The sequence below is a fragment of the Maylandia zebra genome, linkage group LG18 (assembly GCF_041146795.1).
Source record: "Maylandia zebra isolate NMK-2024a linkage group LG18, Mzebra_GT3a, whole genome shotgun sequence".
NCBI lineage: Eukaryota > Metazoa > Chordata > Actinopteri > Cichliformes > Cichlidae > Maylandia > Maylandia zebra.
The window spans coordinates 33,793,659-33,937,837 of NC_135184.1; the positions used below are offsets into that span (position 1 = coordinate 33,793,659).

Sequence of the window (144,179 nt, forward strand, 5' to 3'; positions counted from 1 at the left end):
TACTAAAACAAGTACACAACTCGCAATCTAACATGCCTTACTACTCTAAGTCATCATAAATAGTGATCGTTCGCTATGAGAGTCTGACAAGCATTTTTCTTGTCAGTTGGGAAGAAAATGACCTCAAAATGTTAGACTTTCTTTTTTATTTTGCTTTTTTTTTTGCTGCTTTTCTTTTATACTTGAAACTTTAATCAAAGTTACCCATGTAACACTGATGTTTATTAAGCTTGGGTTAGCAATTCAGACATATGTAATCGATATTACTCTTGCTGGATTTAACAAATATCTAGGAATTTGTAATATAATTCAATTTGCATGTAATATTCATATTCAATATCAGTCCTTTCATTTGATAACCACATATGCTCCCAGGCTCATGGTGGGGCAGGGATGTGTCCTGGGATCCCTGAGTAAAAGGCAGTGTACATCCAATTCAATTCAATTCAATTCTTTATTTATTTGTCACATGTAGTTATAACTAGTACAACACACAGTGAAATGTTTTTTCCGGCTAAAAAGTACTCCCCCCCCCCCGACTGTGCATCTTACTAAACTTATAATAAAAAATATCTATATAAAAGTATAAAAATATATAATATCGTGCAAAATATTACGCTGTAATAGTTAAGAGCTATAGTGTACGTATTTACATAAATACAGATGTATATGATAAAATACAAATAAAAATAAGGATAAAACTCAAAGGAAAATTATATACTGTTTGGTTAAAAGAATATGAATGTAAACTAAAATCAAAGTAGGATTCTTGCAAATGAGAACATGGCTGTTTGTATTCAAGTCTGTCTTTGACTCTATCGTCCGCCTGATCCATCAAACCTCCAGCCAGTAAACCTTAGTCATGACATTATTAAAGGTAACAATGTAAAAAATTACACAGTCTGAATATAAAGTGCATTCTAAACTCCACTTCGGTGAATTATATGAATGTCCAAAGAGTCATTCAGGACTGTAAAACATTAACTAAAGAGCCTGGTTTTTATCATTAAACCTGTTGTTGCTTCATGTTTCTATTTTATATCAGATAATCTAAAGGTTTTAGTAAAGTTGCATTGTTATGGTGAAGTGACAGTATATATGTGTGTTAGTGTGTGTGTCACCAACAGCTATAAAAGGCTTTTTCTTAAAGGAGAAAGTGGGGTTTGAATCCGAGTTACAGCAGACTGTCAGCACTTTGAAATGGAACGCAGCCCTCCTACGGTGGACAGCCAACAACAGGAATCGGATGCGCCTTCCACCCAAAAACAGCAAACACCATAGCAACCGCCTAGCATGAGCTTACAACATATCCAGTCTTCATAACTATCAAACATATGAAATAATTTGCAAACAGTGAAAGTGTTACAGCTGTAGAGAGCTATATCTTTGGAAGCTGCTAACATGTAATAATGTAAAATGTGATGTAACCATGGAGACCATAACTCAGTCATGTTAGCTAGCACTGACTGAGGTGATCGAGCACAGCCTCCACACACAGCACAGGATAAAGACATTTTTTGAATATAGTTTTGAGGTTATGGTGAACAGAAAGTAAATGGATATATATTTGCTTTCTTTGACAGTTTCAGCCTACAAATGTGCACTGTCTAAACATTAAAACAGTCGAAGAATAAAGTTTTGTCTCAGAAATAAGCAGAGCTGTTCATGTTTGCCATTATAGTTTTATTTGTTGAGAGAATTATGAATTTCACACTGTGTATCTAATGACAGAGAGTTTGAATAGTCTATTTCATTCCTTTGCCCTCTGAGAGCAGGAGAAACACTGACAATTATAGTTTAGCAAACTTCAGTTAAATCATGAAACAGTAGATACAGGTAGTGTCAGGGTCCTGGGACTGGGCGACCTAGGATCCCTGGGCAGTCATGGACCTGTGTATTATTATGTATTTTTGGTGTCGTTTCCCCTTCTCTGTGCGTGTACATATGTGTGTTTCTCTGTGCTGTGTTAGTCTGTGTCCCACTCATATGTTTAGGCGAGGTATGGGTGTGTATGTCTGGAGGATGGAGCTCGGCCACCTGCAGGCCTGAGGGGTGTGGCCCTGCGGAGGGACTGGCCACACCTGAAGCAACACACCTGCCGCTGATCAGGGCTCGTCGGGGGAGCTACTTAGGAGAGTCTTGGAGCTCCCACCGACGCGGGATCATTGCATGAGACTCCACGTTAGTCACCCTGTCTAGGTTTTGTCTTAAAGTGTATGCCTGCCATTCCTAAGTGTCCTGACAGCTGCCGCTATTGTTTCCCACAGGTGGAGCGTGGAAGGCTTGGGAGAGCAGCGAGCACCGGGGGTTGCTGACACGGGAGCAGAGGGCACGAGGGAGACACGACACGGGAGTCTGGGGAATACACTGGGGTTTATTGTTACTTTCCATCACTGTAAATAAACGCACTGTTTATACACAGAGTACCGCGCCTGGGTCCTCCTTTTCCCCACATCCCCACGGTCTGCCAGCCAGACCGTGACAGGTAGAAACTGGGTCAGATTTTTGCTTAGTCAAAAGCAGATACATTCTGAGTTCAGTCTGTCAAATTAAAAAAGAAACTACAGCATGCTGCATGTACTGTTTGCATACACGGTCTCATAAATAGGCATCGATGTCTCGAATGTAGACGTGTACCGCAGTAAGCATTAAAAGATCACAAATGAAACAGCAACATTCATGTAAAACTAATTTATATGACAATGATCAGACACTGAAAACAACATGTTTTAAAACAGTATTGTGGGGTGTAGGTGGGCATCAAAGTAGAAAACAGAACAGGACAATGTTCAATAACAAACACTTGCATGCACGGATATAACACATCTCCAAACAAAAATAAATATTTCACAGTTTTTGATCAGTGTATTGATTGTTGTATGACCACATGCAGTGTGTTACCATGATTGGCACACTGTGGATTGAGACTATGAACGTCACTTCTTTGAAGGATTCTCCTTCTTCTTGGCATCAGCATGGAAGCAGAAACAGCAAAGAGTTGCTTTCATCCACCAAAAGGAAAAAGCAGAATATCTGAGTTGAAACCAGTCACATCATGTCACTTTGCTGTTAGGGTTAGTGAGTTTCTCCAAGGTGTTTAACTGGCAGTGAATGTGAGCAGGGCTTCTAGCTTGGAAGCACATCAGTGGCTTACCCCCTAGTGATGGGTCGTTCGCGAACGAAATGGCTCTTAGAGCCGACTCTTTGACGTGAACGACGCGAGCCGGCTCGTGACGTGGTTTGTTTGTTTTTTCTCTCACCCTCTCTCTCTCGCACTTTTTTCCCGCTTCACTCCGCACGCGAGCCTTGTGCTTTACGCTGGGCAGAGGGGGGAGGGGCGGTAGTTACACTGAGTAGCACAGGAACAGAGCCAGAGAGAGAGAAAGAGAGCCAGGGACAACAACGTCACATTAGAAAGGTATAGTGATCATCCACAACTATTTTCGGTTGCAGATAATAAAGGATTCAGAAAGTTTATTCATGCAGGTCCATATGACAGAGAATATGCATGTTCTTTTTGTTTTCATATTATAATTTATATTTAATTGTGTTGTGATTTGCAGTGTTTTGTGTTGTTTCACTTTAAATTTGTAAAAGGAAAAAGCTGAAAATTTAAATAGTTAAAAGTTGAAATGTGAATAGTTGATTTTTGTATTATATGATTTATTTATTACATTTTATGTGGAGTGAATAAATAAAAGTATATTTACGGTGGCCCCTAGAGACAGAGCACACACAAACTTCAAATCACGTACAAACTCCAAAACACGTAAAAACACGTACGAACTCCGAAGCACGTAAAAACTCAGAAGCATATAAAAGCTCAAAACACGTATAAAACACAACAGAAGTGCTCCAGGATGCTGGGCGCAGTGTTGAGCTTTTGTTACCTCGTGGCTACACAAGCCAGCAAGTACCAACGACCAGATTTGGTGTGTGGTAGTAACAGGTAAATGAACTTTTTTTTTTTAATTATTTGAATTTATATGAATGCTTGTGTATAAATACACAAACAACACACATATGCTTTCAATTGTGTAATTTAAGTGATCTAGTAGCTCTGCTTTGGAAGTTCAGTTAATGCTAGAAATGTGTTTTGGAGTTTGTACGTGTTTTGTCTCTAGGGGCCACCGCATATATTTATATATAAACATATATAAATAAAACCACTTGTTTTTACATTAGTAATTCCTTTTGTGCATAATTTTATATTATTGTTAATAATAAATTAATTAAAGCAACAAAACAACCTGAAGAGCCGGTTCGGAGCCGAAAGAACCGGCTCTTTTTAGTGAGCCGAACCGAAAGAGCCGGATCTCTAAAAAGAGCTGGAAATCCCATCACTATTACCCCCACTGGTTATCTTTGGTTGCAGTTAACTTGGGAGGTAGGTGTGGTCTCCCATGACAATATGAAAAACAATTATCTAGGGTACATTTCATAATGCATGCATATATCAATTCAATCTGGCTTGAAGTCTGCTATATTTTAAATTCAGTCTCGTAGAAACTTGGGATCTGTATTGCAAACATGTTACAGTTAACCTGTCGCTGGTTAGTGCAAATGGCTCATTGGGACATAGAAACCTAATATCTATGTCAAAGAATATCCAACCTGTAAAAGCTGTTTACAGTCAGAATCTTTTCCACCTGTATGCCATAAAAATAATACAAAAATCAATAGTTACATATGTTAATGAATTTTGTATTTATAAGGATGTCTTACTAAAATAGCACCTCTCTCAGCATGTTTATATTGTTTTCCTTTCAGAAATGTAGCATAAAGCAGACTTATAAACATTTATTATCAAGTAGCAGCTAAATGTTGTAAAATGTAAGCATGATGCTAAAGTGTAAAAATAAATGTTTCACCAGGTATATTTACTTTAATTCAAAAAATATTTGTTTGTTCATCTTTACGTGCATGTATGTGACAAGCATTTTCTCTGCTAGTCATTCTTTTAAGAAAATATCGCATGGCAGTAATTTCCTTGTTTTGTTTTTAACATACAATTTTCCAGCATTAAATTTTATAAAACGGTTATAAAAGTATTATGACATTATTACATTCACTTGGGTTCTATTTACATTTTATGACACAGTTGAATGCAATACACCAAAATAATGTTTAGTGTAATGTAAAGATGGCACGATACCACTTTTTTATGTCCAATACCGATATCATAAATTTGGATATCGGCCGATACCAATATGAATCCGATATAGTGTGTTTTTTAATTAAGACTGTTTTTTTAATATCTTGCTGCATTTTGTATAAGTTCAACTTTAAAAAAAACAAACAAACACTAAAGCTATTCTGTTAGACCTGTATGCAAAAAATACACTGCAGCCAAAATATTTCATAGTTCAGCAACACTGATCAATCTAATAAACTTAACCCTTTAAGACCTACCATAGAACCAAGTCCGTCAGAGCTTATATTATATTTTTACATGCTGTGTGTCACGGAGGAGCAGGGAGGACTCGGCGCAGACTGAAATCTCAGAAAAACAGGTTTATTTACACACTCCAGGTGCACTATATACAGGTGAAGGAGAGGGGGGCCAGGGTTCCCAGGGGTGCGGAGAGGGGTCGGGAAAAGCGTCCAGAGTCACCAAACCAAGCACGAGAAATCTGCATACAGAGAACAAGAGTTAGCACGGAACTTTCACGGACAGAGCTCAAAACTGGCTGAGGCTAAAGTAGCACTGACGAGCGTTACTCAATAGTCCAGCGGCGAGGTGCTCTCAGTCACTGCCTTAAGTAGCGGGAGCAAACAAGGTGAGGAGCCACAGGTGATTGCCTACAGGTGGTGGAGGCCGGGAGCTCACAATGAGCTCCGCCCAGGCAGCGAGCAGAGAGAGAGGAGAGAGAGAAAAGACAAAACATAACATGTAGCCACACAGGGCCAGCCGAGCAGGCACGGGGACCATGACACTGTGGTGCCATTTCTGGGAGCATTTCAAGTTGATATACATCAATACAACCATTATAGCCCAAATTTTAATAATATGTATGCATTAAGTGCATAGTAATTACATAAATTGCAAAAAAGTGCAATAAACTACAAAAAAATTGAAAATCGTTTTTGTTTTTTTAACATATATTTCTAGTTAGAGAAATTTAAGAGGCTTATCCCTCAAAACTGTAAATACAAAACAGTTGCACAAAATAGTTTCCACAGGAAATTTATTTTGAGTGTCTTCATAGTTTTAGTTTTGAAATACACCAATTTTTATTCACTGCAGGAAAAACGAAAATAAACATTATAATACAAATTAGTGATGGTAAATTTGATTCTTTTTACTGAATCGATTTTTAATGAGTCACTCACCAAAGTGAATCTGTTTTTTTGAGTCATTTGATTCACTGAGTCAGTGGACCAGAGAGTGCAAAAAATGTACATTTTCACTCGAACTTAATTTGTTTCTCTTTTCATGTAAATCCTACTGCTAAGGTGAATGATTCTAAAAGAAAAACAACTATTTTATAGAGCAAAAAAGAGCAAAAACATTTCTAAAATTAAGCAATTTCCTATCAAAATTGCTTAATAAACATTTATTTTGTTTATTTTTATTTTATTAGTATTTTCCTTAAATGTGTTAAATACACTCAACAAAAATATAAACGCAACACCTTTGTTACTGCTCCCATTCCCCATGGGATGGACGTAGAGACCTAAAATTCATTCCAGATACACAATATAACCATCCCTCCCAAACAGTGGTCACAAATCAGTCCAAATGTGTGGTAGTGGGCACATCTGCTATATTGAGATAATCCATCCCACCTCACAGGTGTGCCACATCAGGATGCTGATCTGACATCATGAGTAGTGCACAGGTGTACCTCAGACTGCCCACAACAAAAGGCCACCCTGGAATGTGCAGTTTTTTGCGCTATTGGGGGTCTGGGGACCCAGAACCGGTCAGTATCTGGTGTGACCACCATTTGCCTCATGCAGTGCAACACATCGTCGCATGGAGTCTATCAGATTGTCAATTGTGGCTTGTGGAATGTTGGTCCACTCCACTTCAATGGCTGTGCGAGGTTGTTGGATATTCGTGGGAACTGGTACACGCTGTCGTATACGCCGGTCAAGCACATTCCGAACATGCTCAATGGGTGACATGTCCGGTGAGTATGCTGGCCATGCAAGAACTGGGACATTCTCAGCTGCCATCTGCCCTGAACAATGTGAACCATGATTCATCCGTGAAGCGCACACCTCTCCAACGTGCCAGACGCCATCGAATGTGAGCATTTGCCCACACAAGTCTGTTACGGCGACGAGCTGGAGTCAGGTCAAGACCCCGATGAGGACGACGGGCATGCAGTTGAGCGTCCCTGAGACGGTTTCTGACAGTTTGTGCAGAAATTGTTTGGTTGTGCAAACCAATTGTTCCAGCAGCTGTCTGGGTGGCTGGTCTCAGACGATCTTGGAGGTGAACCTGCTGGATGTGGAGGTCCTGGGCTGGTGTGGTTACACGAGGTCTGCGGTTGTGAGGCCGGTTGGATGTACTGCCATATTCTCTGAAACGCCTGTGGAGACGGCTTATGGTTGAGAAATGAACATTCAATGCACGGGCGACAGATCTGGTTGACATTCCTGCTGTCAGCATGCCAATTGCACGCTCCCTCATTGCTTGTGGCATCTGTGGCATTTTGCTGTGAGACAAAACTGCACATTCCAGGGTGGCCTTTTGTTGTGGGCAGTCTGAGGTACACCTGTGCACTACTCATGATGTCAGATCAGCATCCTGATGTGGCACACCTGTGAGGTGGGATGGATTATCTCAATATAGCAGATGTGCCCACTACCACACATTTGGACTGATTTGTGACCACTGTTTGGGAGGGATGGTTATATTGTGTATCTGGAATGAATTTTAGGTCTCTGCGTCCATCCCATGGGGAATGGGAGCAGTAACAAAGGTGTTGCGTTTATATTTTTGTTGAGTGTATATATTTTCTCATCTAAATGTCCACTGAGCTGTGAGCCAGGGGGCGGTAATGCGCCTTAACATTGGCTGCCAACCAAGAAGAAGAAGCTGTGAGCCAGGAGGGAGGGGGTGAGTGAGTGAGAGAGTGAGTGAGTGAGTGAGTGATTAGTTTGCTCTATGATTCAGCACAGGAGGGAGGGGGTGAGTAGCTCAAATGTGCTGTTAGCATGTTAGCAGAGGGATGCTACTGTGAACCGAGGAGCTATTGTCTTGATGTGAGCTTCTACTCAGGGTTTTTTCTTCCAGTTCAGAGCAGAATTTTTTTTGTTAAGATACTGGATGTTGTGTTTTTCTCCACAATTTTAATTATAAGCTAGATACATTGCTGCTAACAGCAACAGGGATGAGTCAGTGAGTCAGTTGGGTTTGTGAATCATGATTCATGAGTCAGTAAAGTGATTCTCGAGTATTGAACGATTCGTTCATGATTTGCGCATCACTAATGCAAATTTGCAAAAAAGCAGCATATGCATCAAAATAAACTATATCCAGCAATGCAATATGAGTCCTAAGCATCCCAGAAACGACACAGAAAGTCATAAAGTCAAAGATAACTTATAAAAACACCAGTATAGGCTCATGAAGCCCTGATGGTAAAAAACTACATTTTCGCGAAAATGTCACTTCCGGTTTCGGGCAGGTAATGGTGGACATGCGAAAGTTCGCGCTGACGTGTATTCCTGATGGCATAAGATGTAAGTACAACTCCTCCGGTTTCATATGCAAAAAAAATTATCGCGCTAGCTTACGTGGTTGCAGTGCTACTGGGATTTAAAAATAGTTATGCAAAACAGAGCGTGCCGCTCCGACCGGCTTTAAAGGGTTAAACCTACTCCATCCTCCCTATTCTGGTATTTTAAAGAGTAAGTGTTAGGGAAAATATTCTAAAACACTTCTTCAGTAAAGACTCAGAGAAGAGAAACACACAGAACTTCTTGCTAGCAAGGGCAGCCTCCAGACTGAGACTCGCACTAAGAAACTGCCCCAATCTTTATTTATACTTCAGTAGGTGTGTGTGTGTGTGTGTGTGTGTGTGTGTGTGTGTGTGTGTGTGTGTGTGTGTCCTGCTGATCAAAGGGTCATGAGAGCACAAAAGGTACATCCTTGGTCAGGAAAGGGGGTAGTCTCCCCCACCCTAGATAACATGGTGAGGAAGTCCAGCAGTTCATCTATATGTAAAGAAGCACTTAAACTAAAACAGACATAGCTACGTTAATCCTGCCGTAAAACAATAAAACAAGGTATGAGCTCTCATGCTCCCAGACGTGGGGGTGCATTCCTGGGATGCACCCCAAGCCTGCAGCCTGTTAGAGATCACACACAATTAATTATATGCCTCTAAGTATACATGGTTGAATATTTTCTAATACAAATAACTACATGCAGTATTCTACCATATGCAAACTTATATCACTAAAAGATTATACTGACTACTAAATACAATTTTCCATTGACAGTAAGCAACCTAATTAATAGGGTTGCAAGCTCCCAGCAAAAAAAAATAAATAAATAGGGAACCACCCTCCACCTCATGATGCTTAATCGACGTAATCAACTTTAATTTGATGCAGTGTGAAAAAAAAATGCAAAGAAATCCATTATTTTTCAAGAATAATTAAATATAGTCAACATCTTTCTTCAACAGAACTGCAGACTGCACAGATGGTACCTTCCCAAAGGAAAAAGTTCTATAGCTTACTAGGGTATATATATTAGACTTAATCTTCTTCTTCTTCTTCCTAGCAGTTAATATCCCGCGACGCAGGGTCCGCTATCTTGCATGCCTTCCTCCACTTCTTCCTATCAAGGGCGTCTTCTGGTGTAACATTCACAGCCTTCATATCATCCTTGATTCGGTCCATCCAGAGTTTTTTTGGTCTTCCTTGTGGCCTGTTTCCATCCAGATCTAATTGCTGGGGTGTCTTTGCGATGGAATTTTTATCGCTACGGACAACATGGCCGTACCATCGGAGTCTCGCCTCTCGCATCTTGTCTGTGATCGGTGTCACTCCCCATTGTTTCCTGACATCTTCGTTCCTCGCTCGGTCAAGTCGTGTGAGACCCAGAGGCCACCTCAGCATCTTCACCTCCATGGTGTGAAGAGCTTGTTCGTGTTTGGTCGTCGCTGGCCAGCACTCTGACCCGTAGAGTGCCACTGGGCGCACAATTGACTTATAGACTTTTGCCTTAAGATAGATTGGCATTCTCTTGTCACATAAGACTCCACTCACCTGATGCCACTTCCTCCACAATGTGTTGACACGGAGTCTGGCGTCTGGTAGAGTTTTGCAGTCCGAGGTGACAAGGGACCCGAGGTACTTGAATTGGGCAACTTTAGTCAGCGGCTCGCCGTCGATAGTGATGGTACTGTTGATCTGGGGGCCGCATTCAAGGTACTCAGTCTTCTTGATGTTCAGGTGCATGCCGTTTTCGAAGAGCCGGTCTTTCCATGCTTGTAGGCACACATCATCTGCATACAGGAGGAGCAGGAGAGGGGGAGAGAGAGAGGCAGTCGTCCATATATCGGTTGTTAAACTTAACGCTGGAATGCTTTACAAACATTCAGAGATGAACTTTGTAACAGTTGCTATCGTAATGCAGTGTATCACCACATGGCGGCGCCTCCTGTCTCACGACTGGTGTCACCCCCTTTTTTGTTCTTCTTCGCACTCCTCCTGTAATGGATGCTCCCGTGTGTACGCGGACTAGTGTGCTCTTCAGTAATGTGTGGTAGAGGTAGCACTTATTTTTGATATTGTAAATAAATGAGTACTTTTTGGAAAGTCAGAAGCTGTTGCTCATTCGCTATCCACCTGCACACCTCCGCGGCTGGCTTCATCTCCACCACACGTTACAACTTACACACTTGCTTTACTTCTCTCTGGGATCACTTTCTGGTAGATGAAATGCCAGTTTGGTAGCGAGCCTCCAAATGCTCAACCAGACAACAGGTCTCATGCCACAGCCGCTCTATCACGTGATGCATACTGCTCCGCCGCGCTACGGTCATGAGCCGAGTTACGCCATGTCGCAAGTTTTGTGAGGTGCTTTTTTGATATTTAATGGATCGGATTACATTTTTTTATTTCTCTCCGATATCTGATCCAGTAATTTAGGTCAATATCAGACCGATACTTAATATCAGATCGGTACATCTCTAGTGTAATGGGCTTTCACTTGTGCACCTATTCTGTGAAGTACACTTGTGCCGTCTGGACAGACAGCACGATTATTGAATACATTATTGCATGCATTAACTGCTGTTATGTAAAGCAGTGACAATGGATTGAAACAGAAAAAAGCAAAAAAGAAATTGCAAGCATAAAAGGAAAAACACTGTAAATGTAAAAATTCAGTGTCAGTGTTTGCTTTTTCAGTTCACGTTTTTTTTTTATCTTTCAATTACATTTTGTTTTCAGTATCAAAACCAGATGCTGTTCTGGCTTCATGTTACCCACCCAGGATACCAAGGTTGCCTGAAAATTCCTCTATCGGCAGGCTCTAATAAAAAACCTTGCAACACTCCATTCCTGATCAAAACTTAAATCAGTGTTCATGTGTTTAATGGGACAGTTTACAATGAAATTGTTCAGCCAGTTTTGGGGTGCTGCTGCAAGAAATGCTAAACCCGCTTCTTATTCTAGCTGTTAGCACATGCATGTGGGCCACCCAGCTGTCAAAAATAAGATTCGCACTGGCCCTTTAATGACTGGACCGCTCCATTCATTCCACAGGGGAGAACTCACCAACAAAGAACTAGATATGCCAACGTCTAACATAAATACAAAGAGTCACGGGGGGAAAGTGAAGGACACCACGTAGAAAATCGAGATAAAAGACTGTCTATGCTAAGAGTGGATTTAAAATTAAGTAAAGAAGCAGACAGTCCAAGGCTGCTTTCCCGTTCAGCCGCATCTATCTACTTTATTGCAGGGGCTGAGCCCCCGTCAAGGTAGCCGCAGTAGTGGATCACTAAGCGGAAAACAAGGGTTTTTCCTTTCAAAATAAAAGTAAAAGTAGGCCCAGCTACAGTACATCAAAGGTATCTGTATATTAATTCATTCACTCATCACTCAATTATATTATGCTACAATATTTATTACGACTAGTCTTTCTGATTTTTTTATGCTTTTACATTCATTGTAGTTCATTTTAACTGTTGTTTTTACGATTGGATGCATCTTATGATGCATCTTATGATTGGACTTTATAAAATGCCAGTACGCCAACATAAACAAGTTATCAGAGGTTCACTAAAATCTGTTAGGGTATAATGAATATCTTCTTTGTCCTTTATAAATAGACAACTATATAAACGTTAACGAGGGTCAAAGTCGACCATAATGCTTGAAGTTGTGACCGGAAGCGGCCTTCGTGCTGCCGCGCAGCCTCACAGCGGTGCTGCTGACTGGAAACAGGATGCTGTCAGGCCGAAGAGACGCTCTGACCTAACGGAGAGAAACCGCAGCATCATCCTTTGTTTTCTGGAGCTGGATATCCAGGTAAGGACAACTAACTAGCTTAGTTGTGATGTTAACCTGTCTGCATTTCATAGCTGCAATGGCTGAAACGGCACTGACACTTCTGATGAAACGCAGGACCTGTCTTTTTTTCTTCATTAGCAGTCTTGTCGTAACTAAGGCTATTGTTCGGGATAATGCGATCCAGTCAGGCGCTGAGGACAAATCATATAACGTAGCACTTATCCGTTGTTCTGACGAAGCCCTATGAGAGGTGCTGATGTGATTTCGTGTGAGGTTAGGGGTGGTGGTGCAGAGCTAGCTTCCAGCGCAGGAGCACACAGACATTCCGAGGTGTAACATCCATGGCTGTGCTGCTGTGACGGGGGGGTCGCATTGCATTGCATTGCACTGCACCACCCCCACCACCAGCAGCAGCAGTAGCAACGCGGGGACGCGCGCGCATGCAGGTGTAGTTGGTGTTGTAAACAGCTCGTGACACATGGTATCACAGATAGGGACACCTCTGAATGCTTTGGGGACGTTTGTCTTCCTCCTCCATGTCACAGTGGCTGTAGATATATCTGCAGTATATGATGCTCATGCTAGCATTGAGGGAGGAAAATATTGTCTTTTGGTGTGCGCACACTCACTTCTCTCTCTCTCTCTCTCTCTCCCCCCCCCCCCCCCCCTCTCTCTCTCCCCCCCCCCCCCCTCTCTCTCTCTCACACACACACACACACACACACACACACACACACACCTTTTCACTTACTTGTAGGCTGTTGATTATGCCTGACCATTTTGTGCTTGTTCCACCCTTTAACCATAAGAAACACTGTCCACTTTCACGTTGTCTTTAGCAGTAGCTGGTTCTTTGGCTAGCTGCAGTTACACGGGAAATTCCACCTGTTAGCTGTAATGTCGTGAAGGACTCTCTAAATGACAACAGTGTGGAGCAGAGTCCGTTTGAATCACCAGACCAAAAAGCCGGACCAGTGTAATCAATGTAACCCAGGGATCATACTGACAGTAGATGGCCCTAAACTTTAAGCACTTGTTCTTAAATTCAGCCAAACAGCCAGTGTTACATCTATGTCAGTGTTTGGGAGCATGGTGTAAATGAGCCTTTATACATTTAGTGCTTCGTGTCCACTTTACTGAAAGGAAACGGGGAGAAAAGGCTGCAGTGGCAACAAGTCGCTGTCAGTATCAGTCCAGTTCAACGGGGTAGAAAAGTGCTATATAAGAACCAGTCCATTGACCAGTTTTAGTGTTGAATCCAAATTTACAATGTGTGCTTCATCATCAGTAAGTATGGAGGAGGTCAGGAAAGTGAGTGGCAAACACGTTGGAGGTTCTGCCATGGTTTAGGGTTGTATTTAACCCAGTAGTGTTAAAATTCATGGAATTACGAAAACTGCAAAGTACCATCAGATTTTAGCTACCGTCTGAAAACTGATTTGTTACAGCTTCATTTTTCAGCCTGTGACCCCAATGATCCCAAACACGCTGCCACTGCGGTAAAAGCATTCATGGATTTAAAAACAAAATCAAACACAAGAAACTCAGTGGAACATCAGTCATGGTGTTATTAGTAGTAATACCAAGTGTTAGCTTTCAAGCTTGTTAACATTGTACAAACTCTGTTATGCAGCGTATATAGAACAGAATAATCCTTTAATTGTCCCACAAGGGGAAATTTGGTTGTAACAGCAACAGAAGAAAAGCACTTATACAAACAGAAACACACAATTTTTACAGAACAAATATTTACATCATGGAATCGATTCAGTAAATCACTGTTACACATTTACCTAGTGAAATATAAAGAAATGAGGAAGGGCTGAAGAGGTTTGAACAGAAATGAAATCACTACTGTTACAATATATACTCTAGAACAGCGGTCCCCAACCCCCGGGCCTCGGACCGGTACCGGTCCGTGAGTCGTTTGGTACCGGGCCGCGAGAGTTGAGGCTCAGGTGTGAAATGTATAGTTTTCAGGGTTTTATCGGTTTTCAGCATTATTTTGTTATCGTTTTTATCGTTAACTCGGTTTTCCTGGGTCTTTTCACTGTGTTATGAATAAATTTTCTGTTTTTCGGTACCGGTACTAGTTTTATTTTTTTGTATTTATCCGTGACACATTAAAGGCCGGTCCATGAAAAAAAAGTCGGTCCGTAGCGCAAAAAAGGTTGGAGACCGCTGGTCTAGTACATGTGCTCAGCTTAAAAATCACAGCCAACAGTACAACAGTGCTTTTTACATTATGGGTAAGTTTACATTCATTAAGCTTGTCACAGAGCAGCAGCTCACCGTCTGCTCTCTGGGCATCATTCCTGCATCTTATAGTCATTTAGGGCAGCAAATAAGTCTTGATCACATAGAGTTTTGTGTGAAACTGTACACAGAATACAGTTTAGTATATAAGATACAGACCAAAAACAATGTCTCTGTATTTTCAGACTGAATAGTACAGTTCATAGTGCAGTGTTTCCCACACAGACATTACTGGGCAGGAACCCCAGGTATGCTTTATGATTTCATTTTTTCATCCTTCTGAGAAAACGGCACCATCAGTTTCCTTATAGGCCAAATTTTTAAGCCCCGTCACTGCTGGACAGGCTCTCATCTTGCAGTCAGATGGACTCTGCTGCCATGGACTGATTCTGGCAGCAGTAGTCAGTGCTTGTACTTGGAAGGTCACTGTCCACAAGCTGCAGGTGGGAGACTGGTTCATGCATTGCTAAGCTGTAGTTCAGTGAGGCTAAAGAAAGTTGCTGCTAACTCCAGGTCAGGATGTTGAAGATTGAGTTTTTGTCATTCAGATTAGACAAAGTTTAATCTGTGAAAATCCCAGGCTCTTTAATCTCCAGCACTTTTCTGCTCTTAGTAACCAAAGTGTGAAAACTGCAGGGGTCAGCAATAACCAGCACGAGTGCGCATCACAGAACTGTTCGTGTTTTGAAGGTTCAAAGTATCTTTACATGAAATGTGAAACACTTTACTTCCAAAATGTCTGAATGTGAAGGACACGTGTCTCACCTTTGTAAATGATGCTGTTCCTGTAAGGACTGCCAGCTCTTCAGTCGTGTACGTTATTAACACCAGAGGAAATTACAGTGGTGTGAAAACGTGTTTGCAAGCTTCCTGAATTCCTGTTTTTTGTATGTTTGTCACACTTCAGTGTTTCAGAGTATCAAGCAAATGTAAACGTTAGACAAAGACAATATAAGTTCCATGTTTTCGCCATTTGTGGATAAATGGCTCGTACTGTGTTTGGCTGAAGTTACACAGCTTTAGCCTTTTCAGACTCAGACCTGAGGGTTGTTTCTCATTTGTTCCTGAATTTTCTTGGATCACCTTATTCTTGATCGAGAACAGGTGTGGCAGTAATCAGCAGCAGCAATGGCCTTTATACATCTAGTGTTTCATGTCCACTTTAAGAAGCCACACTTCCACTGAGTCCATTTCTGATCAGGCTTGAGTGAACACTGTGGTGCAGCTGAAGTACATCTTCATGTCATCTGTTGCTGGGTATTTTAGTCAGGACCACTATAACCAATAGAAAAGGCAGACGTTTTCCATCTGCACCTTCCCAACTTTCCATGTGTATGTACATAGAAAACCAGTTAAAGGGAGAGCAACTATCCTAAAACAGCTATAAGAGACAAGCAGCTTCATACACAGAAGGCTTAAGGTAGCAGTGAAACCACTGCACAACTATTCGAGGAAAACCTTCTGCCCTTCCGTGTGAACGGGAAACCTTGAGGGAGGCCAAGCAGCAGAAAACATGGCCACAGGGAAGCCACTAACTCCTCTGTTTATCCCCAACCAGGAGGTCTGAGTCAGAAGTGAACAATGTTGAATTTGACCAGCGGTTATTGAATCAAATTCTTGCTTTCTTACAGAGTCTAGTTTTTCTTCTCAATGAGCTAAAGTCTGCCTAAAAAAGCAAAAACATGTGTGAAGTGTGTTTGCGTGAAGGCGATGCTTTTTCCGCTTTAAAAGTCAACATCAACATGACTGAAGCTGTTTTTTACAGTGCTGTCATTAACAGTCCTGCACCAGTATTAAGTTAGTTTTCTCACTGTGTGCTCAGCAGTTAACAAGTAGTGTAACTTCCACTCTTCATTCAGATCACTGCTATTATTATTGAAAAGTGTTTTCTTTTTTCCAAAGACAGTGCTGCTGCTTCTTCTTCTTTAGAATCAGTTCAGACAATCAGGCTAAACCTACTGCAGCAATGACTTGACCCCTTTAGAAGGAGCACATTCAAATGATGGAGGTAAATGAAGCAAACTGCAGCGACCGCAGTGAAGGCAGGGCTTACTCAGGATGTGACACTACCCAACACTGGAGCGTGCATTGCTGTGCTAAGGGACATTTCCAATAAAGTTTACTGTACAACCAGCTCTGCTATCAGTGGTGACATACAGAGAGCTGTGCAGAGTAACTGTGAAACAGCACCGACTCTGAATTTGTACTCACCCATGTAAATGATCACCAGTGTCCAGTATTTTTACATTTGGGGCGGTCGTTGTGTCCTTGGGCGAGAGACTTCACCCGTTGCCTACTGGTGGTGGTCAGAGGGCCCGGTGGCGCCAGTGTCCGGCAGCCTCGCCTCTGTCAGTGCGCCCCAGGGTGGCTGGGGCTACAATGTAGCTGCCATCACCAGTGTGTGAATGGGTGGATGACTGGTTGTGTAAAGCGCTTTGGGGTCCTTAGGGACTAGTTTTTACCATTTCCAGTGACTCTCAGATTAAACAATAAAAAGCAGAGTGTGCTACTTTGAGCCTCTCCTCTGTTACAGCTCGGCGTCTGTCTGCATTGTGTGTGTTCTGCAGTTTGAACTGAACATTATTAAGGTGTCTGACAGTGAATGAAGAGCTAATCATGGTCTCTTCTTTTTCTTTGCACTGACACATTTTTGGCAGCGCAGTTGTTAGTAGTAGAGCAGGGCGATATGACCCAAAATATTTATCACGATATAGATTTGAAAATTTGCGATAACGATATAACTGACGATATAATTGACACTAGAAAAAATACTTTACAACTCCTCAACTTTATTAGTGCAAAAAAACCCATCAATGTATTTTCTCTTAAACAAGCAGCTGTTTTTTTTATGTGCATTACAGTTATATAAACTTTAACAATGCAAATGTAAATTCTTTGCTGACAGTTTAACCAAAAGGCATTTCCAGTGGAAATTGGCCAACATATCCTCAGCATAACCATGTATAATATCCTCAAAACTGAAAAAGAGGTTATACACACGCAATACGGTAATATTATGTTGAAGCCTACGATAGCCGTAATGCTCCGACAAGCCATCAAGTGGTGCGGGTTCGTAGCTTAGCAAAGTCGTACTAAACATTTGACAGATTTTCGAGCGCCACATAAAATCATTTCGAGGTCGGTAAACAAAACCAGGATTAATATATAAGGCACACGGGATTATAAGGGGCACTGCCGATTTTCAGAAAAATCAAAGGATTGGAAAATATGGCACACTTAAAATCAAACAACACGGTAATAACGACGGCCCGCTAGCATGCTCTACCAAAAATAGTGTTTTGTTGTGTATCTGACGGACGAAAGCCAAACCAGTTCCACACCACTGAAGTTGCAGCATTTTTACAAACCAGTTCTGGTTCATCCGTTTCATTTAACGATCCGCTTTCGCCCTTGTCATTCTCCGTCACCGCCGTGCCTTTTCCGCCATGTGCGTATGAAAACAAAGGCACTGCGCATGCGCGTTTTACCCATATTCTATCGCGATATTTAATTTTAAAATAAAACAATGTTGTTTTTGTGCATAACAAAAAGCTCACAATTGTGCAGTCAAAATGTAAACTAAAAGACGCTGAGCATAATATGAAAGACAGATTTCACAGCTGCTCTGTTCCCAACTTCTACTGTGTGACTGACAGCCTGGAGTTTGAAATCCTCTTTGTAACCACGTCTCTGAACAGTTGCCATTTGTGTCAATAATTAATTAAATGTGTCAAAAATATTTATTTAATTAATTATTTCCCATTTGTATTTAATTATTGCCACATTTAATTAATTATTTAATGGTGTATTTAATTAATTCATTATGGCAGTCCTGGCGTTCCATAGTAAAGCAGCAACACTGATCCTTTTATTAAAGATGAAAGAATTTAGACAGTTTTTAACTCTCAGTAAACCCACAGTGTTCGTTTGACTTTGGACCCAGAATCTCGTCTGTAAGTCTGACGTCACTGACTTACAGACCGGCTAAGATAAAGAAGACATTTAAGCATCTGCACGTTTATTTTCTAGAAATGAAAGCAAGACGAACATAGCAGTGTAAAGGCAGTATCCAATGAAACTGAAGTTTATATTCAGCATTTGTACAGAGGAAAAATAAGGCTTTTTTGCATGTTTTTAGGCCACCAGCTTTTTAGCAGGACAAGCACAGAGATGAGTCCACTGTCAGAGGCCATAAGAAGATCATTTGTAACCTTCACTAAAGCTGTTTCTGTGCTGTGATGAGCTCTGAAACCTGACTGAAACTCTTCAAATAAACCATTCCTCTGCAGATGATCTGTTAGCTGTTTGACAACTACTCTTTCAAGGATGTTTGATATGAAAGGAAGGTTGGAGATTGGCCTATAATTAGCTAAGACTGCTGGGTCTAGAGATGCTTTTTGAGTAAAGGTTTAACTACAGCCAGCTTGAAGGCCTGTGGTACATAGCCGATTAATTTTTAAAACACCTGATGGCTTAGCATTTAGCGTCACAGTGAGACATTTATATATAACCTAACTGTAATCCTGACACTAAAACCACATTTTGAGCCTCAAACATGCCTTCAAACTTGTGGGGACGGCATTTCGTCCCCATTACTGACTGTTAGTCCCGACAAGTATAGTAGCATGTCAATTTTCTGTCCTCACAAAGATGTCTAAATATGTACACACACACACACACACACACACACACACACACACACACACACACACACACACACACACACACACACACACACACACACACACAGGACCCAGTCTCAGAATCAGAATCAGAATGGGTTTATTGCCAGATGTTGAGGTTTACAACATTAGGAAATTGCTGCGGTGCTTCAGTGCAAACAATAAGAATTAAAGTGCTATGTAGAGAGAAAGATATGTGCATGAGATATACATGAGAATAAGAATTATGAGTGCTACTCACTTTCCTGATCAGAGTCAGCAGTAAATCTGCCGCAGATGCGACAAATATTGGAAATAAATCCACAGGCGTTGTAGTCCTGCAGTTAAGGAGCTCTTCTCTGGTGTAAGAATATCCAGAGGAGTGCCCAGACACAGAAGAAATACACAAAAACAAGACAAAAGTAACGCACTGAAGCACCAGGGCATCCATACGCGGCGCCATCTTGGATCATCTCTGTAACTATTTTATTACTTTTTTATGACAAACATAATCAGTTGCTTGTCCATTCGCGATGTAGAGTCTTAACTGTTGATCTGATCTGCAGCCTCTGTCAACTTGGCAAAGTGGTTGATTAATGACTTTATGCATGCTGCAGGTTTAGATGAAGTATGTCTGTGAAGGTTCTCAGTCATCCAGGTCATTGTAGTCTAAGGAGCTTGGAAAGAAAAGCGTCTGGACTTCTTTGAGTTGCTTGAAGACGTTTCACCTCTCATCCGAGAAGCTTCTTCAGTTCTAGGGTCACATGTTGGAGAGTCCCAGATTTAAGCCGTGTAGGAGCAACCCACTGAGAGGGACAATGGACCCCCTAATGATCCTCTACCTAATCACATGAGCCAAGGTGTGAAAATGGGTGTAGGTCGTCACAATGGGTTAACGCCCACTCACATCCTGGGCCATCTGACCTCAGAAAATCACATGGTGGGGTGGGGCTAGGTTTCACAATGAGCTCACCCGAAACCTTGGCTGATTGTGCCCTACACCCATATTTGGTTGTAAAGGTGTTGTCGTTGTGCTGTTGTCCACCTCAGTGTGTAAACAAAACAAAAAAACAACGATTGGGAATAATACTTTCTGAAGGGATTTGGATAACAGAATTTAAAAAACATACAAAAAAAACACAGCGATTGTAGACTTTCATTTCTTTCTTTTTATGATTTTCTTTTATTGTTTATGATGTTTTTTTACATCTTTATTTTAATGGTTTCACCTTGTCCTTTAGTCACAGTGTAATAATATTAGAGACAGCGTTTTACTTTGCAGTTATTTTTGTGTGTATCCATGGAAATAAATCCTCCATGAGCCATCTGTCACATGCTCTCCATGTTGCAGAGACTATGTATGTGCATGAGGCGCACTACCTGTCAAATGTGTGAGCTGATTTTACCTAGGAAGTAGGATCCACACACAGCCTCACTCTCTCTTTGTCTCACACACACACTTGCAGTTGAAGAATACATTAACTCAGCTTCCTTCTTGTACTTGCTGGACTCTTTCAGGTAATTTAAGATTAGAATCTGATGGGTCACATCAGGGCGTCTGGGTGAAAATGAATCCAGGGATGTGTGAGCATCAGGCAGATGAAGTGGGGGAGGGGCTTTTACATGTCTACTCCAATCAGATTAGAGATGTTAAATCTTTCTGCTTTGCCATCCTTGGAAAACATGGCAAGCACTGTCATCAGTCTGTGCTTCAGTTCAGACTGCAATTCATGAATGGATGCTGCAAGTATTCCCTGGTTCAGGGCAACAACAAGTACCACTCCTAGGGATGGGAATCGAGAACTGGTTCTCTACAAGAACGAGTAGTTCAATTTAAGGTTGGGCGACTGGACGAATATATTGAAGATAGGCTGAGCCTTCCGCTGATCGTTTTTACAAGAGTGATTTATTTATTTGCCCATGAGTAAGTTTGCTAAAAATGTTGGTTGAAGCTAAGAGAAGCAGTCAACCGTAAAAATAATAGCGCTGTTTTAACAGCATCCTCTTCCAGCTGCGAACAAATGCAGCAATTCATTTACTCGGGTGGGGCGATCGTGGCTCAAGAGTTGGGAGGTCGCCTTGTAATTGGAAGGTTGCCGGTTCGAGCCCCGGCTTTGACAGTTTCGGTTGTTGTGTCCTTGGGCAAGACACTTCACCCGTTGCCTACTGGTGGCTGTGGCTACAATGTAGCTGCCATCACCAGTGTGTGAATGTGTGTGTGAATGGGTGGATGACTGGATATGTAAAGCGCTTTGGGGTCCTTAGGGACTAGTAAAGCACTATACAAATACAGGCCATTTACCATTTACTCAGACTCATAACAGAAAGAAAGAAAGGAGTTCAGAAAACATATTATTACAAAAAAACCCAAAACACAATGGTGGGGAGGGAAACAAAGAAGAAATGGCTTCTTTTTTCCACTATAACTGTGTTTACAGGCCGTTCCAGTGTTTATGTGTTTTACACACTCGACCAAACAACAAATACAAAATTAAACACAAAGTAAGTTAAAAATGTCCCTGCCAGCGAACATAAAAAGAATCTCTGACGTAAAGTTAAGTCTTTTGTGCGATTTGGTGCATCTCAAATAAATAAATGAGTAATCCAAAAAGTATCTATGTTAATACTGAAACAAGCAAGATAAGAAGGTGAAATATTCCCTCCAAACAAAACGTACAAATTTGAAACGCGCAAATCAGTCCATACATGATTACATTGCTCTGCCCATCAAAAAGTCTGCATGAATATATCGCCTATCATCGGTTATTGGACTGTCAGTTGGAAACTTTTTACATATCGCCCAAGAACCCAAAGTGAAAGCTGAATGAATGTTAACCCCAACCCAGCAACCAGACACCGAAACTGGGTCTACATATACATGTATATATGTGCGTGTGTGTGTGTGTATACCAGCCAAGGTGTACTCTCAGTGGCAGAGGAACAATATGAAATCGGCACCACCAAGGCAGGAGACGGCGCAATATTGGAAGAGCATATGGGAGAAGGACGCAACTCATAATGGCAATGCTCAGTGGCTAGTGGATCTAAGAGCAGACCACAGCAACCTCCCTGAACAGGGTCCAGTAACCATGCTGGTTGACGAGAGACACCCAGAATGGCTAACCAAAGGCCGGATGGTCCTGATCCTCAAGGACCCCCCAGAAGGGACCGGTCCCCTCCAACTACCGACCAATAACCTGCCTCAGCACCACGTGGAAGCTCCTGTCAGGCATCATAGCTGCTAAGATGAACAGGCACATGGGTCAATACATGAGTACGGCACAGAAAGGGATGGGCAAGAATACCAGAGGCGCAAAACACCAGCTACTGATAGACCAAGCAGTCAGCCTAGACTGCAAGACTAGGCTGACCAGCCTGTGCACTGCCTGGATTGATTGCAAGAAGGCCTATGACTCAATGCCCCACACCTGGATCCTGGAATGCCTAGAACTATATAAGATCAACAGGACCCTAAGAGCCTTCATCAGGAACTTAATGGGGATGTGGCGGACAACACTAGAGGCCAACTTCAAGCCCATAGCACCAGTCATTATCACGTGCAGGATCTACCAAGGAGATGCTCTGTCCCCACTGCTGTTCTGCATAGGCCTGAACCCCCTCAGTGAGATCATTGACAAGACTGGCTACGGATACCGACTACGGAACGGAGCAGTTGTCAGCCACCTCCTGTACATGGATGACATCAAGCTGTATGCCAAGAGTGAACGAGACATCGATTCACTGATCCACACCATCAGTATATACAGCAATGAGATCGGAATGTCTTTCGGACTGGAGAAGTGTAGTCGGATGATAATAAAGAGATGGAAGGTAGTCAGAACTGAGGGGATCGAACTACCAGAAGGTAACATTGCAGACATAGAGGACAGTTACAAGTACCTGGGGATCCCGCAGGCGAATGGGAACCATGAAGAGGCCGCTAGAAAGGCTGCAACCACCAAGTACCTGCAGAGGGTCAGGCAAGTCCTGAGGAGTCAGCTGAACGGTAAGAACAAGAAGTCCTGAGGTCAAAATGGGAGACGCCCCCAAGGGTGATGGAGAATGTCCGAGCTAAGGTCCTGTGGGACTTCCAGTTACAGATGGACAAAATGGTGGTGGCTAACCAACCGGATATAGTGGTGGTAGACAAACAGAAGAAGACAGCCGTAGTGATCGATGTAGCGGTTCCCAATGACAGCAACATCAGGAAGAAGGAACACGAGAAATAAAGGGCTCAGAGAAGAACTCGAAAAAATGTGGACAGAGGTGTAACAGCGATCCCAGTGGTAATCGGAGTACTCGGTGCGGTGACTCCCAAACTAGTCGAGTGGCTCCAGCAGATTCCAGGAACAACAATCGGAGATCTCTGTCCAGAAGAGCGCAGTCCTGGGAACAGCTAAGATACTGCGCAGGACCCTCAAGCTCCCAGGCCTCTGGTAGAGGACCAGAGCTTGAAGAGTAGACCGCCCGCATGGGCAAGTGGGGAATTTTTAATTTTTTTTAAAATATTCTCATTCAGCAGTCAGCGTACAAGTTATTGAACCTTGCATTGGCCTCTATGCTTATATAGTGACCATTGCAGGGAGAATTCCTCGGCATAGTGGAGGTGGAGCATCCCCACACTGACTCCTGAAATCTGACATGCATGTGTTCATCACGGTGTGTTAGTGCCATTCATTTGGTGAGTTAATAACATTACATAACAGCTTTTTTCAGCAGTGTCTGCAGTACTGTGAGGGAACTGAGGCTGGAGAGTTCATCTGTGTTCTCAGTTAGAGGCCTGTCACAGTATCTGTATAGGACCCACAGCATCTTAGCACATGTGTGCAGGAGATTTGAAATGTACTGTTTACCCTTTATCTACCTCATATCTTTATCTAATAAACTTAAACTAGTGCTAACACTGGTGAATATTGCGAGGATTGTTTTGTTCCAGCTAATGTCTAAATTGCAGAGGAAGATATGCAGATTATTACTATTTATCTTTTTTAGAGGAATCTTGTTTGCTTGTCTTATGTTTAGTTTGCAGTAGGGCTGCATTTTTACTCGTAAAGTGGACTGGTACTTATTGCAGATTAAGGGATTTTTTTGTGTCCAAATTACAGTCCCTAGGGTTTCTCTGTGTCCGTTTCAATGTATATGTGTAGCAGCTGGATTGAGGCCATCAAAACCACAAGTTTTTCACAAGGCTGTCAGTTTATTTGTGGCACAAACCCTGCCTGGATTAACACGTGCTGCTTCGACTTGGCTCTCAGCACTCTAATGTCTCTGATCCCAGTCAGTCTGTATGTACAGAATAGAATAGAAATAGAAATATCCTTTATCGTCCCTCACTGGGGAAATTCAAGTGTTCCAGTAGAAGAGTGACCAGCATGGAGCAAAAATAAGGAATAAGAGACTGTATGGTCTCTTAAGTGAAATTTAAAACATAAGAAAAAAAAATACTTTACTGTTATTAAAAATAGCATACTTGGATTCAAAGAAATGTGCAACGGAGTAGGGTAATTGTTTTTAAAAAGAATGTACAAAATGTGCTGTATATTTGTGCTTAAAAAACCGAGACTTTTTACAGACAATGGAAAAACGAGGGGGCATCCTAGGACAGAGCTGGCCTTCTTGATTAGCTTATCCAGCCACTTCCTCTCAGCTGTAGATATGCTGCTGTTCCAACACACAACACCACAGAAGATGGCTGACGCTACCACAGAGTCAGAAAAGGTCTTCAGCAGCATCCCTTACACTCCAAAAGATCTCAGTCTCCTCAGTAGGTAGTCTGCTCTGACCCTTTCTGTAAAGTGTGCATATATGTTTGGAAGTGTGGCAAAACACGTTCTTGTGAACGTTGTGGCGACTGTGGGTGAATAGTGCAACACAATAGTGACATAACCTGCAAGATACAGTGATAAAACTTTACAGGTGTGTAGAACAAGTTTAAAGAAGAAAGAAGTGCTACAAAATGAGATTACGGGATTAGAAACTTATGTTGAACATAACCTGCTCCCACTCAAGTTATATTCAGACATTTGGTTTAATGTGCCATCTTTTCAGTTGATTCTTTTGTTTCACGTCCAGTATACACTCACCAGCCTGTTTAACTGCTCATTAACACACATATCTAATCAGCCAATCACATGGCAGCAATGTAAATTTGTAGACATGGTCAAACATGGTCATGATGCTGAAGTTCAAACTGAGCGTCATAATGAGGAAGAAATGAGATTTTAAAAAATATCCAAGTTTTTAAAAAAAGGCAGCATAAAAAGTACACACTGTGGGTGCTGTGGGTACTTTAAGTGTTTTTAACACTCAGTTTCACTTTATCTCTTTGTTTGTTAAAACCTCACTGTTCTCTACAGCTGCTGATGGACCAGCAGCAGCACAAGCAACAGTGTCCCATAGATCGGTTGAACCACATTTGGACACTGCCTACAAATGGCAACAGATACCCTCTTCTCATAGATGGGCTGTCCATGGCCCCCTATAGTCTGCCAGCGGAGAACCGTGCTGAGCTCTGAACTCTTATGAATGCATCAGGACCAACTCAGGGTTCAGTGTCTTGCCCAAGAATACTTTAGCATGCAGACTGGAACAGCCAGAGATTGAACCAGCAACCTTCTGAATAATAGATGCTATAGTCTGCTACTCTTCAGTCTCCTCCTAGAAATATCCTGAAAGAAAGAACAAAGAAGAAGGAATCTTTTTATAGCAGTTTCCAAGTTGTTTACTGAGCCGCTTAATCTCTGAACAGTAATTTCCGTTGACACGAGTCCAATAAGTTGAGGTGGTGAAGAAAAAGCTGTTCTGTAGAAGTGCTGTGATTAAAGCAGTAGGGTAAGTCTGCTTGTAAGATGTGATCTGTGTCTTTGGTAAACCCATTAGCTCCAGCACACAGCTTATCTTGTCTCCCTTATCTGACCCAGGGCTTCTTCAGCCTTCTATTGCCACTCTTTTTGCTTACTTTCTGCAGGTTTCTTCATGAACCTTGTTAAATTTGCCTGAAAATTGTAGTTTGCTCAAAGAGATGATGCCAGTTTTTGCCTGACTCGGGCAACAATGTGTACAGTAATTGTGTGCTTCATAATTCGCCAAGTCATCAAATGTGTGGAATTTAGCAGACTTATGGTAAGTCTGCAAATTAAATGTTGCAGAATATTAGTCTTACTATACAGTTAGTTCCACAATTTGTTGGTCAGCAACACAGTTTTTGTCACGTTGCCTCTGTCCACCACCACAGTGGATTTTAAAGTGCAGACTTACAGCTTTAATTTGAGATGTTCAACAAAAGATTTGGCTTAACTGTTTATAAATTGCAGCCATTTTTTTCACGGTCCCCCATATTTGGAGCCTCAATGGGACTTGGACAGTTGAGTGGCAAGCATGTCCTGTGCCCTTTGTTATTATCTGAAGTTAAAGAGATATTGGTGCAAATGAGCAAAGCACTCATTGGTCTGAAACAAAAACTGTGTGTGTGAGAGAGAGAGAGCAAAAAATCTGTTAGATTTTACAAAAGAATGGATGAACTGTTCAGCTATAACACAAGGCCTGAAAGAGCACTGCAGAAACTGAGGTGTACAATCACAGATTCATTTCCTTGGTTAAGACAACCAACTTCACAATATCTAACCATGATAAGAAGCCTCTCGAGAAGGCAGGAATGAATGGAAATACAAAGTTTAGGTGAAACAAGCTGAAAACGTCTGGTGTGTAGACTTCATAGGAATCATGTAAAACCTTCACAGTTCTGAGAGGTGAAAAACAGTCTTTGGACAAATTAATCCAAGATGAACTTGTACTAATGTTGGAAAGACAAAAGCACAGAGAAGGAGAGGAACGGTCCATGATCCAAATATCTGTCAAACATAGTGGAGGTAATGTTGTAGTGTTGCCAGTGGAACTCAGCATAGTGTTGATTCATGATGTGAATGCTGATAGAAGCAGAAGCATGAATTGTGATTTGTACAGGGTTTTACTCTTTGCTCGGGTTCAGACTGATGCTTTCCAGGGCTTCTCAGAACAGATGGATACTGACCCCAAATATGCTACAAAAGCAACCCAACAGAGCAGCTTCAGCTACTGAGGACAAAACTAAAGACGAGGACCCGCAAATGGGCAGCAACTGAAGATGGCTGCAGTAAAAGTGTGACAGAACATCGCAAGGAAAGCAGCATTTGGTGATGTCCATGGGTTCAAGACTTCAGGCAGTCAATTTTCACCTAAGTATGGAAAACAATCCTTATATTTGAAATGGTCCTAGTTTGTCCACATAGTTGTCAGCAGTGTTGGTCAAGTTACTTGAAAAAAGTAATCAGTAACTAATTACTGATTACTTCTCCAAAAAAGTAATCCCGTTACTTTACTGATTACTTATTTTCTAAAGTAATTGATTACTTAGTTACTTAGTTACTTTTTAAAAACACGATTTACAACCTGAATAGGTGATAAAGCGATAGATCTTTCAGCCCAGTTCTACTTTTTCTGCATAATCCATCATACAAAATGTAATCAAATGGAAAAGTCTCTTTTTAAAACTTGTTTTATTGGTTTTAATCTTTTAACTTTATGCATCAAGCAAACATTTAATTATATTCAACATTCTCTGACTGGAATAAATTAGTTTAACATTTAAACCTATTTTCTGCACATTCCAGCACATAAAATAAAATATTTTGTGTGTTTACACTCAGTCTTTCAAATAGATGCAAGTAAAACACAGCAGAAAATAAATAAAGTCAAAGACTCAGCGGTCCTTTTGCTCTATTTTCACCTGTAAAGCAGGAGTGGGGCAGGCGGAGGTTTACCCTGGTGCAGGTGTGCCGCAGCGGTCAGTGGAAGAATCCGCGAGTTTCTCTGTGAGTTTCCCATTACGTCGTTGTGCACTCGGAGCTTGTTTGGGGGGGGGGGGGGGTTCGGTGTAAAAAGAAGTTTTCTTCCTACGCACAGCGGACACTAATGTTTTTGTCACTTTTTATGGAATCAAACTCAAAGTAAGGTCAGTACTTCCACGCTTTAAACGCTGCACGCTCATACTCTCTCCCGCACTCGATATATTATCCATTGTTGATCTGCACACAGCTGCTGTCACTAACGTCGCACTCGCTTACGTCACTGTCATGAGACATTCTCGCAAAAAAAATCACGGTTTTAGTAACGCAGTAACGCAGCGTTCCTGCGGGAAAGTAACGGTAATCTAATTACCGTTTTTGCAATAGTAATCCCTTACTTTACTCGTTACTTGAAAAAGTAATCAGATTACACATCTCTGGTTGTCAGCCTCTAACAAGTGGAGAAAATCACTGAAAGACCTAAAAGATGAACCTAACATTTTTGTAAAACCCCTTGAATTAGGCTGCTCGTATTGTTTATTTGATTTCCGATCCATTGTGGTGGCGTTCAGAGGCGAAACTACAACAGCTGGATTTGTGCTGCCTGACCTCAACCCTTCCAGTGCCCCTAGTTTGGGCCCTTGTTGTGGGAATGAGTATCTAAATAGTCTGAAGTTTCAGTATGACGTTTAAACAATTTTTGTACTGTGGTCACATTTCCAGAAGAAATAAATTATTCCGATTTGTTTTTCATGTAGTGTAGCCTATACATTCTCCTTCCAGCCTCTCTCTCTATTATTAAAAGACGATGTTGCTGCACGTTGCCTCGACAGAGATCTTAGTTATATGAAAATGTAAGAATGCTAACACACACATACTCACGCTCTGCTTGGAAGAGCCGTAATAGGATTAGAGAGAACTGGAAGTGCAACTGGAACAGAGACAGAGAAACGGGGAGGTGACAGAGTGGGTCATCCACAGTGGAGCATATAGTGAGACATGTTATGTTTAGGCTCCAGTCTGGGCAAAGTTGGGTTTCTGGTTAATGTAAACACAAACAGAATCCAATGATTTGCAAATCTCATAAATCTTTATTTTGTTTTATCAAATCTTCGCTGAGAAAATATATAATTGTAAACAGGATGTTTGGAATTTAGCAGCAACACGTGCCAAAAAAGTTGGGATGGGGCAGCAAAATGTTATTTTGTATTAGTAGAGCTCCAAAACTGTGGAACAATTTCAGTGGAATGCAAATAGTGTGAATATCTCATCCTCCAAAGTCATACGTTCAGGAGAAATCTCTGTGCATGAGGGGCAAGGCTGAAAATCAGCATTAGATCCCGAATGGTCTTCAAGTCCTCAGGCAGTATTGCAATAAACACAGATGTGATTCTGTGATTAAATCAGTACATGGGCTCAGGAACAGACAGAAATCACTGTCTGTGAACACAGAAGCCATCATCTCTGGACCAAAGCCGGACCTCCAGACCAAAATGGATCGAAACATGGACACTACGTCCTCTAGACTAAAGAGGAGAAGGACCATCCAGCTTGCCATCAGCACTCACTTCAAGAACACCTGTATCTTTGGTGGTGTGGGGGTGCGTTAGTGCCTCTGGAGTTGGCAGTTTTAGAGCAGCATATACTCCCACCCAGATAGATGTGTTTCAGAAAGCACCTTGCTGAGCTGGCCTGTCTGCAGTGCAGGCCTTTAACCACCTGAGAACATTTGGAGCATCATAAAGTGAAAAATATGACAAAGACACAGGACTGCTGAGCAGCTATAATCCTCTATCAGACACGAATGGGACAACATTCCTCTGTCCCAAAAGTCCAGCAGCTGCTCTCCTCGGTTCCCACAAGTTTGTGGAGTGATGTTAAAGAAGAGGAGATACTACAGAGTGGGAAGCATGACCCTGCCCCAACTGTCTGAGATGTGCTGCTGCCATCAAATTCAAATATTACATATTTTTCTTGAAATTATTTGTTTTCTCAGTTTAAACGTTTGATATGTTTCCTATGTTGAATAGATTGAAAGATTTGTAAATCAGATTTACAGCAAACAGCATTCAAACCTTTTTGGAATTGGAGTTGGCTTACCTCTGTTTTCTCTCCTTTCTGTTGTGTGTCCTGGTCCACTTTCCCCCATCAGCTCACATCACTGTGTGCTTTGCTAATTTGAGCCTCTTTTCCTTTTCCTCCCACACACTCAGCAGGCACTGAGGTAGACAGGCTGCCACAGAGCAGGAGCCCACAGCATTCTTCTTCACATGTGACAGACCCCGATCCTCTTTCAAATTCTATGTTCTCAACATACAGTTAAATCTTCAGGAGCGTTTCCACCAGATGACCTCTGTGTGGGGGTGGGCTCTAAGGCCCCCCTACTGGACAAGAGGGAGCTGCTAAATATAAGGCTGGGGGTGGGGGGTGGGCAAGCAGCTGACTCAAAACACAACTTGGATTTGAGAATTTTAACAGATTTGTTGGTAGTTTGCTAACTAATTTTACAGTACTCTGTTTTCCTTTTGGTCAGCTTCAGTAACTTAGATGAGGAAAAACATCTTTGGGGAAAACAGACTCTGTGGCATGTTGTGGAGAATTTAAAGTCCAAGAGCTGATGAATTAATCATGATATAAATTGTTAAGACGTTCACATCATTCACAGCATCATTACTGCTGCTGTTGTGTTATAAGTCTTTAAAAAAAAACAAAAAAATGGGGTTGGTGTGGGCTTAATATTGTTATAAGTTTTATTCACTTTATATTGTAAGGCAAAAACTCCATAATAAAGAGAAAACCCCAACCAGATGACCCCCTATGAGCAAGCACTTGACGACTGTGGGAAGGAAAAACTCCCTTTTAACAGTAAGAAACCTCCAGCAAAACCAAGGGAGGGACAATTATCTGCCGTGAGCAGTTAGGGGTAAGGGGAGGGGGACGGGACAAAGCTGTTGAAGAGAGCCAGATATTAATAATAACCAATGATTAAATGCAGAGCAGTGTATAAACACAAAGAAACAGCATCATGGGAAGCCCCCAGCAGGCTTAGACCTGTTGAAGTTCATGGTCAGCTAATGCAGCCCTAACTATAAGCTTATTTCTCTGTGTATATCTATCGCTTTGAAGCAGCCTTGGTATCTTTGGGTGGATAGTATGCGTATCAAAAGTTCAGCGGTTTAATCCCCTGTTCCTCCAGCCTGTGTATCAACATGTCTTTGAGTAAGAACCTAAACCCCAAACCACCCCTCATGCATTGCATGCAATGCAGCATGCTTATATATCAATATGCTGCACAAACAACCTGCCAGAAAACCTGCTACTGCAGTCCACTGCAGAGTTAACAATGTTTTTGACAAACGTTTTTGAGTGTTGCTGACTTTAACGGTGTAGGTGTTCTGTTGTTTTTTCTCCTTCTGAATGTACAGAAGCACTACTGCTGTGTAGTTTTAGTATAGCTAGCAGGTTATTTGGTGGGACTCCAGCTCCCACTGAGTGACCATCTGGACCTCTGAGCTGGTGCATGTACGCCACATACCACTCACACACTCACCACTGTGAGTCACTGATGTAGAACCAATCAGCACAGGCCCAGATGATGTCAGCTAGTAAATGAGGTAGGCTGGGACCAGGAAGAACTAAACTAAGATGACAGCTGGAAGTCAATACTTACAGTAAGTGTAAACTGTAACGTTTTTACACAAACACAATACCTGTGTGTCACCTCCTTTAGCCATGTTTAATTTGTTGTAATTAGGGCTGCCACAAATGATTGTTTTGATAGTCGACTAGTCACCGATTATTTTTGCGATTAGTTGACTAATCAGATCATCATCCATTGGACATAAAACGTACAGCTTATTGCACCAGCAGCATCTGCTCGTATATAACTATCATTATCTTACAGCTTTAAGTGTTTCAGGTATGTGCTAACTAACAATAAAGACAAGATGATAGTTTATTAAATTTTAAAGAAATTTGCAGATTGTTTGAGTGAAGTTTAATAAACTCAGCCGTCTGCTCCTTGCTGTCTAAAATATAACAGGACACCGGAGTAAATTCTCGAGCATCTCACACTCTAATGAGCCTTGAACCCCGGCTAGCTATCGAGCTGGTGGGTAACAGACGTCTCTGAAAACGTCGGAGCGCTTTTGAAAATATGTGGTGTCTTGATAAACTGAGCAGATATTTATTTGAAGTTTACACAGCTACATTCTCGCCTGAAAATATGTTAAACGTCGGCGAAGTTATGTGACATTAGTGACGTTTGTACTAACTTACAGCCTTTACTTTAAAATATACGCCGTTCAATAGCTGAGCTTAATCTTACAGAGAATGATCAAAGCTCATGTAGAAACAAACAAACAAATGAACAAAAGATCGTCTCCTTCATTTCTGTCAAACAAAGCTGTATGACACGTTTCCAGCTGTTAGTATCATGGTTGCTAGGCAACTTGGGCAGCGCAACGGAGGCTAGACCGTCCCATTTTACGAGCCTCGCACTTCCGGCCTTAGCGGTCTTCGAGTACGCGGCCCTTGAGGATCGTTGAGGCTGCGTACTTTAAGGCTGCAGACCCTGAATTGGGATACAGCCCTAGTTTGGCACGATACCGGACACAGCTTCTTCTTCTTCGGAGTTTAACGGCAGCTGGCATAATAATAATAATAATAATAATGGATACTTTATTGATCCCCATGGGGAAATTACTTGTTTTTCTCTGCATTTGACCCATTCACTCAGTGAAGCAGTGGGCAGCCCACTAAGCAGGCGCCCGGGGAGCAGTGTGTAGGGACGGTACCTTGCTCAGGGGTACCTCAGGGTAGCCGTTAAGTGGATTCGAACCGCCGACCTTCCGATCATGGGGCGACCACTTTACCTACTGAGCTATCCCTGCCCCTGCATCCTTGTACATGCAGTGCTGCCATCTTCTGTTTCAGTCCGTTATTACTCTCTTAAATCCTACTACTTATTCCTGCATCTTTTGGGATCTTACAAAGCTTCAAATGACGTGTCGACTATTAAATTAGTCGTCGACGATTTTGATAGTTGACGTAATCGTGGCAGCCCTAGTTGTAATTAACAATACAAATATGAAGTCATACTGTAAGGACTGTTTGGCCTAGTATGACCTCATTGTGAGCTGTGGGTAGACTATCACAGCCATTAGTATGACGCACTGCACGAACTCCTTTCACGTACTTGCATGGAGGCAGTGATGCGTTCCAGTCGAAGCTGAGTCGGGCTGAGGAAAAGCTGCAGTACTCCTTTGCAGCTTTGCAGTTTTTCTTCACACTGAAGAGCCTCACAGAGATGTGATGATGTGAAGAAGCGACATTTTTTCAGTGTGTTGTCAGTCAGGCGTCAGTGTTGACCTGAACTGATATCCAACATACAGCCAGTGGCTTCTCTACAAGTCTCTGCTTCACAGCTATGTCTCCACTTTGAATTAATTTTAATATTCCTGTCAACTTTGTCACTGTAAAACTCTGCATGTGTCTACCAGGTTGTGCTTTTCCACTGAGAGGAGCCTGAGAGTGTCCATGTGGACTGGAGAGACAAATATGTCTTAATCCAGGAGAAAACATTTAAAATTGCTGATACAAAATGGCCAGCAGAGACAGACTCAAATGGAAAAGCGTGATGAATCTGGTCTCACTCAGACTGTGGATGGTGGGCACCTACTGTGCATATTTTGTGGGTATTTGTTGCAGTGTGGAGCTTTAACGCCATCTGCAGAGCAGAAGGATCATCTCTACTGCGCTGTCTGTGTCCACACAGAAAGCCTTGAACTACAGCTTCAGGTCACCCATAGTTTGGCCTCAGAGTTCAACATACAGTCACAGTAAAATGCAAGAAAACAGAAATGTAAAAATACATGTCGGCTTGTGTTTTTAGGTATAGACGGTGAGTAAAACGGTTTCCCTGGGTTTTTTCCCATGTTGTAGTTGTGTGTCTTATTCTGAAAGAAATATTTACGCACTACCATAGCAACCAGAGAGCATTAATAGACCCCGTGCACGAGAAAATGCTAACTTCCTGTTTTAAGACCGGATGTAGGGTTGCACATTTCTGGTAGCTTTATTTTGCAGTCAATTGCTACTGCGAAGGTGGACTCAAAAATCATGTCCAAAATACGAAAACGGAAAGATTACGTTAAGTTAAAAAGAGCAGAGGGTGGAACACTCACCATTGCTGTCATAAAAAAAATCAAATGATATATTTTGATGTTTGAAGAGCGTAGAGCGATTGTTTGTTTACATCAGTGATGGTAAATTCGATTATTTTTACTGAATCGAGTTTGGATGAGTCACTCACCAAAGTGAATCGGGTTCTTGGAGTCATTTGAGTCACTGAGTCAGTTGACCAGAGAGTGACAAAAATTTACATTTTCACGCAAACTTAATTTGTTTCTCCTTTCATGTAAATCCTACTGCTAAGATGAGTGATTGAAACAGAAAAACAACTATTTTTATTTTTTGTACGGTGCGTACTAGGAAGTACGAGAAGTGCAGAAGTGAGAGGCTTTTAAATGGGACGGTCTAGCCTTCGTCGCGCTGCTCAGGTTGCCTAGCAACCATGGATCTAACCGCGAGAAACGTTTCATACAGCTTTGTGTGACAGAAATGGAGAAAAACATTTTTTTTTGTTCATTTTTTTTATGACATCACTTTGATTAGTTGAGTATCTGAGGCTGAGACCACGGGACTGTAAACATGATTGTTGGGCTTCATGTCTGTGCTGAACAGTCATTTAAGATTAGTTAGTAAATAACAATTAGTTAATGTTGCTCATGAGACTAAAGTCATCTCACTTTGGAAATGTAAATATTATATGGCCAATATCGAAGTTATTATCATATTAATCATTATTAGTTATTACAGCAGTGAACTTGAACTCTGTCAAACTCTGAGCTTCAGTAAAGATTCAAGTTGCAGTTATTTATATTTCCTATCACCTTAAATCTTCACTCAAAGACACTCAAGTATCTTTGACAGTGTATATAGATGTATTATATATAATATTCTTCGTTTAATTTGTTGGCATTACTAAATTTGGCTCAATGCTTACATATATGTGTGAAATGAAAATGTACGAGCTGTGAAAACTGTTTCTGATAGAATGAAGAGTAGACTGATATATGAAATATTCCTTTATTGGGTGAGAAAATCAGACCATGTCATAACTGCTGTAAGTCACACAGAATAGATATCAGAGCCTTAAACAGGCTGACGTCTGCTAAATGGGTCAAACTGGGCAGAAAGTCTACAAACACATAACATCCTTATAGAATATGATGTAACACTATAGATCAACTTAGCTCAGAATATATAAAGCATATAAACAGTTACAGCAATATGATGCAACAAACACAGCAGTGCTACTGATCCAAAATACTCAAAGCTTCATAGAACTGAAACCAACATTTATTTTAGCTCCATTCTGCTGCTGATACAGACTTTAGGTTTCTGAACATTAAACTTGTTGCTGCCTTTCATAGTGTGTAACTTGAAGGCCCTGAGTACTTTCTCCCACACTGGAAACACTGGGATGATCACATTATTTGAACATTACCTAATAAGACTGATTCAGCACAGACAGTTATGTTAAACTTTTCTAGCAGTCCTTCACAAACAGGGAACAGAAAGGGGTCGGCAACCTTTCTGGTGATGAGTGCATCTAAAATTTCCTCAGAGGTCAGTGTGCCATATGACTGCATTAGCAATAAATTTAATAATACTCTATATTAACAGTTACAAACTATATAGAAAAACTTTATAGAATTATATTTGTTCACAGATGTTGGCAGCTATCAGCGAATAGTTATCAGCTGTTTTGAAACAAAAAAAGACTTTTTATCCATAACAGCAAATGAACTGAACAACAGAAAATGCAAATGCTATTTACGGTCTCCTCACAACAATGATATGAAAAATAAACTGGGCCAATATGGCATGTTTGTTAATACAGAGACACACATGTTAATGTGACCTCTGGTCTCCCACTCAGAGACACAGGTCTCCGAGTGTCCAGCATTCACACGGCTACCTGAGGACTCGTGTGAGAGAAAATCTGCTCACACAGACATGTAGAGCCAAACACTGTCAATAAGGCCTCTGCAATGTTCTGAAGACAGTAAACCTGTCAGGTAGTGATGAACATGCAGCTCCATGAACACGCACAGCAGTGGATTCCAGCTGCGTCCGTAATTCTACAAACTTTGACCCCCACAGAGTCGAGCTTTTCAGTTCAATCAGCTGCATTTCGATGTCCTCTGTGTCCAACCAGTTAATGCGAGACAAATCCAGCTGCTCATTAAAGCTTTTTGATTTGATTAGAAAAGAAAACATTGGTCCATACACACCTGAAAGCCCCGAAAACCCATTGTGAATTCTGTCTCGAGTCTACGGATGTATCCGTGTATTTCCGTGGTGCTGATGCTGCGCTGAGCGGACAGCTCCTGAAGCATTTGAAGTGTCGGAATGAAGAAATTTCAACATTGCCTGAAAAAAAACTGCCAGCTAGCAACGTCCCTCTCACCGGTAGGCGAAGTGATTTTTAGCCAATTATAAGATGAATCTGGTAGTTGGGGTTGCTAAGATACCGTCATTAAGAAGCGGCACAACTAATGTGTCTATGCGAGCTGATTTGCGATGTGCACCGCTGGCCCGGCCATTAATTTTTTTAATGCATCTTCTCGGATTAACTCACTGCGTGTCGTGTCCAGGGCTGGACTGGGACAAAAAATCGGCCCGGGCATTTTGACGAGAGACCGGCCCCCCAGGTATTAAAGCCATAAAGCCTTTGAATGAAAACAAACGCTGTTGTGACAGTGATGTACAGTCTTGTTGGTTTCTATACATTTTACGTCAGATAAAAACTTTGGTTGTAAGCTTCAGATCATTAATTAATAAAAGCGAGACATTTTAAATGAGAATAAGAAAGTGTTTCTTTGTGCCCCCCTCTCCCTGTTAATGCCCTACCTGGCCCCCTGGCAAAACTTTGCTAGACCCGCCCCTGCACAGTTACCAGCTGTCAGCTACTTAGAAAAGGATCCTGGTGTTATTTGTCTCTCAGAAACAGCTCATAACTTCAACTCATCCATGTCACCTAAAAGGTAAACCTGTTTCTCCATCACCTGTTCAGCTCTGATGGTTCAGTAAGGACATCTCCTGGTTTCATCTTCATGTTTCCCTCTCACCACATATCCAAACCAACATCATGACCAGCAGCTTTACAGCTGTGGCTCCAGCAAACATCAGCTGATACTAGAAATTAATATTAAATAAATTTTAACAACAGCTGATCAAGCTTAAACGTGCTGCTGTTGTTTAGCGCGACATCCACTGGTTTCCTGTTTCTGGCGCAAAGTGGGCGATAAACAAAGAAGAGAGAAAAGCCGATCAGCTGATCACTGATCACTTTCATGATTGAAGTAGCAACAGGAGAGAGAGGGAGAGAATGAGAGAAGAAGAGGCAGCTGTGCAGCGTAAACACAGAGTAACTCCAGCTTTGTGTCTTTTTCATTGTAGCTGAAGTCCGGGACAAACTGTTCTTTTTCAGCTCAACATGAAACGCGTAATATTTTCTCTGAATACCAGACGATAACGTCTTTTTACAGAACATTTGGCAACTCTACTAACTAACCTTATGAATTAAATAAAGTTCACCATCAGTAACATCATAGCACCCACCCAGCTGTATAGAAACTCCGTCATGCTAGCTAGTACGCAGTATGAGTTATTGTAACTGACTGTAAAAAATCAGCACAACGAAAACAAACTCCACCTCAACTTGGTTTATATCTGACCCAGATAGACTGCAGGTCATAACTTCTTACCTGAAGTTCAGTTCACCTGATACTCGGACCGGTGGCCGCTTCGGGTCTCTCCTCCTCCTGCCTCCCCTTTCCCTCATCCACCTGCTGCCTCTGTGGAAGCTCCGCCATAGCCACCACCAAACAACTGAGTTATTTTTACACATCTGCCAGCATCTGGCCAATCCACCACCTTTCATTGTTTATACCGTTACAAAAAATCATCGGCCTATAAAAACCGTCAGCTCGTTCAAACACACTTTAAAGTCCGTTTGGCTCGACACCACCGAACAGAGGCAGCAATATAACATAGCTAACATTAACAGTGCAGTGGATCCTGCTTGTGCCGTGATATTCAGGACTGCAAACCGAGCAGCATCACTGACTTTCAGCTTGTTGTGTTTGTGGATATATGACTGACTTTAATTATCCACAAAATCATCACAATCTCTGTAAGATTAAGGTCGACTATTGAACGGCGTATATTTAAAAGTAAAGGCTTTAAAACCAAGTCAGTACTAACATCGCTAATGTCACATAACTTTGCCGACATGTGGCCAACAGTAATGCTTTAATGTTCTTCTTTATTAAACATTCGCACATAAATAAGTGACATAATATTCAGTACTTACTTTTTAAAGTTTACTCTTTGGCCGCCCCGTTTCCGCCGTTTTTTTTGGCAAAATTATCCACACCCACCGCTGCGCTATGCATTCTGGGATATGTTGGGCCACGAAGGATAGACCGACCCATCCTTAAAATTCAGGGAAATGAAGGACGCATTTGAGGCTGCATTTCGAGCAGCCTTTGAATTGGGACAGCCTTCGTCGCGTCGCTGTGACGTAATCGGCCTTAAAATGCGGCCTTTAAGGCTGCAGACCCTGAATTGGGATACAGCCATAGACTATAGGCAGAGAGGAGGATGTTACTCTCAGTGTTGTTGCCGCATTTCAGGAGTACACTGCTAATAAAGTTACACAGTTGCACAGTGACTTCGCTTTAATTACTTCATTTACAAAATACCACAGTTTTTGTCTTGGTCGTATCATTTTACTTTGTTGTATTTATCTGCGACACCTTAAAGGCCGGTCCGTGAAAATATTGTCTGACATTAAACCGGTCCGTGGCCCAAAAAATGGTTAGGGACCGCTGAACTACAGTGTGTGAGAGCTGAGGAGAGAGGTTGATAGCAAATGTCTGAAATGTTTGAAGAAAGAAAACCACTTCAAAAGGGCCTTAAATTCTCATATTTCATCCTGATTAGAAGCAAAGATAAATAAGCTTTTGTTAATTTATTCAACTACTGAAAGTCATTCCAGCAGCACGCATTATGCGTACAGTTCAGTTATCATCACATCAATCAGCTGAAGCATCAGTAGCACTGAAAGGTCAAGGAGAAAAGGCCGTACCTGCATCTGGTTCAAATGGAGGCAGCTTGTTCTAGCTGTGGTGGTCAAACTCCTTTTAGATCACAGTTTTCTGTTTCTGGGACATTTGGCTGACCTGGCTGCGATGGATGGATGGATATGTGTAACATATCAGTAGTCCAAATCCTGGGACAAACAACAGGACTGGTTCCATTAAGCACTGGCCTCCCACTCTTACTGTCTGTTTTTATAATGTTTTATAATAATGACACCGCTATAATAGTAATGATAATAATAATAATAATGACTTTCTGTGATACTAACATGCATCAAGGAATCCTTTTCTCTGATATTTATCTCTCTGGATTGTTTTGCAACATGTGCTTAAATGGCTTCATTTCTAGATCTTGGAATATAGCGAGCTTCTCGATTTGCTTATATTGCTCGCTGCTTATGTTTGGAGTAAAAGCAGCACCAGTGATGTAAGATGCTCTATTTCGATGTCAGTAATGTCACTCATCATGATCAAATCTTTTATTTTCTAATGTGTTTTCTTTTCTTTAGGCACTGTGACACCGACTGATAATCTGGAGCAACTGGCAGAGAAGGAGGAGGAGTCCAGCTCTGACAGCCAATAGCGAAAGCTTAAAGCGTCCAGGGAGGCCGACTGCTCTAAACAAGTAAAAAAACTCAGTTTATGTAATGACATTTTTTTTAAAGATATTATTAGTTTAAAAAAAAACCTGAGACATGCAGCTTGAAGATCCAACAGCTTACCAAAATTATTTTATGAATAAACAAAACCCAAGAGAGCAGAATTCCTGGTCTGTGTTGTATTAGTGTAGAAATTGTAATTCATTAAGTTGCAATATCATCATATCATATAAAATGCTATTTTGGAATTTGAATAGCAGCTCCCCAGGCTGTAGTATCACTGATGTTATAACCAAATGGCCGCGTGCAGATGAGGGTAAAATTATTTTCCCTCCTATAAAAATAAAATGAAAAGTGCATTTTTAAACATACTAGTTATTTTTTTCAGAAAGCACAAATTATCTTTATTTTATTGAGCCAAGGCACAAAGCTTGCAAAATCAAGTTCAAACTGAGGGTTAGCTCCAAATTTCTACAGAGTAACTGTAGAAAGACTCTAATGGATGAGTTTGTCAAGTCGGCCATCGTAGTCTCAAAGAAGGAAAGCACCAAAACCCTGGACAAGAATGGACTGCCTCCACTTTTGCAGAGACACAGTGCACACTGTGAGTGAAACATGGTGTTTGGAGTAATATGCTGCGGGGAAGCTTCAGTGAGTCTGGAACTGGGAATCTCATCTAGGTGGAAGTGATCATAAAGAAACAAGGATATGTACATATGCAAGAAACATCTCCTAGGATGCGCTGGTGTGCATCATCATTGATATTGTGTTGTTGTGTAAAGCACTTTGAGTGCTCAGAGTAGAGAGCACTATATAAGCACTAGTACATTTACCATTTATGAACAGTCCCGTTGCCTGGGGTCATGGGGCGTTTTGGGTCTTAGCTGACTCACCCAAGTGACCCGGTTGGGGTTGATCAGGCCTCGACTTATGTCCCAGGAGCAGTCCACTGATCAGCCCCCTTAATCTAAAGCCACCTTGTCTGTGTGGCTTGAATGGGCTTCTCCTTGGCGATTCCTTTAATGCCCAACCGTGTGTCTGCCTGCATTCAGTTTGGTAATCCTAAACTGGAGTGTACCCACCTTGACCATGCTCCTTGCTGCTCACTCTTTCACATCCATGTAGGCTCTTAGGTGGGGCTGCCATACTTGAGACTTGGACAGGGGTCTTCTGCACACAACCTCAGCTGACGCAGCTATAGAGATGGTACAACCTGTTATTTTTCCTTCTCTAGGCAATGCCATTCTGATTTTTCTGACTCGCATCCTGAAATTGTTATAGTAATCCAGGATTAGGTCTTTAATCTTCTTGGGAACAGGGTTGTGGTGAAGTGCAAGTTCAATCAGTTTGTGCGGTATCGATCCGTAGGCATTAGCCAGATCCAACCACAGCACGACTAGATCACCTGTGTTCTCTGGGGTTCTCTGATCAGCTGTGTAACTACCTCAATGTGTTCCAAGCTGCCAGAGGTGCCTGATATTCCAAGTGTCACATGTCTAGCTGTTGAGTTTGAAGATGAGTTGAAGATTTTGGAGGCTGTCCTCCATTATTCAGTGTACTTTGTGTGATGTACCACTGTCAGCAAAACAGCCCCAGAGCATCATGCTGCCACCACCATGCTTGACATCTGGAACAGTGTTCTTAGGATTGAAGGCTTTTGGCTTGCTCATGTGGGCAGCTGAAAATGTCAGTCAAACTTGAAGGTGTCAATCTTAGAGCAGGGCCTTCTTTCTTGGTTGGTACCCTCTCAGTGTATAGTGTAGAGAGAGCGCAGAGGTTCAGAAACAATCATATAAAAAGAAAATGTTGCATCTGAATGTTGACGTGAGATAGCTGATGGGTGTCAGCTTGCTTTATTCCTCACTACCTGTCTGTTGGTAAAAATACAGCTTGGAGGTCATGTAAATCAATATTTCTGCTCATCCAGGTTATTGTGAACCAAAAGCTAATTTCTGAAAGAGACGCTGAAGTATGATGAATACTGGTGGGAATGTGGAGTGTACTGCCTCTGCTCACCATGCTGCTAACTCAGGAAATAGAAAGAGCTAGAGGCTATGTGAGCATGTGTGTGTTTGCTTGTGTTCCTTGGCTCTATGCCTAGAAGTAACAGAGAGAGAGAGAAATGAGAAAAAAGAGAGGAGGTGGAGTTGAGTCATCACACACGGTTTCTTGATGCCGACTCAGTGAGAAGACCCTTCATTTCCCAACCTGCTGGTGTGAACCATGCTAACACTGAGATCCCAACATGGTCAAAGTGCTACAGGCGTCTGTTTTACTTTTGCCTAAATGTAGGAGACAAGAAGACCCAGGCTGTGCCCATACAGTTTTAGATTACTAAAAAGCCAATAAATCTTCCAAAGTGAATTCCAGTTGACTTCCTGATTGAGTGGCTGTAGCTCAAGAGGTAGAGCAGCTCATGTACTAATCAGAAGGCTGTTTTTTCAGTCTGGCTGCTCCAGTTTGCATGCCCAAATATATTTTTGCAAAATACTATCCCCAAGTTCTGATGCATCCATCATCATGAGGCATGTTGTATAAAACTTGTGAGTGCTCAGGAAGAGTAGAAAAGCACTATATAAGAACCAGTTCATTTCCATTTACCATCAGTCCTGTCCCCCTGTAAACTCCCCATCGGGCTCTAAAACAACAAAATAACCAACACATTTTTATCTGTTATATGACTGGTTCTCTGAGAAATGTTTAAAGCGGGGACTGTTATCATTTTAGCACAGCTTTAGTATTTGACCATGTTGTTATGTTTTTGTTGCAGAGGGGTTTTTTTTTTTAATTTTTATTTCACCTTTATTTATACAGATTGTAGAGGCTAAGCCTACGCTTGAAGCCACTGAGGTGGTCGTTAACGGGGATGACGCGATGTCACTGGTATGCATGAATTAAGTTCACAGTCCAATAAATCCAGCAGTATGTATCTTGTCCTTTTTGGTCTTTATTCCGTATCGACTTAGCATAACAGCGCAACGGTCACAAACTGTTTGCCTTCTTAATGACACACCTGACGCCGATTACGTGCGTCTACCTTAAATACCTTTACATTACATAATCAAAACAGAAAAAGGTGACCTCTAGTGACCACATAAGGTATTAACCCAAGAATGGCTCCTACACCCCGGCCCCTAATTGAAATGGCTATCAGACATGGCAATTCTAATCACAAAGAAAATAAGGGGCCACTAATACAGTCTACTTTAGACCTATACATTCACATAAATAAACATAAGTAACACACTTTTAGATTACAGTCTCATGTAACAAGCAAAGTTTAGTTACAGGTCTTTCCAGAATATTAGTCTTTGTTTTTAAACGTGCAGATCGCACAAGTCCTTTTTGTCACGAATGGCTTCCAGAACTCTTCCAAGTGGCCAGGAACCACGTGGTGCAGAAGAATCCATTATAATGACTATATCTCCAGGTTTTAGATTCTTCTTCTTTTGGTTCCATTTTTGTCTCTCCTGTAACAAAGGCAGGTATTCGCGTATCCATCGTTTCCAAAAAAGATCTGAGATGTACTGAGCCTGTTTCCATCTTCTCTTCAGATACATATCCTGAGGGTCAAATAGTCCGGGTGGTAAAGATGGTTTTCCTTTCATCAGGAGGATGTGATTTGGTGTAAGTGGCTCTAGGTCTTTTGGATCATCAGAAAGCTTTGTGATGGGTCTGTCATTTAAAATTGCTTCAATTTCACATAGAACCGTATTTAATCCATCGTCGTCCAACTGTTGTTGCTGAAGAACGGATCTCAGAATCTTTCTGATCATACGAATTATCCGTTCCCAAATTCCACCATGATGTGACGCTCCAGGCAGATTAAAACTCCATCTTATTCCAATGTGTCGCAAAGCATCCGCTATTTGGGTATGTTTCAGCAATTCAAGAGCCTCCCTTAACTCTCTGTCTGCTCCGACAAAGTTGGTTCCATTGTCCGATTGGATGTGAGCAACTTGACCTCTTCGACTCACAAAACGGCGCAAAGCATTAATGCAGGCATCTGTGCTTAGAGAGCTAGCCACTTCCAAGTGCACTGCTCGGCTGGCTAAACAGGTGAAAATGACTCCATAGCGTTTAGCTGTACCTCGTCCTCTTTTCACTTCAATAGGTCCGAAGTAATCAACTCCGACGTTGGTGAATGGTGGGTTATCTGGCAAAATTCTTTCCTTGGGTAAATCTGCCATCTTTTGCTCCAAGGCTTTTCCATGATATTTCCTGCAAAAATTACATTCTGCGATAACCTTCCTTACAGCTGAGTTGGCCTTTGTGATCCAGTATTTTCTCCTTAGTGTGGATAAGGTGTGGTTACGACCGCTATGACCAAGCTGTTGATGAATGTGCTTTAGGATGAGACTTGCTACATGTTGATCCTTTGCAAGAACAAAAGGATGCTTTATTTCTTCTGATAAGGAGCCCTTTGTCAGTCGTCCCCCAACTCTTAAGAGGCCTTCATCGTCAAGATAAGGATCTAATCTATAAATTGAGCTGTGTCTGCTCACAGAACCTTTCCCACTTGACAACGTAGCAATCTCCTCTCCAAATCTTTGTTGCTGGCAAAATCTAATAATGGCAAGCTCAGCTTGTCACTAAGACACGTGACCTGTTTTAAATATCCGTACAACGCTACAATATAACCAAATAACTGGGAAAATAATGAAAAATAAAATAAAAAACAGTAGCAATAACACTTTTTTTTTTAAAATTATGAATTTATTTTATTTTCAGTTGCTACAAACGGGACAGACATGACTGGGGGATAGGACAGGGAGAAAGAATGAAAGAAAGAGAGGGAGAGAAAGAAAACCAGAGGGGAGAAGAGACGGTGAGAAGGGGGGGAAGAAAGAAAAAAAAGAAAAACAAACAAAACACCTGGGTCACCTGTATGGAGAAAAAAAACAGAAGAGAAAGCAAACAACAAAGAGCAACATAATAAAAAAAAACAGCACCATCACAATAAACTAGCTAGCAGTAGATATCAGTAGATATTAAATAATAAACGATATTGTGCAGCACACAAGATAGACAGCGCACAATGTGCTTTGAGGCAGCAGCCAAGAAAGCTTTAGTCCGCGTCTGTGAATACCCGTGTGTACACCTGTGAGCATACCTGTGTGGATCAGCATGCTTTAATTCCAAAGGTTTCTCCATTTAACGATCTGCTAGGGTGTGGGGGGGCCACAGCCCCGTCCTCCAGGGCATGAAGCAGGTATGGAGGAGATCCAGGCCCCAGATATCCAGAGGCCCCAGAGTACAAGGACCCGAGGAGGACCACCAAAGGGGGGGGGGCGTGCCACGATCCTGGGAAGAGCTGAGTAGAGCCCCAAACGAGAGGTCACCCCGCAGCTACGGAGCAGAGGCCAGAGGGGGTTGCAGTGGCGTGCCCGCGGGCTCTGCCGGCAGCCAGCTGTGCCAGAGAGGACCGAGCTATAACACATTAAGAGCAGGAACAGCCATCCAATGATGCTTTCTCCATTGCCCTTAGAATTTAAAACCTTCAGTTCAATATGCTGCACCGTTTCAAATCCTGTTGTAATTTTACTGTTCAATCGAATTAGTTTGAACTTTTTTGAACTTAAAAAATCTGCAAACTCGTTGCCTTAAAAAGAATTTTTTACATTTATTTGATGGACAATTTAAACCTTACAATGAAAGAAAGATTTAATTATTCTGAAATTAGTCTGAAGGTTAGACTTTCCATAACTTTGTATTGGAAGGTACATTACTGATATAATCAATATAAAATGTATTTATTGTTCAGTCACAAGTGCAGTCTCTAGGTCAAACAACACATTTGTTTTGCATTCAGTCACAGAAGCTGGTATGTTGTAATATTTTAGAGATGTTTGTTTCCAGTCCAGGCATGACTGCCTGAACGACTGTCATGGATTTGGGTGATCCAAATGTATGTGCAGAAGAACTTCCCTTAGGTACAGTGGCAGTGGATGTGGGTTGGAGATGCAATGACCTTGAACCTGCAGGTGACCATCCTCACTGACCACACCATCTGTGACGGAGGACTCGTCTCTCCTGGTGTTCTGCAAGCAAACGATCATATTCTTTTGAACACCAACTTATTTGCTTTCTTAAAACATGTTTTTCTGCATTTGCTATTGTACAGACCCCAATTTAGACAATCTCAGGCTCCCTCCCCACCAGAGAGGTGGAATTCAATGTCCCACTTGTCAGTCTGGATAGCCCTGACCACCACCTGACGCACATTCATGTCACAAAAGCATAATTTTAAAAAGGGCAATGCAAACGTGTCGACTAACTTTTCATTGTGATGATCTCCAGAATCATTTGGGAACAAAACAAATTTTACTGTTACTTTACTGTAATTTTATACAGTTAATTAATAATTAATAATTTGGACAAAGAGACATTTGTTTCCAAATGGAGGACTTTGAAAAAGAAAAGGACATAGAATCCCTCTCCTCATAGATAAGGTCATTAATAACCGGGCCCATCTAATCTTAAAGACTTCATAGTACCGCGTCACCCATATAGAGCACTTCTATAAGGGTCAGGGTTAGGGGGGGTCTGACCAAAGTTGAGATTATAGAAGGCTATTTGGAATAGCATGGAGAGCAGCTCTGCTGCTTACCTTTCAAATATAGAACACATTTAATATTGATCTAATCTGGTTTGATAGCATTGCTTAAATGATACTGTGCACAATATGTATTCATACTGATCACTGTTAGAACTACATGACTACATTTGGGGCTACATCCTCACAATAAAGGGCTATGACTACGGAGGTGAGCAAAGGTGCCAGGGCCTGCTGATTGGTGCTTGCAGCTTAATTCAAATTGAAAGAAAAAAAAAAAGAAAATCAGGGTTTGTTTGTTTTGTTTTTTTACTTCAGTTTTAAATAAGAGAACCACATTAACTACAATAATTACTTCCTCCAAACCATCAACGTGTCTTTTAGACCCCATTCCTACAAAACTGCTCAAAGAAGTCCTGCCATTAAGTAATGCTTCGATCTTAAATATGATCAACTATCTCTAATAATCAGTTATGTACCACAGGCCTTCAAGCTGGCTGTAGTTAAACCTTTACTCAAAAAGCATCTCTAGACCCAGCAGTCTTAGCTAATTATAGGCCAATCTCCAACCTTCCTTTATATCAAACATCCTTGAAAGAGTAGTTGTCAAACAGCTAACAGATCATCTGCAGAGGTTTATTTGAAGAGTTTCAGTCAGGTTTCAGAGCTCAGCACAGCACAGAAACAGCTTTAGTGAAGGTTACAAATGATCTTCTTATGGCCTCTGACAGTGGACTCATCTCTGTGCTTCCCTTAGGCAGCATCATCAGAAGACATAGCATACATTTACACTGCTATGCAGATGACACCCAGCTCTATCTGTCCATGAAGCCAGATAACACACACCAATGAGTTAAACTGCAGGAATGTCTTAAAGACATAAAGACCTGGATGGCAGCTAACTTTCTGCTTCTTAATTCAGATCAAACTGAGGTTATTGTACTCGGCCCTGAAATATGGTATCTAAGCAGATTCTTCCTCTGGATGGCATTACCTTGGCCTCCAGTAACACTGTGAGGAACCTTGGAGTCATTTTTGACCAGGACATGTCCTTCAATGCACATATTAAACAAATATGTAAGACTGCGTTCTTCCATTTGTGCAACATCTCTAAAGTTAGAAATATCCTGTCTCAGAGTGACGCTGAAAAACTAGTTCATGCATTTATTACTTCCAGGCTGGACGACTGTAATTCATTATTATCAGGATGTCCAAAAAACTCCCTGAAAAGCCTTCAGCTGATCCAAAATGCTGCAGCAAGAGTCCTGACAGGGACTAGAAAGAGAGAGCAGATTTCTCCTGTTTTGGCTTCCCTTCATTGGCTTCCTGTTAAATCCAGGATTGAATTCAAAATCCTGCTCCTCACATACAAAGTCTTAAATAATCAGGCCCCATCTTATCTTAATGACCTTGTAGTACCATATCACCCCATTAGAGCACTTCGCTCTCGCTCTGCAGGCCTACTTGTTGTTCCTAGAGTATTTAAAAGTACCAATTGTTAAGTTTAGAAACTGCTGTAGATGGCACCTGTTTGATAGGATTCCACATCGTCTTCATCAGCATACTACAGTTAACTGGTAGCTGTGGTTTCACCTGAGTGTCATAGGGCGTGTCCAAATTCATGGGCTGCATCCTCCTGAGGCATTTGTAGGCCGATTACATCACAGCGATGCGACGGAAAGCTGTCCAAATTCGTAGACTCCTCTGAACACAGCCGACAAATGTGTCCTCCTTTTCTCCGAATTTGAAGGATGGGTCGGGTGTGTCCTTCGTGGCCCACCTTATCCTAGAATTCATAGCACAGCTCAGCCAATTCCAGTTTTCAACAATGGCGGACGCTACTAAGTTTTTAATATTACTCTTATTACTCTTTCTGGGTCACAAAATAAACTTTTATAAATAAACATTTTCAGGCGAGAATGTAGCTGTTGGTTGTCAGTTTATCAAGATATCACATATTTTCAAAAGTGCTCCGACGTTTTCGGAGACGTCTGCTACCCACCAGCTCGATAGATAGCTGGAAGCTCGAGGGTCACTGGAGCCGCCGAGAACAGCAAACTCCCGGCACATCATTTTCAGATCACCGCGGTCTTTCGCTACTCAGGTTAAACGTAATATATAATTCACTTAGATAATCTAAAAATGTTAATGTTTGGCTTTTTTCAGTGTTTTATTTGTTCGTGAGTAAATCGGTTTGGCTGAGATTAAAGTTATTAGATTCGATTAGATAAAATACAACTTTATTAATCCCCCGGGTGGTTTTTACACAGCTGAATAAACATCAAACAGAAAACTGATTAAACAGAAGTGTGAGATGGTCGAGAATTTACACCAGTGTCCTGTTATATTTTAGATATCAAGGAGCAGACGCTGAGACAGCGGTGACGCTAATCAGAAGGCTAGACCGTCCAATTTCACAGCCGTTTACTTCCGGCCAACCCGACCTTCTGAGGACCCGGCCCACGTAGACCGCGAAGGCCGGGTCCTCAGGAGGATGCAGCCCATGAATTTGGACACGACTATAGAAGTGTCTGCAGATTCTGGAACAAGTCTTTATTCTCTATTTTAAATTATTTGTTTCTTTTACTTTTTCCAATAACTTAAAGGTATTTCCATCAGCCACGCTCCCTGTTGCTGTTATGCCTCTGTCGGTCCACTTGTAAAAGTCTGGTCAGTCTCTCCTGGTGTGTGAAGGCCACAGCAGCAGATGGCACTCTCCCTCCAGTTCATATCTCTTTACTATCTCTGTCCATACTGCCAGTGTTTCTGTTACAAGTATGTTATCCTCTTCCTGGGGTCTGATATATTTCTCTCATATTCTGGCCTGAGGTGGAACTCTGGAAGTGGAAGTCTGAAGAGCATCAACACACTATTTATCTCATTTGGGTGGACTACAAACTGTCATGCGCCGTGGTGCGCGGGCACGAAAGGATCCAGGCGCAGACTCCGAGCTAACAAAAAGACACTTTAATAAAACAACGAAAGGCGACCCGGGGAAAGTAGAGAGCAAAACAGAAACTAAAAATCCGGGGAAACAATGACACGAGGAAGCCGGGATCGGGACGGCGGGGGGCTGCAATAGAAAGGGGAGATGATTACTAGGGAGCCAGGAAGCGGGGAGAACATATCAGGACTGAGTTAGAGTAGGGGCTTACGATAGAACGGAACCGTGGGAGCTCGGGAGGGAAGTGTGGCAGTCCGTGGGGGCAGGAAGTCCGTGGAATGGCGAGTGGGCCAGGTGAGCACCGCAAGATCCAGTTGAGCCGGAGGACAGGCAGGTAGCAGACGCCGAGTAGAAACCTGGACAGAAGTAGGCAGGTTAAACAAAGTTCCAAGCAGAAGAGAATGCACACTTTTCGTGGAAGTCTGGTTACCACTGTGGGGATGACTACGAACTGGCGTGGAGCATCCGTCAGCGTCGGATTAAGTGGATCTCCGTGTAACCACCGGGATGGAGAGCAGGTGTGCTGGTGATGGCCCAGCCCGGGGGTGTGGCTACCCGAGCATCACGCATTCCACAGACACAGGACCACGGACCATGACACAAACGTTATCTTAAATTCGGTAAAGAGAGTCCTCCGTGCTCCTTCTCTAACTGCAAAGTTTTGAATTAAACCCTTGGCCTCCTGCCTGCCTGATATTTATATAATATATAATATGCGCAGCCGCTGCAGCCGCGTGTGTAAGTTGAAAGTGCGAACATGTGGCTGGGTGTCTCGTGCCCCAATCCTGGGTTTCGGCATCACTGTAAACGATGTATGACAGACCCGACCACATGTTCACACTTTTCAGTACACTTCTTATTGCGGCTGTCGACACACACATGGCTGCAGCTTTTCAGCGGCTGCAGCGGATGCACATATTATTAAATAGTATATTAAATTTCTTTGTTGCGCCATAAAAGTGATTCTGATGTTCAACATTAGTTCTGCATGACTTTTCTGCGAGGTTCACAAGTGTGTGGTGGGGTGCGCCACACACTTGTGAACCACTGCTCTAATGTCACTGTTTTGCCTGATTTCTTGGGCCAAGGGTTCAGTGAACAAGACAAACAACGAGGGGCTTAAACAGCAAGTGTAGCGGCTCTATAGAGTGTCAATCTGTCTGGAAGGGTGCCATTGGTTCAATTTAAAGGGCTTGTATATTCCTACTAAAACCCATCCTCTCTATAACAGAGAACAGTAGTCTCACAGTAGTCTTTGTTTCTGCCTTCTTTTGGGATTACTGGGATGACAGCATCCCTGAGGGCTGGATAGTAGCCTTAAGTGTCCAGTTAAAGGAAAAGCTCCGTCACTCCCGGGGCTTTTGTTTGCCTTCAGTTTGCTAACGTTGTCTAATTCCTTCATAGATGTTAATGCTTCGCTCAGGTTTGTGTCTGTTGTTGGAAGGTCCAATTTGAACAAGCAGTTTTGGATTTCAGTCACATTTGAATCAGTAGGTGTGGAGCACAGCATCTCATAGGCACTTTTAAAGATTGTTTGAATCATCTCTGGGTCGAATGTAAATTCATTAGTAGATAGGTCTCTAATTTTAGGTATTGAGTGTTTAGTTCTTTGTGTTCTAAGGCGCCTCGCTAGAATTTGTGTTGCTTTTGATCCCAATTCATAAAATGTTTGTTTAGCATTTTCTTTCCCCGTTCTTCACATGTGTTTTTTGTCCAGGGTGTGTTTTATTATTCTTATTTCTTTTGATAATTCCTCACTCCGGTCAGTTTGGTGTTGCCTAGTTCCTAGTTCCCTTTTTTTAAATTGTCATATTCAACTCAAGAAATCAGTTTACCTCTTGTAATGGAAATTCCTTTATTTAATGTATTGATCACTTTGGTAATAGTAATATCACTTTCTCACTTACAGTGGCTTGCAAAAGTATTGGGCCCCCTTGAACTTTCCCACATTTTGTCACATTACAGCCACAAACATGAATCAATGTTATTGGAATTCCAGGTTAAAGACCAACACAAAGTGGTGCACACGTGAGAAGTGGAACGAAAATCATCCATGATTCCACAATTTGTTACAAATAAATAACTGCAAAGTGGGGTGTGCGTAATTATTCAGCCCCCTTTGGTCTGAGTGCAGTCAGTTGTCCATAGACGTTGCCTGATGAGTGCTAATGACTAAACAGAGTGCACCTGTGTGTAATCTAATGTCAGTACAACTACAGCTGCTCTGTGACGGCCTCAGAGGTTGTCTAAGAGAATATTGGGAGCAACAACACCATGAAGTCCAAAGAGCACACCAGACATGTCAGGGATAAAGTTATTGAGACATTTAAAGCAGGCTTAGGCTACAAAAAGATTTCCCAAGCCTTGAACATCCCACGGAGCACTGTTCAAGCCATCATTCAGAAAGGGAAGGAGTATGGCACAACTGTAAACCTACCAAGACAAGGCCGTCCACCTAAACTCACAGGCCGAACAAGGAGAGCTCTGATCAGAAATGCAGCCAAGAGGCCCATCTACAGCTCAGGTGGGGGAATCTGTCCATAGGACGACTATTAGTCGTGCACTGCACAAAGTTGGCCTTTATGGAAGAGCGGCAAGAAGAAAGCCATTGTTAACAGAAAACCATAAGAAGTCCCGTTTGCAGTTTGCCACAAGCCATGTGGGGACACAGCAAACATGTGGAAGAAGCTGCTCTGGTCAGATGAGACCAACATGCAAAACGCTGTGTGTGAAAACTAACACTGCACATCACTCTGAACACACCATCCCCACTGTCAGATATGGTGGTGGCAGCATCATGCTCTGGGGGGGCTTCTCTTCAGCAGGGACAGGGAAGCTGGTCAGAGTTGATGGGAAGATGGATGGAGCCAAATACAGGGCAACCTTGGAAGGAAACCTCTTGGAGTCTGCAAAAGACTTGAGACTGGGGCGGAGGTTCACCTTCCAGCAGGACAACGACCCTAAACATAAAGCCAGGGCAACAATGGAACGGTTTAAAACAAAACATATCCATGTGTTAGAACGGCCCAGTCAAAGTCCAGATCTAAATCCAATCGAGAATCTGTGGCAAGATCTGAAAACTGCTGTTCACAAACGCTGTCCATCTAATCTGTTTTGCAAAGAAGAATGGGCAAGGATTTCAGTCTCTAGATGTGCAAAGCTGGTAGAGACAGACCCTAAAAGACTGGCAGCAAAAGGTGGTTCTACAAAGTATTGACTCAGGGGGCTGAATAATTACACACACCCCACTTTGCAGTTATTTATTTGTAAAAAATGTTTGGAATCATGTATGATTTTTGTTCCACTTCTCATGTGTACACCACTTTGTATTCAAAGGAGCTTGCGAAGCTTCTTCAGTTCAGAACTGAAGAAGCTTCTTGGATGAGAGGTGAAACGTCTTCAGGCAACTTAAAGAAGTCCAGACGCTTTTCTTTGCAAGCTCCTTTGGCTATGATGACCTGGATGACTGAGAACCTTCACAGACACCACTTTGTGTTGGTCTTTCACGTGGAATTCCAATAAAATTGATTCATGTTTGTGGCTGTAATGAGACAAAATGTGGAAAAGTTCAAGGGGGCCGAATACTTTTGCAAGCCACTGTAGTTATATACATGTAGGATAGCATCGCATGTGTTCTACACACACACAGTGGGGCATTGTGAGTTCATGGGAGACATTAAACAGATGGTGAGGCTCCTTCCCTTATCAGGGAGGATTCGAGAGGTAAATCTCTGGGTGACGGCTAAGTGAAAAACAAGGGTGCATCTCTCTGTTTAAAGGAAAGGTTTGAAGGAGGGAGCTGAGGGTATAGGCTCATGCGATGGGACAATATGTAAGAGGTGTGTTTTTGTTCACCCCTGTATTTAAAGAAACGCTTTGTTTTTCATTGTTAGAGACCACTTTGGTGTTTGACAATGTGATTAAACCAGATGCTCATCAGTGTTTGCAGTTTATGTTAAAACTTCCACAGCACTCTCATTACACCCTTAACCGTATCCCAGACTGTTGTGGGTTCCACTTCATTATCTTTGTTTAAATTATTACAATCTCGAGTTTCTTTCTTTATTTCCTGCACTATTGTTTTTTTGTTCAAAATTCCAATGTTTAGTCTCTGTTGGGTCCTTCGTTTTAAGTCTTCCAGGTTAACTGTCAGGTGAATGGTGTTATGATCTGATGTGTCAGCTGTCCCAATTGTACAATCTGAGACCCTCTGTCTCTCTGTAGTGTTCATCAGGAAATAGTTCTGGAATAGACCTTGTGAGTTGCAGAGTAATGTGTAATGTCTTTTTCTTCTGGATGGAAATCCCTCAGCACCTCAAATAGTTCACTTTCCTTAATTTTTTAAAACATTTCCACATTTTTAGACACAGTATGTTGTGTGAATGCTGTCCAGTGCTCGTTGTAGTTTGATATAATATTCCTTCTTCTTATAAATACCTTCACTCAGGGAGACTACTTGATCAAAAACAAGCCTGAGACATGTCAGGTCACTCTCTGGAGGTGCGTCTATATTGACACAGTGCTGTTGATTCTGCCTTTAACAATGACATCTCTACCATCTTTATTGGCTTCCACTTTCATCACTTCAAAATTGACGCGGTTAGATATTAGTGTAATAACCCCCCTCCTTCTGCTGTTCTTACATGAACTGCAGAAAGAGTTTATATAGCCTAGCTTTTCATCTTCTCATGTTCGTTTTCATGTGTGTTTCTGGGAGAAGCTGCTCTTGCCTTTTTCATTTTTGCAGTGACTTTACTCCTTTTTATAGGATTGCCAAGACCATTAATATTCCAACAGTCAGCCCTATAAACAAAAATGATACTCTATAAGAGTCCAGAACTGTAATGGAACATCTAACATGGAAGAAGACCAAATAATACTGTGAACTCCAATGGTGGGGCAGATAACTGTCCTGCTCCATAACCCTGCTGGTGGGTCATGGGAAAGGCCTGTCGTAAAGACAAGGCCCTACGCTGGGGGCTAGTGATGAAACAAGCACCATCCTATTTGTCCAGCACTCTTAATTTCGAAAGCTGCTCCCAGCTATAAGCATCTGAAGCAAATTTACATCTGACCCGTTGTTGTTCCCACACCACACCATCGTAGTCATTCCGGGGTGCTCCTTTTGAATATCCAGAGTTTTTCTTTGGCTCTCCCTGCAGCTGTAGATCAGCCTTCCTTCTGGCTCTTTTCCAGGCGTTGCCATTTTAGTTGCTCCTTCCGTCTGGTTGCAGCTGAGGCATCCTCCTCTCTCAGAGCGGATACCACTACGCTGAAGCTGCGTCTCTTTAGTTCCAGCGCTGCTTCGTGTGCGTTGCTGTAGGTTCGGATTCTGTTGTCACAGTCGATTCTCTTATTAGTGTCTGTAAACGAATGCCTTTCTCCTTTAGTGCCTTCTTTATCCCGTTGCAGTCTCTACGTTTTGAATAATCTCTGCTGCATAATCATCAAGAACAGCGTTTGGTTTCAGGATATTAGCTAAACAGAAAGGCACAACTAGCAATTCAATGAAAATAAAAAGAGAAGAAATTCTGAAAACAGAAAGCTCTTTGGAAGGCAAAGGTTTTCCCATCGGTGCTTGATAGAGGATTTCAGCTGCTCAGTCATCCAGGACTGTTGTTGTGTTACAGTGGTCCCAGTGTTTTCAGTGGGTGACAGGTAAACCAGCAGTCTGTGATATGGAGCCATGCTGCTGTACATCAGGAGTGTGGTCTGATACTGAATTTCTGAAGTAATCAAGACTTTTCCAGAAGAAGACATCTGGGTACCAACATGTGTTGCTTTAACACCCCCAAAGATCTTCTAAGCTACTCGTGCTGTGCAAAATGCTAGCTTTGAACTGTGCGTGGACAGTGGGCCCACTGTGGCTCACAGCATGACAAGGTGTCCTTGACCAAGATATTGAATCCTAAACTGTCCCTGGTGCAGCCATCAGTTTGTGTGACTGATGAAATGCCCAAAATAAGCGCCTTGTGTTTGAACAAATGTATTTTCCAGATTGGATGAAGGCAACAACGTTTTAAGATGTTTATATAACTGTTGTCACTTTTTAATGTTGTGTAGCTTGTTGTTGGTGTGATGACAAACCATTCATGACACCTTGCAGGGACTTCCTCTGTGGTCCTGGCTATTCCTGCTATTGTTGCTAGGTGCATGTCAGTGTGTTACCCTAATCTGATTGGCTTTTGTCTTTCTTTCTGTTTTTTTAACCTCTTTCAGATCGTGTGGTGAACTGAAAAGAACGCTGAAGCAAAGGTGGAGAGCAGCAGGACTTTGGTCTCCTGCTGTCCCGTGTTTTTGCTGGAAACTCCACTTCTCTCACTGCCCAGTACACTCCTACTGTTCTTCCTGTTCGTTCACTCTCCTATCATCTATCTGCCCATCTTGCTCGACAAATAGGTCAACAGAATCCAAGCGCCAAAGACTAGGAGACCATCTCAGCTGTTTCTGTAGAAGCACTGCTAATAGAAAGAACACAAGTGGATGTAACTGCCCCCACCCACAGAGTTCGGTTCAGTCCCACGGGCGATGAGACGAGCCAGGAGCTTCATCTTTCTCTAGACACTTTCTTCTACACCTTCTGTCTTCATGCTTTGGGGGTCCTCAGGTGCCCCCACCCCGTGTCGACCCCCCCACACCCGTTGCCACCACGGCAGACCACCCCAATCGCCTTGTTGCCATGCCGACAGAGACACTGACTCCAGCCCTGCCAGATAGCAAGGCTGCTGGCCCTGCAACGCCCTTCAGTTCCACTGTACCCCTCCGCATCCTCAACAAGGGCCCCGAGTACTTCAGGAGACAGGTACTGTGTGTGTTAGGATGTACAGAGATCTGTTCAGGTAAATGTGGGATTGAACTGAAGCATCAGAGGTCATAACTTTAAGTGTTTTGGCCACAAAATTCCAGGGTCGAGCTCATTTGTATAACCAATATAATTCCATAATAATTGGTCATTTGTGAGTCATATAATACCGTGTTTTAATAAGCGCTGATCAAAATGCCTGCACCATTTGTGACTGTATTGTACAGTGAAACTTGTCTTAAAAAGAACTAGTTAGCGCTTTACAATGCAATTAATATCCTGTTGTAGTAACACCCACTGTACCACTGTCAGAAAAAGGTGTCCATCCATTTGGAACTAACACTGGTCTTAATCTGTCTGTGAAGGTTCTCAGTCATCCAGGTCATCGTAGTCAAAGGAGCTTGCAAAGAAAAGCGTCTGGACTTCTTTAAGTTGCTTGAAGACGTTTCACCTCTCATCCGAGAAGCTTCTTCAGTTCTAAGGTCAAGACTCAGCTGTCCATCTGCATCTAAAGGTCAAAGGTCACTCTTTCGGGGATGCCAATGTTCACATTTTGGACAGAGAGGACAGATGGTTTGAAAGAGGAGTGAAAGAAGCCATCTATGTCCACTGTGAGCGACCATCTTTGAACAGAGGCGGGGGTTTATGACACCAACTCTCTGTCATCTATAATCCAGTTTTGAGATCCCTTCCCAGACGCCTTAACGCCCACTCACATCCTGGGCCATCTGACCTCAGGAATTCGCATGATAAGGTGGGGCCAGGTTACACAATGAGCTCACCTGAAACTCTGGCTGATTGGGACCCACACCCAGTTTCACACCTTGGCTCAGGCGATTAGAGGATCATCAGGGGGTCCTTTTGTCCCTCTGTGGGGGGAAACTCCCACTAGGTTTATATCTGGGACTCTCCACCATTTGACCTTAGAACTGAAGAAGCTTCTCGGATGAGAGGTGAAACGTCTTCAAGCAACTTAAAGAAGTCCAGACGCTTTTCTTTGCAAGCTCCTTTGACTGGTCTTAATCCACGTCACAGTTAGAGTTGTATGAAGTATTGCTGTGCTCTGCTGACGGGGCTCCATCGTCTGTTGCTGATCATGTAGGCTGTCACTGTTGCCGTCAAGTTGCTCGTAGACACAATTGCAACAACTTTTACATGACCTTGTAGATATGCACTTAGCTGTAAATGTTTAAAGTGTGGAAGCTTGTTGCAAATTTAGGGCTGTGAGAAACTCAGAAAGTCCTAAATATAAATAAGCATAGAATAGAATTGTGTAATGGCAAAGATGGCAGTTAACCTGCCCCGATCACCACAGAGCCATTATCTTGTTTCAGTTCCAAATGCACATCAGAGGTGGAGCTGCGTGCTGTCGTTTTTCTTGTTCCTGTAATGCTCATCACCTCTGCACTCTTCCTTTAAAACGCTGAGGCGAGCCAGAGAATTCGTACAGATGCGAAGCTGTGCCTGTATAGTACAAATATAACGTGCTGGGGAAAAAGCGTTTTAAAGCTTTTTCTAAGGCAAAGCTGCCAAATTTTAAAGCATTTTTAATAACATTTGCTGATTCTGTACATCAGTGCTGCATAGGTGAGACGTGCTTGTAGAAAGACTTTGGTAAAAATCAGGATGTATCAGTGTCTGTTTCTATAGTGTCCAAACGTTATGTGATGCAAAAGGGAAAAAAGATGAGTGGATAAATTTCCAATGCTCACTCGTTGTATCCCAACATTAGGCAGTGTAACACTTCCTGACTTTATGAACTCGTGAATCTCTTCCGAGATGATCTGCAGCTGCATCACCAAATGAACGGGGTTGTATCATGTTTGTCTCCTATCGCTTGTTTCAGACAAGGAGTGAGAAGAACACAATAACAGATTTTTAAAAAACACACAGAAATAACCCAAAACAACTCGATTCCTACCCCTGCTGCACGCATATAGAATAAGGTAAGGGACTGATTCAATGCCATCTCTCTTTTTTAACCTGTGTCTCAGGTGGAACCAAACCCTAAGCGCCTCAGTGCTGTTGAAAGACTAGAAGCTGATAAGGCCAAGTATGTCAAGAGCCAGGAAGTCATCAATGCCAAGCAGGAGCCAATCAAACCACCTGTGCTCGTTAAACCACCTGCTGGCCATCCCCTGCTATCCAAGAGAGGTCCTGGCATCGGTGGAGGAGGCAGTGGAGGCGGGTTACCTTTCAAAGCATCCAATAACAATGCCAAGTCAGACACGTGCGCAACAAGCTGTGGCAGCATCAAACGGGAGAATTTAAACCTAGAGATCCTAAAAAATCTGCTAAACTCATCGTCTTCTTCAGCAGCAGGATCTGGAGGTGGAGCTAAGAGTGCTGTGCATATGAGGTCAACAGGTGGAATGCCCAGGAGTTGGACACCATCGGGGTAAAATAATATACTTTTATCTTGTGTACATATGTAATCAATAATTATGTGGCGCTCAAATATCTCCATTCAGAAAGTTTCTCTAAACGTGTTACTTTGAGTGTAACTTGGTAATGTATGTTATATTTGGTACAGTCCTGTGAAAAGCTATATACAACCTCACTGCTGTCCAGTTAATCAAAAGCATTTGATTAACTGATCATCAAGTGTGACCGCAGCTGTAAAATCAGAGGTTTTGGCAGTTTGCTAGTCTGCAGCAGTCAGGTGTGTTAACACAATGCCACAGTCTTCCCAGGAGTGCACGTTCCAGCAAATTCCCCCCAGCTCAGACCATGCAGCCTTCAGAGAAACTGCAAAAAGCCCACGAGCTACACACCAGACTCTGCAGGCCTCAGTTAGCAGGCCTGCAGAGTCTGAAGGGGGGTCTAGCCTAGGGACCCTTACTGGATACAGATGCCCTGGTCAGGAATCAAACCCCTGACATGAAGTTCCAAAGACGTGTAGTGTTTACCTCCAGGTGAAGCAGAGAAAGTGCTGATAGGGATAGATCTACCATCTTTCTGATTGGTAGATGGCGTGCTCTACCACCTGAGACACGACCGCCTCCAGCAAAACTGGAGAAGCTCTGACTGAAAGAAGTAAAAGTTGTGTCCAAAGAGGAAGCCTGAAAAGGCACAGCTTCCCAAAATGTTTCCACTGTTGTGAGGACAGTTTTAAAAAATATTAATAATGAAAAATCAAAGCTCCAGCTCGGAAAAGCTTCTGAAAATAGTTTCTGCTAAGATGCTCACTGTGACTAAGTTAAACAAAAAGTCTGGAGGTCAATGTTGATATGCAAAAGACAAAAATATGACAAGCAAAATAAGAAAGCAGGAAGTGAAGTGTCAGCCTGAGATGAGCTGCAGTGAAGACAAATGTGGCTTCTGGTATATTCGAAACCTATAGATAATGACCAAAAGACAGCCGGGCCGTCATAACTTGTTTGTTTGCACTTTAAATATGTGTTCATGAAGCGCAAACAAAGTCAGCTAGATGATAAATAACCAACATTTGTACGTGTAACGTTTGTATACACAATTTACGTACAGATTTTTGTGTACTCGCGATTCAATTAGGTTTAATGTCCTATGAACAGACGAGACCAAAGTGGAGACAGCAGCATCTCTACTTTAAGAGAAAAACCAAACGGCACAAACCTCTCACACCAACTGTCAGCATGGCGGCGGTGGGATGATGATCTGAGCGCCTCACACTCACTGAGACCCACAGATGAAGACGATGAAGTACGATTTAGACCAGGCTGTCATAGACAAGCCTTGACACTGAAAACTGCTTTTGCTATTACTGATGATAATAAGAATGAAATGATTTCCGTTGTTGCTGAATGTCTTACAGTTTCATTTCCCAGAGATGCTGGAGAATCTCAATTTTGTGAGTTTTTTTGTTCTGATAGAAATGTACCTGGTTTCTGTTTTTATTAGCTCGAGCTTTGCTGCTTTCTTGGTGAATTACTTTTGTTTCCTGTCTCGTCACTGCAGTCATCACTACAACTTTCTGGCTTCCTCCTCTGATAGTTTCAGGTTCAGTCAAACTTTGTCCTTCTTTTTCCCTCAGCGGTGCAGGCTTCTGTCTTACAGCATCATTACCTCTTTCTCCACTTTGGCTGTTGGTTTAGTTTAGTTGTAAGAACAAAATAGGTTGGTGGGCACGTTTCAAGAATCCTGATATTTCTTGGGACGTATTAGTGATAAGGCCCAGTTATCCCAATCACAGAAACAACTCTATCAGAATGACTGGGCCACTGCAGAGGCTTGATTCTTTTCCTCAACCTGACTGAAAAGCTGTGGACAGACCTTAAGCTAGCCGAGCACAAACAAAGATCCAAAAACCCCGATGACTTGTAAAGAAGAGGGAGACAGAAGTTCTCCACAGCAATGTGAGAGTCTGATAAAACCATAAAGAAAACGACTCCTCCAGCTATGGCTGCTCAGGGTGGTTCAGTTTAGTTTTCACAGGACTGCTGCTGAAAAAGGAAGTTTACTCAACTGACTACAAAAAATATTTTTCCTTTTTATTGCTCCTTGATATGACGATTGTTTGTTTTGTTTTTTTAAAGGTATGTTATATTGTACACCAGAATAATGGTTTCAACACTTTAAAATCTTCTGGTTTGAAGTGTTTCTTCAGTATTTAAGTGATCTAGTGACAGTCGTCAGCATTTCTACTGCTACACAGTAAACAATAGTTGCTGATAATAACTTATTTTCCAAATTGTAAACAAATCCGATGTAAAACGGTGCTCGTGTTGCTGCCATGATGCCACTCACAAACTTTACATTGTCACATCAGGGCGTCTCTTTCTTTGGCCTCCAAACTGTGAAAAGTAATTTGGCGAGCAGGATTTGGCTTTGAGCGCGTTCAGCGGCATGCGTGTGCTAAACGGCAGAAGCATGCACACAGCACGCACTTTGAAATTACGTGACAGGACTTTAGATAATGTTTTTTCTCACTCTGAACTTTTGAAATAAATATAGTTCCATACTCCGCTGTGAATGCTAATCCACGTGGTGACATCAGCCCAGACTGACTCGGCTGTCCACAGATGGTACCTATTTAACGTAGCCAAATACTGTAAGAGCTGTGGGCGGTGCTAACATTCAGCTGTGCGGTCACGGATTCTCTTTAGTACCAGGAGGTTCCAACATCAAAATCGGGGCTTGCTCTGGTGCACATCAAAAGTAAATCTAGCTCTGTGCTTATAGCAACCGCTCAGTTGGCTGGTGTTCATTAACTTGGCTGCTGATGGTGGTGGTTTATAAAGGCAAGTTTTCAAAAGCTAAGCTACCATCCAAATACTTGTGTCTGTGTCTTTATTTAGTTTGTGCTGGACTCCTTGGATTTTAGCTTTCTGTTTTCTGCTCCTAGGATGCCGTTAACCTATCGGTCTACCATGACTCTTAACGAACAACCACCCGACTCGACTCCCAGTCCCAGCACCTCACACTCCCTCCGATCCTTCTCCCATTCACTGAAGGTTCCCCCGATCAACAGCGGGGGGCGTCGCAGTCCGCAACAGGGAGGAAACCTGAATCTCAGCAGACGAGTCCAAGATGAGAGAAGCGGCGAAGGAGGCGTTATGGATCGTTCTCGGTCCCCGCTGCCACCTCTGCTTACTTCCCACTCATCCTCCGACCTCCTGCGACTGTGCAATGGCAAGCCGCTCCGTACTGCACGATCCAGTAGCTCCTCAGCTCCGCCCCTCCCTCCAAAACCCAAACCTGCTTCCCTCCCTCCTCCTGCACTTTCTTTGTCACTGCCTCCCCCTCGTCCTGCCCCATCCCCCTCACCTTGTGACAACACCACCCCTCAGTCGCTACCTTGTGATCTTGGAGATCCTTCAAAAATGTTAGCTGATCCTAACCTCGAGCTAGAACCTGGTTCGTCAGTGGCACGTCGCTCCTCGCTGCACAGATCTAAATCAGACCTGTCAGACCGTTACGCCCGGGCCGGAGCTGATGTGGAACGCTTTTTTAACTACTGCGGACTCGACCCTGAGGAGCTGGAGGCGGTTGGTCCGGAGAACTTTGCACGGGCCAACTCGGATATCGTCAGTTTGAATTTCCGATCAGCTTCTATGATTTCCTCTGACTGCGACCGTTCTCGGCGATCTTCCAATGATGGTCTGTCAGATGGGGATGAGGGTGAGGACGAAGAGGAGGAGGCTGGGGAGCGTGTGCCATATGGCATTTCGGCTGTGGAGCGAAATGCAAGGGTCATTAAATGGCTATATAGCATTAAGCAGGCGAGAGAGTCACACAAAGTGTCCCATGTTTAGAAGTGGAGGTTCTTTAGGCTAAAGACAAACTGTCCTAATCTCTGAAGGAATCACTGCAGCGGCATTTCTCACAGATAAAGAGGCTGTTGTCTTATTGCTGAACGAAAACTTTTTCAACTGTGTGTAGCTGAATGAAAGAGGGAGGAGTGCACAGGTATAACCCAAGCCAGGTAAGGAAAGAGACAAAATAGTGTCTGAAGATTATAGAAAAGACAAAGACTGCAGTCCTCCAAAGTTTAGAACAAGAAAAACACCAAGAACAGGAAGAGGAAAAGCAAATTCAGTGCTTACTCTAGAGTGGCCGTTAACTGCTTCTCTGTGGACACTGTATGAACTGTTGTGTAAGCAACAGGAACAAAAGTGAAATGCACTACATTTGTCCAAGGATCCATAATGTGGCCATCGCAGTAGAAAGGATTGAAGACGTTTCTCACAGAGGACATTTGGACTTGTCAGACATCAGTACGACTGACACTCTGTTGAATGTAGCCTTTGACACCTGCACTCATCGTCTTTGAAATGTTCCTCAGTCCACTTTTGTGCTCTTTCATGGTCACATCCTAAGTAGGAAACAGTCGGCCAGTTGTAAGTGGTTGAACATCATCTTACCTCACAAATGCTGTCTGTTAGAAAAATAAAGCTACAGGTTAACTGTCTTTAGCTAGCACAGAAATATTTTATACAGGCCTCAGTCTTGCTTACATTTATCGCTCATTACAGATACTTTGGATATGTTCTCCCTTTGGGACACTAAGAAACAAAAAAAACCTAACCTCTGACCCTGTGACTAAGTTTGCATAGTAAATGTATACATGTGATAAACTGAAAGCTTAAACAACAAAGACCCGTTAAATCAGCACATTTCATGGACGGAGGCAGCTGTCTTTCACACAATCTGCCTAAATTTGCACTCAATGCAGCGCATGTAGCTTATTGCTAAACCATTGGTGAATGACGTCACACTCGTTGTGGTTTGTCTAGCACCTCACAGAAGTTCTTCCTCACAGTACTTTTCTGATTGTTTGAGGTGATCAGCTCCCCAGTTTCCAGCTTTTTGCCTTATCAGAAACATCAGTAGCATCATTCACTTACAGTAATAGGGTTGCCAACTTTTTAGCTAACAAATACGGGACACTCTGGCATGCCAGAAGCACAATACACAACCAGCTGGGTGTAGTGCACATATGCACTGTATGTGACATTGCAGGTAATGGTCAATAAATGGGACATTTAAAGTGGACTAAGGGGCAAACCAGTGTTTGCTCATTATACAGCTAAAACGGGGCAGTTGGCAACCCCAGACAGCAACACTGTGAGGATTGGGTAACAGTGCAGTTAACAAATGGCCCCAATAAAATGCCTGTTGCTATAACCCACGGTTAAACAGCACATGAATTTTAAATAAAAAGTGAAAATCCTTATCAAGTAGCACCTGTTTCCATAACTTGTCACTGTTCATAAGTTGGTGGAACGGAGTCATCGTCTGTGCTTTCCTACAGTAACAAGTCCAAATGTCCACTGTGAGAACAGCCCGCACGCAGTGCTGATGAGGCTGCTAAACACACCTTGTGAAAGACGCCGCTGCAAACACGACTGAACTGTCAGAGCAAACTCGGTAAAATCACTTGATATTTGCGTAAAGTGACTGTTAAAGGATGGATTGATGACTTCGTCACTTGCCTCAATGAAGCTGCTGCAAATTGTTGAAAAACTCTGAAATACAGACGGTGTTAGAGTTGCGAAATAAAGACATCGGAGCGGGTGGTGAGTGAGACAAGAAGGAAAGCAAGGAACATGAAACAAAAACTAATGTCACAAACTCTGAGCATATTTATGTGGTTACACCATCAAATCATTGCACTCTTTGGCCTTTATCGCCAAATGTCTCATTACGCTGCCGTGTCAGCCAACAGAACATTTCAGCGGAGAGTTTAGGTGTCCTGTGGTGGGATATCTGTAGACGACATATTCAATTCAGGTGTATTTATTTAGCACCAGATCACAACAGCAGTCACCTCAAAGCACTTTACACTGTAAAGTGAAGAGTCTACAGTATTCTAGAGAAAACCATGACCTCTAGTTTCAATTTGAAAGCTTTTGATATTAGAGCCGTGGTTTTAATGGGAATTTCCCAACTACTTCTCCATCTTAAGGTCACAGAGGGTTGGAGCCTTTCCCCATTCAGACAGCCATTGTACCACTCAAGTCAAAATTAACTGTGGTAATGAACAGATTTCTTCCGTGAGGCTGCTTTCATGACGTAGGGTGACATCAACAGAAGTGTTAAAGTACCAAACCTTGACTTCATGCCGCCGATGTCAGTGGGACTATTAAACAGACCACAACTACTGACTTTTCTTTGGTGGCAGCCAAATAAACCAAACGCCCGGTGTTGAAGAAGCTGAAACAATCAGACCTGTAGATGTATCCACAGACGGTCCAAACCTTTATTGCAGTGGAAACCTAATGAGAACGTGAGTGAAGCTGCAGGACACCAAGACTCTCCTGTCGAAACAGTGTTGGTACAAATCATGTGTCACCACGTGCAAACACCTACACTGGAAGCAATATTATGCATACCGTATTGCAGTGCAGAACAGTGTATGAAGGTGTCAGACTGAAGTGTTGCTCACGCTGATTGCACGCTGCAGCCACACACAGCTCCAGCAGTGCGTCTGCCACCCTGCGCTGACTCCATCTCTCTACTGTATCCAAACCCTCAGTCAGTCCATCACAGGAGCAAAGTCTTTCGTTCTGCCTTTGCTTGCTCCTAATAATGACGGTGGCCGGATTACTGAGTTCCACACCACCCTTCACATCTGTCTGCAAGCCGCTGACATGTCTGAAGGCCTGAAGCCATATGGGTGTGAATGCAGTGCCTCAGCCAGCAGTTCCATCTACCCCACCACCACCTCCTTTTAGCTCACTTACAGGTCTGCAAAGGTCCAAGCACCCTGCTGGCTTCACTTCACTGCCCCTCATCCTGCACTGCAGATAGTGTTGGTGCTGTGGAAGCATAAACGTCTGAAACAGCTGGAGTCTGCTCTGCCACGTTAAACTGAATTTGGGTTGGGGGTAAGATGACTCACATGTTAGTTAAGCTCCCTATAAAGCCGTCCACTTTCAAATGCAACCAAAAACAAGGTGCTTGCTCAAAGCACCTTCGTGCTTACAATCAGTGTCAGAATGGAAAAGCTTCACCTAATGGACACAGCTGCTGCCAGATGTCTTACAGCTTTGAATGTTTCATACTTGCAGAACTCCAGGTGCAGCGTAGATGCAGTCATAAGTGAATGTAACATATGAAACATTTCTAAATGTACATCACTGGTTAGCTGTTCACATAGTGCTCTCAGGTACAGGAACAAGTTCTTGTTTCCTGAAATGATGCACAGGGACGTGTCTTTGCTGAGCTGGAGCAGTTAGGGTCACAGTATAATGCTTGTTCTTCTGAGTAATTATGAACAAAGTGTACAGCTGTAATAATCTCAAAAACCCTCCAAACATCAAATTCTTGAAAATAACACGTGCCTCGTGAAACACAAAAACTCAGTTCAGCTGCAAGGAAACAAGGAAACAAGTACCAGGAAAGCAGTGGTTTTCTCTGAGGACTCATCATTCTCCCAGCAGCCTCTGCACCTTAGAGGAGACGCAATGAGTTGTGTCTTGAGTCCAAGTGTCAGTATAAAAGGCTCTCGTCAGATCCCGAACCAGCGCTTGATTCTTCAGTCAGCGAGCACACACTGCCAGCACAAGTGAAAATGGTAGTAAACATGAAAGCAACTGAAGATACCCACTTAACATTGGAGAGGATATAATTAGATGATGCTGAACAGTGATACCGTCAGCATACTGAATATAAATATGACCTCTAAAAATGTCAAACTAGTGCTCTGAAAACATTAAAAAAAAGTCATGAAATTCATTGTTAAACTCTGATTCTTATATCGCGCTTTTCTACTCTGTTTGGTTAGGAACATGCAGCGACAACACCCGATTATCAGCTGCAGGTTATGTGGTTTGGGTTAAAATGTTTAATAAGTCAAAGCATTGTTTTTAATGACAAGCAGGGGGAGCCCTCCAACTGCATGTATGCAAATGTGTGACACAATTAGCCCACTTCTCCTAAACACTTTTTTTACTATGTTTTTGGTCTTAGTCACTAGTTTGATGTTTTAGTGAACACAATGCGATGCTTCCTGTGTAAAAGATAATTAACAGTAAAGCAGGACACTCGTTACCATAGTCGTGCAGTGTCCGAGGGGCTTCTGATGATTTAGGTTAACATACACCCATTCACAATAGCAACAACCCCACCCCTAGCTCAGAGTTATTAGACAAAACACCAACCAAGTGATCCTAAAGTGTGTGGACACAGTTGTCATGAGTTGCGGGATGTTTAATGTTCCTAAGACAGTGGATGTGAAGTGAAGCCAGCTGGAGGACTGGCCCTGTCCTGAGGCTGAGCATGTTCCTGACCCTTCATTTGTCTCACGTCTTCCCAGCATCCTTTGTGGAATCAAGCAAACCCTGCTGCTTCTCCCTGACAGCATGGTACGGCAGCAGCGACATTGTGTGCCATTTTCACTTTTGTCGACATGATGTGCTTTTCCTTTGACTCCGGGACAGAAGGATGTAGAGTGGTAATTGTTTTACTTTTCATTCAAAGTGTAAATATTGTAAGAAAATGTATATTTGATTTTCAAAGGACGGTGTGTTGTGTTTCAGTTTTTTCTGTGTTATAAAAGACCGGGAACAAAGCTCTGCTGTTTTGCTGTTGCCCTCAAACAGAACTGTCGGATTGAGCCGGGCATGACTGTTTCAGTGTTGATCATGTTTTTTGATGTGGAAACTGTTACATTTTGCTTGATTGGGAGAAAAAAATTACAAAAATGTCTTCGTGTTTAGTTTCTTTTGCATTATTTCAATAAATGTCTTCTTTTCCCATGTCTTGCCGCTCATGTTTGTAAGTGTTGACCTGTTAAACTAAGATGGTGGAACCTGAGCAGCGGCTGCTCTCTTCAGTCCAAACGTGAAGCTGGGCTGGCACAGACGACTGCTGTGATCTGGTGCTACAGAAATAAACTGAACTCGTTCAAGGTGAAGGTTGTTAACTTCAAGTATTACAATGATCGGTTCAATACTAGCAACTCTAAATGATAGAGCTGGGCTTTTAAATAAATATAAATGGGAGTGACTATAAGAGATGAAATGATTTATTGTAAGAGTACAAAAATATGTCTCGAGATCTGATTGGATACTCGTGAGATCAAAGGTGTGCTTAATGTTACTGCAGAGGAGCTGCACGAAGGTTGAGCTCTATAACACGCATGAACCAAGCTTAAAAGAACAGCTTGTTAATGCTTAAGAATCTGGGTTTGTGTAGCAGACAATGGAATAGTTCAACAAAACGGGAAAGAATTGATAATAGTCACATAAAATCTAATGTGAAAGTAAAAAGCTGCGGGATTATTCACAACTCTGCCCTGAGATACAAGCCGAGCCTTCTGGAGTGGATCTTAGACGCTCCTGACTAAGACATCGTTAGCATGCTGTGTCTGCAAGACTACTTAGGTTATGTGCAATATCAGGCCTTGAAACCACAACACAGCAGGTCAGATTATTTGTCAGATTATTCCATTAAATTGCTCTAAAGCCTGGAACAGCAGCACACAGCGACCTGTGCTGCTACGTTTGTCTACTGCTTGCTGACGAGCACTTAATGAGACATGAGTGAGAGGTTCCTTTGCTTCCAGTATGAATGTTATGTTTGATAAACTTCTATCACTGTTTATCACTTCACTTGTTATGGTTTTTAAAAAAGTGTTATAGATTTTATTTTGAACATTTACAAAGGATCACACTAATATAACCCACATGTTGTCACGGAAACACTGTTTTTTTAAGAACTTTAATATCAAATCTGAGCAACGTTTTTTTGTTTTTGTAGGAACATCGCAGGCCAGTGGAGCGACAAAGAGAGGCCACAGTTTAGCCAAGCAGAATATCATCCAGTCTTTGCTGCAGTTCTTCTGAGAGCATGTGTTTGTGTTTCAAATCCTCCAGCAAGCTTTTTACTGTCTTTTTGTGCCTTCTTTCCCGATCCTTAGCATTTCTTAAGTCCCGACGCAATTCTTCCAACTTCTCCCGGGCCTCATTTAACCGCTTTTTTACTTGCACTGGGTCTAGCGCATACTGATGATCCTGAAAAATATTACGACTGAATGAAAAGTGGCTTTCTAACTGATGACGGTCCAGAATGTGTAAACGGCAGCTGTCACTCACAGATGCTGTTTGCTCCACATCCTGCACCTGTGGGGGTTCTTCTGCAGCTTTCTGAGAGGTCCTGCTTGTTCTGGTTGCAGTATGTGCCTGGGAAGGTTCAGAGTGCAAAAGGTTTTCCTCACAGTTATCACTCGGTTCAACACAGCCTGTGATATGTGATACTCACCTTGCCAAGATGTCTTGTAAATAAAAAAACTGATGGGATCACTCCTTCTCTTATACGAGTTGTCTGTCCAGTCCTGTCAAAGTCTTCTGCTTTAAAATGACAGCTGCAGACAACCGAGCGGTCATTTGGCTCAAAGTCTCTTCTCTTCAGGGCCATTTTCCATAACTGCCTTTTAACTTTGTCCTTCGGGAACCTACAGAGATAAGAGCCTTATGAGGAGAACAGCATGTAGTCCTGTTGTCTGTAGCAACAAGGTACACAGTACACTACTGTGGTCCCTCAGAACTCAGAGGTTTCCCCCCTCTGAGCTTCAAAGTCAACGCTGTATACACACGACCACATGTTGATGCACCCTGTCCTCCTTTTAATGAACTATTCTCAGCTTTTCTCATTTCATGTTAGCACTGCTGATTCAACACAGCTGCCTGTTTTTGTGTTCACCATATCCCATTATGGAGCCTTAAGCCGTTTTTCCCTTGACCGTGTGGAAGTGCTGGTTCTGACTGAGAAACAAAGGACACTGTGCACTGATTGGCTGCAAGTCATTACCCAGTGGGCATACCCAGGAGAATTCTCTTTTCTGGCTCCTAGAATGACCATAATGTGGAAAATGAGCTTCATGTTCACTTTGATATCTGAAAGATAAGATCTGAAATTCAGCACATTCTCGTGATGAACTGTCTCTTGTTTTCCCCCATTGAATCTGAACCTGTGGCTGTGAGTCACATCAACATCCAAGAGGCTACAAACCACTGCAAGGACAGGCGTGCTCTACTGAACCACGACTCATAAACCCCCAGCCTCTTTCATGCTTCAGCAGGGGAACACAAAGCATGGCAGGGGCAGTCACAGGCCCCCCCGTCTGCACCACGTAACTAGCCCGCGGCCCAAGCTTGCTTGTGCTGTTGTTGGTGCTTCAGTCAATGAGAAGAGTAAAGTTCTAACATACAAAGCACTAAAGTTAGATTTTTTTTATCTCAAGTATTCAAGGAAGAGTGGTGACAAAAATATAATAATCTCTCTAATAATTACAGTTAACATCTGAAGAAACTGAAATGATCAAAAACTATTCCAGCAGCTGAGACTCTCCAAAGATCTGGGTGTGCTGGATTGCCTGAAACAAACGAGCAGCATTTTCCTCTTGTTTAGGCGCATTGGGACAAAGTGGGCACTGCTGTTTGAATGGGGAAATATCTCCATACAGGTACATGAAGACATCTGTTACCTGAACTTACTGGATTCAAAAATCAGCTATTATTTTTTTTCCAATATCACTTTTAGAAGGCCATGCAATTCATTGTTCTTGTTGTCTGAACAATAACTGGAGTCCCACTTTACAACGTAAACGTTAGAGGCGGGTGGATCGGTCCAACTTCGCTTTCATCCTTCAAATTCAGTATGTAGCCCGCTGAACTGTGTTAATTATTTCTTTGAAAAAATAAACCTCAAACATGCACTACAAAAAATTTCCAAACCTTTTTGTGTGCTTTAGAGACAGAAACATTTACATTCCAGGTCCCCAAAAACCCAGTTTCAAAACACATGACAAGCTGAAAGGTGTGTTTTGTTGTGTTAACTAATTATTCTGCAAAGTAACAATGACAGTGATATAGTGGTGAACAAAATGTGCTCAGAATTTGCAAATTGAGACTTAATCTGGTAAGTGATGGCACACCACTCTCCCCCAATCAGCTGCCTGAATAACTTACAATTATTGGTACGGATATCGGCAATAGTGGCCCTGTGTTTACTTGGTATTGGATTGATACCAAAATTTGTAGTGTGGCGCTGCACTACCGTGGATGAGGGAAAGTGTGAATAGAGTATTTTTGTTGAAATGTCCAGGCAAGTACATACATGTTAAATGACACGATATACGTGTTCACATAACGTCAGTTAACGCACAACTTCAGGCTTTTATTTCTACATGATAATCCTTCATAATTAAACAATAAGGACAAGTTGTCTGATGTCCTGTGATCGTTATGAAGCTAGAAGTTTAAATCACACATTAAGTTTCTGTACAAAGGATCGGAAAGGAAATCAGTGGTGTCGCACATCACTGTGGCATAAATAATAAATACGTTTGCTGCAACGTCACTCGGTGCCATGACAGAAAGCGGTAGGAACTGTCGTAAAACGGACGTGGCAGTTTCGTACGGGACCCGTCGCGCAGTGCTGTGCTTGGTGAGTGCAGATGAAATAAACTGGAGCCGTTTTCTACCCGCACACAGGAGCAACATTACCACAGACAACGCATCCGTCGCGTGCCGTGGGTCAGTACTACAGCACCCAGCTGACTCACAGCTTCCATGTTCAGCCTCACTGACGCTTTAATGGTTTGGCAGCTTAAAGTTAAATAACTGTGTTAAAGCTGTTGACACTCTGCTGTGTGAAGAAACGCTAATAGTCGTAAACTAGATGCTATGCTCGTACAGCAGTAGTATTGTAGCGGCTCACCTGTGGAAAGTTATTCCCTGCTGCTTGGTGTTGGCGTTCCTTTGATTAGAGCACCCGAGAGCGGCACAGAAGTCTGGCATGTTTTGGGCTGACCCGAGGAACCCCGTTGCAATATGGCGGCGGTATAAACACGTCTCAGGAGCCGGATGAGGAACCCACGTATGAATCATGAACGCAGTGGTCACGTGATCCGGAAAACAAACTGTTTTTTTATTGAGCAATTGCAAAATACAAATTCTCAAAGAGGAACACGGATAATAATGCAAATGAAAATTAGAAACAGTACAAGAAATACAGAATTAGGGGAATAATAAAAAAGTAAATGAATAAAAAAGTACAATTAAAAAAACAAAAGATACATGGCAGGCATTTAAATTGTGCATAAAAGGGAGCAGTGAAACAAAAAACATAAAATAAGTCAAAATTTAGAATAGCAGGAGATGGGCAATACCCTGGTAAAAATGTTTGGCATATTTGCTCTTTGTCTTTTTAAGCGAAGAAAAAAAACTTAAAATCATTAATAAAACCAGGGAAATAAGGCTTAGAGTTCCCCCATCTAGCACAATGGATATGATATTTACTCAATACCATGTTGGGTAAATATCTCTGACAGAGACATCCAAAGCTAGATGATCCATATAAAAAAACATGATATAGTTCAAATGGTGGCACATCATTCATTTTTAGAGAAATCCAATTTTTTATGTCACACCAAAAGCATTGTGTGATAGGGCATGGAAGAAATGTTTTAGGGTTTCATTTTCGTCAGTACAAAAAGAACACTGATCCACCTCAAAGCTAAATCTCTTTTTTAGAAATTCGGCCCTGGAATCAAAACCGACTGGACCTGCACACTCTCTGATTAGAGCCGGGCTACGTTAGTCTCGGCACAGTTTAGTTCTCGCTCACTTTTCAACAAAACGGATGATTTGAGGCTCTAGTTTGTCAGTGACAGGTGTGGAACAATAATTTCCGAGACATGGCTGTATTAAGAACATGCCAGATGCAGCTGTGGAAACACAGGGACACAGTGTCTACAGAGTGGACTGCACACCAGAGGCTGAGAAGAACAAAGGAAGAGGTGTGTGCATTTGTTGAAAGACAACTTCTGGACTGATGTTGCCGTTGGAGAAAAACATTTTCCATAGACTCGGAGTTCACATTGCTAAAATGGACACCTTTTCATCTCAGCATTGAACGTAGCACACTGTTTGTCTTTGCTGTGTACAGTCATCTATGGACCAGTGCAAAAATTAGCTGTGAGTAGACCGCATAATGCCATCAGTAAACAACAAGACTTCCGGCTAGTTCCTTTATTATGGCGGGGGACTTTAACCACACAAACCTGAAGTCTGTGTTACCAAAGTGCCACAAAAACGTTCCCATTGGAACATGGAATGGAAAACCACTGGATCAGGTTTACACCAACATCAGAGGATCCTCCAAGACCTGCACAGCCGTCCACCTTGGACAGTCGGACCCTTTGGCTCTGTTTTTAACCTCTTATCATCAGGACAGGTCACGGTCTGAGGAGACTGATTGTGTCCCATCACGTGTCGCGCCCGCAGTCTTTGTGGCGCTTTGGCTGGTTGTGCACTAAGGGTACTTTCAAGCTCTTACAATGCTGTGGTTGCATTGAAGAGCTTGCATTACGTTTCTCCCACCAAAAACGCTGCATCCAGATGAAAAGAATCAACTTTCTGGGATGTACTTACCCAGTTGTTTGAGCATGCATAAAGATATGTAGCACGTAACTTTGCTTTAACTATGAACAATTTGTGGTTCTTCACCTCCCATGTGGAATCCCTGACAATAAGGGATAATATCAATTAAGACTATGCTTTACGTTACTGTAAGTGTAACAAAAGTGTCCCAACAACTGTTACATCAACCATAATGAGCAAGAGGGAGTGAAGAAGCAGAAGAGCATCTCTAGCGTGAGCGCATTTAGGTTTGGTAACTCACAGTTAGCAGTCAACTTAAACACTTATGCAAACGTAGGAAAAACGCTGTCACAGCAAGGGTGAAATACACGAGTCATCTTGCCTTTAAGCAATATTCCATCTAAATATGAGGTCAGTGCATCTGTACGTAAAATGAGCTCAAAGACAATCAGGTCCATATATATTTGAACACTGACACAAGTTTAGTTTCTTAACCTGTTTACTGAAACATATTCCAGTTATAGTTCTATAATGGACGTGGACATGATGTGTAGACTATCTACATTCAAATTGGATGAAGAGTTTAGAAATTTCAGCTCCTTAACATGTGCCACCCTGTTTTTAAAGGGACCAATGTAATTGGACAGTTGACTCAAAGGCTGTTTCACAGGCAGGTGTGGGCAGTTCCTTCCTTGTGCCTGGAGCTGATTTGAGGTGCGGTGCTTGCATTTGGAGATTTTGCTGTGAACAGACAACATGTGGTCAAAGGAGCTGTCCATGCAGGGGAAACAAGCCATCCTGAAGCTGCAAAAACAAACCCATCCGAGAAATGTCTTCACAATATGGAAAATCTACAGTTTGGTACATCCTGAGAAAGAAAGCAAGCACTGGTGAAGTCAGAAACACAAAAAGACCTGGACGTCTACAGATGACTGCAGAATCATTACCATGGTGATGAGAAAAGACTTCACAACAGCCAATCACGTGAACAACACTCTCCATGAGTAAGGCGTGTCCATATCCAGTGTTCCATGAAGAACGCTGGACAGCTTGCACTGCAAGAGTTTATTAAAGCAAAGAAGTGGAATATCCTTGAATGACCAAGTCAGTCACCTGATCTTAACCCAACTGAGCATTTCACATGTAGAAGACAGACAGGCCACAAACAAACAGCAACTGAAAGCTGCTGCGGTAAAGGCCTGGGAGAGTCAGGAGGACATCTAGTGATGTCCATGAGTTCAAGACTTCAGACTGTCATCGCCGGCAAAGGATTTTCAACCAAGTATTAGAAATGAACATTTTATTTTCAGTTATTTGATTTGTCCAATTACTTTTGAGCCCCTGAAATGATGGGATTGTGTTAAATAAATGCTTTAGTTACTTATATTTTTATGCAAACTTTTAGTTCAACTTGCTGAATGAAAGCTGAAAGGCTGCACTTCACCTGCATCTGAGTTGTCTTGGTCCTGATATTTATGCACCCAACTTATATCGGCACACGTGCATCCACAGTCTGACTATACATGAAATACTGTTTTGTTTTTGTGTGTCCTCTGCATAGATGAGTGGGTGTGCGCTGAATGAAAAGGAGTTCTTTTCCTGCTGTCAGCTCCTCCTGCAGCAGTCTGAGCATCTGAGAGATGGCTGGAGCTGGGAGGCAGTCCAGGTGAGGAGGCCTCTCAATCTTGATCTTGATGAGCAGCCTGGAGCTGTGCTTTAAAGGCAGTCTGATTTTGGTACAGGGTTCAGAAGAGGGCTACCTCAGGAAGACTGTTCTCAGGTCAGTCGTAGCTGACTGCTGTGATGCACAGAAACAGAAGGAAGCTGCTTCAGTTTCCCCTATTTTCGCTCACCCCATCCAAGAACTGCAGCAGCAGGAAAGGACGCAGGTGAAACTTGAACAGCGCTTCATTTTCCAGCTGTCTCTCCAGTAAATATCACTAAATGTGTCTCTTCCTCCACAGCCTGTTGTTGCTACCCGTTTTCATTCTGATGGCATCACAGGCGACGGCGGTGATGAGGACGATGCAGTCTGCGTGCTGTCTGAAGGCAGCAGCCACGTGCTTCAGTACGAGTATCACATCCTGTACTCTTGCAGCTACAGCGCTCCTGTGCTGTATTTCAGAGCTTTCACCCTGGGTTAGTCACACATACGGCAGCCACGGCACACACACACCTACCCCCGTGTCCTCCTGTTTGAGCAGGATACCGCAGCGTTTGCCTTTGCTGCCACTCGCCACCAACATGATGTTAGCTGTGTTTCACCGCAGCAGCTTTCTCCACAACTGCTGTGTAGCTCTTTCAAGGGACTCGGTATTTTGTGTAAATCAAGTACACAGGTGGAAGTGATGATGTTTGGTTAAACTCGAGTAACACAACCACGAAACATAAACAGCAGAACAAAGGGCAGAAGAATGAAAACTAAACTCATCAGTATGAAGGCGACTCAGACTTAATGTTGGTGATGATGCACTAACCTGTGGCAGGAGGTCGTCCCTCAGCAGGTCCCTGTGGTATAAACTCACCCGTTTTGCACTGCTCTTTGTCAGAGGGTCGGAGTCTGATGTTAGAGGACGTGTGGAGCTCTGTTCATCCAAACTTCAGACACTGCCTTCAGAACAGTCCTTTGACTGCAATCACTCAACAGGTAAAGGAAGTCTCGGCATCATTATCTCTACTTTTCTCCTGACAGTCCACTTACTCTTGTGTCTGTGTGCCAGGAGCATCCTCTGCTGGGTCAGCCTTTCTTTATGCTCCACCCCTGTAGAACGGAGGAGTTCATGAGGCCTGTGCTGCAGGAGGCTCAGGAACAGCCCAGGTAGGGTCGCCGAACCACAGCGCTGTTGATGTAAAACTCTGAGGTAGCTCAGTGTTGCTCTGTTGATCAGGCAGCTCGGGAACATTGACTCCTGTATTAAAATATTTCTCAGGCTTTTGTGGCATGTTTCTGATTTTGTATTTTTAGCCTGGTTGGATTTGGATTGCATTTCAAAAAACAAACTTATTTTTAGGTCCACATTAGTGAAAACTGGACGCTTTTTCAAGACCAACTCTGCTGCTGCAAAATCAGATCACATCAACACACATGGTGTCACACTGACGCATACACCGTGTTGTTGCTTTCACTAACTGAATGTCAGTTTGGTTCAAAGTATTAACTCGGGAACCGTAGGACTCTGCAGCTGTCCACTCGTAGCTCTGGTTGTTACTCTGTGACTGTGGGTGTAAACTTAAACAGGATTGAACGTGCAGCTTTCAGGAGATCTAGTCTACACCCTCTGTCACCTCTGATGGTGACATATGAAGATGCTGTTTAAGAAAATCAGCTGATCCTAAAAAGTTTCTAAAATGATTTAAATACAAAGTCAGATCAACAACAAGACATATTGGAACTAACAAAACGAAGCAGAAATACAGTTGTGTGTGTGTGTGTGTGTGTGTGTGTGTGTGTGTGTGTGTGTGTGTGTGTGTGTGTGTGTACAAGTACTTTGATTTTGTACTTAAGTAGAATTTTCAGGTACTTTTTTCTTTATTTTTCTAACATCTTCCTTCATTTTTATACGAATATCTGTGATTTCAACTCGTTACATTTTCAGTCTCGTTGCTTTTCAGAGTCATTTGCAACACGAGTTTAACATCACTACGATCGTGCGTTGAAACATCAAACCAGTCTGAGAACAGTAACATGAAATACAGTCCTGCTGTCGACATCTCTGCTTCTGCGTTTTGGATTAGTTTTTGTTCAATAAGTAACAGCGTGGTATAATACCTCATGTTCTGTTGTTTATCCGAGTTTGTATTTAAATCATTTTAAAACCTGGTAAAGATCTGGTTCCTTTGTTGTCCCAGTATATAAAAGTTTGAGCTGACAGAGGGTGTCGACTCTGTACATCGTGACTCTTTGCAGTTTTCTTTTTGATGCAGTTGTTGCTTCCTCTGTTTTTTGAAAAGCTGGATTCATACATATGTGTGTGTCTGTGTGTGTGTGGGCAGGCCAGTGAACTATGTGTTGTTGTGGCTCAGTGTGGTGGGTCCTGTGGTGGGTCTGGACGTCCCTCTGAAGTACTGCACCCAGCTCCATCCGTCCTCTCCCAGCAGCAGTGAGCCTGACTAGAGCTACAGCGCTCTGCTTCAGATTTGATGAGCAGCACCGTGGAGACGGGAGGCGGCTCTGTGCGACATTTTGCAAGGAAGACTTGCAAATGAGTGACATCTCCCCCGTCCGGGGAGAGTTTGGACCAGTGTTAGATAACGCTCTCCACTTTCATCATCAAAACATGGAATATCTTACAGAAGAATCGCGGCCCATCTCTCCACTACAGATCCATAGACATGGAGAATCAGTGGCACATGGCGGCTTGAACTCGTAGTGAGATGCTCTTTTTCCTTTAATTTGACCACTGTCAAAATCAGCGTTTTGATTAGATACCAACTCCGTGCTTTGGAGAGATGCCCTGTGCTATTAATACATTTAATATTTGTGTTGATGTAATGTATACAATACATATTGTGCTAGAATTTAGACTCAACTGTGCAAAATGTAATAAAAATATAATCCTGGGATTTGCAGACCTCATTGAAATGATACAAAAACAAAACGAAACCAATCACGACCTTTTTGAAATGCATTTGTACATTTTATACCAGCAAAACATTTCAAAAGAAGTTGGAGGAGAGTTAAGAGAAGTTGTATAATGCTGAAAGAAACACCTGGTGGGAAATCTCCAACAAGTGGGCGTGGCCGAGTATTCCACAGAATCTTTCTGAGTGGGAAAACAGTTCAACATTTGATTCTTTTAAATATAGTCAATACAGTAATATGGTCAGCTGATGGTGGTGAGTTTTCAACGGAGCCACATCAGTGTAGCCTGTGAGATATTTTTATTATAGATGTACATTAGCGTTTCACGGGAAATGTTTAATCCATCGGTGCAAGTGCAGAACACCTTTCTGAATAAATAGTTTGTATTTTAATGATAATTATGTAACTATTCAAGTTCTATTTAATTTAAGGTTTTTTGTTTGCTGCTTAGTGTTCCGGAAAGTAAGAATACTATCAAGCCATCATCACGGTTTTCTCAGATGCACAGTCAACGTGGACCGTATACAGTAAATCTTGCTGATGACGTAGGTGGTAGGCAGTAGTTCTGCTTACGGTCTTGACTTGAAGGATGACTGGAACACTGCCAATGATAATGCTGCATTTTTTTTTACTGTAAAGCAAACTCAAGTACTTTGAGTGACAGGCAGGTTAAAATGGTGTACACTGAAGTGTAAAGCATAAAAAGCATTTTTAAAATGTGTCGGACTTTGAAGCGAGTAGCATACACTGATTTGCTGACTCGATATTAAAGTAAACCCTGCAATCTCCTGCTTTCTTTGAGCCAGTTCATGACATAAGAAACAGATAATGATGAATAAATAAGGTGTCATAATTAGATGTCAGGCCACTGTGAAAGGACAGACGACCACAAATGGGATCTCACTGGACATTTCCATCTCATTGTGCACTAAACAGTGCCGCTTTCAGGTCTCTGGATGGCATAGTATATAAATTTGTATTGATAATTATCAAAATTTGAATATATTTAGAACAGTTCTTATATAGTGCTTTTCTACTCTGAGCACTCAAAGCGCTTCACCAGAACAGCCTGTGATTGATCCATTAACCTGCCGATCAGTAGATGCTCAGCCTCCTGAGCTACAGCCTTACCCTGTCTGTCACAGACCATTCAGCATTGCTTTGGAAAGCAGCCAGTTCAGGTGCTCCACGTCTGAAACCAAAGGTAAGTGTCGTCATAAAGTCACAATCGCACGCGTGCAGGCTGAGATGTCCATCAGCCTGTATTGACTGAGTCTGTGGATATTGCGCCTCTGGAAGTAGGTAGGCTAGGTCACTTAAGATATTAAACTAAGATATCCAGCTTCAGTTGAATAAAGCTTTTAAATAATGCTATCAGTTAACTGCATTGTGTGTATGGTGCATGTCTGACAGGGAAGTTGAACAGAAGGACACCTTAGGTAAGATGGCGCCACCGGGAGTTTGGCGAGGGTGACTTAAGTGTTTAGGAAAGTAACACTACACACTGTATAGGTGGATGTCATTTGAACATGAAGGAATTGGAATCCTTATTTTAAAAAACAAACAAAAACCCCTAAGATTTATACTTGAGCTTAAGGTATTTTTAGACAGTGTACTAATACTCAACAATCACTTCATTAGGTATACCCGTTTATTACTGTGCGGTTATACTAATTGGATAGTTAAATTGCAGGAAGTGTATTTAGGCATCCAGATGTATTCAAGATGACCTGCTCAGAGTACTCTCAGAACTGAAGAGTCCTCTTGCATGAGAAGTGAAACTTCTCCACGAAACTTAAACAAGTCCAGCTGCGTTCTTTCCAAGCTTCTTATTCTACAATGACTTGGATGGCTAAGAACCGACACGGATCAAAGAGAATGGACTTTTCTTGAATGTATTGAAGGGTTTAAATGGCTGTGTCTGAACCCAGTTCTAAATATTTTCCAAAGCCGAATGATGTAGTTCTGGTACCTAAACTCAAACAAATCAAAATGGACCTCATACTGAAGACTAAATGTAAAAATCCTGGTCAGATCTGTGTTTTCATTATTATGGGCTGGGAGGTCAGTTAAAGGAAATGACCTCCCAGTCCATTGCTCCTTCAGTGGGCTGGTTTCAGTCATTATACAAATATATTGTTTATAAGCTTGAAACCTGCAGTCAGCTGAGACTGAAGACGTCTCTGGATGAGTGACGAAGCGTTTCTCCCACAAAACGCTGCGTCCAGATGAACCGAATCAACCTTTGGGGAAGGTTTAAAGCTCATTTTAAATTCTTTTATATTCTGTTTAATCTACGGGTAATGCACATATCCCAGTTAATTCATCCAAAGGTTAGATGCTGCAATGTTCACAAATACAAACTGTGACTGTGGATGTAAACTTAGACAGGACTGAGCGTGCAGCTTTCAGGAGATCTAGTCTACACCCCTTGATGACACCCAACCACCTTTAATGGTTTGCATATGAGGATGCTATTTAAAAGAATCAGCTGGTCCGAAACAGTTTCTAAAATGATTTAAATGCAAAGTCAGATCAACAACAAGACATATTAAACCAGGTCATTGTTTAGTTAAAAAAAACTAAGTGGAAATACAAAAATACAGAAAACCCACAACTATATATCAGACTCTACTCTTCATGACAGTGCAGTGTGTGTGTGTGTGTGTGTGTGTGTGTGTACGTACAAGTACTTTGTTTTAGTACTTGAGGAGAATTTTCAGGTATCTGTACTTTTTTGGTTTTTGAACAACTTTTTACTTCCTCCATTTTTACATGAATATTTGTACTATCGAATCCGCACATTTTCAAAACAGGTTTTTTACTTTTTAATGTTTAATGCACATGATGGAGGTTTTCATTTCATCAAACCAATGCGAGTCCAACTGGAGGGAATAGTAACATAAAACAATCCTATTGTCTAAATTTCCCACTCTATAGGCTTCAGATCGGATGATAAAAGTTCATGAGAATCAGAAAAAAAAGATGTATAGCTTGTTTGGAAGCACTGGCAGGAGAAAGTGTTTTTTCTTTAATGGGGGGACCAGTGGTTTGTTTGTTGAGCGTTATGTTATTTTCCATTTTATCTTTCAAGTTTTAAATCAAAATGATTAAAATGTGGGCTGGAAAACCAAAAATGATAAGCTTAAATAAGAAACAAGGAACTCATTTCATTTTCCCCTTTTGGTCGGTTTGTTTTGGTCTCTTCTCTCTCACAGTGGTGATTGTGTTCCCCAACCTCAGCAATTAACTTGCTGGGGTTGGGGAATAAAGACAAAATTAAACTATGGATATCTATTATATCATGAGGTGTAGCTTAACTTAAAATTATTTTTGAAGCTAATGGAAAGAAATATCAGGATGGCTATTTTTCTGAAGAGTCTTTGCACTATCACGGCTGAGCGGTGGATATCACCACCTCAGACCGGAATAAGAGCATGTATGACATGCTGTGCAGGCTTGATGTGGAGGCAGGCTTCTACTGTGTCTACTATGAGTCCAAAGCCCATATCCACTGGTCTGTGAAAGCAGGTAGGTGAATGATATCAAACACAAGGCAAGCTGATTTAACACATGAACTACAAAAACGAACTAGAAGAAAGCCTGGACAATTAAGTGACAACCGTAACCTTTAAGTCCTTTAAGTTGTAAGTTGAGAAACTGCAATGCACTGTGTATTCTAACATCTTTCTATCAGAACCAACATGAACCTTTTTCCCAGTCTGAGCTACAGTAGCTCATCTATTGGATTGGACCACGTGGGCTTAAGTGGTGCTTGGCCCTACATGACCCCGTCTCTGGTTCACCACCCTTCCATCCTTGGACTACTTTTGTTAGACAGACCACTGCAGACCAGGAAAACCCCACGAGAGTTGCAGTTTTGGAGATACTCTGATCCAGTCATCTGGGCTTTGTTTTCTTAAACCCCTCTACTTGCACATTTTCTTGCTTCCAACACATCATTTGAGGACTAAATGTTCACTACTCACTAATATATTCCACCCACTCACAGCTGCCATGATGAAGAGATAATCACTGTTATTCAATTTACCTGTCAGTAGGCAGAATGTTATGCTGGATTTGGACGACACCACAATCACTTATGTGTTTAGTGTAATGAATGAGATTGTAGATACAAGCAGCTGAAAAAAAGCTTTCTTCCAAGGGTAGCTGGGCTCTGCCTTAGAAATAGGGTGAGGCGTTCAGCAACCTGAGAGAGGAGGTGGTTTGGGCATCTGACTAAGATGCCTCCTGAGTGAGGTGTTTCAGGCATTACCTATCAGAAGAAGGCCCCAGCTCTCGACTGGCCTCGATATGCCTCGTGCTCCCTCAGATAAGTTTAGGTTGCTGCCCCCGCGACCCAGCCACAGACAAAGAAAAGAAAATGGATGGATGGATAGAAAAAAATGGATTGTATAGTTTTAGATTGTATAGGTGAGATTTTTTTTTCAAACTTTTGAGGCGGTTGGAAATTACCTGGAAAATCAAGAGGCTGCAGAGGTACCAGAGACCGGCTCCATGTAGTTTGCTAGGATACCCAGCAGAGGGGGCTGTTTACTGGCCTCAGAAGTTGTGTGCTAATACTTCTCTGACTCTCATGTCAGTGCAGACAGATAATGCTACATAGTTTAGGTGCCATGGCCAACAAAAACAGAAAAATAAAATTACCGCATTTTTATGCTTTTAAGTTTACCAACACACTGTATGTGCACGTAATTCACATACACACCTGACACAGTAACAAAATTTTATCTTTAAAGAATATTTAAAGTACATAAAGTCATCCTAGCTCATTTCATGTGGAAGGAGGAGGATATGGAAGAGAGGTCTGCAACATCTGAGGAGTAGCCATTGGACTGATTTTATTTTTAATCACATGAATGTGATTTTAAAGTGCAAACTACGCACAAGACAGAAAAACCTTGGCTGACAATGAACACCTGAAGTGCACGCATCGTCATTTTCAGCTATGCTGTTAGCTTGTGTTAAAAACATAAACACTCAAAGGGAGCGTGTCCTCATTAGATAGGGATTTAGGTAAGTGTGTGAGACTGTAGGCATGTTATACATGATCCAGTATATGAGAGTAATGCATAGTAATGAGAAATGAATGAATTTGTCGTGGGGTGTGGTTGGTGGCTCAACTGCAGAGGACGGGTGGAGCAGTGGGTTTAGGGCATGGTGTCAGGGGGAGGCTGATTGTCACAGATGGTGAACGTCATCTAATCATGCCTTCCACATTTTAGTAGCCACTGGGAAGAGGAGAGAGTGCGAAGAAGCTGATGGAGCAACGACTGGAACGGAGCACCAAGCAGGCACTCCACCTCTGGGTGCGAGGTCTTGGGAAAAGCAGGCATGTGTGAAAGAAGCACAAAGAACACAGGCTTAGTACTGAGTTGTGCCGGCCCTTTTAAATGGTGCCAAAACCCGGCCGGCATGTCGGAGCCTCGTCCCGCGCAGCCGCCTGAGTCACTGGCGCAAATGGTGATTTGAGTTGCGGTAATGTAACAGTCATCGTAAATGACTGAAGGCAGTGCAGGGCCAAGCCGAGCGACAGACAGAGGTATTGGAAAACTCCCTGTGATGTTTCACCGGATGGTGGAGGGAGATGACGCCTAGGAGAAGGCGATCTCTGCGCCCATGGTGGAGGTGTGCTGGTGGCCGGAGGAGGAGTGGGCCCTACCGCTTGTTGCCGCTCCTGTGGGGAGAGGCCCGACTACACCATGAGCCTCCCTGTCATGGAGAGGACCTTCAGGGATGTGGAACGAGTGGCTTCGGGCTGGAACGGTGGAGTGGGTCCACTTTCATCGGCTGGTTATCCTGGAAATTGCTGTAAAATTGGCCGAGGACCACCTGTCAGTGTGGCTGGAAGGCTCACAGCTGAGGCTGGCGATCGCATCAGTGTCTGATGGAGGTGGGACTAGTGTTCTGCGTTGCTGGCCCTCTGACACCCTCCCCCAGAGAGACGTATTGGGTTCTACACTCAACAAAAATATAAACGCAACACCTTTGTTACTGCTCCCATTCCCCATGGGATGGACGTAGAGACCTAAAATTCATTCCAGATACACAATATAACCATCCCTCCCAAACAGTGGTCACAAATCAGTCCAAATGTGTGGTAGTGGGCACATCTGCTATATTGAGATAATCCATCCCACCTCACAGGTGTGCCACATCAGGATGCTGATCTGACATCATGAGTAGTGCACAGGTGTACCTCAGACTGCCCACAACAAAAGGCCACCCTGGAATGTGCAGTTTTTTGCGCTATTGGGGGTCTGGGGACCCAGAACCGGTCAGTATCTGGGATTTGTTGTTTGCAGTGCTGGAGGTGCCCCAGGCCTCCACAGGATTTTCTCCCTTTGAATTAGTGTTTGGCAGAAAGCTGTGGGGGATGCTGGACCTGATGAAAGGATGCATGAAGGATGCCATCACCTGGATCACACAGTGATATCTGTCTCTGCAGCCTTTTAAGTTCATGGTGGTCCATAGACCACGATGAACAGAGGGAAGCCACATGCGAACTTCACAGACCAAGGTCCTGCTGACCAGCAGATTTGAACTGGGGATCTTCTTGCTGCAAGGCCACATAATAATAATAATAATAATATAGAAAGATGCTTTTCAGAATCATATACATGACATTAATGAACTGGTTTGGGTCCTTAAGGGTCCGCTGGAATATACTAATAAACAGCAATGCCAAGTCCTGTTTCTCCTCGGCATACTTCATCAGGTACACGTACACCAGCTTCTTGAGTTCAATATTTTCACTCGCAACATTCTTTACCACAGCAGAAAACAACTTGGAGACCCTCCTTGGCAGTGAGACCGAGAATTCTCTTCAGTGTAAATGGTTCCTTGTTGCTCTCCAATATCTCTTAATTTCTTCATTCTTTTTAAAGTTGGCGCTGAACAGCTGAAGGCAGCTCCGGTGCTCGAGGAGGTCGGTGTCATGGTCTGGGTGTGTGGCTGTAAAATTCCACTGAAGGTCTGGCCCTCCCTGGTATCCACCCATGGGCAGGGCCTACTGCCTCCCTCACCTGAAGCTGATTGAGGCAATCAGGTTGGAGATTTAAGCTGCTTGCTGACGCTGCTTCCTCGCCAGTTCGTCAACTACCCTATGTTGGTAACCAGGCCTCATGCTTCATGTCTAGGAATCTCAAGTGCTCTACTTAGCTTGCATCTTGTGTTCTAGTTACTCCTGGAAATTCCATCACACTGAACCTCTCGTCTTGGAAATCTGGTTAACCCGCCTGCTTTCAGAATCATCTCCTTGCCTCACCTGCCTGCCCTCCTGCCCTTACACCACCTCTGGACCTTCACCGCTCAGGACAGCTGCCACACACCACCAAACCCACCTGAACCGCACCACCTCTCCTTCGACACTTCCATCTCCCACCTGCACAGTAAGACGAAGATTTTCATAGCTTCCACCCTCTCCAGAACTCCTCATTGGCTACCGCTCTAACACTGCTCTCCTCTCTTCCAGTACGTACCTAATCACCAGCAGCTCCCGATGCTTTCTTGGACCTGTCCCCTTGCTTATCCCTCTCCCCTGGCCAAGACCCTCATGCCCCATGTGTCAAGCTTTAAATCAAGGACTATCGTAAACGTCATTTCTGTGCTAGTTAATAAACCTTTGCTAAACCCTTTCTTCAGCCTCCGCTTTGGGTTTTCTGCACGTGGGTTTGATTTTTGGTGCTCGGCCTCCGGCCGTTTTGTGACAGTCGGGGTGCTCTCGTGACCCGCTTCCACTGCAGCCTCCTCTCCTCCTTGGTCGTTGTATGAGTACAAAGTCAAATATTGCATCCAAAATATGAGGTTGAAGTAGAAAGTACCAAAATGCAGAAACAGAAATACACTAAAACTCTGCTTCAGTAAAGTTCTTAAATATAAATGTACTGAGTGAATGTACACAGTTACATACCACTTCTAGACTTATCCATGCTTTCATGCCATTAGTGGTTTCCTTTTTGACAGAACATATAGTTAGGACTATATGAATCCTTGGTGTAGACTGCTGGAGGCCTCTCATGATTCTTTTCCACACCTTTTTCACTTAATAGGTGTTTACACACCACCCTGCATTTAATCACGAGTTATTATTAATCTTTGGCTCTGTTCCACAGTAAGTCTTTGTCCTGTCTCCCTCACTTCACCCCGAAATGGTTGCAGCAAATGACTGCCCCTCCCTGAGCCTGGTTCTGCTTTTTCCTGTTAAAAGGGAACTTTTTTGTGCTTGCTCATAGACTGTTTGTGTTTTCTGTGTTATTGCAGGGTTTTTACCTTACAATATAACGTGATTTGAGGCAGCTGTTGTTGTGATTTGGTGCTGTATGAGTAAAACTGAATTAAATGAATTGAATTGTGGTGGTGGGATCCCATCTTTACAGTAGAGAGCCTTAAGAGCCCTGTGTTAACTCTGGATATTGTCAGCCATCAGGGCTCCTCGCAGTCTTTAACAGACTCTGACACAGCCTGCAAGAAACATATGGAGGAGACTGACCCAGCTGAGAGGATCTTCCAGCCATCAACAGGTTTCTCTCTACAGGAAACTGACAGATGATGGAAAAAGCCCTTCAGCTGACATGGAATAGCGCAGTGTCCAGATCCCATCTCAGCACTCTTCACTCTCCCTTATGGCCCCAGATCATCACCTTCGCTGACTTTCTTCTTCTACTTCCTCAGCTGTTTGGCTCTGTTCCCTGTCATGAACAGCAGTGCAGAGGTGAATATAAGGTGAATAAGGAGATTAGCGGCTAGAGAAAAGAAACAAACAACTAATTATACTCAAGTGTTCAGTATAACACTTAATTGGACTGAAATGATTTTTTTGGTCAGCAGTCTATGCCCTATGATCATGGCACAGTGCATTAAGCCAGCTCCCACAATAAAGGCCTTTTTCAGGGCATGAGCAGAAGGATACAGCCTCATTTTTGTTGGTATTCCATAAAAGTCTCACTGTCATTCATTCCCACTGTAACCTCTCCCAGCACAGCACCCATAAGCTGCAATAGTCTGGGAAGGTGGTTTCACATGATCACATGAGCTGTTTAGTCTCCAGACCATTTGAAAAGCTCATCCTTGGACTGGGGGAGAAAGCATGTATGTATACGAGATGCAGAACTGCTGACAGACCTCTGGAACCAAGGCCAGATATAGGTCTCCTTTTGTTCCCTGAACACATATGTTTCAAAGCTATGAACAGTTTTAAAACCGCAAATATTTTATCTGATTAATTTATGATGCATTCAGGACCAGTGATAGCGATCAACAGAAAAAAGCTGTAAATGAGCTTGAGTAATGCTTAGACATTAGGTTAAAAGTGACTGTAGTGACTGTAGTGGCGTGGCAAACAAGTATTACAAAACTTAAACATAAAATCAGTAAAATAGACAAAAGGAAATGACATTTTCCCGATGATGGATGATCTAATCACAGAATACACAGAGTGCTTTTCATTCCCACTTCTGCTGGTTAGATCTCATTAGCTAAGGCACTCTGTGGCTGAAGCACCACACTGAGCTTAAATGTGTGCGTGTGTGCTCGGTGTATGTCTGTAACCTCGATGAGCTGCATATGGCCTGATATTTTTATATGGTAAGCCCTCAGTACACAGGCTTAATGAGCAACCTGCAGATGCCCCCCTCCCCCACCCCCACATATGTAGATTACAGATATGGCTACCAAAGAAAAGCACTCTGTGGACCACTCACTCTGTGCTAGGCTCCTGACAGCAACAGAGCTTGATGGAAACTGGCAGCCTTAGAAAGCTCGCCACTGGGGCTGACAGTGCCCACTACCTCAATGTTAAAAAGGTCACCCAGCAAAGTGGGAAGAGACTGGTAACTAGCTCTTGTGAGACAGACTCCACACTACAAGCAGAGCTGGACTGGTAATATGACAGGTTATGAGCTACTGTGCACCCACCCTAAAGTGTGTGGAAGAAGTGGTTGATAAAGTTGGGCAGGCAAATGTAAAAAGGTGGACTGGTTGGAATGGACTGGTTCTTATATAGCGCCTTTCTACTCTTCTGAGCACTCAAAGCGCTGAAAAGCACTTTGAGGTGGAGCTGAAAAGCTAAGAGAGAGATAATAAAAAGAAACTAGAAATAGGTTTAATAAGGAAATAGATGAATAGACATCATTAGGAAAGGATAAATAAAATGAATGGATACATGCACATCTTTGCTCTGAAAAACAAATGGCATTTGGAAGGTTACTGCATTTGGAAATTCACTGCATGTATATCTTATATCCTCTAGTTTGTATTTCTCACCTAACCACATTCTGTTCTTGTGCTTTTCACATATTCTTAGGATATTCAAAAGTCATGCTGTCTCCTGAAGGTCCGCCCCCTGGGAGCCTTGTCCTCCGTTTTGTCTCATTGGAAGCTTCAGTTATATACATATACTCCTAGGACCTGGCGTCCACATGTGGACATCACATTTTGGGTTATTTAGACCAAAATACTCAATTTTGCTCTATAAGGGCCTGATATCTACTTACGAGGACATTATCCTGCTACTGTTCTATCGAAAGTTTAAACGAATATCCTCATATGTGGCTCTGATGTTTCTTAGAAACAAAAATTAGGTAAAATTTAAAAAAAAAAAATAAAAAAAAAAAAAGTGGTAATTCTTTGTTTTTAAATTCATCGAGTCCCAATATGCCCAAATATCAAAGAGAAATTAAAAATGCCGTGAAAGAGTTCGGGTCTTAGCGCGGATTGACGCGAGGTTAGCTCGTTAACGCGCCGTCCAGACTGTGTCTGCTTCTGCAGACTGTGACACAACCAACTAGCTAATATTGTAGTACTGTCTTATATGTACCTGAGATGACGGAAGATAAAGCCAGTGGGGATGCGTGTTAAATCTCCCTTCTTTCATAGTTTTATGTCTTATTAACTAATGAGACTGAAAATAGTCTTATTCTAAGACATGTCTCATTAACATCACTAAGTGATGTCCACTTAGTAAATTATGTTCCACATTAGAGGAAAAACAGGATACTGAAGGACTACCTGCTGACTGATAAGCATGTGTTGTCCTTGAGTTCAGCGGTGAGGCCTGAGTTATGAAAGAGTTGAAAAGGTGATGGCGAGAACACCTCAAGCCTTTGTAAACCTGTGATGATGTCACAGTGACATCTTTATCTTTTATAAACTATGGTCCTTCTTCTTTATTTATGTATTGTTGAGCAATGTTCTAGACAAATGCACAGCACGTAATATCCTATGTAATATTAATATTATGTTTTCCTTGTTGTCTAACAGACGGCCCAGCAGCAGCAGAAACCATATTATGAAAAATAAAGCATACCAACTCAATGCCCACACAGTTTTATTCAGTGATGTCTGCAGTGTTTCCACGTTGTCTCCTCAAATGTAGCAAATGGAAACATACATTTGTTCTACCCTCAGTGGCATACTTCACTCCCCAAACCTGCCTCTGTGCTCACTCTCATCATCTAAAGCTCAGTTCTGTTCTGTTCACACAAAGATGTAGTTATGAATACACACACACACACACACACACACACACACACACACACACACACACACACACACACACACATCTCTACAGATTTTTGCTGTGGCAAAGCTGTTCATGAAAAGATTAGCAGGAGTTTTGAGCACCTGCAGGATTGAAAGCATGCTGATGACCGTGACAGGATACTGTCCATATGCCACAAGCTGCGCACACTATACTCACTCATACACACATCCACACACACACATGTGTGCAGGCTTCAGTGAAAGGTGAAGGAGTGTATCAGATTATTGCGACAGGCAGTGAATGAAGATGTTGGGCTGTTCAGCCATGGTGAACTTTCACACACACACACACACACACACACACACACACACACACACACACACACACACACACACACACACACACACACACATATAGTTGGTTAGAAGCTCAGAGATGCAGATGGTGAGACTATCATGACCTGCTGTGCTCTCAGGGATCCAATGCCAGAGCAACAACACAGAAACCCAGAAATGTGATTATTGACTCAAACACAGTGCTTGCAGTCGACTCCAGTATCTCCAGCCAACAGACAGATGTCTCTTTAACATGTCTAAGACTGGATAATAGTATTGTGATAACCATACTCAGATTAATGCCAGATAAGGCTGAAAGTAACTGTGATTGTTTGAGTGGTCAGATCAGTTGATCATAGAGAAGTTGTGGCTGTTTTTTCACCCGATCAATGAAAGCACAGAGAATATTAGCATTTCATCATAATCTGGTTGATGTACTGCATGGTTGATTATCAAAAGGAGAAGCCCAATGCAAATGGTCTAATAAAAGGTTAGTTTTAACTAAACTTGTTCAAACTTACAAGAACACAAATGTCCAAAAGTCTATGCAAACAAAACAGGAACCAAAGAAAAACACAAGTGGAAATGGGACATGGGAAAGAATAAAGGCAGGGAGACGAGTAAAAAACATAAGAAACGATTTGCTTAGCACTTTTCTAGTCCTACTGAAAAGTGAGCACCAAGGCCACATTTAACCGTGCAAACATACAGTGTTTTGTTTTATACTTTCTAGGTATTTTTTCTACCTCACATCCATAGCCAATTTAGAATGGCCTAACTTGTCTTTGGACTATGGGAAATAGCCAGAGAATGCAGAGGTCATCCACAGAGCCACAGGGAGAACTTGCAAACTCCACATAGGTGCACTATTGTGCTGGTTACACAAGCCACTTATAAAATAAGACTGGAAGTAACAACAAAGAGAGGGACATAGGTAAAGACAGGGAAGATAACAGGACTTGGAAAAAAAAAGAATAAGAAACACCAGCAATTAGCCAAGGAGAAAACATGCCACAGAGAAGCCAACATGCATGAAACTGTGGAGCACGTTTTTACAACGCTGTGATTGCAGCCATTCCCCAGCTCTCTGTGAATGGGACTCATGGCCATTGATCAGTGGTTGTTGATCAATGGTCATGAGAATTTGCATAATTATGATTAAGGAACTGACCTCCCAGCCCATTGTTCCTTCACTGAGCTGGTTTCAGTCATTATGCAGATGTCCTGTTTATAAGATTGAAACCTGCAGTCAGCTGAGACTGAAGACGTCACCTGATGATGACGAAACGTTTCTCCCACAAAACGCTACGTCCAGATGAACAGAATCAACTTTTGGAGATGTAGAGCACATTGCATAAACAAGTAGTGTTGTGAAGCCTGCTTTAAAAATGTAACAGGTCATAGTATACCACCCCATAAAAATATTTAAACTAACTTTTAATATTTGATTACTTTTGAATTTTGAATGTAAGACTTGAAAGTGAACAGTAAAGCAGATGTGTCCTCTAAATTCAGGACATATTTACCAATGTAAACAAGCTGTATTGTCTACACATCGTCATGCTAGGTCAGCTTTCTGAATTCACAGGGATACTGACTTTATATAGCACAGTACCTGAGAACTGATCCATGAAATTTGGTGGCAATTCTTGAAATTTTTATATTTTTCCATTTTCAAAATAGTGCAGGGAGTTAGTCCGCAAATGTGAAGGCTTTGGAAACAGCATTTAACCCCTTAATGGAATCTAACAGTGGCATCAACATGATTCATGAGAAGAACATACTGATTAAATGTTTGCATTCAGGGCTGGAGTCCAGTATGTTACATTCCTATCAGAAGAAATGAAACCAGCTGCATATCAATGGTGCATATTTGAAATGTTATGCTGTAAAATCTGCCAACAGCAGCCGGGCCAAGTCATCTGCTATGTAATCCTCTATACACACAGTACACATAGGATTATTTCGCAGAGTTAATTGGTATTTTGCAGAAAACAAACACTTATAGCATCACTGAGCACACACTGTAGACAGGAGAATAAGTTCTTGTTAAACCCAACTACTACATGCATAGTCTGCAGTGAATAACAATTAACACAGAACGGTGGGTGCCGCATTAGTGTGAATACGCTGAGGTGGAAGAGCAACTGTCCTCTGTTTAAAAGGCAGCTTTAAGTAAGGTGCCAGGTGTTTTATAATTAGAGAGTCAATAGAACCAATCTCTCAAAATGCAAAGATAACTGCCTTCATCCTTACTGATATATGTGAATTGACGAGCATTTAAATATAAAAAGACACTGCTCAAAGACAATGGTTTCACACTTTCTAATAAAGCTAATAATATTAGCTATAATAATAATGCCCATACATTTACTCATTTCTTCCACAGCTATAAAGTTATCAGTCATTTCAAATAAACCTACAAACAAAGCTCCCACATGGAAATAACAGCAAACCAAGCTTTAGTCTTTTAAACTGAAAAACAGCAGACATGTCCTCTCTGGGTCTCAAGTTATTTTTCCTTTATTCTACATCAGTTTTTACCGTTCTTAAATCTAGCAAAGGAGGAGGGCGAGGAGGCCTTGCTGGTGTTAACACACAGTTATGCTTCCTAACTAGCTGGTGTTATCGTGGCATTATCAAGCCCACAGCCCATTTTGTCTGTTTCACGAATGATTGTGCCACAATGTTTGACTTTTTTTTATTATCTTTGTCACATCATTAGAACGACACTGAACTGCCAAAGTGTACCCCGCCTCTTGCTCAGTGATAGTTGGGATAGGCGCTCTGCCCATTGATCACAATTCATCTAAAAACAGAGAACTTTGAGAACCTTTCTTGGTGCAGTATTCCAGGGCACTGGATTAATGCAGTGCTTCAACCAGCAGTAAAAGCTAAAGCCTGGTTCTATGTTAGAACATTTCTTAACATCAAAGAAACACTGTTAATGAATTAAATGTTGTCTTAAATAACTCTCAAGCACTTCATGGTAGATCAAACCCTAACGCCATTCCCTCCTCGAGCAAATGGAGTAAAAAAGCTGGCACTGGATCAAAATTGACAGGCAGTCTTCTCTAATGCTGCGAATCATAAATTACAGCCCTGCTACTGAACGTCAAGGTTAATTCCCTCACCCAGTGTGATGAAATGATTCCACATGACACCTTCAATTGATGCTTTTGGAGGCCTGCCCACCAGAGGAGATCCCTGTCACACAGGCTTTTAATAAAGGACATAAAGGAAAACGAAAGTGGCATGACAATAGTAACCATGAAAATGACTTCATTCTTGTATAATTCACTGCAGCACTGCCTTCTTTTGTTAATAATTATTCTTTTTGGTGGTGACTGAGAAATAGACATTGAACAAAGTAAAAATGATAAAACTCTTCTTTCTGTCTCTCAGAACATTCAAAATTCTTCATCGAGACAATGAAAATATGTATAGAGTTTGCACAGCCAAGCTATGATTTTTGCTGCAGATACATAATAAGTCTGGTACATAGCCATCTGTCAAGATTAAGTACCAATCAGCACCACTGGTTCAAATGCCCTTCTTAACACTCACCATCCTCACACTACCATCCCTCCTCTTACCTACCCTTTCTTCTCTCACCTCCCTCCTACTACCCAGTGTGTTTTGTTTCTGTGCCCAAATGTTTGGAACACATAAAAAACAACAATAGCAAGTCTACAAGAGTGGTGTGGTTTTTTAACTCCCAAATATGAATATGAACTTTAAATTCATACCATCACTGAATGTTTTGTGGCAAACAAGTAGCACAAAATCTCCTTTTCTCCTCTAGAATTGGGCATGGTGGACAAGGTCCATGGCATGGCTGGATCATTCTGTCATGGTAGTCAGACATAACTCAAATGCAGGACTCAAAGGTTTACAATCAGACGTGTGTTTATTTACAACGTGGTCACCAGGTGCTATATACAACAGTGGGAGGAAAGGGCTCCAGGGAATACAGAGGAAGGCACACAAGTCCAGACTTCACACTCTTCACTTGACAGTCATTTACAGAAATACACGCTCATCACAGTCCAAGGCCACAGGGAATAATCCAGGTAGGTCTGTGCCAGGAGAAGGAAGTACACGTTAGAACACGTGAACATGAGAAAGATAAATAGAGATGGTACGAGAGCCAAGGGTACACTGAGTAGATTAAGCACAATGATCCAGAGACAATTAAGCAATGGCTTTGAAGATGATGATGATTTGCAGGTGTCTGAATGTCAGCAGGTGAGTTGGCCAAGGGCAGGGAACCAGCAGGGAGGACCACAGGTAAACAAAAGAGGTGAGAGAAGGAGACAGAGGGGGAGAGAGAGAGACAACAACAAACTCTGGTAGGAAGTCAGGGAGGACTGGGGTACGATGACGTGGCAATTTTCTTTTATTGTTTTGTTTTTGTTTGTTTTTTTCAAATTGTGTATGAGTGTGTGTGTGTGTGTGTGTGTGTGTGTGTGTGTGTGTGTGTGTGAGAGAGAGAGAGAGAGAGAGAGAGACATTGTATGTATGCCTGGAATAGATTTTAGTAATTTTTGCTAATGTATGACTGTAAGCAACTAGCCTGGTACCAAGTATAACATTAACATTCTTGTTGTTTTGCTTATTTTATTGGCTGAGAATAAGCCAGTAGCTGTGGAATCTGGATGGTGGTGGGTTCTTTTCCCCACTCCCTTTGTTGTACAACAACCTGAGTGTAAAGTTGTTTTTAATTGCTTTATATTGTAAGGTAAAGACAAAGAAAACCCCAACAGTCATATGAACTCCCTATGAGTAAGCGCTTTGGCGACAGTGGGAAGGAAAAAGAAAAAAATGGGTTTTAACAAAAAGGGCTTCTCACTCTTACTAAACTTGTCACGGTCGGACGGTCCTCCCTGGACGACCTGCTTGTTGTGTGTGTGTGTCTCCTTTTTTCCTTCGCCCCTCCCTCCGGGTCCGTCTATGTTTAGGAGCCGTGCTTTCGGGAGAGTGAGAGTGTGGCGACCCCTGACCCGGAAGTGTCTCCGCTCAGCTGCTGACACACCTGCACCTAATCTTCCACCCAGCTGCCACTAATCATCCCCGTTTGGGCTGAGGTATTTAACGGTGTGTCCAGACGGCAGTCGACGCTGGATTGTACTCGAAGCTCGGTAGTAAAGTGTGCTCGTTATTGGTGACGTAGCTTTAGCCGGCTAGCCTTCTCATCTATTGTTGTCACCCGTCCATTAGGAGCAAGAAGTACGGAGCGGAGGGTTGGAGAGAAGGGCTCCCTAGGATTATCACTCGGGAGGAGAAGCACATTCGGATTACTACTGGGGAGACTCACCTGCACCACTACTGGGAACTTGGAGAAAACCACTGTTGGACTATTACACTTCTTTCATGTTTGAGACTGTTTTTGAGCACTGTAAATAAAAGCACTGTCTGCTTTGCATCCAGAGCTCCGCGACTGAGTCCATATTTCCCCATTACTCGTGACAAAACTGCTGCAGTGCTCAATATATACTGTGAATAAGAAATTACAACATTTACAACAACTATTTACAAATACTCTTAGCTCAAAACAACATATATTAATTACAAATGGCTCACGTGTTACGAAAAAGACCATCGCTCAGGATTCTCACAGAAATGATCAGAACTACAAACAACTAGCTGCTTTGTTGGTTGTAGAGGAGACAAGGAGAGAGGCAAGGTGGCTGTCAGCTGGAGATTAAGAAGCTGCTGTCCATTCAATCATCCAATCCGGACTTCAAGAGCTTTCTTGAGTCAGCCAATCACAGCCACACCCATACACCCAGCCTGGAGGGAGGAGATAAAAAATACACACACCCACACACACTCCAATGGGAGGAGCCACACATCAAAACAGGCAGCATGTGATCACAAACCACAACATTTCATGGAATCATAACATTTCCCCCCCCACCCAAAAATTGAACATTTCGCCCTTAACGAAATGCTGGATTCATCACCTAGATAGAGCATCAGCCATGACACTTTCTAAGCCTTTCTTGTAACGGCAGAGGTCTTACACTGTGAAAATCTGGGGGTGAAGCTGGTTGTGTTTTCTAAGGAGCTGTCTTATAGTCATTTTCTGATGGTTTCCACTGCCTCAATTGTAGGTATGCAAATGAAGAGAGAAACCACATCAAAGAACTCTATGGTTTCACCTGGATAAAGTGTAGGTTTCTGGACATTTTTTGTGAAGTCGGTGGAGTTTTTGATGTGACTGGGGGTGTTCCCCACAAGGGGTGCTAGGATAGTGACAAGGTGTTTGGAAATGTTCTAGGTGGCTGAGTTTATACTGCTAACAATGGGTCTGAGTGGGATTCCTTCTTTGTGGATCTTTGGAAGTCTGTAAATACAGGGTATAGCATCCCCGTTTTAAGGCTTCATTGGTATTGTTGTCACTGAGCAGTGAAGTAATTTTTGTGTCATAGTCCATTGTGTTTAGAACAACAGTGTACCTTCCCTTGGTAATATGGTGATGTTTTGGTGTTTGCTCGGGGATGTGAGGGCCTTGTTTTCGTTTTTATTGTGTTTAAGCTCCTTAGATGACGATGACCTAGATGACTGTGAACATTCACAGACAACACCTTCAACACACCACGCTCCTCCTTGCCATAGCATTTGTGTTGTGCCTCATCAATCTTGAGTTGTTTAAGTTGTTTATGTTCAAGAAAGGACTTTATAAAAGATGGACGATGTGGCCCCACTTCCTTCCATTGTACAAAAATAAAGCTTAAAGGTTTCATAGAAGTGTAATTTGTTCTATTTAGTTGTATTTTTACTCAGTTGTATATAGTATTTGTATTTGTATTCTATTTTTATCTTATTGTATATTTATTTTATTTTATTCTACTGTATATAGTATTTTATTCTATTCTGTACAGTTGTGTACTGTATTTATTCTTATTGTATTCTAATTTTTGCCTCATAACTTTTGCACTGTCCACTTCCTGCTGTGACAAAACAAATTTCCCACGTGTGGGACTAATAAAGGTTATCTTATCTTATCTTAATAAGGCGCGTGCACACGCAGCGGCTTCTCTCTCTCCCAAACAAACTACTTTTTCGTGTTTTTCGTCCTGCAAGTTGCAGTGTTTTTGTAAGTCTTTGTCGCGTCTATCTGTGTGCAAGCGAGGATATGCCCGAACACTTCTTCTCGACATCGGCAGAAACAAACTTTTTAAGTTAAACTCTGTGGACACCGAGAAGCTGAAAGATCTGGGTTTGCTCCGAAGGCCTACTCAATCACCGACCCCCACTCCTGCACTTCGCCCACAATGGATGCGCCTCAAGCGGTGTGAGAGGAAGCAGAAGAGGGGTAAGCGCGGTGGCATCTGAGCTAGGCTAGCGGCTAGCCCACACAAACCCGCCATCCCCTCTATCGTTCTGGCCAACGTACGCTTGCTAGAAAATAAACTGGACGACATCCGACTGCTACGTTCATCTCAAAGGAACGTAAAGGACTGCTGTGCTTTTGTGTTCACGGAAACATGGCTTAGCGACAGTGTCCCGGACCGCGCCATTCAGCTCGACCAGCTAACATGCTACCGTGCTGACAGAGTCATCGTCGCGGGAGGTAAGACCCGCGGGGGAGGACTTGTGTTTACATCAATGACGCCTGGTGTCGCGATGCTGCTGCGGTCTGCAAACACTGCTCACCAGTGCTGGAGTGTATGGTTATTAAGTGCCGGCCATTCTATCTACCGAGGGAATATACAGCCATACTACTGTGCGCTGTGTACATCCCTCCCTCCTCCAATGTCAACAACAGGAATGAGGCACTGAATGAACTGTACCAGCACATCAGTGAGCAGCAGACAGCCCATCCTGATGCTTTTCTCATCCTGGCTGGGGATTTCAATCATGCAGACTTAAAGTGCGTGTTTCCAAAAATACAACAACACATAGACTTTCCAACAAGGGGAAATAACACACTGGACTTTGTTTACACCACCCAGAGAGGAGCCTACAAAGCTTTTCCCCTCCCCCACCTCGGCGCCTCAGACCATATCACTGTCATGCTAATGCCTGCTTACAGACCGCTCGTTAAAACCACCAAACCGGTTCGTAAGCGGATACAAGTGTGGCCAGAAGGGTCTTCAGAGGCTTTACAGGACTGCTTTAATACTACAGACTGGAACATGTTTAAGCAGGCTGCCACCTACAACAACACCACTGACCTCCAGGAGTACGCAGAGACTGTTACTGCCTACATCAACAAGTGTATTGAGGATGTAACAGTCACGAAAACCATAACTGTCCGGGCCAATCAAAAACCATGGATGACAGGAGAGGTCTACAGGCTGCTGAAAGCTCGGAATGTTGCCTTCAGAGATGGAGACGAGGCAAGCCTGAGGACAGCTAGGGCCAACCTTTCCCGTGGCATCAGAGAGGCTAAGAGACAGTACTCCAGGAAAATATCTCATCACTTCAAAGACAGCAGAGACTCACGGAGCCTGTGGCGAGGCATTCAGACCATCACAGATTACAAGCCCCCACCACAGACCTGTGATAGCACTATCCCCCTGCTGAACGAGCTGAATACTTTCTTTGCTCGCTTTGAAGTCCAAAACAGCACCACTGCACAGAAGACCCCACCCCCTCCTGGTGACCAGGTGATGACTCTGTCCCCGGACAGCGTGAGGAGATCCCTCAGCAGGATCAATGCACGTAAAGCTCCGGGTCCTGACAACATTCCTGGTCGTGCTCTGAGAGACTGTGCAGTGGAACTCACTGATGTCTTCACAGACATCTTCAACATATCACTCATCCAGGCTGTCGTCCCCACATGTTTTAAAGCCACCACAATCATTCCGGTTCCAAAAAAGTCATCTCCCTCCTGCTTTAATGACTACCGTCCTGTTGCACTTACTCCCATCCTGATGAAGTGCTTCGAACGACTAGTCATGCAACACATCAAGTCTGTCCTGCCCCCCTCCCTGGATCCCTTCCAGTTTGCGTATCGGCCAAACCGCTCAACCGATGATGCCATCTCCACTGCACTCCACTCAGCACTCACACACCTGGACAAAAAAGACTCATATGTTCGAATGCTGTTCATAGATTTCAGTTCAGCATTCAACACTATAATCCCCCAACAGCTCACTCAAAAACTGGTCCAGCTGGGGCTCAACACCTCACTGTGCAACTGGCTGTTGGATTTCCTCACCGGAAGACCTCAAGCAGTACGGGTCGGCAGTAATACATCCAGCACCATCATTTTAAACACGGGGGCCCCGCAGGGATGTGTGCTGAGCCCCCTCCTCTTCACTCTGCTGACCCATGACTGCACTCCATCATATAGCTCCAACCTCTTCATCAAGTTTGCGGACAACACAACGGTGGTGGGTCTCATTAGCAACAGGGATGAGACCGACTACAGAAGTGAGGTGAGACGCCTGGCCACGTGGTGTGTTGACAACAATCTCTCTCTGAATGTGGAGAAGACGAAGGAGATTGTTGTGGACTTCAGGAGAATGCACACCCAACATGCTCCTCTGACCATTGACGGAGCGTCTGTGGAGAGAGTGAGCAGCACCAAGTTCTTGGGTGTGCACATCACAGAGGATCTCTCCTGGACGTACAACACCACAGCACTGGCCAAGAAATCACAGCAGCGTCTCTTCTTTCTCCGCAAACTAAGAAGAGCAGGAGCACCAGCCCCCATCATGTACACTTTCTACAGAGGCACCATCGAGAGCATCCTGTCGAGCTGCATCACTGTGTGGTTTGGAGCCTGCAATGCGTCCTGTCATGGAACCCTCCAACGCATGGTGAGAGCTGCAGAGAGGATCATTGGTGTCTCTCTCCCCTCCCTCCAGGACATTTACAGCACCCGTCTCACTAAAAAAGCCCTTTGCATAGCGGCTGATCCCATGCACCCAATGCAAAGCTTCTTCAAGCTGCTGCCGTCAGGGAGGAGACTGCGGAGTCTCCAGGCCAGGACCAGCAGACTGAAGGACAGCTTCATCCATCAGGCTGTCAGGAAGCTTAACTCCCTCCCGATTCTGCCCCCTCTCTCCTCCTCGCCTCCATGGTCTCACTGAACTCTGTCACACACACACACACACACACACACACACACACACACACACACACACACTCTGACTCACTCACTGGCCTGCACCAGTTACCAGTCACTTTGTGGAGCATTGGACTGCCATTACCTCATACGACTTTGTTGTTATACTATCTCTTACCGTACATTACTAAATCTCCATTTGCACTATTTGCCTATTTGCACTACTCTGCCTGGTTTACACTCAATGTCATTTACCCTTACCTGAATATTGTATATTGTATATTGCATAGCTTTCTTGTTAATTTGTATTGTATTTATTTATTTAAATTTTTACTTTTTAATTATTTTATTTACATTTTTTAATCACTCTCTTTATTTAAATGTTCATTTGCTATTTCATCTAGGGTTTGAGAGTAACGAAATTTCTATTCTCTGTATGCCCTGTACATGTGGCAGAATTGACAAATAATAAAATAAAATGACAAATGACAAATAAAAATAATTTCCCCCAGGGATCAATAAAGTATTCTGATTCTGATTCTGATTAAAGTTGACTTTGACTTTGACTTTGATAACATGATCCAACATCCAGATTATTATCAACAGCTACATTAATCCTGGGGGAAAACAAGTGAGGGAAACAATCAGGACCAAGCTGGCTTTCATCACTACTGCCTGTGCCAGATGTTCTGCTGACTCACGGATAGAGAGACCCACTGAGGCCTGTCCCAGAAGATGGAGAAACCCAGCACTTTATGAACACCTTGATTTTGACCTTTGCTTTGTGTAATGGATTTTTACATAATGATGTAACTCAGCCCTGTTGAAAGTCCATCCATTCATCTTCTTCCACCTATCTGAGGCAGTAACCTAAGCAGAGAAGCATGGACCTGCCTGTAGCTCAGGAGGTAGAGCTGGTGACCTGCTCTACCTGGTGGTTTGATCCCTGGCTGCCCCATTCTGCATGCCAAGTATCTTTGGGCATGCTCTACGGCATGCTCAAACACATTCATCAGAGTATGAATGTGTTTGAATGCTTAGATAGAAAGCACTTAAAGCATAGAAGAAAGTTCTTGTCACGGATTGCCGGGGCAAGCCGTGTGGAATTGTAGAAAGGGACCAAAAGGCGGCAGCTCTGGTGCAGGTGAGTGTTTATTCACAGAGGTGGGTAAGTACAAACAACGGTGGCGACAAAACATGAAACTGGAAACCTAAACTGGGTAAACTAATAAGACAAACCAGAAACGAGGATGCAGGGAGGTCCGGAGAAATACATACGGGAAGACGCAGGGAGACCGAGGGGAAACAACACAGACGAACCAGCAATTACTATGACAGAAGACACAACTTAAATACACTCAGAGAACACAGGGAGATTACATACAGGTGGGAACACAGCTGGGAGTGATCACGTGACGAGAGTAGGGAGACAAACTGAAACACTCACATAAGACGCAGACCTTCACAATAAAACAGGAAACACATACACGCAATGACATAACACACCAACTTAACACAGACTGGGGGACACAGAACATAGGAACATGAACCATGAAACAGAAGAGTATAAACACCCAAGGCAACCAAAACCACAGAATACTAATAAACTAAACAAACACGGAGTCGCAGACTCCGGATCATGACAGTTCTTGTGTGAATGGCTGAATCTGGCATGTTGTATGATGCACTGTAAGTGCTTGAGTGCCTGCGTTGGGAAAGTAGAAAAGTGCTATAAAAGAATCAATCCACTTGCCTCCCTCTCCCCAGCCACTTCCTCCAGCTTGTCTTGGGGAACACCAAGGCGTTGTCCTGGTTCTGCCTCAGGGCCTCCTCCCTGTGGGACATGCCCGAAACACCTCACACAGGAGAATTCCTTGTCAGATGAACTACCCCAACCTTCTCCTTTCAAGGTTGTGGAGTAGCGGCTCTACTCTGAGCCCCTCCTGAATAGCTGAACACCTCACCTTAAGGGAGAAGCCAGCCACCCTTCGGAGAAGGCTTATTTCCACTGCTTGTACTTATACTCTCATTCTTTCGGTCACTCCCCAAAGCTCATGACCATAGGTGAGGGTGAGTACATAGATCTACTGGTAAATCGAGAACTTCGCTCTTATGCTCAGCTCTCTCTGCACCACGGTGAAGATGAAGCCAACAGAACCACATCATCTACAAAAAGCAGAGACAGGATTCTGGAACTGGAAGCCTTCCACCACTTGGTTATAGCTAGAAATTCTGTTCATAAAAATTATGAACAGAATCGGTGACAAAGGGCAGCCCTGGTGGAGTCCACTGCACACCGGGAACAGGTCTGACTTATTGCTGTCTATGTGAAAAAGACTCTTGCAATGGTTGCATAAGGATCGAATGGCCAGTAGCAATGGGCCAGAAACCACATACTCCCTCCCAAGTATGTGGAATGCCTTCTCCAAATCCACAAAACACATGTAGACTGGTTGGTCAAATTCCCATGACCCCTAAGTATCCTTGAGAGGGTAAAGAGCTTGTCCAGTGTTCCACGACCGGGACGAAAACCACATTGTTCTTCCTATATCAGGCATGGCAGGCACCAACCTGGTGGCTGCAACTCAGCAGCTTCAGCAATGCAGATGCTGAACATGGTCCATTTGAACTCAATGTCCCCATTCTCCTTCAGGATACTGCTGAAGCTCTGCCAGAGGAGAAGTTGAAAATTTTGTGGACCGGGGTCTCTGCCAAATGTTCCCAGCACACCCCAATTATACATTTAGGCACCCCAGGTCTGTCCAGCATCCTCCCTAGCCACCTGATCCAACTCACCACCAGGTGGTGATCATTTGACAGCTTAGCACCTCTCTTCACTTCCAGAGTGTCCAGAACATATGGCCACTCCAAGACTCCAAGAAAGCTGGGTGCTGTGGTTCAGCACATTGGCACAGATAACAGTCTGGACCCAACAGTGTTATTTGAGTGATGTTAGATAAAAGATTAGCACTGTTGACTCAGACCTCATAGTTGGGAAAACAGTGATGATGGATGGGTGCTGAAAGGTGGAAGACGTGGTGCAGGCCGGGTGCTGGTGGTTGGACGAGCAGTGATGTTGGCTGATGGAGGAGAAGCAGTGTTGACTGAAGCTGGCTGGGAGCTGAAACATTTAAATGAGTCCAAATGATTCCATTGCTACAGCTAATGGACTTTTTTCTCTTTCTAAAAAATTGCTTGTTACTGTCACATTAGAGGGCACCGTGAAATTCTGTCAATAATTACACATTTAACCTAGCAATCTGTCCATTTTGCAATTGTCAGTTTGAGGAAAACAAACAAAACTTTGAGGGAGAATTATTCTGTAATTTTCACTAATCAGCATATTTTTTGTGTTTTATATATATTAAAACATCACACAAAAGCTGAAGGTAATAACTTTGATTTGAATCAGTTTTTCGCGAGCAAGCTAAAGCCATATGGTAGAAAGGTTGAAATATTTATAAAGAGGCCAGTTGGGTGTTATTATCTCACTAGTCCTGGGGTTGAGCCCCAGAGTATGAGAAGTATTTTTGCTGCTAGGCATATTAAGGTATTAATATTTTTTTGTTTATTTGTTGGCTGAACAGTTTGTGTTGAGCCATACATCAACAGTCAACCCAAGGAAGTATGGCGTCTATGGTCTGTTGTCTGCCAAAATTGATCTCACAGACTTTGTACCCCTGGCAATCCAGGGGTATACATTTATTTATTACTGATTAATTAATTAATTAATTGTTTTTTTTATTTTAGATTTTTGTATGTATTATTTTCATGTCATCCTCCCACCGTCTCCTCCCACCGTCCAAAGACATGCAGCTTGTGGGGATAGGTTAATTGGATAATCCAAATTGCCACTAGGTGTGAATGTGCGAGTGAATGTGAGTGTGAATGGTTGTCTGTCCCTATGTGTTAGCCCTGCGACAGACTGGCGACCTGTCCAGGGTGTACCCTGCCTTTCGCCCTATGACAGCTGGGATAGGCTCCAGCGCCCCCCGCGACCCTGAAAAGGATAAGCGGAAGCGAATGGATGGATGGATCATCCCCATGTGAATGAAATGTTGAATTCTCCTTTTGTGTTTGTTTCACATGCCATATTCAGTGTACATTGCCTGAACGTAACTTAACTGGGGATTTAAGCTTCAGCAGAAAATCTACATTGTAACCTGTGGTGTAACTTTGAACCTCTATGATCCCTACGCTGTCATCTATTCACCTCCCTGAAAATGTGAGTCGGGTTAACGCAGCACACAACTCCTGTAATTGGTCTGTTAAGCAACATTGATTCCTGTTTTGCATTTGAGGCTTTTTTGCCGCAAAAAGCTGATGGTGTATTGTCATCCATTGTACATCTACTAAAAATCTCCTCGTGACCTTGACCCACAAGGTCAGAGGTCACGTTTTCTGAAAATCATGTGGATTCAATAACTCTGAGTGACTCTGAGCAAGCACAGAGTGACCTTACTTCCTACAGGGAGTGCAGAATTATTAGGCAAGTTGTATTTTTGAGGAATAATTTTATTATTGAACAACAACCATGTTCTCAATGAACCCAAAAAACTCATTAATATCAAAGCTGAATGTTTTTGGAAGTAGTTTTTAGTTTGTTTTTAGTTTTAGCTATTTTAGGGGGATATCTGTGTGTGCAGGTGACTATTACTGTGCATAATTATTAGGCAACTTAACAAAAAACAAATATATACCCATTTCAATTATTTATTTTTACCAGTGAAACCAATATAACATCTCCACATTCACAAATATACATTTCTGACATTCAAAAACAAAACAAAGACAAATCAGCGACCAATATAGCCACCTTTCTTTGCAAGGACACTCAAAAGCCTGCCATCCATGGATTCTGTCAGTGTTTTGATCTGTTCACCATCAACATTGCGTGCAGCAGCAACCACAGCCTCCCAGACACTGTTCAGAGAGGTGTACTGTTTTCCCTCCTTGTAAATCTCACATTTGATGATGGACCACAGGTTCTCAATGGGATTCAGATCAGGTGAACAAGGTGGCCATGTCATTAGTTTTTCTTCTTTTATACCCTTTCTTGCCAGCCACGCTGTGGAGTACTTGGACGCGTGTGATGGAGCATTGTCCTGCATGAAAATCATGTTTTTCTTGAAGGATGCAGACTTCTTCCTGTACCACTGCTTGAAGAAGGTGTCTTCCAGAAACTGGCAGTAGGACTGGGAGTTGGGCTTGACTCCATCCTCAACCCGAAAAGGCCCCACAAGCTCATCTTTGATGATACCAGCCCAAACCAGTACTCCACCTCCACCTTGCTGGCGTCTGAGTCGGACTGGAGCTCTCTGCCCTTTACCAATCCAGCCACGGGCTCATCCATCTGGCCCATCAAGACTCACTCTCATTTCATCAGTCCATAAAACCTTAGAAAAACCAATCTTGAGATATTTCTTGGCCCAGTCTTGACGTTTCAGCTTGTGTGTCTTGTTCAGTGGTGGTCGTCTTTCAGCTTTTCTTACCTTGGCCATGTCTCTGAGTATTGCACACCTTGTGCTTTTGGGCACTCCAGTGATGTTGCAGCTCTGAAATATGGCCAAACTGGTGGCAAGTGGCATCTTGGCAGCTGCACGCTTGACTTTTCTCAGTTCATGGACAGTTTTTTTGCGCCTTGGTTTTTCCACACGCTTCTTGCGACCCTGTTGACTATTTTGAATGAAACGCTTGATTGTTCGATGATCACGCTTTAGAAGCTTTGCAATTTTGAGACGGCTGCATCCCTCTGCAAGATATCTCACTATTTTTGACTTTTCTGAGCCTGTCAAGTCCTTCTTTTGACCCTTTTTGCCAAGGGAAAGGACGTTGCCTAATAATTATGCACACCTGATATAGGGTGTTGACGTCATTAGACCACACCCCTTCTCATTACAGAGATGCACATCACCTAATATGCTTAATTGGTAGTAGGCTTTCGAGCCTATACAGCTTGGAGTAAGACAACATGCATGAAGAGGATGATGTGGACAAAATACTCATTTGCCTAATAATTCTGCACTCCCTGTAATCTGGGGCTACCATCAATCTAGTGATCTAAACAAGTACACAATCCTGTTATTCAGTAGTGATCTCTCCAGAATTAAACAATCATGGCTTTCAATGTCTTTTTATTAATTCCAAAGTAGTGTAATCTGGGGAAGTAATGACGTAGAATTCAGTTTCTGGGTCAAAACTCTCCTGATTCAATATGCCGCAATGCTGTGTTCCTCATTGCCTTAACAGGGATCTGAATTTTTTTTAAAAACACACTAATTAGTCATTTTACTGTTTTGACGAAATGGCTCCATCTGATAAGGTTACATTACAATTCTCTAGTGTTTGAAGAGGCATGTAAAATTAGCATAATTTTTTACTTCCTCTCCGTGAATCGCTACCTTATCGTGGTGGAGGGGTTTGTGTATCCCAGGGATCCCAGGGGCTATGTTGTCTGGGGGCTTTTGCCCCCTGGTAGGGTCTCCCATGGCAAATTTGTCCTGGGTGAGGGACCAGACAAAGAGCGATTCAGAAGACCCTTATGAAGAGAACATCGAGGGAACAGTTTACCCTGCCCGGGATAGGGTTACCGGGGCCCCGCCCTGGAGCCAGGCCCGGGGAGGGTGCCCGAGGGCGAGCGTCTGGTGGCCGGGCCTTAGTCCATGGGGCCCGGCCAGGCACAGCCCGAAGAGGAGACATGGGCCCATCCTCCCGCAGGCCCACCACCCGCAGGAGGCACCATAGGGGTCGGGTGCATTATGTGCCGGGTGGCGGCCAGGAGCCGAGGCCCTGGTGGACTGATCCCCAGCTGCCAAGACTGGCAATAGGGACATGGAATGTCACCTCTCTGGTGGGGAAGGAGCCTGAGTTAGTGCGTGAGGTTGAGAGGTACCGGCTAGATATAGTCGGGCTTGCCTCTACGCATGGCTTGGGCTCTGGAACCAGTCTCCTGGAGAGGGGCTGGACTCTGTCTCAGTCTGGAGTTGCCCTTGGTGGGCGGCGGGCTGGGGTGGGTATTCTAATATCCCCTCGGCTTGCTGCCGGTACGTTGGGGTTTTTCCCAGTGGATGAGAGGGTTTATTCCCTGCGCCTTAGGGTCGGGGAATGGGTCCTGACTGTCATCTGCGCTTATGCACCGAGTGGCAGTTCAGAGTACCCAGCCTTCTTAGAGTCCCCGGGGGGGGGGGGGGGGGGGGTGCTGGAAGGTGCTCCACCTGGAGACTCTGTTGTCCTCCTGGGAGACTTCAATGCTCACGTGGGTAACGACAGCGAGACCTGGAGGGGCGTGATTGGGAGGAACGGCCTCCCTGATCTGAACCCGAGGGGCGTTTTGTTATTGGACTTCTGTGCAAATCACAGTTTGGCCATAACGAACACCTTGTTCGAACATAAGAGTGTCCATAAGTGCACGTGGCACAAGAACGCTCTAGGCCGTAGGTCGATGATTGATTTTGTAATCGTATCACCAGACCTGCGACCATATGTTCTGGACACTCGGGTAAAGAGAGGGGCTGAGCTGTCAACTGATCACCACCTGGTGGTGAGTTGGATCAGGTGGCGGGGGAGGACGCTGGACAGACCCGGTGCACCTAAACGCGTAGTGAGGGTGTGCTGGGAACGTCTAGCAGAGGCCCCAGTCCGCGAGATCTTCAACGCACACCTCCGGCAGAGCTTCAACAGCATTCCGAGGGAGACTGGGGACATTGAGTCCGAATGGACCATGTTCAGCGTCTCCATTGCCGAAGCTGCTGCATTGAGCTGCGGCCGCAAGGTGGTTGGTGCCTGCCGTGGTGGTGATCCCCGAACCAAATGGTGGACACCAGAGGTGAAGGGAGCCACCAGGCTGAAGAAGGAGTCCTATCGGGCTTGGTTAGCCTGTGGGACTCTGGAGGCAGCCAACAGGTATCGACAGGCCAAGCGGAATGCGGCTCGGGCAGTGGCTGAAGCAAAAACTCGGGTGTGGGAGGAGTTCGGAGAGGCCATGGAAAAAGACTTTCGGACTGCCTCGAAGAGATTCTGGCAAAACGTCAGGCGTCTCAGGAGGGGAAAGCGGTGCTCTACCTGCACTGTGTATAGTGTTGGCGGAGCGCTGCTGACGTCGACTGAGAAAATTGTCAGGCGGTGGAAGGAATACTTCGAGGACCTCCTTAATCCCACTGACACGTCTTCCGAGGAGGAAGCAGAGTCTGGGGATGAGGGGAATGACCCACCAATTTCTGGGGGCGAGGTCACTGAGGCAGTTAAACAACTCCTTGGTGGCAGAGCCCCTGGTGTTGATGAGGTCCACCCCGAGTTCCTGAAGGCTCTGGACGTTGTAGGGCTGTCCTGGTTGACACGCCTCTACAATGTTGCATGGAGATCAGGGGCAGTACCCCTGGACTGGCAGACCGGGGTGGTGGTCCCCATCTTTAAGAGGGGTGTGTTCCAACTACAGGGGGATCACACTCCTCAGCCTCCCTGGGAAAGTCTATGCCAGGGTGCTGGAAAGGAGAGTTCGTCCGCTAGTCGAACCTCAGATACACTGCGGTTGGAACAATGCGGTTTTCGTCCTGGTCGCGGAACACTGGACCAGCTCTTTATCCTCTCGAGGATACTTGAAGGTGCATGGGAGTTGGACTTGGAGAAGGCATTCGACCGTGTCCCTCGGGGTGTCCTGTGGGAGGTGTTGCGGGAGTATGGGGTGTCTGGCCCATTGCTACGGGCCAGTCGATCCCTATACAACCGTTGCAAGAGCTTGGTTCGCATTGCCGGCAATAAGTCGGACTCGTTCCCGGTGGGTGATGGGCTCCACCAGGGCTGCCCTTTGTCACCGGTTCTGTTCATAATTTTTATGGACAGGATTTCTAGGCGCAGCCAAGTGGCGGAGGGCTTTCACTTTGGTGGCCTCAGAATCTCATCTCTGCTTTTTGCGGATGATGTGGTTCTGTTGGCTTCATCGGGTGGGGGCCTCCAGCTCGCACTGGAACGATTCGCAGCCGAGTGTGAAGCAGAGGGAATGAGGATCAGCACCTCCAAATCTGAGGCCATGGTTCTCAGCCGGAAAAGGGTGGAGTGCCCACTCCAGGTTGGGGATGAGTTCCTGCCCCAAGTGGAGGAGTTCAAGTATCTCGGGGTCTTGTTCGCGAGTGATGGGAGAAGGGAGCCGGAGATCGACAGACGGATTGAGGCTGCAGCTGCAGTAATGCGGACGCTGCACCGGTCCGTCGTGGTGAAGAGGGAGCTGAGTGTAAAAGCGAAGCTCTCAATTTACCGGTCGATCTACGTCCCACCCTCACCTATGGCCACGAGCTGTGGGTAATGACCGAAAGAACGAGATCGCGGATACAAGCAGCAGAAATGAGCTTCCTCCCAAGGGTGGCTGGACTCTCTCTTAGAGATAGGGTGAGAAGTTCGGCCATCCGGGAGGGGCTCAGAGTAGAGCCACTGATGCTCCACATCGAAAGGAGCCAGCTGAGGTGGTTCGGGCATCTGACAAGGATGCCTCCTGGGCGCCTCCTGGGTGAGGTGTTCCGGGCATGTCCCACCGGGAGGAGGCATCGGGGCAGACCCAGGACACGCTGGAGAGATTATATCTCTCGGCTGGCCTGGGAACGCCTTGGTGTTCCCCCGGATAAGCTGGAGGAGGTGGCTGGGGAGAGGGAGGTCTGGGCCTCTCTGCTTAGGCCCCCGCGACCCGGCCTCGGATAAAGCGGGTGAAGATGGATGGATGGTTTTTTACTTGTTTAGCTAGCGTTGAACAATGAGTACCCAATAGTAAAAAAACAAACCGGCTTTTACTAGAGTCTTACATAGGCTTTGGATTTTAATGTGGTCTCTCACCTCGAAGACATCACTGTGTCCCGGATGTCATTATTCCCTCTCCTCCAAGTGAAGCTTGCAAGCTAAGGGTCAACAAATATCTGACAATCCTGAAATGATCCAGTACTGTCAGGGTCCTGGGTCTCTGGACCTCAGTGTGTTTGTATTATAAATTTATGTTCTAAGTTTTCTTTGTTGCCCTAGTTTATTCAGAGCCTAGTGTCCTAGTTTGAGCTTCTTGTATTCTTTTTGGTTCCCTGTGTATTTAATAGGGTTCCCTCGTGTAGTTGCCCTCTGCGTCTCCCTTTGTGTAACTGTGTTTATATTGTGATGTTAGTTCTGGTGCCTTTTATTCCATGTTTTCCTCACCTCGTCATGTGCTGCTACTTGTTCTCTCTCTCCCTCCAGGTTGCCTCTGTGTATGTCTTGTGCTGCGTTGAAAGTTTGTGTCTGGTGTCAGCATTTTCAGTTTCCATGTCTTTCCCGTCCTGTCACGTGTAATTATCCTCACCTGTGTTCCCTGTGTGCTTCCACTTTCCTCGTTACCTTCTGGGTATTTATGTCCGAGTCTCCCTCTGTTCCATGTCACATCGTCCCTCATGCTGTGTGTTTCCCAGTGTCTCCTCGTGTGCATCTATTAGAGCAGGGGTCTCCAACTCCAGGCCTCGAGGGCCGGTGTCCTGCAGGTTTTAGATGTGTCCTTGGTCCAACACAGCTGATTCAAACGGCTAAATGACCTCCTCAACATGTCCTGAAGTTCTCCAGAGGCCTGGTAACGAACTAATCATGTGACTCAGGTGTGTTGACCCACAGTTATATCTAAACCCTGCAGGACACCGGCCCTCGAGGCCAGAGTTGGAGACCCCTGTATTAGAGTTTCCCAGTTTCGTTTCGTTTTGTATGCTTTCTGCCCTGCCAGCCAATACAGCTGTGGCTTTTTGAGTTTATTGCTTGTGTCCAATCCCTGCCTGCACACAGCCGTAACATGATGAGTACTATACTATATTGCCTGATCCGGCTACTGTCCCCTTTTTAAAAGCTCTTCTTTCCAAATTTGAGCTCAAATATCATTCTGATTGGACTGTCTATATGATTTCCTTGGTTGACCAGTCATTTCTAACCCAAATGAAGCTCAAACAAAGGTTGTTTGTTTTTTATTTAAGCTAATAGACTTGAACGAACTTTGGGACCTGTTTGGGAAATTATGTTCAGTTCAGTCTGGTACCTTTTTTTTGGACTGGCATTTTCTTCCAAGTTGTAATTTCTAATTTATTTTGCTGATTTTTAACTTAATGAATCTGTTAATGATTATTTCTTTTACTCTGCAGCAAGACAGCAGCCTGTTGGGCATTCTTTGAGATACCTACTGCATTTGGGAGCTCCATGAGGGAAGAACCAACACTTTTCAATTTGGTGTATGCACCAAACACTTCACTTTATACACTTCATGGGACATAGAGCACCTGCCTTGAAGTCTTTTAAGGTCCAGTCTTCTCCAGCAAGACTGCCATTACTGTTTTAGATTGCAGTTTTTCCATTTTTCACAGATGCTGGCAGACTTGGTAACTTTGTGGATGATGCTTCCAGTGAGATGGAACAGAATACATTTCTCGGCTTTTATGAGTTCCACTCTGACAGATGCACTGGGGGTTGCTCCACTGTGTCCACTGTGCAGAAAGCTACTGTCATCTTCCTGGTAACTCCCAGACCTGAAGGTGGCAAGGAACTGCCCAACAGATACTATCATTATCATATATTACTGAGTGCACATTGGAATTCAACTTGAGTTGGGACAGGAATTTTAGACCTCACACAGCGGAAAGTGTTTTTAAGGCAGCCATGTGGTGATGGAAGATTAAGCAAGTAAGCAGGACGTGGAGCAATAGTTTTCTGACCGTCGCTGTGATAATTGTTTTAGATATAATATCATAGAAATGTAAACTCAGCTCCAACTGGAGGCATTTGTTTTGTAGTTTTTGGTTTTGTGCGGAGTAAATAAATGTTTTCCTTTTTTACATTTGCCTCATTTTTTTCCTACCGAAAGGCATACAAGTGATCCAAGAAAAGCACAAGTCAGAGACTTTACGTCCTACAGAAGCGGCAAAGAAGGACCGAAGATTGCCGCTAGCTCCCCTTTGACCCGTCTTCATGCCATGGAATAGATGAACAATATTCTGGAGGAAGGAGATGGCCTTTTCATACTACTACATTTTGAGCTTGCTCAGGGCTGTAATTTGGATGATGAGATGACATGAGAACAAACCAATGATCTATCTACTCTACAAACCATGCAGTAGTAATATAGCAGAGAGGGCAGTTTTCTTGCTGCATTTTTGAGCTATTGGTTTTTGTAGATATTTTTTGGTCACAGAAAATTTTGTTTTCTTTAGAGCTCTATTTTCTTTCCTTGTTTTCCTTAGCCTTTGCGTTTTGGATAGTTTGTTCTTGTCTCTTAATTATTTTATTTTATTTTCAGGATAATTGACTGTCCAAAGGGTCCCTGGCATACTGTCTGTGTCCTGCCTCACTGGTATACTGGCAGACTGCTGGCTGACTGGGAGGTGTAAGCTCTTCCTGTCTCTGATCTCTAGCCTCTTCTCTGTCACCCTCACTTTTTCTTCCCTCAGTCTTTATAGCTGATATAAAGGATCAGAGGAAACATTAGTTGAACTACTGCTGATTTTGTAAGTTTGCCCACTAACAAAGAAATGATCAGTCTATAATTTCTATGGTAGGTTTATTTGGACAAACAGAAACATAAAAAAATCCAGAAAAATGCATTTCAAAAAAGTTATAAATTAATTTGCATTTTCATGATGGAAATCAGTATTTCCTCCCCTGCAATCACCAAGATTTCTTTCTCCCAGGTGTATTTTATACAGGAGCCTTCTCAACTCATTACATGTATAAAAGACAGGTGTCCATAGATGCAACCACTCCATCTAGATTCCAAACTCTGCACCATGGCCAAGACCAAAGAGCTTTCCAAGGATATCAGGGAGAAGAGTGTGGATCTAAACAAGGCTAGAATGGGCTACAAGACCATCTCCAAGCAGCTGGGTGAGAAGGCGAGACGAGTTGGTCTGATTATTCGCAAATGGAGGAACCATAAAATAACTGCTAATCTCCCACGGTCTGGAGCGCCACACAAGATCTCACCTCGTGGAGTTTCAATGATAATGAGAACGGTGTGGAACCAGCCCAGAAGTACTCAGGAGGAACTTGTCAGTGATCTCAAGGCAGCTGGGACAATAGTCACCAAGAAAACAGTTGGTAACACATTACGTGAAGGACTGGAATCCTGCACTGCCCGCAAGATCCCCCTGCACAGAAAGCACATGTACAGGTCCATTTGAAGTTTGCCACGGAACATCTCAATGATTCAGAGGAGGACGGGGTGAAAGTGTTGTAGTCAGATGATACCAAAATCGAGCTCTTTGGCATCAACTTGTAGTGTTTGGAGGAGGAATGCTGCCAAGAACATCATGCCCACCGGCAAACATGGAGGTGGAAACATTACTGTGGCAGGCCGTGGTCTGCGGTACGGCAATGGGGGAAGCGGACGCACCTGAGCGGCATCCGCAATCATGACCCGCCAGCTTGAAACAGATGTAGCGGATGTCGGGGTGTGCAAGGGACCTGCCAAGCCCGAGGTCAGCGTGCTGTCTAGACCAGCCTTGCTTCCACCAGAGGCCGGTGCGCTGTGTGGTCTTGCACACCGGCTTGGGGGTAAGTTCGGCTGGATGGCTCCGTGGCCTCAGTCGGGCGATCAGGGCAAATTATGTATTTATGTATACTTTATCATGGGGTTAGTCATCGTACACACAGTTATTTAAATCAAGTGTTTTTGATTTACAAAAAACATAACTGTGCTGTTGTACTCTGTTTAATGAAACTATAATTACGTCAAGAAACTTGTAACTGAAATATGAATTCTTAAGCTTTCAGTCCCTTTCACTTCTCCATAATCTATAAATATGATAAAAGATGTGACTGAGCTTGACTGGCATACAAGTTTAGAAACTGTATTAAAAAGATGAGTGCAATAAACAATGTTAACTTACTCTTTAGCTGGCAGCCAAAACTGCCGAAAGGCTGATTCTGAAAACAGTTTTAACCAACAACCAAAACCATTGAGCTAACAGCCCAAACTGTTAACCCTGTGAGTAACAGTAACTGTTCAGACTAATCCTTGAAGATGTTACTGTTAGAATGCATATATATTGATTGAACCACATACACAATTGTATGTTTTATGTAAGTATTGTAAATCAGTGCATTTATAGATAATTAATTACCAAAAATTGACAGTCTGTCTCCCTGGAAGTTGATTTAAATTTGCTGGTAAGCTAATTATTTGTAGTCGCCGTGTATCATGTGACAACCCAAATTCTGGACCCCTGCTGACACAACTCTGACTTACTCAACGACTCTGGTCGGAGTATGTCCACAGAGTAACTTGTGTAATGTACTGTAATTATATTATTTTACACATATAATATATAATTGAACTGAATCTATACTTCACCACCTCTTGACTTACCCTTCATGACAAAAACATCACAAATCTCTTATGCACAGTTACTCTGAAGCTGCATTTGATTTAATTTAATTAAAAAAAAGAGCTCTTTTTCATCTGCAATGGATTCACTGCCCTGCCTATAATCACAAATCACAAAAGAGTGGCAAAACAATTATTATGTCACTCTATCATCTGATTATGCATAATGTGGAGGTCAATAATCCTTTCAGTAAATCAGAGTTTATCAGGGTAAGCCATAAACTTTAGATTGTGCCTTCCACTGCCTTGGAAGTGGCTCAGCTCCTCACTGAGCATGTTTTCTGTCTTCGTGCTATTCCATATTTTGGACTGAGGTCTGCAATTCACGTTTAGAGTCTGGAAGAAATTCTGCGCTCAGGTCAGCCTGTCATAAGGTTTTCATCCTCATAGTAATGACCAGACAAGGAGGCTCAACCAGGAGCTAGAGGCAGCTCTGCATTGTGTAGCGTCCTCCAAGGGAACCACCTAAGCTCCCACCTAGTGTGGACCACAACACCCTAACGTCTGCTGCCACAGAGCTGTCTCCCTTTGAGGTGAGCTTGGGATACCAACCTTTCCTCTTTCCGTCTAAGGAGGCCAAGTTAAATGTCCCATCCATCCACCATCACCTCTGTTGCTGCCAGAGAGTCTGGAGAGCCACTTGGCCACTTTGCTAAAGAATCGCAGAATAAACAGCGTGCAGACTGACATTGCTTTCCAGCGCATAGAAACATCCCTAGTCAGAAAGTCTTGTTGTCAGCAAAAAATATCCAACTTTACAGTGAATCCAAAAACCGATCTCCAAGTTTTGGTGGCTTGTTTGAGATCCTGTATGTGTCTGCACATATACTTGGCCAATAAACACGATTCTGATTCTGATTCTGTCAATAAATAATTCTGTCATTCCATCTCAGATTACCTCAGTATATGAAAATTCACAACAAAACCAAATTAACTGCTAAACCTTTCCTCACTGTCTTACGAGTAGGTTCATTATTCTGTTGGTTCACAACAATGACAGGTGTTTAAATTCTTTTTTTCTTTTAAGAAGAATTTATTTAGCATAAGAGCACGAAAACACTCTCAAAACACCTCACAACACATAAAACTGTTTTAGTGGCAAAGTGCAAACCCCAAAATAATTATGCTGCAGAAAAATAAAACTACACTAAAACACACACACCAACTATTTAACAGGTTTAATATCTGACTTTATAAAGGCATGGTGCAGACATGAAAAAAATAATTTTCTGCAATATGAGAGTAATGAGCTCCACTCTATCCGGTCGTTAAGTGATGACGTGACGAATCCTACTGCGTTTAGTCCTTAGTGGAGCAACAGAGTCAAGGATGTTGGAGCATATTGAGTTAAAAAGGTTAGCTAGTTCAACTGATAGTTCCGCACTAGGGTTGGCATCATAGAGGAGCGAGTTAGTAAAAGTGGGGGGAAAGTGAGCAGTGGTCACTGAATTGTTCGCATCTGACGCACAGGTCGCTCGCTGTCCAACTCCACATTACACACTGCAACATTAAACATAACTGGGAAATGATCTGATATCCCACAATCCTTGATTTCCGTAATCCGATCGTTAAGTGATGACGTGACGAATCCTACTTCCGGGTCTAAAGTAGTCTGCGTTTAATATGGCTTTTGTGTTGTTAACATGTTTAATGTTTTGTATTTTCTTCTATTTGATCTCAAAAAGCTCCTAAAAACAGTCAGTGATCACTGTTGACCTCCCTCGGCTTTTATTACCGCTAATCATTTATTTAAGCTCAGTCTTTAAAACCTTAGGATGTAACTACAGCCCAGCCCGTGCAGCAGTATATGAATGACTAACCTCGTATTGTGGATGGATTATCTCAGTTGTTCTCCTGGCTGAAGTTTGGTCCTTTTACAGCATCCTGCCATGCGATTACATTTGTTCCTGACCACCGAGAACACTCACGTTAACTTTTATCCAGTGGAAAAAAGTTAGCTTGTTTATATTATGCTAACATAGCTGTGTCGCTAGCGGTCACGTAGCACATCATTATATACCAGCTAGCCAAACTTCAGTAACCCTACAAACGTCACTGCTGTTTAGTTTTCTGTCTTCATTTATGCTGGAAGTGATAACAGAGCTGTACGTTTGAATTTGTTTCCAAAACCCTGCAGTCAGGACATGCTATATTGTATTTAGATAGAAGCTAGCGAGCTAACTTCCTGCTAACTTCTCTGTTAAATGTCATAAATTCCTTTTTCATGGATGCCTGGATGTTAAACTCAATTGTTACACCTGGTAGACCAGAACGCTGATCATTTTATTAAAGATGAAAGACTTTAGACAGTTTTTCAACTCTCAGTAATGCCATAGTGATCGTTTGATATATGGACCTGCAGCGGAGTTTGAGCCCAGACACGGCTAGTGACGTCAGACTGAACAACCGGATTGAAAGGTGATAACACCAGAGCACATTTTACATACAGGTGTACAAACATGTGTGTGTGTGTGTGTGCGCGCGCATGTGTGCGTGTGTGTTAACCACGCCTTTTGCTCCATTTCTGAATCTCAGCTTATCTGTTTGTTCTTCTCTGTGCAGAAAACCTGGAACCACTGAGAGTGATTTACTAAGAGACAAAGAGAACTGTGGGTCTGTCTGCACTGATTGCAAATCTTTTTTAAAGCACTTGCTGAAATAACTCTTGCTAGGGTGTTTTTTTAACAGAAGCCCAGTGAATCATCATCAGAGTAATAGCTGCAAATGTTAACAATCCTATCCCAATACTTAATTATGACGCTGATAAAATAATGAAAAATAAATTTTCACTCGATCCAGCTGGACTGCACTGATAATTGATAATTAAGGTTGCTCTCGACTAGCTGCGTGCACTTGATTTGTAGAAACAAATATTCGATGTACATATGTATCTATCCTCTGACTTTTTTGTTTAGCACTGAAAACAAGAAAACATAGCTGGGGCAGTGAATGAACTGAGGCTGAACAAATTGACAGCACAAACTTTGTTATGTAGTGAAATGCACTCCCTGTAGGAGATAATGAAGGTAGTCCCTTGTAATGGTCCTGCTTCCCCTCACCATTCCCTCCTCTGGGACAAAGCCATACACCATGAACTGATAGATATGCAAAAGAGAAGACTGAGTGTAAATTAACTCAGTAATTTAGGTGTTACAGAGGCATAACGTGCCTGGTTGTTGTTGTTTTTTTGTTTTGTTTTGTTTTGGGTTTTTTTTCCCTTGGGCGGGGGGGGGGGGGGGGGGGGGGTATTCTTTCTTTCTTTTCCTTCATTTTATTATGTGCTGCTATATATGGTGTGGTGTAAATGCCACTAGAAACACTATGGAGGCATCAACAATTTACATTTTGACGCCAGCCGTAGATCTGGCTCCTGTTATACCATAATCATTACTACATCTGAGGCCAACGGGAGCATTTTACTCACTTCCCCAGATAAGCGTGTCCACCTTCAAGCCAAGCTAATGATCACTAGTCTTTGAAACTGTGGTGGAGCCACAGTGTGATGCACTGTGCACAAATTTCTTTGCTGGTTAGAAAACAATTATACCGTAAATCATTGTGTTTGAATCTGTTTATTGCTCTCAGCACAGCCACACAGCAAAGTTGGGCAGAAAGAAAACAGGGTTCAAACAGGATGACAAGGAAATAACAGAGCACAATAAGGTGGTACAGTGATTAGCAGTAGTTTTATCAGATGGTAAGAATGGGTTTCCTCTAGATACAAACCAACTGCCTTAAGGACAAGAAGTGTGGAACCTCTTAAGCTGCTGAGGTATCTCAAGCTTTGCCAGCCTCCATCCATCCTTTGTCTTCTACTCATCCAGTCCAGGGTTGCAGGTGGGATGGAGCCTATCCCAGCTGCCATAGCGATAGGCTCCCCATTTACACCCTGGACAGGTTGCTAGTCTGTCGCTGGGCTAACACACACAGACAGACAACCATTCACACCTATGGGCAATTTGGAATTACCAATTAACCTATCCCCACAAACAAGACATGTGGGAGGAAATTGGACTAGCTAGAGAGAACCAAACAGAAAGACCCCACCCAAATGGTGAAACCCAGAGCCTCCTTGCTGTGAGGCAACAGTGTTAACCACTACACCGCCATGCTGACCCCTTACACCTCTGCCAGCTTGTTCAATCACATTATCAGTGATGCATCTTGGGTTTGGATGGCCAGGACTACAAGACCTGGAGTGTACAAATTATCAGCCAATCAGCTTCTGTGTTACCCCACAATGATCTTCAAATGAGCCACCATCTCTCCCAATCAATGCCGATTTGGCAAAAGGTGTAGGATGACTGACAGCATCCATAGAGCCCAGCTGCATTTGGAAAGACCCCGGCAGGAAAAACAAGCCCGTTCTTATAGAATTTCTGGTAAATGAAAAAGTCTCACCAGGCTCATCTGGCATGCTTTTGGGACACATGACATGTCCAATGTGTCTAATTGCTCTGCCAGAATGTAACTAGACTGTACAATGCCCAGCAGTAACTTTGCTGCTTTTCAATGTCAGTGTTGGGATCAAACCTACCAAAGCTCTTTTTCCTCTATATAGACAAAGCAACAGCCGATTTTTAGCTTCCCTGGAACCTGCTGTATACCTGTTATGGCCCTGGCCATATTCATTACAGTTTAGTATTTCTTCTGTGTGCTGTTTTGTGCATTAGTATGACCCTTCTTCTTTATCTCTGAGTCTCTCTCTCCAGGTCTCCTAATAATTGGTCAAATCCATGGCTTTAAATCCAGCCTTCAACATCACACACATTAGTGGAAGGATTGGCTGGATGTGATGCCATGCAGCTAAATTTAAAGACATGCAGCGGGAGCCACAGGCAGATGGGGCAATGGTTGTCAATGGTTTAACCCTGAATAAGTGTTCAAATACTTGGCTCCATCATTTCCAGTGATGGCCAGAGGTGGCAAATGTACAGCATATCTGTACTTAAGTAGAAGTACAGATACTAGTGTTAAAAATACTCCAGTAAAAAGTACAGTACTGATTCAACTTCTTTACTTGAGTAAAAGTAAAAAATAACTCTTTGGAAAATGTTTCTACCAGCAAAGCTAACTGAACTTCTTCCTATATTAAGGTAATACTAAAAAAATGTTAGTAGATGGAAATACAAACTTTATTTCAGTCTCTCAACTTGAATCTGTAAAGTAGACCATGAGCAGAGAAAAAGAAGGAAAATTAAAAAAACAAACAAAAGCAAAACAGTAGCTCTATTTTGCCTACACTGCACTAAAGAGGAAAATGAGTAGGGAAGAGGTTAGAGTGGGTTTCAGCAGGTGGAGGATCCCTAAAATCACCTGTAATGGCTCAGTGTAGAGAAAAGAATCACAACTCACAATAATTTCTATTGTAGATTTTCCTAGTATACAGGCTGTGATTCAGCTACTTTAAGATGGCGATTTTAAGATGACGCGGCCACATCCAGACGCCTTCCTGACCACTCCGTTCCGATTGTGCAACTTTTTAGTTTTTGCACAAGTTGAGGAGCGTGTCAGGTTACATTTCACTGTGTGTTATACTTGTATAACTATGCATGTGACAAATAAAGAACCTTGAACCTTGAGCTAACCTGCTGCTCTTTTTGGATATACACAACCGAAGTCAACAACTGGATTCAACCAAATGTCAGCTGATGTTTGATGAGTTGTCCTTTTTTTTCTATAAAGTTGTTATGAAGGTGGAATTCAGTAAATGAATCTCAGTACCATCAGCTTAACTTTAAATTAATCTCTGCAACACTTCATTTAAGCTAACTCTGACCATGAAACCACAGCTGCTGAAACCAGTCACACACACTTTAAATCCAACACAGTACAGCAAATTATCCTGTTTATCAGAGTATTTTCATGCAACCTTTAAAATGAATTAATGTTGCATGAAATAAATAAATAACACAGTAAGTCTACCTCAGTTCTTACCTTTAAATCTAACCTCTGTTGTCCGTCTCCTGTCCTGTTTTTCTGATCTTTCTCCATCTCTGAGTGAAGTTAATTCTCTTTCTTTTCTCTCCCTGTGAAATACAGCAACTGGACCTTTAGCCAGCAACACACTGTGAGACCAACTGCACACAAACACTTTGTTTGTTTGCTGATGTTTGTTGAGTATGTTGTTTGTATGTTGCATTTAAAATTACCTGCCACAACATGTTATTGCCTTTATCCTCGCTCATCTTCTGTACTGCTAGGTAGATGTGGAAGTAACGCAAACGTAACTTATGGACACCTGCAGTCATTCTGGTGTCTAAAGGCTCGCAGTTGCAGATAAGATGCAAGAATCATGACTTCAATGGTGTGTATTGAAGACCTGTTGGACAGCTTCAAATACCTCGGAGTTCACATCACGCAGGACCTGTCAGGACCTGTCATGGTCCTGTCACATCAACACCGTGGTGAAAAAGGCCCGACAGCGTCTCTCCCACCTCAGACGCTTGAGAGACTTCCAACTGCCCTCCAAGGTGCTCAGGAACTTTTACTCGTGCACCATAGAGAGCATCCTGACGGGAAACATCTTAACCTGGTTCGGGAACAGCACCATGCAGGACAGACGAGCTCTACAGAGGGTTGTGCGGTCAGCTGAGCGCACCATCCGCTCCGAGCTCCCTGACCTGCACTCAATCTACAGCAGGCGGTGCCGGACCAAGGCCAGGAAGATCGTGAAGGACCTCAGCCATCCCAACAACAGACTGTTCTCTCTGCTGAGGTCAGGAAAGCGATTCCGCTCCCTGAAGACCAACACAGAGAGACTGAGGAGGAGCTTCTTCCCGCAGGCGATACGGTCTCTCAATCACACCACCACACAGTACTGACCCACACATATGGTTCTTACACACACACTGGACTTTCTGGACTTTGGTTTTGCACAACACTGGTCACTATATTCTTCATTTCCGGTTAATACTTGTACAGCTGCTGTTATTGTGTATATATTTATTTATATTTAGATTTCTTCATACATTCTTATATAGTTCTATATTGTGTATTTTGTTGTACAGTTATTTTATTTTCAACTTTAATTTATATATTTTATCTTATTCTTCCCAGTTAAATTTACCCTTCATTCTAATTTGTGTTGTACAGTTATTTCATTTTTAACCTTAATTTATATTTTATTCCTTCCTAGTTAAATTTACCCTTTTTAATTTTTCATATTTATTTCCTATCTTATTCATAGCCTTTTCCTTTTTTGTTTTCTTTAGGTCACGAGCAGTTGTCCAAGCATTTCACTACATATCGTACTGTGTATGACTGTGTACGTGACAAATAAAATTTGAATTTGAATTTTGAATTTGAAAAAACACCTTATGTCTCAAGCTCAATGACCTCAAGAGAGACTGAAGAAGAGAAGGCATGACCATCTTTAAGAGGACATACGGGGAGTGTGAACTTCATGCCAGAGGATTACTTCAACTTTTTCATATGGAATGCAGCTAAGCCTGTGCTTGCATGAGAAAAATCACTTATTGTATACAATTTTATAAACTATTGTTATAGTTATAGAGAAATTATCGTTGAAACACACACACACACGCAGCAGCCAAAACATGTAAATAACATGTTGCCAGGTAACTAGAGTGTTGTTTTACACGTTCTGTGGTGTCATAATAACTCCTTTGGAGATTCAAGGTGTAAAGGTTTGTATATCTTTCTCTTTATGCCACAAACCCCAAAGGTCACTATTGATAAACTTATTTTAGGAAAAGTAATGGAATTTAAAGTTATGGCATTTCCATTTCACAGTTAGATACTTTAAAATGCAATGATGGACAAGAAAGGCAAGCAGCGCTTGCCTTGAAAACACACAAAAAAAACCCAATTAATTAAAATGTACTAAAAAGCGATCTTTGTCCTTTCCTCTTAAACAGTGCTGTTGTTTCTCCTTGCCTATATGTAAAAGTTACTGCTTGCTAATGTTAAAATGCCAAAGGAGTCAAAATGACACATTTGGCACCTCCAGTGCTAAACTTTTAACCTTGCAGAAACATTATTTGAAGCATCTTTTCGGCATTTAAACATTAAAAATTAAAACATTAAGATGTGCAGACGGATGTATGGCTGTACAATCTGAGAACACGATGCCTCTGCAAGCATACTAAGCAGCACACTGACAAATATCTTGACTATATTTGACCTTTTTAGCAATGGCAGACAGCTTTTAATCACCACTGCACGCCATACTGTATTGTGAACATTTACATCTACCTGTCCAATCGAGACTTTGATGTTAAAGATAAGATTCAATTAGCAGCAGGAAAACCAGGTCAGATCCCCCCGTAAAGACACCACCTGGCTCTTAGTCTCGCTCTCTCACGCATGCACAGGTGGGAAGTGAATTACAATGCGTTGCTTGATTAACCTCAGCATGGAGCTGAGCTGTTATGTTTAGAGAAGGAGAAGGAGCTCTTCAGTCAGATCCATTAGTATTTACGGCCACAGCATATCACTGTGGTGGTATATTTTCTATAGCACTGCAGTCGAAAGCTCGAAAGTCACATGCACGTAAATATCTTCTGAACAGTTGAATATATTCTATTTAAATTACATTTAGTTTTAACTGACTGTAACAGGAGATGGTTTATGTTTGGCGTAAATGAATGTAGTTGAATTTATTGCAGTACTGTTTATTTATTTTTGTATGAATTCACAAGTCACCACTGTGGTCTAAAGTCATCAGCACACTGAAGTCCGATTTCCACATTCTACCAAAGCGTCCAGGAGTCAGCGCCTGTAGACGCTGCGTCAGTTTGATTGGTCCATGCTCTTTGAGTTTGGAATATGATTGGCTGTCCACCTCTATGCCCGACTGAACGTGGCTACACCAGAGCCGAGCACGTCAAGACGACAAGCGAGCCGGAACTAGGTGTACTAAGAGAAGTAGGCCGAGTGTGCTTTTAAGATTGACGCATGATTTTTGTTATGATAAAGATATACTGAATAATTATTTCGAGACAAAGATTCCGACTTATTTTTTATTATTATTATTTTGTGTGTGAACTTTACTACCGCAATTCCCGCACAATAGTTAAATATCGAATATTTTTAGGGCAATGCCCTTTTACTTTGAAAGGCACACCCGGAAAGCTAACTGTTGTACTGTATGTGTCAGTGCTGTTACCTGTCAGTAAGTGAAGCAGAGATAGGCATGTACAGACAAATGAGCTGAGGACATGTCATTATTGTAGTAACAGCGCTGCTGCACCGAGTCCAGCCGGCTCCACGTCCGCTGTTAGCTGCTATAGCTCGCTTTCCTCGCAAGGTAAGACAAGCTACCAGCGCTCCCTCACTATTCCCGACGTGGACCGTACCTCGTAAACAAATGTGAAATCTTAAGACAAGTCTCGTATGGCGATCAAAATCCCAGCGGTGAGAACGCGTTGAAAATATTGTTAATATTTTACTTGTATGAGCCTACAATTCGGCATTCGCTAAGTCCATAAATAGTTCGTTTCAAGTACAGTTTGATCGGATTTATGCTTGCCTTTTCCGCAAGTGACCATTCGGGGGCTTTGTACTGAACAACTACAGGTGACGTTTTAGGAAAAGCACTTGTTGATCCCTCCGTAAAGTTCCCAAAGTGCTCCCCTCTTTAAGGTTTCAGGTCTCAGTTTCAGTTGTGTACACGTGGAGGTAAAATAACACTTCAATAATGTATAAGCACACTAAACTTACTGAAAATATGATTTGCATTTAAATTGTATGTGGTTTGGGGGGTTTTTTAATACACAATATGTTGTGTTTTTTGAAATGTCTTCACACTTTAAGACTCTGTTACTTAGGTGTAGTATACTGAAATTTGATTTTAGTTTTTACTGTATATGCCTTTCTGTACTATTAGGCTATCAAGATGACTGCATGGGTTATTCAGATGATGGTGATGGTGCTCTCTGTCTTTACTGGCAGCAGCCAGGGGAAGAGGGACAAGGTGCTCTACTGTTCTGGTAAGTCATGCAGATCTGACAGAAGCTTTCTGTCTCAAAGAATATTGCTGCTATTTTAAGGAAAACCACAACTGAACTGCAATGCAAAAGCATCTCACCAAGTAACTCCAGAGTTGGCAAAAGTACAGACATTCTGTGCTTAAGTACAAGTACAAATACTACTGTTAAAAAATACTTCAGTAAAGTTGAAGTGCTGATTCAACTTCTTTACTAAAGTAAACATAAAAACTGCAGGCTCAGAAATGTACTCAAAGTAATAAAGTGAAAAGTAGCTCTTTGGAGGATATTTCTATTTTCCTGCAAAGCTAACTGAACCTCATGCAATATTTATATGATAAAATAATATCAGTAGATGGGAATACAAACTGTAAAACTTTTTTAAAAATTCGTATTATACTCAGCTTGAATCTAAAGAAAAGGGACGGTGCGATTCCACATGTACAGACCCAATATCTGATTTAAAAACCTCATCAATCCTCATCTTTTAATCTAACCTCTCTTCTTCCTCTCCTGTCCCGTCTTTCTTATCTTGCACAGTGTGTTGTGCACAATAAATGCAAAAATGAGGAGAAATACTTACAACATGCACAAACATATGACCCACAGCATGTAATTAATTTGCATGAATGTAATGTTGTTGATATGCTGCTTAGAGATGCTGGTGGAGCCAGTGATAATCGATAAGGGAATCAAATCGGGAATCAATTCCCATCCATAGCATTTTGACCTTGTAGCACTTCCACAAACATCAGTATGAGACTGAATTCTGGATGATTTTTCATGTTACTTACGTACTGATGTTCACTAAATTCCAGGCTGTGAGCTGTTGCTTGTATTGTTTCCATCACTGAGGTTTACCTCTGTTTCCCAGCATGCAAGGCAATCGTGGATGAACTGAACCACTCAATCAGTCAGGTGGACCCAAAGAAAACCATCAATGTCGGCAGCTTTAGACTCAACCCTGATGGAACCATGAAAGACAAAAAGGTACTTTACGCCAGTGTTTACACACACACCACTCACTTGCCAAAGCCCCAACAGATGCTTCCTCATCGGTGACCCCCCTATGAGTAAAAAGTGGGAAGGAGGATCAAAGTTTTAACAGGAAGAAACCTCCAGGAGAACCAGGCTCAGGGAGGGGCAGCCATCTGTCGTGACTGATTGGGGTTGATGGGGGACGACAGGACAAAGATACACTTTTTAAGAGTTGCAGAAACCAGTAACAACTAAAGATTAAATACAGAGTGGTGTGTAAACACACAGTGAGTGCAGGTGAATCACAGTGCATCATGGCAGGCCCTCAGCAGCCTGGGTCTATTGCAGCATAACTGAGGGAGGACTCTGGGTCACCTGATCCATCCCTGACTATATTCTTAAAAAGTTAAAGTTTGAATCCACCAAAGAGGGGTCTTAAGGCTCTGCCTTCCATTCTATTTCTAAATATCCTATGAACCACATGTCTGAGAGTGAAGTGTTCTCTCTCGTCTTCATTATTCAAGACCTTGTATGCGAGAAGAATTTTAAAGTTCTGGGTTTAACAGGCCAATGAAGGGAAGCCATTACCGGTGAAATTTGCTTTCTTTTTCTAGGAATGACGTTTTCCAGCTCTAAGTGGAGCATTTTGGATCAACTGAAGGAGTTTTTAGGACAGCCTGATAACATTGAGTTACAATAGTCCACCCTCGAATAGATGCATAAACTAGTTTTTTAGCGTCACTCTAAGACAAAATGTTTTGAATTTCCTACACATTTGTTTAAAAAACTCTAAGGTTCCTCACAGTGTTACTGGAGGCCAAGGCAATGCAGTTCAGAGTAGGGCTGCTCAATTAATCAAATTTTAATCACGATTACAATCTGGGCTTTCAACGATCATTAAAAATGACTGAGCCGATTATTAGCCCCTCCCTCGTGCTTTACTCTCGCGCTGCTCTGTGTGGCAAATCGAGCGCACCTCTCTGCATTTCGAACACGTGTCACAACAATTAAGAGCAGCGGTCTCCAACCTTTTTTTGCGCCACGGACCAGTTTATGCCCGACAATATTTTCATGGACCGGCCTTTAAGGTGTCGCGGATAAATACAACAAAATAAAACTAGTACCGGTACCGAAAAAAGAAAATTTATTCTTAACACAGGTGGAAAGACCCAGGAAAACAGAGTAAACGATAAAAACGATAACAAAATAACGCTGAAAACCAATAAAAACCCTGAAAACTATACATTTCACACCTGAGCCTCAACGAACCAAACGACTCACGCACCGGTACCGGTCCGAGGCCCGGGGGTTGGGGACCGCTGATTAAGAGGACCCGAGGGAAGCTCGGAAAGCTAAGCAGAAGTTATTTGGAGAGGAGAGTGACTGCTGTTTGTTGAAAAGAGAGGTAAAAACCTTCAGTGGTGTGGAAACATTATGGGTTCAGTCAGACGTGGATCAAGTAGACACAGTGTGTAAACTTTGCTACGGTGTCGTAGCTGCACCACAGAGCAACACTGCAAAGTTCACTAAACATAGATGTTTACATTTTTCATTTCTTATATTGCAAACATTTGCACTGTTATCAGTATTTGCACTATTTTATATTATTTTTTGACAATCTTTAAAGTCATTATTCAATACATTGTTATTGTTAAATAAATATTGCCAAAGAATCGAGATCTCAATTTCAGTGAAAATAATCGTGATTATCATTTTTGCCATAATCGAGCAGCCCTAGTTCAGAGTAAGCATCAAGAAATCTCGGGAAATCTTGGGATAAAAGGAAGGCTGGTGATTGGTCTATAATTAGCTAAGACCCCTTGTCTGTGAAGGTTCTCGGTCATCCAGGTCATCGTAGTTTAAGGAGCTTGGAAAGAAAAGCGTCTGGACTTTTTAAGTTACTTAAGTTACTTCTTAACTTAAGTTACTTCTTAAGTTAAGAAGTAACTTAAGTAAGTCCAGACGCTTTTCTTTCCAAGCTCCTTAGACTAAGACCCCTTGGTTTAACTGATGGCTTTTCAAGTAGCAGTTTAATTACTGCGAGCTAGAAGGTCTGTGGTACATTGCCCATTAATAGAGAGAGTTGATTAAAATAGAAATTGAAGCATAAATAAATAGTTGGACTTCTTTGAACAGTTTTGTAGGAATGGGTCCTAAAGACACGTTGATGGTTTGGTAGTTGCTGAAGTTAACTCGGAGAGATCAGTTAATTCTCAACACACTCTCACCAAACTCTCTGCACTTGCTAGCACATCTCCACGTTAAGCACTCTAAGCTGCTGCACATCCTTTCCATCTCGATCACCCCGCCTAGTCCATTTGTCCTTCCTGTTTAGCCAGTGAAATCAGAGCTGCTGGTTTGAGTGTATTAAACAGTTTGGGTATACTGTATGTAGCCATAGGGAACACAATAGACTACTTCCACAGTTTAGGGACTCATTTCTGCACACAAGACATGATAAATGTGTCATAAAACACATGACCAAGTTGCTATGCATTCTTCAGCAGTCTTCCTGTAATCCCATCCGACCCGAGGCTCTTATTTGCCTTTGATTTTTTTCAAAGACTGACTGAACATCATGTACATTTTAACAGTGCAATCGGGGTACAAGGAGCCATTTCTACATAGATGCTGTGATTAACAGATGCGGTCTTTTCATGGAGGAGTCGATTGATCTTTGTTGTTACTGTGGCCGTGTGCATGACACTGTGTGAGCGCAGAAGATTGATCCAGGCTATTGTCCTGCTGTAATGAGGTCGCCGCCCCCCCCCCCCCCCCCCCCCCCCCCGGAACTATGACATTTCCTGTTGCTCAGAGGCCAGAAAATCATGAGGTTTACAGCTATACTATTGATTTCTGGAGCTTTAGCGTTTGTTGTGACTATCACTATCACGATAACTGCACCGATCAGTGTGTGCACGTAGGCGTCGACACCTACAGGCAAATTCAGAATCACAGATCTTGCCTTATGACAACTGTTTTCAACACTGATATTACTAGCTCAGTGTAGCCATTAGATGTTCTGTGTGACGACATAAGTCATCAAGTTTTACTGCATAATTTTCCTCAAAACAAAGTCCAAACTATCCTCTAAGCATTTACATGTATCCTGATTAGAGTTAGAAAACAGCATTCCAGTCACCCAGCAGGGAGAATGAGCTTCCTCCAGCAGTGAGCTCCTGCTCTACTCTGAGCTGACACTTTCCTCTACCTGTTGTATTATCTGGTCAATCAGATGTTATTGAGCCACATAAGAAGCCAAACCTTGATCCCATGCCCTCCCGGCTCCCTTCTTTTCAGCAGCTTTTGACCTAGTGTGAATCAGAGAGGGAGGGATGTCACAGCTTAGATGCCATCAGTGAGGAGGATTTGCAGGTTTTAAGTCTCTGCTCTTTGGCCTTGTCACAGTAGGACTTCCTGGGAGTATGGGGCTGCTCTGTGCCACAAAAGTTAAACCTGCCTGCCACAACAATGCCACATTTAAGGCTTCCAAAGACATTGAACTTAGTTGGAGCGGGTTGATCTCATAGTGAACGGTGGGAAGTCATGCATTGAGAATGAGAGGATGCACAATAGCATGCTGACACAATGACACATAATATCATGGTCTAGAAATGTGACTCAGTGAGGTGACAGTCATTTTTTTTTTAATCCAACAAGGATCTTTTATTTTTCCTTGGAGGTTTCTTAAAGGAATAGTCTAACTTCCAAACAAATTTCCTTTCTTTGCTTACTGTTTGATTTGGTTGATATCAGTCTCATGTCTGAGACTCTTACTGCACACGGCATTAAAAAAAACAGCGACAACCCTCAGGGCAACAAAATGAACCCATTGTTGGAGTGCCAAGTTTTGGGACTTCCAAAAGTCAGTCAGTCCCAATAAAATTCCACGTTAACTTGACCTGCTAAACAGCATAAAAAGCATGTTTGAAGTTTCCCACTTCACACCGTTATTGATGTATGAGACTAGTATTTCATTATTCAACTTGTCATGTCTCAGGTCTCTTTTGTCTTCCTCCCCTCACCCCAACCGCTGTTGCACCTGTGCAGCACATAATACACCTTCTAACTTGGCAACATTAGTAGCTAACTTGGCGCTCCTGCTTATTATATAAATATGGTATCTTTTGGCTCTTAAAAACACAACAACAGCGACAACATGGCGAATGTTGAAGCCTTAACGTGAATTCTAAAGCCAGTGGGGAACACTGTGGTGGCTACATTCATCAGTTTGTGGACAGGACATGTTCTTCTGTGAGCTCCAGAGGCAGCGTTAGCATTGTGAACGGCCTTTGGGGCCCAGGCCCATCCAAAAGGATGACTGTGCCCCCTCAGCTGAATTCTACTGACTTACTTTTACAACTATAGGTAAAATTAATCGTTGTACAATAATAATTGTTATTGTAGTAACAACCAAACCCATATTAATAATTTGGTCAATAGCAATTTACTATTTCATTGTAGATGCTCTAAAGTTAGTGAGTCTAATTCCCTCCTGTCAGAGTTGATTGCCTGTCTAGTCCATCTTCTGAGGTGCTGACCCTGTTTAGAGGTGCTCGTAGATGTATGTTTGAAGTTTGGACAGTGTAGAAGGTCAAAAACACAACATGTGAACAGCCAGATTTTCCCTAGTTCAAGTCTTCATGATGGCTTTAGTGGATTTTATGAGCTCATCACTAAGCCAGCATTTGATGTATTTCATCGTGGCATATCAAAAGTCAGCTGTCACTAGAGATGAAATATGATAAACCAGATCTGATCAGATGCTGAAAGGTTAAATACACTGGACTTCTTTCTGATTTCTAAGAATCACTTAGAAATAAATCACAGAAACTGGAGCATCACGAGACTTTCTAACCAAGTTTTCTAACCTCTGGCTAGTTTTTTTAAAATCTGGCTAATGAGAATAAACAGCATTATCAGCCTAAATTTAAAAGCACTATGAGAGCACAATTACAGTGAGAAAGGACCATTTGAGTGCTTTGAAATAATAATAATAATAATAATAATGGATACTTTATTGATCCCCATGGGGAAATTACTTGTTTTTCTCTGCATTTGACCCATTCACTCAGTGAAGCAGTGGGCAGCCCACTAAGCAGGCGCCCGGGGAGCAGTGTGTAGGGACGGTACCTTGCTCAGGGGTACCTCAGGGTAGCCGTTAAGTGGATTCGAACCGCCGACCTTCCGATCATGGGGCGACCACTTTACCTACTGAGCTATCCCTGCCCATGTACTCACATTTACCACTGTAACAAACTAAGGAATGACTAAACTTACCTGACCATGAACACAACAGCCTGTAAAATGCCTCCACTCCTCTGTTAAAATACATAGAATATTATTTTATTCTGGATTTAAGTATTTCAAAGACAAAAGATTTTTTACCACTTATTTTCAATACAATATGAAGTACCCAGATAACTTGAGCAAAATATCGTGCGACACATCCAGTTAAAAACAGTCTGGCATGAAGTAAAATGATACAAGGAAGCTTTAAATCTGCAGTTTTCAACTGTTAAAACAATAACTCTAGTTATGCTTGCTCCTCAGTAGAGCTAGCTAGATGCTAAAGTAATGTGACCAAGGCTTTCCCGGCGTGTGCACAAACACATGATAGGGACGAGGAGGAAAAAGGACCTCTTGTGGATGTAAGCAGAACCGTGGGATGAAGCTTTTCTCCACGGGCTAAACTCTAAGCAAAGTTGTGGCACAAGAACAATGATATTAAGTATCAATCCGCCCATCAGATTTAAACACTCACTAGGTGCTTCTGTCATATTCTTTGCTTTTGCCAGTTTTGTTTATGTTCATCAGTGCCATGTCTTACTCTTGTAGTATCTCCGGTTTGGCCTATAATATGGTCCTTTACACCACAGAAAAAGAAGGAGCTTGTGGAGCTTAGCGTACTGTTGAGAAAGTCTTCTCACCTGACTTCTGACAAGAGTGAAGAAGCTTTACCGCCAAACAGTGTTTCAGTCCTTGTGCTGACTCTGCTCGCCACTATCTTCCAAACTGCTGACATCAAGAAGCCCTGGTTTATGATTTAGAGCTCCTATAAAGACGCATAGCATTTCCATTCAGAATGACCAGCTGGTTACTATTAGCTTTACTACTCTATCATAATGAAGTAATATTATTACTGTTAGACCTTTATCAACGACTGCTATTAGAAAATTTGGGATTTAAATGATATATAAAGGTCAAAAATACATTTTAGGTTCTCCTTCCACTTGCTGCCAATGTGACATTATTATTGTTATTTTATTGTTTATTATCATTATTATTATTGTTAATTTATGGGTCTTCATTGGCCAGAACAATGACATTGAAAGGCCCCTGTCCACAGTGGTGCAATAATGGCTCCCTGTCCAATGGGAATTGAATGGAGGATAGCTTCCCTGAGAAGCCTATTCTCTGGGCCAACCAGTCACACCCCACTACCACCTCAGCCACCACCCCCCACCCCATTCTTCAAACAACACTGTGACTGACAGCTCCCTTTCACACGGCTGCAACTGGCAAGGAAGGGCTTTAATTCCAAACCATTTTGTAGCATGGCATGATAATGACTTAGACCCAAGCCCATGGATTGACATGGTTTTATTGTAGGGCCGGGGAGAGCAGCCCTTTTCTTCTCTTTTTTCATGCTGTTTGGATGAGATTGAGGATTTAGTTTTATGTTCAGTTTCATTCTCATATAATCATATATATAAAAAGAAAGATATGACTGACATGATGACAATACAGGAACATGTATTATCAATTATTTCTGCAATGAATCAGTTAATTAAACCTGTGAATGTTGCATTGTCAAACATGTACTGTTTTTAAGTCAAACTCCAAAGTATTACATTTGTGCAACAGCTTCAACAGATGATGCTATATATGAGTATTGTTTCTACTGAATGTGCCTTCAGTAGGACTTAAGCTGCCGTTCAGTAATGACTCACTAAATACAGGCTGCGGTCAAACCTACCAACTAAACCTTAATCTGACTGCTGAAGCTGGGACTTTAAACAATGATGAGAAATGACTAACTGAAATATGCAAATATAAACTATGACTTGTCGTTTATATTATTATTATAAGCCTTCCGTCAAATTGGCATGGATATTAGAGTGTAATAAAAAACGAACCTAGCAAGCTTCAGGTAAAGATGATTTTGTGAAAACAGATCATGTGTTCTTCAAAATCATTAAAACAGTGGCGGCTTCTGCACATTCTCAAATTAGCTTTTTAAAAGCTTGGTGGGAAAAAAACCAAGGTATTTAAATATGTCAACATGGTTCTAGGAAAAGTGTGACCAGCATCAATTAATTGACCAAGTTTTAATCCAATAAACAAAAAATTCAGTCATTGAGTGAAAGAAATGACAGCACTGATGCCAAAGTCACCACAAGCAAGTTTTGATTGATAGGCGAGCCTCATCGCCACTGCTCTACATGACCTACATCCCCTAGTGCCTGGCCCTTCCAACCTTTAGCCCTGTGCTGTAACACCTTCTGTCGACCAGCCAACTTTCTTCCTTCTTCCTCAGCACACTGTTAGCAACCCTAACAGTGTTGTCAGGCTCAGGGTCTTCTGCAAGGATTAATGCAGCGTCGGAGAGCTCAGGTGGTTCTAATTGTCAGAGGAATCGCTGGCTGGTTTTGCTCTACTACCCAAAATTTCAGTTTGCTGAGCAGGAAGAGGCAAAGATTTGATGAAAGACAGATGGCAGAGCAGTCCTTTGTCACATCATCACATCTCAAAGTGTGTGTGTGCGTGTGTGCGTGTGTGCGTGCGTGCGTGCGTGCGTGCGTGCGTGCGTGCGTGCGTGCGTGCGTGTGTGAGATCAGTCCTTTGTCACATCATCACATCTCAAAGTGTGTGTGTGTGTGTGTGTGTGTGTGCGTGCGTGCGTGCGTGCGTGCGTGCGTGCGTGCGTGCGTGCGTGCGTGCGTGTGTGAGATCAGTATGGCTGGTTAGAGAAACAGAAGAAGAAACAAAGGCTGAGAGTATAATTTATCTATCATTATAAGATCCAGTTCATCTGCAAGAGGCTCAAAAACGCTCCCTTCTTCCTCTGTGTTCTCTCACCACCCAAACTGTCCCCCACCCCCAACCTCCGTCCTGCCACTCTTTGACCAAAGAAAACAAGGAAGATTTCCTCCTTTGATCGTCAGAGGATGGAGGGGCTGAATGGGCCAAAAGACAGCGCAGAGGCAGGGTGGGGGCCGAGGAGATGAGCCGTTTACCCTGCACTTGGCTTCTGTTGAGGCCTTCTGCTTCTCCCATCTCCTCCTCCTACGACCCCACCCTTCTCTGGATCCCAACCCCTCTTTTTGCTAGTTCGAGGTATAACAAACACTGAAACCCACCCCTCCCCTACTTCACCCTTTTCAGTGCCCTATCCTTGCATCTTCACCCCTGGGCGTCACCCCTGTCACCCAATATCCTTCCGGGGATGGAGGGAGCAGAGCACAGCACCTGTCTTGACCCGTCTAGACACCACCGCCCTGTTGATTTGTCTTGAAAGGGATGGGTGGTGGAAGAGCATGGCTGAGTTTGGATGGAGGGTTGGGGAGGGTATTCATGCAGGTTAAAAGTCAAAGTTGGAGGGTGAGGTATTTCAGCGTTGATGGAGAAAACACAGCGGAAACAAGAGGCCACCCCACTGACCCACCCTGAGGCCTGTGGTGTAACACAGCTAACACTAGGCCAACCCAGAGTCTTTTCTTTTTTGCCATGATGCAGCTGTGCTGTTTTGGTCTATCCGGCACGAGTTCTTAGACGTTTCAACGTGGCAATCGGGTATTGGAAACATGAGACAATGGCTACACGGTCCAAGAAGAAGCCGTGCTGGAACATGCCAGTCCAACATGATGATTCCCTCCTCTCTCTTTGGTTTGATTTGCCAGGTCCCATTCGCTCGCTCGGAGACTCACCTCAGCGAGCTTCTGGACGGCGTGTGCAACAGTATGAGTGACTATGCACTCTATGTGGATCCCATCACCCAGCACAAGCAGTACAGGAGGTTTGCTCCCAGAAGCAGTGCTTCCACCGACGACTTCCCCGACTTTAAGAACTTCCAGTTTGATGGGCCAGAGGCGTCCAATGACATCAAATTCGCAGTGAGTGGAAACATGCACTGAAAACAATGTTTTTAAGTAGAACTATAGTATAGTTAGAACTGCAGCCTAGTTCAGGATCATGTACAGAAGCATTGGAAGCATTTCCAGGCCAATTTCATCCATTGCTATGTATTAAGAATCAAAAAACAAAGAAAATTCTCAGAGTTGCTAATTTTGAAACAAGTTGTTCAATAAATGAAGATGTACATTTAAAATTGGAGGCGGTGATTATGACAACCCTGCATCAGTCGGTTTCCAGCGCCGTCCAATCGAAAACAACACGTTTTGTATAGCAGAAGCATTACAAGGTAGTCATACAGTTACTTAGATGTGTAATCTAAATACACGTTTGCTATTTTCATCAATCTATCAGTTGGGACAAAATGTTAGACTAGAAAATCGGATAGTTGCAGTAATGCTATTATTGAAATTCCTTTTATATTTTTATTTATTTTAGTAAATTAATTATTAATCGGTTTGTTAAGCTCACATTGTCAAAATTAACAAAAGTATGCATTTTATTCTAGGCATTTTCGTATATGGATACTTTTATGTAGATGTATATTTCATGTTATTTAAAATAATTGCTCCTATGCAGAAAAAATAGTCTGTTTAAAACACACTACTTGAGCTACAGACAGATGAGAAATGAAAGAAAAACCCAGAACAATAACGTGGCGACCTGCCACATCAGCGTCAGAGCTCCTCGCCATTTATTCTTGCAGTAGACGTTGGAACAGAATTAGATATCGCCTTTTGGGGTTTTTTGATGGTGGTGGTGGAGCATGATGTCAGTAAAACTAGAAAACAGCTAAATAAATACAAGTATATTACTCTTTTATGTCTGACATTGTTCCGAAATCAATTTTCATATTCTTTAAACCGTTCAAAGACGCTGTGTCACATAGAACAAGTGTGTCTACGTAGCAGTGACCCTTCTTTTGATACAAATGGCCCCCTGTAGCATAATGGAGCCAACGGAGCTCTTCACTGTAGGGGTCAGTGATTCAGGGTTTTCCTTTAATTTGTCATGCGTTTGTAGTGTGGCCAGTTGGTTGTGCCAGCCATTTCACCTGCCTTCAATTTGAGAAAGTACTTGATATCACCAGTCACTGCAGAAAACCCGGTCAGTGAGCCATGATTGGATTTAGTGACGTGTAGACTGAACAGCTGTGAGCTTCACCACGACGCACCATGGCGGCTTCACGTGACCGAGGGGTCTGAAGGAATTAATAGGACAGATGAAACAACAGACACGGGGAAAAGTTTGTGGTTTATTCTGAAGTTGGATTGCATCACGAGTGTGATTGGGTGAGCCAGCTCCCACTGAAAGCTGCTGCTTTAATAAACAGCTTCGGACTCGCATCACAGCCACTTTTGTACTTTTTATTCACCACCATGTTCCTCGCTAAAGAAAAAGCAGCTGGAGCAGAAGTCGAATTCATAAAAAGCGAGGAAGGGTGCTTTCACAGAGTCTTCGAAATGGATGAGCGGTTCGATAAACAGGAGAGAAACGTGGCCGCCGCCGCCATGCAAATGGCGTGCCCACAGTGTGTGAAAGATGTGTGTTGTGCATGTATGGTCGAAGCACACTTTGACCAGTGTTTGCTGCGTCTGTGTCTCAGTGTGAAACGCTGGTGGAGGAGTTGGAGGAAGAAATCATCTCTGTGCTGAGCCGGGACAGGCAGGAGAACGTGCACGAGGAGCTGTGCAGCAGAGTCTCAGGTAGCAGCTATGCTTCACACGCGCACTCTCACAGAGCTCACACACACACACACACACACACACACACACACACACACACACACACACACAGCTGTGGAAGCTGCTCGGGTTTGGCGTCCACAGCATTCAGTAACAGCAGAGGCCAGTGTCAGCACAGCTCAGTAGCCTCAGTGTAGGTCAGTGTTAGCTATTTGTGTCTTTAGATGGTGGCACATTTTCGGGTTGTGGAACATAAACACTGATGTGTTTGTCGTCATGCTTTTCCTTTCAGACTACTGTGAAGACAGCAGCCGTGCTAACGAGGAATTGTAGCATCACACTGGATTTTCGGTGCAGCGAGGAGAGACCAGCTTTGACACACATTTCTGAGAAAAAGGTTTTGATAAAAAATGTTTGACAAACAACTGAGACTATTTTAAGTAAATAAAAACCAAATGTTGAGAAAGCACAGTGTTCATTTTTGTCTCTGCATGCTGCTCACACCACAGTATATTAACCAGACCTACAGTAACTGTTTGTTGGTGCGAGTTCCACATATCAAAAGTTAAGATAGTGGTCTCCACAGTTAGTCAGCTGATCAGTTTATCTGGCAAAACTCTTTTCTGCTCTCTGTCACAGTCTGGCTTTATCACCAAGTCCAGGAAAAACATTTGGATTTCTTTGTTTTTTTTTATAGAAAAAAAATACACATTATTTCCTTCCTTTGCACACACCATAAACATCCATGGGAGATAAATCTGTTAGTGTGGAATTGTAGACTGCTGGATGATAGTGCTGACTCTAAATGTTCACAGAAGCTAAATGTATTGTGTCAGTGTGAACATGCAGCTTTCAAATTGCTGTATCTTTTCACAAAGACTAGCAGGTGGACAGACCCGAGCCACAACTCAAGCATCTGTTATCTGATTGGACCAGACTTAACAGCAGCTGATTGGTTGAAAACTTTGCATTGATATGCTAAAGGCGGCCGCATGCAGGGGAACCAGAGAGTGCGTTATACTGACGCTGCTTTGTGCCGATTCTGTAGCTTGGTTGGGTTCGCAATAAAAAGGAGACCGAACAAGTGCTGATGGTTATTATATATAATGCATTACTGGGCTGTCATTAAGTGTGACCTGCGCCTCTCCTGAGCACTGGGGGCTGGGTCTTCAGGGAATGGGTATATAGTAGCTTTACTTCATTATGCATCGCTAAGAAAACTATCCTCATGAACTGGAAATCAAAAAACTGTTGATGTATTAACATAAAAATGTACTTGTCTGCCTCCTCAGAAAACCTACTGGATGAATTTGTTCCTCTCTGGTCCCCACTGATCTATTCCATTAGTTGGTGTGAGTGCTTGGCTATAGTCTCCTTTCCCTGTATGCCTTGCAGGTGGATGCAGGTCGTCTCTGGGACTGCAGAGGTCTGGCAGCAGGGGTCCGTCTGTCCCTCACACACCCCACAACAAGATTGTTGATTTATGTATATGTCCATTTTAAAATTTTTGTGTTGCAGGTACTGTATGGTTATTTTCCCCACAGGTGGAGCAGTTGGGGATACATTATGCATTTCTATTTGTACTCCTTTTATTACATCTTCGCCGACTCCTGTTTTTTTTTTTTCCTCCTCCCAGCAGATTTAAGCCTTATGGGAGTGTCGTCCCCCCCCCCCCCCCCCCCCCCCCCCCCCCCCAAGAGGGAAAATAGACCCCCTAATGCAGCAGTCTCCAACCTTTTTTGTGCCACGGACCGGTTTATGCCCGACAATATTTTCACGGACCGGCCTTTAAGGTGTCGCGGATAAATACAACAAAATAAAACTAGTACCGGTACCGAAAAAAAGACGATTTATTCATAACACACGTGAAAAGACCCAGGAAAACAGAGTTAACGATAAAAACGATAACAAAATAACGCTGAAAACCAATAAAAACCCTGAAAACTATACATTTCACACCTGAGCCTCAACTCTTGCGGCCCGGTACCAAACGACTCACGGACCGGTACCGGTCCGAGGCCCGGGGGTTGGGGACCGCTGCCCTAATGGACCACCATTTGACCTTAGAACTGAAGAAGCTTCTCCGTTGAGAGTTGAAACATCTTCAAGCAACTTAAAGAAGTCCAAATGCCTTTCCTTTCCAAGCTCCTTAGGCTAATCTAGAATTCTTTTGTCTAGAAAAAAGTAATATGTGAATGTGTTATTTGGACTGGGGAGACGAACGAGTGTGCTCTTGAAGATGTTACGGAAATGCCACACACCGGCCACTCCATATGTTTCAAGATATAAATGAATGGCTTGTGTGGATTTTGACAGGGATGCCCTCCCGAGAGCACTCTGATCAAAGATGAGTAAAAACAATTTGCATCACCACATTTATAAGATTAATGGTTGACAGATTTGGCAGACAAGAGAAAAAATTGTTGGAAAATGCAAGATCATCCCAATTAGGTGCATAGAAGCATGCTAATATCACTGGAACAAATATAGTTTTCCAGCAGCAAACACACATCGCTCAGCTGAATCGGCCTGTACACTAGACACCGAACTGTATATTGTTACTAATCATGATAGCAAACCCTCTTCCTCTGTACCAATAACTGGACCGGAATACTTGCCTACATGTAGGCGGACATATCTGGGTCTCCTGGAAAGTTGAATGTCTGCTCTCAGCTGTTTCAGATCTGTGATCACTTTTTTAAATTTCACTGGTTGGTTGATGGACTTAACATTCCAGCTCACAAAATTTACTGACAAACCATTAAACGTTTCAATGTTGCTTACACAGGCCATAGTCTGTATCACCTGAAAATCAATGCATACATTTAATCTGCCACATAACGGAAACACCATCATAATGTATATAAAGGTCTGAGAAAATAATTCCAACCCCTTTCACCTATAGGAACATGGTGATTACAATACCCATCAAAAAGAAATGTGGTGGCGAGAATATACCAGAGCGCCCACTCAGCCACATTAGTATATGCATGTTCATATATTCAATTCTATGCTTCAATCGCGACCTCGGTTGTGCTAAGAGCATCTGGTTAGATGATCTCAGTGCTCTTTTGGGGTCATACATGTTGAGGAGTTTGCTTAAATAACTGGGCGCCACATTGTTTAAAACTTTAAAAGTAAATGAATTAATCTAAAATTAATATGATATTTGACAGGGAGCCAGTGCAAATTTGCTAAAACTGGAGTGATGTGTTCATACATTCTAACACCCATGCAGCAGCATTTTGGACTAACTGCAAGCGATGGAGAGATAGATGAGTGTGAAGACCCAAATAGAGAGTTGCAGTAGTGGTGAGTAGAGGTGATGAAAGCCTGAATAAGTGTTTCTAGGTCTCTTGGAGGAAACAATGAAAGGAGATGTTGTATTTCCTAAAAATAGATCCCAAAGGTAGCATGTATAAGGAGAACAGAGTTGGACCCAAACAGACCCCTGTGGCACACCACAACACATCGGGGCAGAGGAAGAGGAGTTATTGGCCAATAGTAACAGAAAAAGACCTTGTAGTGGCGGCACTCCGTCTCTATTTCACTCTTCTTTACCACCTTTAGGAGTCAGTCCGGCAACATGCATTTGAAACGCGAGCAAGTCCAGGTACTTTTCTTGCAAAAAAGATGTTTATTGAAATTTTTAATTTACATGGCAAGACTCGGTCAAAAAACTGTTTTGCTTCCAGCTTATCCGACTCCCCAACTATGTAATTACAGTGTGCCGGAAGCCCAAAATACTAAAAAGTGCATTAGAATGTCGCACTTCTATATTCTATACCTTTAACAAAACAGTATTTTGAAATTAACTAGAAATTATATTCTTAACATCAAACATGTATATTTCTCCTCTAATCATTTTACCAGTACCAATAAAATTAACATTTAATTGGCTCTTACAGACCTCTCTGATAAATATGATTTAAACCATGAAAAAACTGAGCCTTTAAGACCAACAATGTGTTCAAGTCTTGATAAAAGAATGTTGTTATCAACTGTGTCAAATCTAAAAGGACTAAAACCACAGAACAACCTGAGTCGACGGTTAAAAGAAGATCATTAAAAACTCTTAAAAGCGCCGTCTCAGTACTGTGACGCGACTTAAAACCAGACTGCAACTCTACACAAATGCCACGAGTGTCTAAAAAGATCTGAAGTTGCTTGAAAACAACTTTTTCCAAAATTGTGGACATCCAGATTTTTTGGTTTGCACAACAGCATGTTTGAAAACAGCTGGTACACAACCTGATGACAAGGAAGCATTTAATAAAAATAAAATACTAGGCCCAATAATGTGAAGAGCTTCCTTGAAAAGGCAAGAAGGAAGAATATCCTGAGGGGAATTAGACAGTCTTAAGCGATCAATTACTTCCTTTAAGGCAGAAAATGTCACAGGCTCGAACTGCTGAAAAACAGCTGAGCATTTAGAGGGTGGATCTAGGTCGAACACTGCTGTGAATTTGGAGACCTTAAATTTTTTCAATGAAGTGTTTTAAAAAGTTTTCACACAGTGCAAAGGAAGCCTCACTAGGAACATTGGCTCAGGGGTTAATCACAGAATTAAAAATATTAAAAAGAACTCGGGCCTTGTGATTGTTGGTAGAAATTACACCGGATAGGAAAGCAGATTTTGCAGCTTTAACAGTTTTCTGATTATTTGTTAAGCGGTCATGCAGGATGCCCAAAGACACCTGGAGTTTCTCCTTTTTCCATTTTCTCTCTGCACGTTGACATTCGCGTCTGAGAGTGCGGGTGGTTTCATTCAGCCAAGGTTGACGTGAAGATTTGGTGCGTTTAGTCCTTAGTGGAGCAACAGAGTCAAGGATGTTGGAGCATATTGAGTTAAAAAGGTTAGCTAGTTCAACTGATAGTTCCACACTAGGGTTGGCATCATAGAGGAGCGAGTTAGTAAAAGTGGGGGGAAAGTGAGCAGTGGTCACTGAATTGTTCGCATCTGACGCACAGGTCGCTCGCTGTCCAACTCCACATTACACACTGCAACATTAAACATAACTGGGAAATGATCTGATATCCCACAATCCTTGATTTCCGTAATCCGATCGTTAAGTGATGACGTGACGAATCCTACTTCCGGGTCTAAAGTAGTCTGTGTTTAATATGGCTTTTGTGTTGTTAACATGTTTAATGTTTTGTATTTTCTTCTATTTAATCTCAAAAAGCTCCTAAAACAGTCAGTGATCACTGTTGACCTCCCTCGGCTTTTATTACCGCTAATCATTTATTTAAGCTCAGTTTTTAAAACCTTAGGATGTAACTACAGCCCAGCCCATGCAGCAGTATATGAATGACTAACCTCGTATTGTGGATGGATTATCTCAGTTGTTCTCCTGGCTGAAGTTTGGTCCTTTTACAGCATCCTGCCATGCGATTACATTTGTTCCTGACCACCGAGAACACTCACGTTAACTTTTATCGAGTGGAAAAAAAGTTTGCTTGTTTATATTATGCTAACATAGCTGTGTCGCTAGCGGTCACGTAGCACATCATTATATACCAGCTAGCCAAACTTCAGTAACCCTACAAACGTCACTGCTGTTTAGTTTTCTGTCTTCAATTATGCTGGAAGTGATAACAGAGCTGTACGTTTGAATTTGTTTCCAAAACCCCGCAGTCAGGACATGCTATATTGTATTTAGATATAAGCTAGTGAGCTAACTTCCTGCTAACTTCTAACTCCGTTAAATGTCATAAATTCCGTTTTCATGGATGCCTGGATGTTAAACTCAATTGTTACACCTGGTAGAGCAGAACGCTGATCATTTTATTAAAGATGAAAGACTTTAGACAGTTTTTCAACTCTCAGTAATGCCATAGTGATCGTTTGATATATGGACCTGCAGCGGAGTTTGAGCCCAGACACGGCTAGTGACGTCAGACTTTACGACCGGATACAAACATCCAGACCATATGACAACACCAGATCGAATGTATGACCTTTTTGGTGAGTTGGATCACTCACCCACTGAGTGACAATAAAAGTGTCAATAAGGGCAAGGAAGTCCTTTACTAGTGGTCCAGTCTCACAGCATACATGGATATTAAAATCACCAACAATTAAAACACGGTCATATCCTAACATAAGACTCCCCAATAAGTCAGCAAAATCGAGATTAAAATCCTTAACGCATTTCGGTGGACGATACACCGCAGTGCAGACAGCTGATGGAGCGCAGTTCAGTTCCAAAAGCTGCACCTCAAAGCTAGGATACGAAACAGGTGGCAGTTGCCGCCAGCGAAAATAATTTTTAAATACTGAAGCTAGCCCTGCACCTCTACCAGTGGTCTGCGGAGAGCTAAAAAGTGAACGATTTGGGGGGAAGGAGTTCTGAGAAAGAAAAAAACTCACTGGGTTGAAGCCAAGTTTCAGTCAGGAATATAAAATCCAGTCCTGACGAGATAAAAAAAAGTCATTTAGGATAAAAGTTTTGTTTGACCTGGTGTTTAGCAGGGCCATCCGAAGTGTGATCAAAGTGTTGCTAACAGGAGCACGTCCCAGCAGACGAAGGTTACTGAGATTCACGCCACCTCTGTAGAACTGCACCAATCGCCAGACAGGTGGAGGCTTCGCCGGCAGGTCCAAGGGAGCAGGAGGTCTAACAGCCCAGATCCAGCGATGCCAACTGCCAGACTGGACTGGTCCCAGACAGCACGAAAAGATGGTAGCACATCTGTAAGAGTACGATGTTTCTTCACTCAGGTAAGCCTTGATGCGTACCAGGATGCCACCTCGTTTCCCCATCTTCTTGAGCGCTTCCTGGGAGGAAGGGTAAATGGTAGGCGACGTAGGCAATCAGGAATGTCCGCCAGAAGTGTAGGACGATTTTCTGGCTTGCTTTCTAAATCAAGCGTTCTGGGTTTTAGTGGCCCAAGGTTCAAAAGAGTTTGGCGATCATAGACGAATAAAGCAGAGCCATCAGGGCAACATAGAAAAGGAAAGATAACACCCAGCAGACAGGACCCAAAAAGATGGCTCGCCGTGCACACAGGTGCCATCTTGGTTCTGGCTGTGAGGCAAATTCATTATATCTCAAGGATATAAGAAATATGATTTAAAAAAATTTAACCTGGAGCATGTAAACACAAATGTTCTAGTGTTAAAGTTACTCATCGGAGACTGGAGTAATTTTCATCTTCACGTAAGTCACAGTCTTATCAGGATCCGTAAATTTTTTATCTTCCCCTATGTGCGTGATGCGAAGTCGAGCTGGGAGGGAGTAGAAGGAGAATATCAAACCCCTCGTCAGCCATGTAGACGTCTCCTAACTTCTGTAAATGCTGCCCGGGCTTGCCACACTCGTGGTACAGTCAGGGAAAATGGTAAATCTCCGTTGAAGTGAAGTGGGCCCTGGCTGCGTATGCAGCACTGGATTTCCACACATTCTTGATAGTAATGCAGCTTGGCAACAACGACCCGGGGTTTGCTGCCAGTATTCCTTAGTCCCAGGCCTCAAAGAGAGCCTGGGGCCAGAGTATCCTGGCATGTAATTAAGTAACCGATGTGTGGGAGCTGGAGCCAGGTCTCCCAGGAACACCCAGGATCCTTACGTTACCCCCCTAAAGCCCCCCCTCCATGTCTTTACATTTGCCCTTTAGATCCTGTAGTTCCTTTTTCATTTCTCACACCATATCTTGCAACATAACGGCTTCACAAGACCAGGTGGACAGGCCGCCCTCCATTTCCTTCACATTAGCACTCACCTAGACTGTGCTTCAGATTAGTGGTGTCCATCTCGCTTTTGTCCAGAGAAGGCTGGGACAGTCCACTGGACAGTCCACAGTCCCAGGAGGCCTAGCAATGGAAGGACCAGCATCCTTGTATTTACGTAGACTCATTGCTAGGTGTGTCTTGTTGGTTTTTTTTAAGGAGTCGGCTTCTTGTTTGTGGCGCTGTCACTTAGTGTTTGCTGTCTCTGCAGTAGAGGATCACTTCCTGTGCCTGTTCCAGCACACAGTGGTGTTTTTGTGTAGCTCATCTGCATAGCAATTTAATTAAAACTTGCAGATAACTTCTTATGTCATAGTTTAATCTTCACGTGCTTCATCCGAAGCACACTCTTTGTCTATTCACTCGCTAATCTATAGTCACAGTATTCACTCACTGTGTCTTTAGGCATGGCCTCTTCACCAATGTTCCCTCTAATGTTTCATGTGTCTGAGCGAACACACAAACTCCCTGAGCGTCCCTTGGACCACTGTGAGCAACATTAGACGTGTGCACTGTGGTCACATATTTGGAATAAATGTAGCCTATTTGCAGCCAGGCTCACTGAATTAGAGACTCGGCTTCGCACCCTTGAAAAACCCAAAGCTAGCCAGGCAGAGGTTAATAACAGATATGATTCAATGCAGAGAGGTCTGTTAACACACAGTGAGTGAGAAAGGTGACTGGAAAGGAAAAACTCAATGCATCATGGGAATCCCCCGGCAGCCTAC

The 144,179-nt window shown here is 42.8% G+C and overlaps 4 protein-coding genes and 2 long non-coding RNA genes across 9 annotated transcripts; 4 read left to right on the forward strand and 2 right to left on the reverse strand.

The window, feature by feature from the left end:
* Positions 1-12,354: 12,354 nt before the first annotated feature.
* fam110b (family with sequence similarity 110 member B) lies at positions 12,355-67,542 on the forward strand. The gene is made up of 5 exons (XM_004565099.4): positions 12,355-12,504; positions 39,969-40,084; positions 55,778-56,360; positions 58,355-58,758; positions 61,684-67,542. Exons 3-5 carry the CDS (start codon positions 56,238-56,240, stop codon positions 62,591-62,593), a joined length of 1,437 nt encoding a protein of 478 aa, XP_004565156.3. The 5' UTR covers positions 12,355-12,504; positions 39,969-40,084; positions 55,778-56,237; the 3' UTR covers positions 62,594-67,542.
* Positions 67,543-68,485: 943 nt separating this feature from the next.
* On the reverse strand, positions 68,486-71,654 carry LOC101468335 (THAP domain-containing protein 6). Its single transcript, XM_004565104.5, has 4 exons — positions 71,505-71,654; positions 69,045-69,237; positions 68,879-68,965; positions 68,486-68,797 (listed from the first exon to the last, which is right to left on the reverse strand). Exons 1-4 carry the CDS (start codon positions 71,582-71,584, stop codon positions 68,585-68,587), a joined length of 573 nt encoding a protein of 190 aa, XP_004565161.1. The 5' UTR covers positions 71,585-71,654; the 3' UTR covers positions 68,486-68,584.
* On the forward strand, positions 71,148-77,729 carry atg10 (ATG10 autophagy related 10 homolog (S. cerevisiae)). Of its 3 annotated transcripts, none has more exons than XM_004565100.5 (7): positions 71,148-71,231; positions 74,730-74,834; positions 74,911-75,057; positions 75,133-75,307; positions 75,718-75,815; positions 75,889-75,986; positions 77,162-77,729. In XM_004565100.5, the coding sequence occupies exons 1-7, from the start codon at positions 71,154-71,156 to the stop codon at positions 77,280-77,282; spliced, it is 822 nt and encodes a 273-aa protein (XP_004565157.1). In that variant the 5' UTR covers positions 71,148-71,153; the 3' UTR covers positions 77,283-77,729. The 3 variants fall into 3 exon arrangements, with proteins under 3 accessions (XP_004565157.1, XP_014266429.1, XP_004565159.1); XM_014410943.3 differs by having other exon boundaries at positions 77,192-77,729; XM_004565102.5 differs by having other exon boundaries at positions 71,170-71,320.
* A 7,093-nt stretch (positions 77,730-84,822) lies between these two features.
* On the forward strand, positions 84,823-85,408 carry LOC143413727 (uncharacterized). Its single transcript, XR_013094339.1, has 2 exons — positions 84,823-85,162; positions 85,246-85,408. It is a non-coding gene; the product is annotated as an uncharacterized LOC143413727 (long non-coding RNA).
* Positions 85,409-93,490: 8,082 nt separating this feature from the next.
* On the reverse strand, positions 93,491-95,304 carry LOC143413651 (uncharacterized). The gene is made up of 3 exons (XR_013094270.1): positions 95,172-95,304; positions 94,906-95,084; positions 93,491-93,667 (listed from the first exon to the last, which is right to left on the reverse strand). It is a non-coding gene; the product is annotated as an uncharacterized LOC143413651 (long non-coding RNA).
* Positions 95,305-122,746: 27,442 nt separating this feature from the next.
* cnpy1 (canopy FGF signaling regulator 1) lies at positions 122,747-136,185 on the forward strand. Of its 2 annotated transcripts, XM_076876826.1 has the most exons (7): positions 122,810-122,860; positions 123,169-123,242; positions 123,822-123,924; positions 124,796-124,911; positions 133,803-134,015; positions 135,641-135,740; positions 136,012-136,185. In XM_076876826.1, the coding sequence occupies exons 3-7, from the start codon at positions 123,831-123,833 to the stop codon at positions 136,050-136,052; spliced, it is 564 nt and encodes a 187-aa protein (XP_076732941.1). In that variant the 5' UTR covers positions 122,810-122,860; positions 123,169-123,242; positions 123,822-123,830; the 3' UTR covers positions 136,053-136,185. The 2 variants fall into 2 exon arrangements, with proteins under 2 accessions (XP_076732940.1, XP_076732941.1); XM_076876825.1 differs by lacking the exon at positions 123,169-123,242 and having other exon boundaries at positions 122,747-122,860.
* The last annotated feature ends 7,994 nt before the right edge of the window (positions 136,186-144,179 follow it).

What these genes read in the sequence shown, in the direction of transcription:
- fam110b (XM_004565099.4), top strand. Translation starts at nt 56,238, where the DNA reads ATGCCGACAGAGACACTGACTCCAGCCCTGCCAGATAGCAAGGCTGCT. An exon ending in CCGAGTACTTCAGGAGACAG is followed by an intron (nt 56,361 to 58,354) that starts GTACTGTGTGTG and finishes CCTGTGTCTCAG; the next exon opens with GTGGAACCAAACCCTAAGCG. An exon ending in AGGAGTTGGACACCATCGGG is followed by an intron (nt 58,759 to 61,683) that starts GTAAAATAATAT and finishes TTCTGCTCCTAG; the next exon opens with GATGCCGTTAACCTATCGGT.
- atg10 (XM_004565100.5), top strand. Translation starts at nt 71,154, where the DNA reads ATGACAGAAAGCGGTAGGAACTGTCGTAAAACGGACGTGGCAGTTTCG. An exon ending in TTTCAGAGCTTTCACCCTGG is followed by an intron (nt 75,308 to 75,717) that starts GTTAGTCACACA and finishes GCTCTTTGTCAG; the next exon opens with AGGGTCGGAGTCTGATGTTA. An exon ending in GAGGCTCAGGAACAGCCCAG is followed by an intron (nt 75,987 to 77,161) that starts GTAGGGTCGCCG and finishes GTGTGTGGGCAG; the next exon opens with GCCAGTGAACTATGTGTTGT.
- LOC101468335 (XM_004565104.5), bottom strand. Translation starts at nt 71,584, where the DNA reads ATGCCAGACTTCTGTGCCGCTCTCGGGTGCTCTAATCAAAGGAACGCC. An exon ending in TTACAAGACATCTTGGCAAG is followed by an intron (nt 68,966 to 69,044) that starts GTGAGTATCACA and finishes GAACCTTCCCAG; the next exon opens with GCACATACTGCAACCAGAAC. An exon ending in ATGTGGAGCAAACAGCATCT is followed by an intron (nt 68,798 to 68,878) that starts GTGAGTGACAGC and finishes AATATTTTTCAG; the next exon opens with GATCATCAGTATGCGCTAGA.
- cnpy1 (XM_076876825.1), top strand. Translation starts at nt 122,762, where the DNA reads ATGATTGGCTGTCCACCTCTATGCCCGACTGAACGTGGCTACACCAGA. An exon ending in CAAGGTGCTCTACTGTTCTG is followed by an intron (nt 123,925 to 124,795) that starts GTAAGTCATGCA and finishes TCTGTTTCCCAG; the next exon opens with CATGCAAGGCAATCGTGGAT. An exon ending in CCAATGACATCAAATTCGCA is followed by an intron (nt 134,016 to 135,640) that starts GTGAGTGGAAAC and finishes TCTGTGTCTCAG; the next exon opens with TGTGAAACGCTGGTGGAGGA.